We start from the raw sequence: 136,677 nt of genomic DNA, 5'->3' as shown, positions 1-136,677 counted from the left end.
TAAAAAGGTTTTGAGAGAGACTAATAATCAAAGACTACTATTTTCTAATAATAAATTAAAAACCGAAACGAACTATTACTAATTCCAGTAGTATACATATGACTTTTAAAATTACTGCTGTAAGAGTCATATTTCAATATATCTACGAAAATAATGTGATTAAATCAAATCTTTAGTTCAATATATTAAGGTTTATATAAAATATTCGTTCCAGTTATTTAATCCGACTCACAATTTGTAACGAAAATGGCAGACAATAGTTAAGAAAGGTCGACTGTTTGTATTTCTTTATATTTTCAGTTGTAAATCATTAGGTTATAAAGTAGACATGGCACACAATTACAACCATAATCAAATTCACAATTCAGGGCCTTCAAATCAAACTTTTTATTGCCAAACATTCGGGAAACAAGAGGGAAACCGGCCCGAGTTAGTTCACCAAGGGAGACAACCCTTCACTCGATCTCCAATAGTGCCCACCATGCCTAATAATAACTTTGGCTTTAATAACGTGTTCAGACACCCAGTTCCACATTCACAATCTGCAAGCAGTGAACACCAGCCATCTGTGGGTGACAAGAGACATCAATCTTTCAATACATGGAGCAACAAGCAAGATATTCAACCATCTACGCAGTCGCAATATTACCACCAACAACACCACATACCCCACCTGCCAGTTTCGGAGTGTCCTCCAGCTTCAATTTCAGGCAATGACCATTTTAATCATAGCCAATTGACAAAGCAACAATCGCAAACTCAAATGACAGGCCATCATTTTCAAAATCATCAATTAAATCAAATTCGAACTCCTGAACAGTATGAACATTCAGCAAATTATTCTAACTTTAGACCAAATTTTCCACCGCCAGCTATCCCACCTTCCTTCAATAATCAGTATTCAAATTCAGGAATTTCTCCACATGCAAATTTCCCTCCATCTACTCAGTCTTTTCATCCTCAACCTTGCATTAATGCCAGTCAAAATTCTATGACATTTCCACCGCCTATTATAAACAGACTGGTACATCCGCAATCCAGTTTTAACCCAAATCATGAAAGAGAAGTATTTGAAGTTAATCAAAGCCCTGTCAATAAAGATGGCAAACAACAACAGAGAATAACAGATGAAGCATGGCTTGTTGATTGGTTAAATAAGATTAAAAAACCAGATGTAAAACCCATTGCAAAATCCAATGACGAGGAAAAGACATGTTCTTTGAAGGTAACAGTAGTTTATGTTAGTTTGCACGATCGATTTGCATTTAGTAAAGCATGCTATATTATAAAATTCAATATGCAGATCATCAATTGGGCTGTATAAAATAGCTAGCACTTTTTCAGACAACCAAAAGTCTTCTTACAATATATTATTTGTTTATTTTATGTGCTTGTAGATGTAATCAGTATTTAAATAAAATAATATATCTCGATTTTATACTAGATAAAAATAATTTTCCTTTGTGTCTGTAATATTGTTTATTTTTTTCTTGAAGATAAATGAAGCTCAGAAACAAATGAGGTGCCTTCTTGTCACAATGGCAACATTAAAAAATCAATCTGCAGTCTTAGAAGATTGTGCTCTTAATGGCAATTGTGAAGACTGGCAGACAGAATTTGTGAAGACAGAAACTTTGAAGGTTTGTAAACTTATTTCTTCTACTATTAGAGTACCATTTAATAATGTAAATTTGAAACAAATAACCCCAAACCTTCTATATTAAGCTTGAAGGAGCTAAATCGCTAATATTTTGGACCTAGAAATTGACACAAATGGGTCGCAACGCATATAATAATGTAATATGAATGTACATAAACTGATTTAAATTCAATCGTTTCCGTTTTTACTCTAATTTCAAATCAGTTATGTTTGGCGAAATACGCCATAAGTCTCAATCGAATGGCAACCTCTAGCGTCTGGTTATTCCAGTCTACACCGATATTATTTATTGCACATGCTCTTTAGATAAGAATATGAGTGACGTCACTTTTTGACATGACTTGTGGAATATGTCTAGCCTTGTTCTTCGAGGCCCTTGTTAGAAATGGTACACGATCCGTGTACCAATGGTAAAATGTTTATTTTTTCTAAGCCTATCTTTTCCCATTAAGATAACAACATCATGGTTGATTTAAATTGACAAATAATTCGTGTTTTCAATTTTGACGTCTTTGGAAGATATTGACCTAGACACTTAGCCACTTTAATTTACATTTTTTATGTATTTTCTAGAAAACACTTATTGATATACAAACCACCTTCAGTTCCCCTCAGAACTTAAAAGATTTAAAAACAAGTATTGATAAAAGAAGAAAGAAAAGGGTGAGTTTTGAGAAAAATATTTATTTATTAGTAGTGATGGTGCGATAATCGGTTAAAAAATCGGTAATTGGCAATAAGTGGCCAGTCGGAAGAAATGGGTATCAACCAATACTGAGCCATTTTGCCGATACTGGAGTCGCGGATATCTGTTTAAAAGGACTCGGTAAATAACTCTAAAATGTCATTTGAGTTGTGAACAATTAAATCATTAATTTGCTTGACACTCGGTACAATTACGATTATTTTAATTGCTGTGCGCGTGACTGTTAAACATAATACAAGACTCACATGGAGGCTGTAAAAGGAAATAATAAACAGTGTAAAATCTTTACCAGACTACGTTATCACACAATCCTTCTTTAATTGCTGTGTGCGTGACTATTAAACATAATACAAGACCCCCATGGAGGCTGTAAAAGGAAATAATAAAGAGTGTAAAATCCTTACCAGTCTACGTTATTTTTTAATCCTTATTCACACATTGTATGAGAGTTTGGGTGTCTCGATGCGTGGTTTTTTTTTTAAGAATAATATTTCTGCACATGTGCAAACAGACATAAACATACAACAGTCTTCCGGATAAGACATGTGACTGGAATATGGAATAAGCCCATTTCATGATGATCAAAAAGGTAGAATTAGAGAACGCAACAGTGAGTCTGTTAAAAATTTATAAACTATGAAATAAACAATGATCCTCCTTTGATTACTGTGGCTGATGTGAAATAGTTCCAAATCTTACTACTTCGCAGCATTTTTTTTTTTTTCGTTTTATCTAACTTACTACAGTACAGGTATACGCATGATTGAGATGAAGGATGGAATGGGGGGAGAATATCACGTGATTTCTACTGTTGACAGACGGGAAACTATTGCTTTGATTACTGCATGAACCATTCTGACATAGATATAATACAGGTGCCATCCAAGTTTGTGGAATTATATCATACTCAACATTTAATAACTGACAATCTCAATTTTATTTATTATTCAAACCGCAAATAATTTTAGTTCACAAAAGATAGTGTGTATTTTTGACTTCGGAGGAGGTGTGACCCAATTATTTTTACCTTAAAAAAATACATCGCGTTCCTGTTTGATTCCCAAGGTAAAAAGTACCAGGCGTTTTCCAACTAACAATGGCATGTAACTACATTGATTATCATGACATTCAAGACATTTTAATGTGTAATAGTTTTATATCAAATCAACCACTATCTGTAATTGGATCTGTTTTGACCGATATATTTCGCTGTCAGTATCTGAAATCGGTTAAACCGATACTAGCCATATCGGACCATCACTATTTATTAGGTTAATCTGGTAACAAAAAGATGAAAGCCGTTTCCATGACTAGCAAGCTTATCTAAAATTTTATGTTTATAATGGAAGTTAAAAATTTAATTATAGTCCCATAGTGTCCAATTCAGAACCAGTAGTCACTACTACTTAATTATTACTACATGTGTATGAGTGCACATTCACAAAAGATGTCAACGACGAATGTATAATCTAGACAAATTTGTCATCCAGACAATCTTTTTATTTTAGATCTGTCATATATTGTAAGACAAGCTTACATCGTAGTTGAAAACTAATAGTTTGATTATATCTCCAATGTATGGTGCAAGAGGCATTATGTAAGAGCTTATTAACTTGCTTGTTGGGGAGTGTTTTTCTGGCTTCAAATGTTGTATAAATTTTTACTTAGATATTTATTCACATGACAAGTCCTGAATATGCTCTATAGACCATCTGATGTCATAGATATTGTATGGATTAGACAATGTGTAAATAATTTGACGGAAATTTTCAATATATATTCATTTTTCATATTATAGCTAGAACGGTCCATTCTATCTCTAAATCTTGCATAATGCCTCTTTAAATAAGTACAGCTTTGACTTGTCAAAGAAGTATAATTATCTTTTAGCTTAAATTTTATAAAGTTATTCCAACTAACACTTCACCAGATGTTTATTATTGATTATTCTTTGTTTTCAGTAAGAATCTTTGTTTGAAAGAAAAAAAATATCACATCTATTTGTGGATGTTAACTTCATATATCCTTATTCTACACAATTTCAAATGTATCCTTAATTAAATTATATTAAATTGTAATAAATAGTGGGGTTAAACATACATTATGCGAGAGCTAAATTTGCCAATTTCAGGTCTTTCTTTAGGCCTGAAATGTTATCCAAATTATTAATTAGACATTAATTAACTTATCCAGACCATGATCAACTCTCGATGGCATCGCTAGCCTGCGATATTTATTGGTTAGAACCCGGTCTGCTGCTTCTGATTAAATCAAAAAATGGATAATCGAGACTGTTTTTTATCGTACCAACTTTAGTAATGATGATCGAGGCTAGGCCCAAAATTCAATCACTAAATACTCGGTTCAGGGTGGACCAATTTGACTGAAATTTTCAGCAAATTCCCTTTACATTAACTAGTTTTTATAAACCCACATTTTAATGTGGACGTATATTGTCGTCGCCCCTGTCCGTCCATCCGTTTGTGGACACTCCACAGGTCACAATTTTTATCCGATTTTGACGAAACTTGAAATATAGGTCTATCTCCCAAAGATCTCGGTTTCTTTCGATATTGGCATGAATCGACCATAAATTCAAGGATTATAGCCCCTGATTGTACGAAAAATCACGCTTTTAGCTTGTGGTAACTGTAGAGGTCAAAAATTTTATCCGATTTAAAAAAAATACTTTTTAGTACATCACCGTTACACCCCAATGATGGTTGAGTTCAAATTTTCGTGAAAATCAGACCAAAACTGTCGGACAAAATGGCCGCCCCTTGTACGCAAATAGTGCAAACATCTGGTATATCAAGGTTGTGGACCTCCTAGAGGTCACAGTTTTGATCCGATTTTGATGAACCTTGAAATGCATGTTTATAACCCAAAGACCTTGGTTCCATTCCATATTCGCACATATCGAATCGTAACTTCCTGAATTATTGCTCTTAATTGTATGAAAAAAAATTTTTTTCAGATTTTAAAAACCGTTTAGATATATCACCATTCCACCATAATGAAGGTTGAATTTGAATTTCGGGAAAATCGAAATGAAACTGCCCGACAAAATGGACGCTCTTTGTACGCAAATTGTGTATAAGTATGTAATACAAAGGTTATGGAGTCCTCTAGACTTATAGGTCACAATTTTTATCCAATTTTAATGAAACTTAAAACATCTTTATATTCCAAAAATCTTAGTCCTTGTCGATATTTGGTCATATCAGACCATAACTTTCTGGATTATGGCACCTGATTGTACAAAAAATCGTTTTTGTTTTTAGCTTGTTGCTGTGTTAAATATTCGGGGGTTCTCCATCCCAATGTTATTTCTTCTTTGATAATATATCTAATTGTACTGTTTATGTTGTATTGTTCTGTTTGTATTTTGTTGTGCAGTTATCCTGATTTGTATATTCACAAAATTCTTTTTATTAATAAGTTATGGGGGAAGTTTGTTTTATGCATGATGTTGGGAATCTCCTGTAGCCCTTGTTCTTGCTTGTTGGCATATTTTGTGCTCGATTCCATACGAACCAGAGAGGCTTAGTATTCGATCTCAGTGTTGTCTAAGAAAGTACCTCAGGATTTTCCATCTTGGTTTCCCCTAATTAGTGGTGAAGGACAGATTGTCTGGAAAGGAAAAATATTAAGTTGTTAGGATGGGGAAAAAAAAGAGGTCCGATGTATATCATTGGTAGCTCAATAGGATTCCATGACATATTGAAATCCAAATAAAAGTAGGCTACAATACTCCTAATGTCATACTGTATGGTGTATACTCATCTTCATTAGCCCAGTTTGGTGCAGAAAAGTAAGACATTAAACCCAATTTCATTCAATTATTGCTGTATGATGCATACAAATATTTAAATTTAAACATACATTATGCAAAAGCTAAATCTGCCTATTGCAGGTCTTTCTTTAGGCCTGAAATGTTATCTAAATGTTAACTCTCGATGTCAATGCTAGCCTACCATATTTACTGGATTAGGATCCGATTTGCTGCTCATCTTTCACTCGTGATTAAATCATGAAATGGATAATCAAGACTATGTTTTTTATCGTACCGACTTTAGTAATGATGATCAAGGCTAGGCCAAAAATTCAATCGCTAAAATCTTGGTACAACTTTAGTAATGATGATCGAGTCTAGGTCAAAAATTCAATCGCTGAAATCTCTGTTCTAAACACATCTATAGGTACACTATAACAACCTGTAATATACCGGTACTGTAGTAAAACTCCTACATGTGTACATTGTTTTGAAATATTGATTTTCTTCTCACAAGTAATGATTTTTGGCTTTTAATGCTCGACATTCATGGTCGACTCAAATTTGAAGAATATTGTCAAACTAGAAGTAGAAGGAATAAAACCAAACACCAAAACCACTGTTTGTCATGTGACCCCAAATCTGCTGCCCCTCGAGGACAGATTTAAGTTTGGGGATGAGGAAGAAGTCACAGAGAGCTATATATAGATCTAGATAATAGGCTGGGTGAGGGGGGATCTGCATGCCACAGTCCTGTGCAGCACTCATTAACTGCTATTTGGGCGTGTGAACTGGAGCATAGTCATGGAGCAGCCAGACACCTCAGCAAATTTTATCTCAATGCTTTTCTTTGATTTGATCTTGCAACCTGCTTAATTCATGTGCATAATATGCAAAAAAAGAAGGCCATGATCTTGCCACTGGAAGATGTTCCTGCATACTTTGACTTTTTGTCTTTGAGTCAAAGAAATGAATCCAGGTATGATCCTGAGTAACAATATGACCCAAGAAAGCTTGTGGATCTCTCTGTATTCATCGAAAAGCTGTTGATTAACGATGACTCTGACAAATTTGTTCTTCAGTCAGCATTCTGGGCACACACGTTTTTATGTGCAAGGGGGGTGGATGGCCGAATTGTAAGTACATGCACGCTGTATCATAGATCTGTCATTGAGTCAACTGGCATGGTTTCGATTCCTCGGTTGTACGTGACAAAGAGTAGGGTCGCCTGTCCAACCTCATGGTTTTTCTACAGGTCCTCTGGTTTCCTCACACTGCTAAAGACCACTACGTGCAAGCGATTATTGAAATAAAATTGAACCATGTGTTAGTTTGTGTTAAGTGGGTTAAACCCGACCGTGGTTCGTCTTAGTGCTGACACTGCCCCTAGTAAATTCAGCATACTACTGTGTGACTGTACTATGCGAAGGAGCATTTGTCACCAAATGTTTGTGTCTTGTCATCATGAATTTGCTTTGTCGTAAACTTTTTCAAATAAAGATACTTACCAGGTAATCACTGCTCTTCTTTAGGTTTCTCCATTTTGAGAGTAAATGAGTGAGTGCTTATCAAGCACATGCTGAGATACTTTTCTAGCAACATGAGCAGATTAGTTGAGTTTGGGTGATTCATTCATCATGAGGTCGGAACTTTTGGGACATCCCTGGTATTGTACAATAGCGAACATTGACCTAAATATTGTGTTGAAAATGGTATAAAATGAACTGCCCTGAGATGAAATTTAGAATACCTCTACACAGTCAGTCTAATTTGTGTATTTTGTGAATTGAACTCTTGGACAAAATAATTAACAAACTTTCCACACATAAGTATATTTATCTATTTTAGGCAACAATACACTTTACATTCAATAAAAATTATTCTGTTTGATTTTACAGGACAGATTAAAAAAGAAAAAACAGGCAAAGTTTGAAGAGAAACAAGCAGAGTTAGCACAGAGAGAGATTTTAGACAATAAGATTGACAAATGGTGTGAATCGGTCACACAAAAGATGTTGGATGCCAAACAGGTAGAGTTAAAATTTTCAGAAGTTTTTTTTTTTTTCATAGAACATGAAGTAAAGAGTCCTATCTGAAGAATTAATTTAATATGGTGTTTCAAAGATAACAATTTCTTTTGTTGAAACCATAAAATAGAAACATGTAATGATCAAAAGAATTATTTAAATATTTTTCCGCCTTGGTTTTAATCTTACTGTGAACTTTTGTCATTCAATTTGTATTTAGTTGACTGGATAGTGAAACAACCTTCATCCATTTTGAATAGAGCAAATTGTTAAAAAAAAATTATTTGTTAAATAAGATTAACCAAGTAAAGGATGGTGACCACTTATGGGTGGTCACAGATAATCCATAAATCATTTCACAAATTAGATTTGATAATTTTGAGGAGTCAAAAATTAGAAAAACTACAAACGTGTTCCATTTCAGAAAGTTGAAATGAAAAAAATGGCTGATAAAACTCTCAGTGAAGTTCGAAGTAAAATAAGTGATACAACAAGGAAACTGGATTTATTAAAAGGTTTACAGAGACTTCGTAAAATAAGAATGGAAGCTGCAGTACAAATAGGTAACAAAATTTAAATAATTTCCTTATTCTAAAACTGTTATATATTTGCATGTAACCTGTTGGGGTTTTATTTTGCTTGTGTAATGTATCTACTGGTTGGAGGGAGTTTTAAAAAATTTGTTTTGGAAGCTTTCTAGGGTGGCTATAATACATGTATAGGCATTATTCAGGGGAGAATTACTGTTTTGCTGTGATAAAATGTAAAAATCACAATACAGTATATTGTAAAAAATCTATAAAGAAAAATCATTTAGCTTTTAAAAACTATGATACTTGACTCAAAATGCTAGTCAGAAATGTTTGGACGTGTTTATTGAGACAAGCCATCACCTCTCCAAATCTCTCAAAAGATTTAATTGGCTTGTCTCAATAAACACGTCCAAACATTTCTGACCTTCAAAGCAATAGAAATGAAGCCTGAAAGAAAACCCAACCAAGCAGACCATCAGATAAACATGCGAATGTTCCTAATGTTATGCAGGGACAATAATAGGAAAAGGTGTATGTGCCTTAATGTTACACTGCGTATGTTGGAGTATGCTTATAAAATATCTGTTATGTTATAAACCAAATAATGCAAGCTATTGTAAATTCTTTTACTTGATAAATTCATTCTCATGTATTTTTTTTTTTACAGGTCGATACACACCAAATGAAAGTGATTCTGTTTTTGAAACCAAAATATCCCAGCTGTATGACATTCTAACAGTCCAGAGACAGGTCTATGAGGGAGAAGAAAAAACATTGAAGGTAGAATTTTAAGCAGCAAAATCAAAATATCAACGGTAGATAATCCTCAGCTTGGATTCAAACAGATTTTAATAAAGCTCACCATTTTAACTAAGATTATAAGTGGCACTGTCTTGTTCTGACCATATTCCGTTTCCATCGTCAAATGTCGAAAAATTTTCAATTCATCATATCGTTGTATATAAAACCATTTTATGACTGATATTCCTTTTAGAGATTCAACTTTCATAATATTGTAGTTTGCAAGGGACTAAAAATACCTCAAATGACAAGAGGCTTTAAACCCTATTTTCATTTTATGACAAATAATCATAAGATGTAATCTACTACACAAATAAAATTAACTTAGAATATTTAAAGAAGGCTAGGCATGGATTGGAACATTAAAGTTCTAGATCATCATTTGGATTTTTGGGACAAGATCAAATTTTTCACTTATTTCTTGGCTTAGATTCAAACTATTGTGATTAGGCACATCAAAAGAGTTCACTAATAGGTTGAGGGTGCAGAATCCTGTACATTGGAAGTCTTGAGTGTCATTTTAGGGATTTTAAAACCCTTGCAAACTACAATACAGATGGAACTGTTTTAATCCGATTAAATCCAAGCCAAGAGTTTAGCTGTGAAAAAAGAGATACTGTTCCAAAAGTGCAACAGCTTTAAACATACATTATGCATCTGCTTATTGCAGGTCTTTCTTTAGGCTTAAAAAGTTATCTAAATTATTAATTAGACATTAATTAACTTATACAGACCATAATCAACTTTCTATGCCATCACTAGCCTGCAATATTTACTGGATTTGAATACATATTTTTGTGATGGATAATTCAATTGCTAATATCTCAGTTCAGAGGGAAACAGTTGAACTGAAATTTTCAGCATTATCTTTTTTTTAACTATTATAGCTAGAACCATCAACTCTTTATCTAATCTCCCATAATGCCCCTTTCAGTTTTGTGTTGGGGAAGATCTCAGTTATCTTATATCGATATCACTTACCTAATTTTAAATACCTCATTGGTACAGGTCATATTAGAAGCAGAACAAGAAGAAACTCAAGGCTTACAGAAAGAAAGAAAAAAACAAATAAAGGAACATAGAGAAAGGAAAGCAGAGAAAAGGAAGAATGAAATGTTATTTGGAAAACCTGGTATGTTATAAAAAAAAAAATTACATTACAGTGTATTGGGTCATTTTAGTTTGAACAGTTGTTAAGGGATACAGAGGCTTGTAAAGAAGATAATAACATACAGTAGACACATCAACTACATCAATGGCAACTTCAACATACTAGAAATGGAAGCCATAATTTTAACATTGAACTGTATTGGGGGTTGCATTGACTCTATCCACCAATCCGGTTTCCTCCCACTGCTAAAGACCCCTACGCGCAAGCGAATTATGTAAATAAAATTAAACCATATGCTAGTCCCGAAATGACCTAGTTTGTGTCGAGTGGACGTTAAACCCCATTTCTCTCTCTCTCTCTCTATCCACCAAAGCTGTAGTTTTGCTATATTTGAATTCGTAGGATTATAATAATAATATAATATTATGTGTATTTTCAGTAGAGATAGACGAAACTGATCCCTTATTTCCATTTTATGAGTTTTATAAAAAAGCTGAAGTTGATTTCAACTCTTTCTTAGAAATAAGGTATGTATATTTGTTTTCACACATAATTATATGTATTATTACAGTATTTTATGGTTACCATTATCATTGGTGGTCTTAATATGAAATGTTTTATTATTTTTCAGACATAGTTGGGATTTTTGGATGGTACCGGATAATGTTGTAAGTGGTAGTCGAATACCAGATGAATGGGTTTTACCATCTATACCATTTAATGATAGCTGGGCTAAATACCTTTCTGTGTAAAACTTTGGAATAAATATGTCTACTATGACAGGGATAACATTTTAATTCCTTCCATGAATTGCTTATTTGTGGTATAGCTCAAAGAGTCTCAGTTCTACAAAAACCTGCAAAAGAATCTTGCCGTAATAATGTGGATTATCAGATAAAGGAATATTTGCTTAGTTTTTGCTCCAAAATCAATGAAATTTAATGACCAATAATAACATTGTGTATATGTATTGTTAAATTTTAATTGAATTTGGACATTGAGTTACAACCGATTTTTAATATATAAATAAAATTATTACTATTTTCTTCATGTTTTAGTTCAGTATAATGAATGTTTGGAAATCCCCTGATGAAGTTAACATGACAAATTTTAGCAGTGGGATAACCTGGAAAAAACCCATGATGTTGGACAGGTGATGCTACTCCTTGTCACGTACAAGCTTGGGCTCAAAACCTTTTGCATTAAACCACTCTTTCAACCTTGAATGAAAGAGATTGTTATATAACTAGATACTTTTATCCACTGTCAAGAGTCTATGGATTAACATTGACTTTGCTGCGGAGGAGATTTCATATATGAATTACATGATTTCCGGAGGTGGCACACCATTTCTGAGAGCCCCTAGGAGTAATACATCCACCCTTCCCTTGCTTCGCTAGCCCTTTCATTGCTTCACTAGAATCTTCATTCATCTATATGTAAAAGTCAGAGAATAAAAAAAAGTCAAGACTCTTTTAAATTTATTTAGAGTAATATCTATCAATGCAAGCACTGGAAACATTTCACAAGAATTAATGTAAAATACTGTGTAATTGTAAAACATCCGTTTTTGTTCTCAACTGGTCAAGACACAATAAATTAGGTTTTGTTTTTGCCAATATGTGGATTTAAATTGCAGAGTGATTATTTTGCAACTTATCTTTGTTATATATCTGAGAGCTAATAACTGACCAGAGTCACAAAACATCAGATTCATCTACTTAGTGTCATAAAATTTAACTTGTTTTCACAATACTAAATTAGTGTGTTCATCTATGCATCATGTATAGAATATACAAAATACAAAGAACAACAAAGAGTATTGGCTATACTATATATAAATTTCTTATATAAACGAGAAATGTTAACAAATGTTCTAGAAATATATCATACCACAGGAAATAGGTGCAAGGGAAATAGGTGCAAGTCGGAGTGCTCAAATGAACTGTGTAGAAATACTAATTGAGCCCAACCAATGCTTGTAATAGTTTCCTGTAATCTCCACTACAATCATTTTCTAACCATTTCCATACTGTCTGGTCAGTTAATTTCAGGAAGCACTCTTTTATTTGCACCATGTCAATTTCTGATCTCGAGACAATAAGTCTTATTAAAGCACTGTCCTTTGTTCCTAGACCTTTCATCGCCTTCTGTAATCTCTCTGCAAAGTACATGGGCCTGCATCTAATGTTCATAACTAATGCTCTTAAACCAGCCTTGAAGTCACCAGATGTCTCCCTATCTACAGAATTCAAGATATCTCTCTGGGTAATCTTCACATACTCTTTCCATATTGCTCTCAGCGAATAGTAATCTCTAGTAGAGAAGATACGATTGAATGTCTCCTCATCTGTTCCCCATCGAGCTTCCCCAGCTTTGTAGAGTTGTTCAGCCTCCCTTTTAGCTCGATCCATGTCACACAAAGCTTCATAATTAACCTCGTACATACCAGTGCCTTCTCCATCCTCACGAATAATTTCTTGTACAGCCTCTTCGAGTTGGTCTTGAGATATTTCATTCCGGTTTCCAGTCGAAGCTGATATTAGCAGACGTTTGAAATCGCCACTGGTATCATCTTCTATGTCTTTTTCTATGAGTGATTCTGAAGTTTTTTTATGTGGACTTACAACATCACCATAAACTTCCCTCAATTCTGCTATCTGGGCATTGGTTCTAGTCATCAAGATTTCGATTAATGTCTCTTCATCTGTACCAGGACCATAGATAGCTTCTTTAATACACCAAGCATCGTATATAGCTGGTTTTACAAAACAGGCCATGATAGCTTCTTTAAAATCACCGCTTAATTCGCTCTTCAGTTCCTCAATTAAATCCTTTCCATACATGGTTTTAAAGTACTTTTTCAGTTCTTGTCTTTGTGAATTACATCTTGATGCTACAACTGTGATGATAGCATCTTCATTTGTTCCAGCACCCTTCATGGCTTCATTCAAGTATTCACAATCTGCATCTTTACTCCAAGGCTTATCAGTTAAATCTTCTCCACGCTCTGTGTTGTACCATTCAACAACTGGGTCTCCAGCTTCGTATTTTTCTAATGGTTTTACAGTACCTGAAGTCATTTCAAATGTTCCTGATACCCTCTCTCTTCTAACTAATTCTTTCACAAATGTCTCTTTCATCATAACTTTCATCTTTTCTTTCATGTCTTCTTCGGACATACCACCAGATGATTCTTCGGTTTGTTCGGCACCATCGCCATCATCCTGTACGCTCGTTTTCATCATCTGCATCTGCATCATCTGCATTTGCTGCATCATCATTTGTTGTTGTTGCATCTGATATTGATACAGATGAGAATCGTAGTTCTGTATATGACCCGTAGTAGGCATGGCCATGGGTGGTGGGCCGTGCTGTCCTTGGTTCATTTGGGAGTATTGCTGTACCGCTGGCACTGTAAAGCCCGGAACAGCTCCTTGTCCAGCCACATAGTTATGCCCCCCTCCGCCATATTGTGGTTGTTGCTGTTGATAACCATACTGATTGACATTATAAGCACTGTTATATTGTCCTCCCCCACCGTACCCGTAACCTCCATATTGTCCGGGAGGCGGTGGTGGACCAGAATTTGGATAATTGCTCTGATAATAAGCCATGTTCGTAGTAATTCAGCTCTCACCCGGTCAGTTTTCAGCACGACATTTAACACTCGCCCAGTCAGTTATGGTGGATTTATTAAGCGCATCATAACATTGTCTTGCAGCCATGGAGACGAACACGCTATCGCAATCAATAGCGGTAATAATAATAACACAAGTGAAATCGTCAATACGTCATTTCATTACATTTATTTATAGAATGGCCTTTTAATAATAGGGTCCTTTTGTATAGTGAACACAGTAACAGGTCGTCGGGTAAAATCATGCTTTACTGTTTTAATAGATTAGTTTGGTACGGGCAGTTGTCCCAACTAGCATGCATACCTTGTTACAAAACGGAATTTTATGAATTTTCATTAAGTACGAATTTGTTGGTAAAAATAATAGTCAGTATGCGGGGTGAGTAAAAGTATGTATTTAGACCTAAACCCCATTATAAATTGAAGGTAAATTTAGATACAATATGCGAGTGGACTATAAACTGACATAAATAGACGGATTAAAAAAATACCATAGAGATAACCCCACCCATCGTAACATAAACATTACAAGCGTCCTTGAACCTGATTAAGTTCACTTCTGACATGCTTCGGTTAACTTGCTGAAATTGCTGGTGTTCTGTTGTGGTCATTCACTGATAGCTGGGACGAAATTCTTTTTAATCTTTAAAATGGCGTTGATTATTGCAGAAACCGTAGTCGCTCAAGATTAACCGGGGGGCTCGGATTTATTCCATGTGTTGTCAAAGAAAATTTCCTCGATATTTTCCTTCCGGCGCGGATTTTCCTTGTGATTCCGATGTGACAAAAAAACGAGGTCCCGTGTAAACATAGACGTGCACATAAAAGAAATCATGACAGGTGTAATTCGAAAAAGAGTAGATCGTAGCTGCCCTGTCGGGGAAAAAAATTTCGTTCCTTGTTATAGCACACTGCGTGGCGTATGTCGGTCTTTATTAGCTCAGTCGGCGCAGAAAAGTAGAACGTTAAACCGCGTTTCATTTTTAAAAAATAGGACGTTAAACCGCATTTCATTTCTGTCTATTGCTGGGTGTCGCTACTTTAGATATTTGATAGACGGAGTTTTAATACTTGTCTATAAATGAAGTTTTATACGGTTATTTTCCATAGGTCGCGTTTGATCCGGGATTTGTTCAATAATAAACCTCCTCTTTGAATACAGAACAGAAATATATCAATGAGGAGTCCTCAAGAATCGCCCTTTCCAGCTTGATAAGCTAGAATGTTGACGGCAGTTAAACTGCAAGATCATAAATTATTCCAAACACAGAATTTGAATCGATATGGTCTTTATATACACAAATGAACAGCGTGCGCGCTCAAAAATATAAAGAAACATTTTAACAAAGTAGGAAACACAGTACAGCTTTATACAAATCACGTGCATAGACATAAATATAAAGTTAAAAACAATTTTAAAATTTAAAATGTCCATAATAAATAGTAATTGTATACTATTAATACCAGGGCCCTTATTCGCGAAAACATAAACTAAGATACAATCGAAATTTTAAGAAATACTGCAATTCGATTGGCTGACCAGTAAAACCAATTTGCATATATCCAATGAAGTTGCAGTATTTCTTAAAATTTAAGGGCCCCGATCTCTAAATTGTACATAGAATCTTTCCGAACTTTTCGAATTACGGTATATAGTATTTTGCTGTCCATCGTGTCATCCGTAAATATTTCTTTCCAGTATGATTTTATATTAAGTGTGTACATAATGAGTTAATTCATTCAATATTCATATTTGGTAAACATCCACTGTTGCGTTAATTTATCTGATTGACATGTCTTCATAATAGGTCCCCAATAATCTAAATCTAAACATAGCTTACTATTTACATGTTTTATCTGGCCTCTCTGTAAATATACAAAAATATTAGCTGATTAAACAATCGGTCGTTTTAATTTAATGTTTATTTTTGATTGGTGGTCTCGGGCTCGTTCCCAGTGTTTTCCAGAAAGTAGCTTACCTCGGAATTTTCCAACGTGGTTGGACTAGTGACGGAAAACCTAGCGTCACTGTAAGTTGCCTCATATTATGTCAGTCTTTGTTTAGGCCCTAAGCTAGCTGATCCCAATGGGCGCCGAATGCACCCTTTCCATTGGTCGCAAAAAGAAGCCAACGACCAACGCGCCAATCTCGTCGTGGGCGCCTCGCCAATCATGTCGTTATATATGAGGTGCCCCCCCCCCCCTCAAATGGCTTCATAATGTATCACACGATTAACGCAACAACTTGATGGACGTGTCGCCCACAACGGCGTGATCTGTGGAGTGCCTTAATATCGCAAATTCATCCTAAACCCTTCTCCAAAGGGAGGCGTGTCCACGGTGCCGTTCGCCCTGGACCGTCAAGTGTAGTTACATCGGCGCCCCCAGAAGCCCTCGCCCCCCCCCCCACACACACACACACACACACACTAAAAAGACATTTAGGATAGTTACGGACCTGTTCACTAACCCGCTTGTTGAAGAAAAGTAGAACGTTCATAACCCCATTTCATTTATCCCACTTTTTTCTGATGGGAAATATGACACGTGTATAATACACTAAGTTCTTCATTCTGATTCCAGCAGCGTATTGAAAGTACCGAATCTAGGTATTTCATCCGGTAGATTCCAACATAATAAATCACCGCCGATGAAATGTCTGCGACTGCAAGTCACAAGTGAAAAGTATAGTGTCTGCTAAGTCTTTTGCCGAATTCCCCCCGTCAGTGGTGCAGGACGGAGAATCTGATACGGTAGCTATCTAGTCGTTCGGATGGGAAAAAACGAAGCCCCGTGTACACATTGGCGAGCACGTAAAAGATCCCTTGGCAGTTTGAATGCGACGTAAGAGTAGGCCGTAGCACCACTGTCCGGGCAAATTTCCGTCATATAAGCACACTTCATCAGCCCAGTCGGAGCAGAACAGTAGGACGTTAAACCCCATTTCAATCCATTTTACCTTCACATGTGTCCATTTTTGTAATGACCCGTGCAGACATTTCTCTAAAACTGGTCTGGAACTCGAGGAGTATTCTGCCACATTAACACAATGTAAAGTAGTTATTAAAACACCATCTCTCGTCAAAGAAAAGCCCTGAAATACATTTAGGTATATGCCTTAAAGCCCCATTGCGCTAGAAGATCAATAGCCAGTTTCCTTATTTACATTTAACAAAAATAAAGACTGAAAAGTATTTTTTAAACTAATAATGCATATGTCTGTGATTAAAAAATAAGGGTTAGATAACATCTTGAACTCGATGTTCATCGACATAAATGAAATATAATTTGGGCGTTCTTTAAAGGTTATGAGGTGAAATCAATAGAACACAGTATTATTATTGTTTAGCGATGGCCTTTATGGTCTATTACGTGCATGACAACTGTACACGGAACCTTGGTTTATCGTCCCATCCTAAACGACTAAACGCTTTTCCTTGCCAGGCGGGCTATGGGCTTAAACAGAATTGTCATAGGCCATAGTAGTATAATAAATCAATATAACCACCTGTATTAAATATTTATAATGACAAATTTCTGCAAATAAATCTTGTGGTCCTTCATATAAATAGCCATGGTTATCGAGACAACGCCCTGTCAAAATATTCTGGACCTATTATAAAAAAAGTGAAAAAGGGAATGACTGCCACTTTTAATAAATTCTGAATAATCAATAATTCTAATACGCAGACTACAACCATTCATGAATTGAACGGCTTAAGCTATCTTATTATTTTCTAAAATACATTACCTTAGTTTAAACTAGAGTAAACTATAAACCTTAATTAAATTATTAAACCAAATGCCAGATTAATTTGATGAAAATGAAATTTGTATATGCTCGTATATCTTACCGACCCCCATGCAGCTACATCCTCATTATACACCAGTAAACCTGGCCATATATTACTTAAATACCGACGAAAGGGGTGGCAACTCATTCGGGATTTCTTCCAAATTTGTTTACTCAAATCGCCAGCATACAGATCCTGAAAGGAATTATAAAAGTTGTGACAGTTAATTATCTACTCTAGTAAGTGCAGGAGGAACGCACTACACGTAAAACACCGACCGTAGAGAACTGTATACTTACATTAGCAAAATTTTGTAAAGCCCCCCCCCCCCCTCCCCTTTATTCAGCTGTGCTGTGATGACGGTATCCTATAAGTACAAACCTGATTATAATAAATATTCATGCTTTAGTAGAATTTGAATTATTGAAACTGACTTACCGTCAGGTTGTTATAGAAATCATAAACAAACTGTTTTAAATTTGGTTCCATCCAAACTTCGATTGCTCTTTTATAATTATACAAGTCCAGAGTAGTATCCTCCTGGTTTGGAATATGTCCAATTTTAGAACAAGGAACGTGAACAAGGCGACCGCCACACAACCAAACCTTTAATAAAAAAAAGATACCAAGTCGCACAGGCATGTGAAGTCATAGTCCTAAATTTTATATCTTTACATATCGCACTATATACGGAAATAAAAAAGAAATAGCAAAGCGGTTGCCATACGCCCACACTTTGCGCAGGGGGTGGGGTGAATGGGTAACCTGTGCGCGTTTGATCATAAGGTCATAAGGTCTGTTATTGAGTCTAGTGGCGTGGTTTCGATTCCTCGCTTGTACGTCACAAGGAGAAGGGTCGTAGGTTTTCTCCGGGTCCTCCGGTTTCCTCCACTGCTAAAGACCCCTACGCGCTAGCGAATTATTGAAATAAAATTGAACCATGTTAGTCCCGAATTTTGTGTTGAGGCGACGACAATGTACGCGGGCCCGTAGCTAGCGGGGGGAGTGGGGCAAGGGCTTACGGGGGAGCCGATGTACCTACACTTCACGGTCCACGGCGATGGACGCGCCTCACTTCGGAGAAGGGTTTAGGGTGCTCTCCCCCCAGAAAATTTTGGAAATAGGGTTTGCGCCTGAGCAGAGGAAATATGAAAATGACGAAAAATTTCAATTTTGAGGCTAAATTTGCGATATTAAGGCACCCCACATATCATGCCGTTGTGGGCGCCCCATCAATCAAATTGTGGTAAATCGTGTGAATCATTATGGGACCTCTCACCATTTGGGGGGCGTCTCATATAAGGACATGATTGGCGAGGCGTTCCGCCAAGTGACATTGGTTGGGCGCCCACTACGAGATTGGCGGGGCGCCCAACCAATGTCACTCGGCTTTATGGAACGCGGAGAAGTGAGGCAGCCCCCCCCCCCCCGACCCCCACTTCCTCGCTACAGGCCTGAATGTGTGGGTGTATAAAAAAGTGATCGATTTTCACTGTTTCCGTTAAGTTTTACTGATGTCGTTCCATTTGCATGAGAAGATTTTTGCACCTATGAACACCAATCAATACCAAAATTATTACGATATAACATATTACCCTCCAGGACAGTTCTATATATTGACTTCCTCCCGATGAATGCATACCCACGTCAAACTCTCCAAGATGGTAGTAAAACTTCCTGTCCACAGCAAAACTGGTTCCTGTCATTATTATTCCTCTGTACAAAAGTTAAACCATTTTTAAAATGTGACAATGAATGCTCCCACCAGAAAAAAAGTTGTCCATGGAGTCCATGAACTAGCCCTAGACTAATATACCGGGTACATAATATTATGTTGATCAAGACCGGTTTAGGTATGGAAATTAAAGACCATATTGTTTACTTGCTATTCATAGACAAAATCATGCAAGTTTAAAATGTTTCTGTAACAACCCATATAAACCTTTCTATGTTAAATTTACAATTTCATATTTTCTAAGAAAGTCAAAACATAATTATTTATATGTCTTTTGCTCAATATATAGGTTGTCAACTCACTATTATACGATCATAGGTATCATTCTCACACTTAAAACTCGTTTACACCGGAAATAATAACACAATTACCTCCCAATTACCTCCCTTGTTTTCTATTCTCCACCATGGAGTAGCTATCTCAAACGTTTGAATTTGAAGATGAAAATGATATTTTTGCCAATTTCTCAACTGGCAATAGTGAATTATAGGATTAATAGGATTATTCTTTAACAAGGTAGGACTGTTTATAGATATCATCTATTTTAAGGCTTTATTTTAATAAATTTAAAAAATATAACTTAAAAAGGTGAAATTGCAACTTTAAGGAAAGACACCAGTCAAACTAAACATTGGTCTTCCTTATTTAACCAACACTCTAGATCTGTACCGTGAAACATTGAATATCGATATATCCGGCAAAATGAACATTTATTTGGGGGGGGGGGGTAACTGGGGGAGAAAAATGTATTTTCGGCGACAAAACAGTTTTTAGACGTCTCTTTCAGTTAATTTTAAATTTTAATTACATGTATAGAATGACCTTTTTGAAGTGATATAGTCTCTACTTACGGATATGGCTGGGTGATATCCTGCTCAGGTGTATCTTTCCTATATGGTATTATGAATGTAGATAGAGACCAATCAAAACCATATTGTTGCTGCGGGAAATCTTCTTGCCAACTGTATTCAAATGTAGTAGAATTTATGGTGTCTATTACACTCAAAGCCACAGTGTTTCGGTTCTGCTGTATTTCGTGTATAAGCGGTTCCAACCTAAATTTAAACAGGTATTATTACTTCCAACAACAAAATTAATCTACTTAATGTATATACGATCATGTTCCAACATCAATTATCGAAAAACCAAGTACTGGCCTTAGACAAGCATTTTGAAGACTTGGATGGAAACTTAAAACAAATTATGCATACAATTACAGTATAACCACATTCCTGTGTTCACAGATGAGTCTTTTTCAGAGCGAGCCAAGGTGCTTTAGTGAGTAAGGCGCGGGTTCGTTAACCTGGAGGTCCAGTGTTCGATACCGATGATGGCCGAGAAAGTTCCTCTTCATTTTCGGCATGGTTACCCTTTGCCAGTAGTGCAAGGCGGAGAATCTGGCAAGGAACGTCTAGTCCCTCGGGTGGGACGAAAACCTGAGGTCCAGTGTACCCCCTGCCGTGCACAAATAAGAACCCTTGACAGCTGGAATTAGAAAAGGCCGTACCACTGCTGCCCGAACAAAAGTTTCCTCATTAGACCGGATATGGGGCAGAAAAAAATAGGACGTTAAACCCCGTTTCATTTTCTTTGCAGGGGATCGAATTCAAAGAAAGGCCGATAAATACATACCGCATCTGCTTCGTAAAGTAGAACAAAAGGTGTTAGCAATGTGAACCTTATTGAAGCTAGGAAGTGATAAGAATATTATGCCTCGTTCACGACACCCATCTCGCCTAATAGTTAAATTGAACGGGAGCTTGGACTATCAGCGAAATTGTTCCTTCGGGAAAAAAAATATCTTGTTCATCTAATAATATCTAGACTTTCATAATAATATCAGTGTTCCCCCAAAACTGCATAACTTGTCAAATGGCACCTTACCATTGGTGGTTGACTTCTACACAACAATCTAAGAAGACTACGATGTCCGCTGTGGCATGCTGAAGACCAGTTTGTTTTGCTTGTAATATTCCCGCCCTGTCTTCTACTCTAATTAACTTGATTAATTCATTTGAAAACAGCTCCTCAATACATCTAGCTAAATCATACCTCATAAAATCTATATAGAATAGCAAATATTATAATAAAAGATGTTCAAACAGGTTGCGCGATTTGACATTCGTTAATATTTTTTTAAATTTAAAGCTAATTTGGGAGCAAGACATTCTTCTTTCCCGCCTATTGCCCCGTGTACCATCGTGTGATGACTGCTCCTAGTTTGACTCGGTGCAATTCGTCTTGTTACAAAATAAGTGGCCGCATTGTGGCAGCTTTATGTATTACTAGCAGGATACCCGGCTTCACTCGGGGGTCATAACTCCGAAACCGGAAGTGGTAGACTAACGCCACCTGGCCTATGTTACTCCCAGGTCCGAGCTACCCCAATACCCCAAATTTCAGACTCGGGGCAGGGCTAGTGTAGCCGCCAACCCCGAACAGACCGGCTTCGCTCGGGGATCATAACTCAGAAACCGGAAGGGGTAGACTAACGCCACCTGGCCTATGTTACTCCCCGGTCCGAGCTACCCCTATACCCTAAATTTCAGACTCGGGGCAGATGTAGCCGCCAAACCCGAACAGACAGACTTCGCTCGGGGGTCATAACTCCGAAACCGGAAGTGGTAGACTAACGCCACCTGGCCTATGTTTCTCCCCGGTCCGAGCTACCCCTATACCCCAAATTTCTAACTCGGGGCAGACCTAGTGTAGCCGCCAACCCCGAACAGACCGGCTTCGCTCGGGGGTCATAACTCCGAAACCGGAAGTGGTAGACTAATGCCACCTGGCCTATGTTACTCCCCGGTCCGAGCTACCCCTATACCCCAAATTTCAGACTCGGGGCAGACCTAGTGTAGCCGCCAACCCCGAACAGACAGACAGACAGACAGACAAACGACAGTCACAAATATATAGATAGATAGACTAGCAGGATATCCGGCTTCGCTCGGGGGTCATAACTCCGAAACCGGAAGTGGCCGGTCAGAGCTACCCCTATACCCCAAATTTCAGACTCGGGACAGACTTAGTGTAGCCGCCAACCCCGAACAGACAGACAGACAGACAGACAAACAGACAAACAGACAAACAGACAGACAAACGACAGTCACAAATATTAGTATATATAAGATAAGATATTGGCTATTTCTGGCAATGAATATAGTTGTTTGGTTATTCGAATGTTTTATGAAGTGACAATTATTAAATCAATGTAAGGATACTGTCCTTGGAAAGAAATGAAATGAAATGAAAATGGGGTTTAACGTCCTACTATTCTGCCCCGCCTGGGCTAATGAAGACGGGCATACCCCATACAGTGTGCTATGAGTGAAATTTTGCCCGGACAACGACGCTCCGACCTACTCTTATATCGAATTCCAACTGCCAAGAGATCTTTTACTTGCACGCCAATGTATACACGGGACCTCGGCTTTTCGTACCATCCGAACGACTAGACAACTGTCCTTGTCAGGCCCTCCGTTCTGCACCACTGACAAGAGGAAACCACGTCGGAAAATCCCGATGAACGTTCTCAGCCAATGCAGGGATCGAACACGCGACCCCCAGACAAGCGAGCCAACGTCTCCCCTGGCAAAGAAAGAACACACAAACTGTATGTAGACTTTATTTTAGAGCGTGGGGATTTTTTCAATATTTTTTTTTTTCTTTTAAGTGTTTTCAAAATTTTGTTTGAATTTACCTGAAGTACTGGCATCATCTATGATGATAATTTCTTTAATAAAATGAATCGTGGTCCTTGTAATAATACTATATATAGTACGGAGTAAAATTGATGGCCATTCATTATATACACCAATTATTATAGATACCGTTTCATTGCTCAAATCATAATCCTTTTCTTTACACCTGTAACAATAATGTAAATATTAAATCATCAAATTGTATTATGAAACAGATGTCCACCCCGATTTTATTGAAGCCAATCACGCCTTCGCACTGGGAGGGGGGGGGGGGGTAATTAACTGGTTAAAATGTCCACTCACGTCCGTCTTTAGGGGCTAGCACGGTATATATGTTTGTCAATAATTCTCTTGTACGTTGGGATCTTTGGAAGTTGAGGGTGAGGGGAGACCCACAATGTTAAGCATGTTACCTTGTCACGTACAACCCTTGGATCAAAAAAACTCAGACGGAAGATCATGACAGGCGCCGCTTTGGCCTATACGGTTTCGTTACATCAAACTAACTATCGATTAGCTCAAAACAGTGATGGGTTATAGTCATGGATGTCAAGGAGCCGAATATCATTGTCTTGTAAAAACCCTCGCTATTTACTCCACACCAGAAATGTTTTACACTGACAAAGGAAGATTAAAATTTATACAAAACCTTTCATGTCTGGAATCAGGAACATTTCTATTGACTGGGATAACATCACTTAATATTAAATCTTGTTCGACAAACCCACCAGTTGTCAACTCTGGCGTTTTTCCATTGCCATCAGTAATTTTAATGTTTTCTTTCCGATCAATTAAAAATGCCAAATCATTAATCCGGATTGGTTTAGAGCTGGAGAAGTAAGGGCATCTTATAATGGCCTGTTCCTTTTTTAAAAGGGTTACATAAAATATGAAAATCCCGAATACACTGGTCACTGCTATAGTCACATACCGTTCCCATAATTTCATTCTTGATATAAAAGTCCATATTCCATTCCAAATGCTAAAAACATGTAATGTGTACATATCCTGTTTGCATTGATATACAGTATATATATCATTCAAGTTACAATGCACAGAAACTGTTGCGAACAGACAAGACAGACAACGTTAATTCATGTTTAAAACTTGGAGTAAAGGAGAACGCTATAATAATGTTTTCGAGTTCTTGTGTACATGTGAAATCAAATTTGGATAAGGTTGGCTCTATGCGTTTAAGGGAGAAACTTTAAGCAAACATGAAAACTTCTTTGTTGAACACCTGACCCTCACGTGTGTTAGTCCGGCCACAAATATAGCTCAGTAAAATTTGTAGTATTTCGATAACATGTTTGCTTCCAAAGAGATAAACATTTCAAAATACCGAGCAACGTAAACCATTTTAACAGTTTCACGTATTCAGCTTCTAAAAAAGACAAAGTAAATCCCTAAACATCATTTAAATTATTATTATACGCCTACAATTTGTGAGGGTTGCGAGTATGTTGTCACCGGTTTGACTGCCAGTCTGTTAACAAAAGTACTCAGTACTATGAAATGAAATGAAATGAAATGGGGTTTAACGTCCTACTGTTTTGCTCCGAACTGGGCTAATGAAGACGGGCATACGCCATACAGTGTGCTATGAGGGAAATTTTGCCCGGACAGCGGCACTACGGCCTACTCTTATATCGAATTCCAACTGTCAAGGGATCTTTTACGTGCACGCCAATGTGTACACGGGACCTCGGTTTTTCGTCTCATCCGAATGACTAGACAGCTGTCCTTGTCAGGCCCTCCGTCCTGCATCACTGACAAGGGGAATACTCAGTACTAAGTACTCAGTACTATACGGATCGGATATTTTGATATTTTTAGAAATAAACCCCCAGGAATTGTTAAGCGGGTAGTTTAGAAAAATCTATCGAAATTCACAGTCTAGTGTTTGTTATTGCCTTATAAAACCTTATAGTTGTCTGATATAATCTTTGAATGGCATTTAGCGACTGAACATAATATAACACAACACAGTTCTATGGATAACAATCAGTATATTATATACACACGACGTTTCGACAAGAATTTTTCCTCATTTGTAATTTGTATGCTTCATAACGACCAGTGAATACTTGTCGAAACTTTGTGTGTATATAATATAGTGATTGTTATCCATAGAACTGTGTTGTGTTATAAACCTTATAGTTGTTAGATTCCGCGACTTTTCTTTCAGGAGTTATCCTATCCCCTTTGCCGAAAACGCTCTGAAGCATTTGGAAGAAGGGGACGAACCCAATCGATATTCTGCGAATTTCCGGTCCGGAGTTATCCCCCTTTGTCAAAAACCTTGTGAACGCGAAATAGGCTATACTCTTTAACGGATTTCTTTCGAATTTGATGGGAAGCATTGGGGTCATGAGAGAATTACCCTTATCGATATAAAGCGTTCTGCGGGGTTATCAAATTTGCTCAACATCCAAGTTCTCTTTCCGGATAATGCTAGGTTCCCACTATCATCATTTGTGCTACGACTGAAATCATGGTTTTAAACGCGGAGTAATCGTGGTGATCCTATCATATTGAGGTAAGTCGAAGGCATATTGTTGATCGTTGTCGAAACGTATCCGAACGTATCTGCACGTAGCAGATCGTGGACTGAATAGGGACAATCGCATCGTAACGCATCGCACGACAGTGGGAACCTAGCATGAGCTGCAGTCCACACATATTTCCACGCATTGCGAGGCTATCTTTTAACAACATATCGATTTATTCACATTATATTTACAATTTTTGCTGGCATTCTATTTTATTTGTTTATGACTGTTAATAAAATCCAATAAATACATTCAACAACATTAATTTGTATCCGTCGTGTATGCCCAAGCTCTGTACATCTGGCAAAATCGCCGAGGAATAATTCCAAGGACACATAAGCCGATCCCCGATAGATTTTAGCAAATGTTTTATTGACTTTAAAATCTAAAATAAACGTTTTTCATTTTGTTTTAAATTAAAAATGTAAAGAATTTAGTTTTAAGTTTTAATATCAAACTTTAAGATGAACAATTGGGTCCGCTCCAACCTTGAAAACATCTGCATATATAAGCGTCTGAAAACTCGTTTTTCTGCTGTTCTTCGTTTATTGAATTCATATTACGTCTACATTCGTCATCTGTCCCATTTTCCTTAAGGTTAAGTTGTGCTAACGCCTCGTAGTCCTTTCGGACACACCTTCCATTACTATTGCAGTTTTTCTGACTGCACTGTTCAAAAAACGTTTCGGTTGATTTTACGTATGGACCAAGTACGTCTTTAATATACTTCTGCATGTTTAGGCACTCATCGTGCAAATGGAACATAGCACTGCTTCCCCAAAACACGACCCCAGCCGCTCCCATATCAGCCGGTTCCCTAATAGCAAGATCAAGATCGCTCTGAAAATAAAAAAGAAAGGGGATTTCAAAATTAACTAATATACATATTACAGTCCTAACAGAAAAGGTTATTTTATTTAAAAAGCATACTGGTTCAAAGCAAGCTATAATCACTAAAACGTTACAATGGTTTCTATTGATTTCACACCGCCATCTTTATGTGTTTTCGACAAATAAATTAATAGCAATTCTACCTTTTTCTTTATAAACCAGTCCACGCATTTTTCATAAAAAATAATATTCGGGTGTGCTTAATAAGAGTCTTTACATTAAAACAGTACATCTTTTGGGATTTCATGTAACAATCTGGATTGCTGTGCCTTTAAATTAGAAAGTTTTAAAGAGATGGACATATCGCAACTGGGGACATTAACGCTATTGTTGCCTTTGTATAAACCAACACACCAAATACGGCTAACATTTAAACCACCAAAGAGTCTGTTTTCCGGCCGAACAGTATATTTCCTGACATTTTAAAGGGGCTAAACCAGTTTGACATAAGTCAAAATACAAGTAAAGAATTAGGTTGATCTGGTGTGTTATCTTGGAATTGTTTAGTCATGTCAAAAATCAAAGTCAAATCGATATGCGCAATTGTCCAAGGAACAAGCATGTCAAGCTTCTTGTCGATTTTACTTGAATTGGCGGAACCTTATGCGTTTGTCGAAGAGCGTCGCCACCAATAGCGACAACAACAAGATGAGTTTATAGCGCTTGAACTAGTCCCAGTAAAAAATATGTTACAATGTCTACCACTGTTTATTATTACAATAATGATAAGCTTCATGTCTGGTGCAGTCAACAGTCTGGGCCCTGTTTCTCGAAATCTTAACTAAAGATAAAATCCAAATTTTAGTAGATACTTCAATTTTGATTAGCTAGGCACTAAAATCAATCTAATATTATTCAATTAAATTACTAAAATTTGGATTTTTATCTTAGTTAAAATTTCGTGAAACAGGCGTCTGGCTGCGATTGATTCGTTCAGATTTCACGTAATATAGATAATATGAATACCTGATCAAAGAAATGATTTCCACTCTGGAATATGGCGTACGGTAGAATAGGTGTATTTAGTCCAGAAAATTTGGCCTGTACTCTTGCTGTTTCATTTAGGATTCGTCGTATGGCGTTATGTACGCTTGTATGATTAACCGCCGGGTTGAAGTATATCCTAGGATACAGACCACTACTGCCAGTAAATAACCATCCCAAACTAAAATTAATTTTTCATAAATTTATAAGTTGGAAATTCTACTCGTAAAACAAATAGTTATACTCATAAGACAAATATTTATGTTAAGCATCTCAAATCATGCGGTTTCATTTACCTCTCTCGATATATTACTGGACGGCACCAGACCTGTCCTAGTATGATATTATACTCTAAGAATCCAATGTACTGTTAATGTAGAAATATTGTCATTGCGACATTGTTTTCAAATTTATAGACAAGGAATAGAGAAACATGGTGGCATTATATTGTATTAATTAATGTCATTAGCAAGTTGTGGGATTCAAACATATGTACTTAAATCAAATTAGTGAATGAATGACAGATTGTTATATATAAAAAAGTTATAATTTGGTAAACATTAGCTGGTTCCGTGGGAATGAGAAGTAAATACATAACGTGAAGTGGAAGCAAAGACGACAAGTGAAAATACTAGACGATCACAAGGCTAAGATATGTAGTAAGAAAAGATGCATGGGTCATACGCCGAAGGTGGCGACCGGTTTTAGCATGTCCTCCGCTCTCCACGTCTGACAGAAGACCCATGGTGCTACATTAAGACATAGCTCTTACTCGTCATTAATTCGTGTAGTAACAGCAGCAGGACAGACTATTTCAGCAGCTGTAGGAACTCCCCAACAACGGGGATAACCATAATAACCAAAATATCCCGATGGACGTAGTTGTCTAACCTTATCTAAAGTACCCAGCATGAATTCCCTGAAAACAAAACAAGGTTAGAATCTGTTATGGTCCGTAGCTATATAAACAGTGCAAAAAAATTAAAGCAACTTGCCCTTCTCGTGGCCATTTATACAGTAAATATTTTGTTAATGATTTCATTGAGATACCTTCCAAATTGGATTTGAATTTTTAAGGGTTCGGTTGCGATCCCCGCGGCCCCTCTTCCTTACCTTGTTCCGCGCTTGCCTTTCCAGTGAGGCTTGATTTTCGATACCATTTTTATTTTTAAATTATATGTTAGTAAGCTTTATTTTAAGAACAAAATGAATATTTTTATAAATCAATGCCAATATTAAATTGTGTTTATTTTAAGAGAAGACATACTCACTTGGCCCCCGTTTCAAATTGTTTGATTGCTTCTGCAAAAATTTGAGTATTATTTGTCCATGTTGGATGTTGTTGTTTAACTAAGTTGATTGATTTGGCTTGATAAATTCTTAATCCGGAATAATCTGTTTCCCATTTCGGACGCCATGATTCGAAGTCAAGAACGCCAGCTCCAGTAAATCCTACGTCTGGTATTGAGCGTGCGGTGTCAGTTACAACTTTAGCTAAATGTGAAGCCAAATCTCCTTGCTTAAATGGAAGAAAGCAAATCATTCAGTCATGTTCTGGTAGATAATTAATTTTTTTTTTAGAAATTCAGTTACTTGAAATGTATTTTACATTGATATAAATAATATAGTGGTTTTGGTTTTGTCCGATGTCATTCTTGAGCTTTGACTTGGTACCAGGTTTCCCTTATTCGTGGGGGAATTACCAATTGCTACCGGTTTGTTCATTGCCTGTTCGTATGTTAATCCCCTCAAGAATGCGTAACAACTGTTATTATTCTTTTCAACCTTAAACTGATACTGCATCTGTTGTATGTGTATTTTTCTTTATTAGTTATTGTTATTGGGCATATTCGGAGTACAGAGTTACATAATATTACTTGTATCGATATCAAAAATAAAGGAGCTATGCCTCTGATTTAGGTCAAAAATAATTTGGCTTACTGTGGTGTGCCATTTAGATTAGTGATGGAGCAACCTTTACATCAGTGATTCTCAACCAGTGTGCCACGAGATTTCCTAAGAAAATGCGAAAAACCATGTGATCCCAATTGAGTATTCACTGGTGTCTACTCGCAAGTTCATAGCTGTGATTTTCTTTATTTAGTTTAAGTCATTCTATATGTCTATGACTAATCTGTGTCTAGAGTGTCTACAGTTGTCTATGACTTGCCATAAAATTCAAATATTTTTCATATATATTTAGCAAGGTGTGTCGCTATCTTTTCATGTGTTCCAAGGTGTGCCGTTGGCAAAAAAGGTTGAGAACCACTGCTTTATGATTAAATACTTGTTTGGAAAGATTAAGCAAAATTGGACTTGTTCACAAAATAAGGGACCTTAAAATGACTAGATCACTTTGATTCCGATCAAAAATAAAATCGTCCATTTCATTAGAATTTACATGTTTGTTTTGAGGGATGACAATCTGTCTTCGGTGAAAATTTACGTTATTTTTGATCGGAATCAAACTTATCTAGTCATTTTAAGGTGCAATATTTTGTAACTAAAAGGTATCGAGTCAGTTACAATCGGGGTGTTCCCACTTAGCCGGCAGGCTTTGATGTCAAATTTTGCCGCTACTCCAGAGTTAATCCTAGAACAATGGTGTTATAAACTATAGTCCATATCTTTTTTAAGACTAAAACTGTATTGATTTTAACAAATTTAACTTTTATTAAATAACCTTAAATAGCTTACACATATAAAAATATATTGATTTTAACAAATTTTTATTAAATAACATTAAATGATTTACACATATAAAAATGCATTACAATTTACACATTTAACTTTTATTAAATAGCATTATATAATTTATAAATAAATGCCTTACAACATAACAATCATTTTACAGCCCCACTAAATAGGAAATATTTTTTCCATACCGATTTACACTTAAAAATTAAAATTAAATGGTATTAAACGTCTTACTTAATTTTATTAAGAGGGATTAAGAGCTCATTAACGCTGAACACTAGTGAACAGTTCTTGAGTGACTACTTTTAAACAGACTATAGTTTTAAGATCAATCTGCCGGCTAAGTGGGAACACACCGTTACAATCAATCCTATTGGGTTTATTTGTTTGTAAATAATTAGTGGTTCTATTGTTTTTGATCAGAAATAAAAATTCAATCAGTTTGTATATAAATATATATCAGAGTCGGACGTAAAATATAGAATCTACTAAGGACCATTGTTTGCCGAACTTATACTTACTTGTGGAACACCACCATTTACCAAACTTCCATCTTTATTTATTCGAGGAAAAATTCCAATGTTATAAAATATAACATTTTCCTTTCCAAAAAACTGATCACCGGGATTCGCCGTTATTCCAAAATCTGAAAAATCAAAATGGATGCCCCGTTTATCACAACCAATCGAGGGCACGTTCCAGACAACAACGAACGGTTTTGTTGGAACAAGTCTTGGTCCAGTACACCCTTTTGGTTGACGCTTTGTTTGGTTTTCTTTTTTATTGAACTCTTCTTTCGTTTTCAAATGTAAATTCTGACGTTTCCTTTTCAAATTGATTCTAAAGTTTTCCCGTTCATTATTTTTTCTCAAAAGGCTGTTTCTCCGATCAAAATGATGCTTATGTTTTCTCCTGGCGAAAGAAGATAACCCAGTAATTCCAGTGTTTAAATCCGTTGACTCGTTGTCAGGATATACAAGATCTCTCCTCTGTCCGGCATGGTTCTGGATTTCAATATTAACAGCAGTCTCATATGTTTCAAGTTTTATGACATCGCGAGAAGATGGCTCCTTGTTTGTCTGAACGTGTATTAGTCCTATATAAAAACAAATCAAACAAAACTTTGCCTTAACCATACCGACGTCTATCAACAAATAAACAATATTTATGACTATATAAATCGGCTACCCCCTGGATGAATATATTCCTAAACCCTTAATCACATTTGTTTATATATGGTTCACCCATTACTTTATCTCAGCTTACGTTTGATATAATTTAATAAGATAGTTTATCTATAATGTAATGAAGATAACATTGATAATAGCGTGGTTAGCTGCTGCAATCTAGCCATATATTTCTCTTTACCTGTTTATAGAGCTTGCGTAAAGTAAAAAAATATAAATATATCACTTCGCATTTCTTTTTTAAAAAAATGAATGATAGACACTATTGACATTAATAGTAAGTCCAAGAGGACCGCACTGCACGTAAAACAAAAATCTACAAGATAAACCTGCGGACAAGACAGAAAATAGACATTGCACCAAATAAACAAATATCAAATCAATATATTAATGGAATGTTAAATTTAAACAAGTATTCGTCGATTATGTCAATGGTTTTAAAAACATATTTTTAGGACTGACAGACAAAATACCGAATTTTACGGGCGCTCGACCTAACAAAAATCTGCACGTATACAGACAAAAACAGCATACAAAACAGGTCTCATAAGTTTATGGAACTTGTAGCATTAATAATTGCAGGATTGCTAAGGCCAGTAATCTCGAGCTACGAGAACGTAGCTAAAATAACCTATACTGATCATGATGTGTTTGTTTTTAGATACGATTGGATGCCTTTAGTTTTACCTGGCAAACTTAACATCTTAAAAATAATTAATTTTATACTGGTAGGAATAATTAAACATTCCCAGTCCAATGTACTATATTAATGTAGTGAAACAACTTTCGTTATCTACAATTATTAGTAAACTTAATCAAGTGGTGTTTTAACAAAATTGATACGGCCATTCATAATTACAAGGTTCTCTACTTGCAATTTTAAATAGTCTAAGTAGCGTATTTAAAATGAAATTAAAATGAATGAAAATTTTCTATTAATTCATATTGCGTCACCTCAGAATTAAAGTGTTCTATCTCCACTTTTAGGAGAAATGGAGTTATTATAACCAGTAATTAAAATAACTTCAATATTTTACAGAAAACAAATTACCAGCACATATTTTAAAGAATTATAGGAGTAAATCACATAATTTTATTGTCCTATCTCATTAATGAAAGCAAAATTTAGAGTTATAATGTTCTATGTCCGATATCCAATGACACTGCCCAATAACAGTCACGTGATCATTTTCCAAAATGGTGTCTGCTAGGCTTAACCTGTCTAAGGTCATTTTAAAGGATGATGAAGGATGATGAAGAAGATGATGTTATGAACAAGAAAGAGTGAGTACATTTGAAAACTACAAACTATATCACTAAAATTGTAAAGGTAGAAACAATTAAAACATTAAAATATACCAAAAACACTCTGATTAGTGTAGCCTTGGAGATAGAACAATCTAAATCTAATTTCATCTTATTTTCAATTTGGCGCGTAGACATAGGCTTTTAATTCTTCTCTCATTTGTCATTCATTGTTGTATGTCAAATTTTATACTTTGTTTCATTTTAGGTCTGATATTGTTAGATTTATTCCTAGTGGAATTCAGCTTACACCCAATTAAGGGTATTGTCTGATAGTTCATCTGATACAAATTCGGACATTGATGATGAGGTAGCTGACCCAACCTTTGAAGTTAATGCTGTTGCAGAAACAGACCTGGAAACGTCTGTAAATGAAGACAAAATATGCCTTTCCTTCATTTTGTTATCTAAGTTCATATAGGCACGGATATATTTAGTTCCGAAACTAAAATCAATGTAAAAGAAATGAAATGAAATGGGAGTTTAAAGTCCTACTTTTCTGCACATGAATGGGTTAATATTACTGATAAATGTAACACTATCTTAGTATAACAGAGATCAGTTTCGTAAATATATGGTTTATTTACATAGGAACAGAATACAACATTAATACATCAATACTACAGAAACTAGACTATACTGGAACTAAACTACACCGTAGCACATATAACTATATTAAATCCACCATTCTGCCCCTCTGCCAAGGCAGCGGCTGAACGCGGGTGAGTCCATGCACTCGTCCAAGCCTCTCTTCTCCGCCCGTCTGTGGTCCTCTTTAGTTGACTGCCTAATTGTCAGTAAACTCCTCAATATATACCCTCGGACGATAGATAAGACACATGGTCAACCATACAATTGTCTCTTTTGTCTAGTCACGGCATGCTTACTGACCAGTGCACATTCCTTTGAAGTAAAGCGGAACGTGTGCACAGATCATATGTAGCTTGTAAAGGACATATTGAATTAATTACATGTTTAATTACAACACAGACAATCGTGACTTAAGAACATTGCATACAGAGTTAAAAGGTCAATGTTATATATACTCTTCAAGAAAGGTAGGGGATATTGGAATGCAAATACATATGCAGGTTGTGATATGATAAATAGTCATGGACATTTGACTGACATGCTTTAAGAGTATGTTCACAGATGAAGAACTTATCGCCCAAACAGAACCACTGAGTTGCATTGTCAAATGTGACACTTAAGGAAGGGTTGATGAAAACTGCCGCGTTCTGGTTTATCTATCCATGTTTGCTTTCCTATCGGTTCTTGCATAAGATTTACTGTTTAGCGTATCTTTGCTTTAGTGTGTTACGTTTAATTTGATCGGGAGACTTGTTCGTCGACATAAACGTCAACTGACAACACTGCAACATCCTTACAATGTTTTATATAAAACAAGTCACACGGAAAACTTTCTTGAAGTAAGAATAGTTGATCGTAGATCCGAGAGAAATATTAATCCAAATCTATTGAGCCCTTTGCCAAAAATCAAAAGTATTCCGATATCAAGTGGATCTTTACTTAATCAGGATAAAATTAAAAACCTCTCTGCAATGTAAAAATTTATGCCTGCTGTAGATCGACAGTATGTTAAGGCTATTTGTAGATTATAAATAAGTAGGGTCGCCTGTGCAACATCGTGGGGTTTCTCCGGGTCCTCCGGTTTCCATGTGTTAGTCCCGAAATGACCTAGTTTGTGTCGAGTGGACATTAAACCCCATTTCTCTCTCTCTAGATTATGAATATTTCGAGATGTAAATATGTTATCAATAATAAAGACTTTGTTGTTGGTGTTACTTCATCTTGTATAACCTGTTCATGGTATTTCAATATTATTATCACAAATTAACTTTATTATCTTGGAAACAAAAAGACAGGAGCGAGTTGTTTTGACAACTTTAGTAATAAAGGGTAATTAAGTGCTTGTATTTATATGACACAGATAGTCATTGACATCAGGGTTTTGACAAATTCCCTTTCAAAATTGAGGGGGTGTGGCGGTCGAGTGGTCTAACACATGTGCTTTACATCATAAGGTCTGGCATTGAGTCAAGTGACTCAAGCTTTTATGAGACAAGGAGTAGTGTCCCCTGCCCAACCTCTTGGGTTTTCTCCGGGTCATCATGTTCCGACACACTGATAAAGACCCTACGTGCAAGTGAATTATTAAAATAAAAGTGTATCATATGTTAGTCCCGAAATGGCATAGTTTGTTTTGTGTGGACGCTAAGTTCTCTCTCTATAACTTGAAAAGGTTAGAACTATAAGTTGTGCTTATTTTCATATTGTTTGGCCAAATCTGCCAATATGGGCATGTTACCATGCTCAGAAAGACTATCTTATAGGATAATATTTGTTTCAACATTGTCAGGTTCATGAATGTAGTTTAATTATACGGGTATGCGTTATGAAAGCACACACGATTCTATTCCAGTGTTAAATGTAAAATTCCCCTTGGACATAGAACAATTTTTCTCATCTGAACTAACTCTTTGTTAAAATTTCAAAATTTTTTTGTTCTATCTCCACTTTACCAAAAATTGAATGTGGCCCCTTTTTTTTAAAAAAAAGATGATGGATTCAAATTACATCATAACAATCGTTTTGTTAGTATTGTCTGTCATTAAGCAAAATTTGACATAAATACGCATTTAAATTTCTCGGCATTGAAACACAACATTTTCAATCGCATTTTTCTCAAAACTTGAAAAAATGGACATAGAACAATATAACTCTTGGGTGACGATTTGTTTCATATGGTACAAATTTATATCCATTAAGCTAGGGTTTAATCATGCTTGTTAATTCGTGGTTTCTCTTATTATTGTTGAATATAATAATGTACCTATGTATAACTCTTTCGCATTTTTCCCCCATTTTTAAATTTGTATGTTTGATAACGACCAGTGAAATCTTGTCTAACGTCTTAATAAAATAAATCGTCCTGCTTTCCTTAGTTATGGCTCTTCCTTAGAGCTCTTATCAAAGAAGGAAGAAATGTGGACAAGCAATAGCCCCTTTCTTCCAGACCAATTGCTAAAATCGACTCAATCAAGAATCCACACAAAGACTGGATATTGGAGTAGAAAATCATGGCTGACTTTGCCGATCTCGTCTTACAAGCCGTTAATAAAAACGGCAAAGTTGACACTTTAGAGCTTTCAGAACTGCAAGAAGTTGATCATCAGAAGTTTGTTGGCGCGGTGAAGAGTCTACAATCATTAGGAAATGTAAGTTGATCTAATTTACCATATTATTAAATTTAAACACGCCCGACATCTGGTAAAACAAAACCAACGTGTTACTAAATATTGATGGCGACTGCTACTTTCAATTTTCTGATGAAATTTTTACCATTGGATAGAAATTTTGTTTAACTGGTATATATTTAATGTAACTTTACTAAACAGTTTTGTTAATAACATTTCAATTTTTTTATGGTATCATCATTAAATACTAGGTCTAGAGTCTCTAGAGGTCTTGATCAAATGACTTTTTAATTTTTAATATGTGATGATAGTGATACTGTTTCAAATTCAGTCACTGTTTCAATAGTTTCATATTCATAAAGGCATACACATATATTCTAAAATGAATATACCTCTTTGTTTTAGATCAAAAATAAAATTGGGTATTTCTTTGGATTGTACGTGGTGATTTGTTTTGTGGGATGACAATCTTTCATTCATTTTGGTCTTTGGCATTTGGATAGCCAGTGTTATCCAAAAGTTTAACTAAAATTAGTAATCAACCCCACTTCTGCTTACCGGATAATCTTTAAAATCTTTCAAGCAAACTTTCTCCAATACTATACGAAGTAAAACATCAGATCAAACCCATTAAGTAATTTATTTTGTTGATTACAGAACCAGTGTTTACAACTATGACTTTTTAATAACATTTTGCTAATTTACTTCTGTATTTTTCAGATTATTAATGTTGAACAGAAACAATTAAAACGATTCAAGTTGACAGAAGAGGGTCATTCTGTTGCTGAAAATGGAAGCCATGAAGCTCGTGTTTATTCAAATGTTCCACCAGAAGGAATTACTCAAGCTGAAATTATGGTACAGAAATAAGATCTTTTATTCTCTATTTTTAATATCTTTTAGAAAGACTATATGGCTTATTTCTTCTCATAATGATATTGTTTTAATATGTAAGAAATAATTATTTATTGTATGTACATGTATCCTAATCTTTTTTGAAATTTCTTAAAATAATATTTTCCAGAAAATAGTTCCAAATGCCAAGGTTGGATTCAGTAAGGCAATGTCTGCTGGGTGGATAAAAGTAGACAAACAAGCCGACGGTGGACCTAAAGTTTTTAGAAAAGTATAAATTTATTATTTTAGCATTATGGGAAAAATCTAAAAATTATTTCGGTGATCTGCAGTATGTTAGTGAACATAGCAGAATATCGGATAATACAATAAAATGATACCTGAATTTTTCTATAGATTCAAATGTGGTTTAACATTATTATGTTTAAATTGTACTTAGATCTAAATATTTTAGCAGTTTTTCTGAATTTGTTCAGGAAGAAAGCAAGATGCATTAAGTAGAATATAATTGTAAACCAATAAACGATTTGAGGTCATATCATCTAACTGTGGTCGTTACATGTTATAACGATTCTCGTAGGTTGAAACAATAGAAGATAAGGTGGAGAAATGCATGCAGCAGATAAAGAAAATGAATTTAGAAAATATAGCTGACTCACAAATAGCTGAATTTAAGAAAAGAAAACTAGTCAGCGAAGAGTGAGTGAATTTTTTGATTAAGTACTAGTATTCATACAAATAAAGTAAGTCAGTAAATTTTATCAGATTATTTTATTAACCGGTAGAAATGGTGTGCTGTTTGATTTGCATGAGAGAGCCCTTTCAGCATTCTTCATTGTGATTTCCACTATTGTAGCGATATTGCTTTTTGTTTCACGTATATTTTGTATTTGATTACCTCAGTTAGTATTTAGTATGTGTGGTGTTTGTAAGTCTGAGGTTAATGTTCTGTTATCATAAGTATAAATGTAAACAAATATCTGAGACTACTTGATTAATTACAGAAAGGTTACCAGTTATATTGTTACAAAAGGAGAAGATTTTACACTAAATGTTTCGAAACCAGAAGTTGATCTGACAGCAGAAATGATTGCCAGGTTAGTAGTATGATGATATATATCGAGTATCTGTATACCCTAATTTGTCACATGCTACAGGAATCATCTGTTAGGATGTATTCTATGTGGTAGGTTCACATGCATAAAATTAACAATTTTGGATTCCCTTAGTTTAGCATATAGTGCCAATTCTCGAATGTTGTTAAAGACAAATCAAGTATAATTCCAGAGTAGTAAAGAACACGAAAATACAGACTAGCCCCAATAAACATTCGGGAATTTGGATTTTGTTTATTTACTTGACCAATGAATCATATAGAAACCTTTGAATATGAATGTTATCAAATTTTTCAGCGGTTCATGGAAGACAAAGAATTTCAAACCATATAACTTTGATGCTCTAGGCGTTCCACCACAGGGTGGTTATCTACATCCATTACTCAAGGTTCGAACTCAGTTCAGACAAATATTCTTAGAGATGGGGTAAGTTCACATACCATCTTCTTTACAATTACAGCATCACAGAATTTGATCTGTTTTCTGTGATTATGAATGACCTTAAATGTTTGATATCAAGGAAAGTGCTATGCTAAATAATATTAAAAAATTCATTCACATAACCAATATTTTTTAGTCTTTTCAATTGTAATTTCTAGGTTCTCTGAGATGCCCACCAATAGTTTTATAGAAAGCAGTTTCTGGAATTTTGATGCACTATTTCAACCACAGAAACATCCTGCAAGAGATGCACATGATACTTTCTTTGTCTCAGGTAACAGTTTTAATAAAACAAAATTAAATTAACAATTGTTGCAAATAAATTCTTTATTGATGAAGTTTCTTATGAATAATTAAACAGGCATTATGCAAGAGCTAAATCTGCTAATTGCAGGTCTTTCTGTAGGCCTTAAATGTCATATAAACTATTAATTATGCAATTATTAACATGACAAGACCATAATCAACTCTCGATGACTTCTGATGGGTCCGATTTTCAACAGAATCGAATTCAATCTGCGGTTCAATGGCAGTTGATTATTAATAGTAAAAATGGATAGTGTAGGCTTTGTTCATTATTGTAACAACGGCATATTCCCTTTACATTATCTATTTTTTTTAACTATTATAGTGAGAAGTGTCAGCTCTTTATCTAATCTTCCATAATGCCACTTTAACTTTTATTAAGAAATATCTTGTCTTGATTTATAGATCCCAAATCTGCCTCAGGTTTCCCCATGGAATATTTAGAAAAGGTTAAAAAAGTTCACTCAGAAGGAGGATATGGTTCTCAAGGGTGAGTAGATGATGGAGTTTGGGTTTGACAAAACTATGATATCACTGTTTACATTTTCAGTGCATGGATTTTTTTAGGAACATATGTAATGCAATGGCAAAGATAGGCTGCCAGGCAACGAAACTACACCCACAGTGGCTAAATCGTCCGAGCGGTCGACAAGGGTTGTCGCATATTTATTCCTTTGTAGGTAATTGGGGGCCTTTACAAGACAGTTCCATACAGATCAGATTATAATTTTTGCCGTTTGAAGGTTCACAAGGTTCTACAAATTGAAACAAGGGTCTCAACTCTGGAAGTAATGTACAGAAATTGTTGAAATTTGACAGGCTTTTTCGTTTCACAAATTTAAATGATGCATATAAATTTCATACATATCGGATGATAACTTTCATCAATCGAGCATTAACAAGGTTGAACAAAGTTAAACAAGGCCAATAACTCTAAAAGTAATAAACGGAAATTGCTGAAATTTAATAGGATTCTTCTCTTTACTAATTTAAAAGATAACTTTTGATGTTAGAGCATTCACAAAGTTCAATAAAGTGAAACAAGGGCCATAACTCTAGACGTAATAAACAGAAATTGCTGAAATTCAATAAGCTTCTTCGTTTCACTTATTTAAATAATGCATATAAATTTCAGAAAGGTCGGATGATAACTTTTGGTGTTAGAGCGTTCACAAGGTTCAATAAAGTGAAACAAGGGCCATAACTCTAGACGTAATACACAGAAATTGCTGAAATTCAATAGGCTTCTTCGTTTCACTAATTTAAATAATGCATATAAATTTCAGAAAGATAGGATGATAATTTTTGGGGTTAGAGCATTCACAAGGTTAAACAAAGTGCAACAAGGGCCATAACTCTAAAAGTAATAAACCGAAATTATTGAAATTAAATAGGCTTCTTCGTTTCACTAATTTAAATAATGCATATAAATTTCAGAAAGATAGGATGATAAATTTTGGGGTTAAGAGCGTTCACAAGGTTAAACAAAGTGAAACAAGGGCCATAACTCTAGAAGTAATGAACGGAAATTGCTGAAATTCAATAGGCTTCTTCGTTTCCCTAATTTAAATATTGCATATAAATTTCACAAAGATCGGATGTTAAGTTTTGGCATTAGAGCGTTCACAAGGTTCAACAAAGCGAAACAAGGGCCATAACTCTAGACGTTATAAACGGAAATTATTGAAATTAAATAGGCTTCTTCATCTCACTAATGTAAACAACATATATCAATTTTAAAACAATTTGGCGTTAGAGCGTTCACAAGAAATTGTGGACGACGGACGTACGGACGGGGGCGACGGCAATATACGTCCACATTTCTATGTGGGCTTATTAAAATGAAGAGCATTTTATCTCTAGAATAAGTTATTGTATTTTAATTTGATCTTTTAGATATCGATGTGAATGGGGTATAGAAGAAGCTGAGAAGAATATTTTAAGAACTCATCTAACAGCATGTAGTGCTAGAATGTTGTATAAATTAGCTCAACAAGTAAGTCACTTAAAACTACAAAGTAGTAATTCAGTAAATTTAAAGTATTATTTTCTTAGAGAGAAAAATGAAATAAAATATACGGAATTTGATTAATTTAATATTCAATTAAGACAACAAAATCCAAATATCAACAGTAAATAAGTTCCCAGCTTTAATTTAGTTAGATTTATAAGAGGTTTGTTAAAAGATTTTATCAAACATTATAGGTGGCGCTCTCTTTTATATCGTCTGATGATACCAAATTTCAAGTCATCATATCTTTGTAAATGCTGAATGGAATTTAACCATTTTAGCAGATTAAATATCTCTTCAATGACGATCATACTTTGAATTTAAACTCTTAATTTTTTGATTTCAGAAACCATTCAAACCAGCAAAATACTTTGCCATTGACAGAGTGTTCAGAAATGAAACATTAGATTCCACTCATTTAGCAGAATTTCATCAAATAGAAGGCCTCGTAGCTGATAGGAATTTAACCTTGGGTGATTTAATGGGAATAATCAATGAATTCTTCCAAAAATTAGGTTAGTATTTTAAAAATCTGTGCAATTTCACAATAAAATATTTTAGCTAATATTGCTATCCCTATACGACTTTAGGCAAAGAAAAGCGACAAAGTTTTATATCAAAGCAATTCGTAACAAGTGGTTGCCCATGCAAGATATGGACAGACAACTAGCTAAAATAAAGTGGTTTTACGTACAATCAGGGGCCTTAATCCAGGAAGTCATGATTCGATATGCATATTACGTGCCAGTATTGAAAGGAACCCAGTTTGGGCAGTTTCGGTCCAATTTTCACAAAATTCAAACTCATCCATCTCTAGAGTGTAGTAGTGATATTTTTATACGGTTTTTATACGCCCACATTTTCATGTGGACGTATTGTGCTGTCGCCCCTGTCCGTCTGTCCACAATTGTTTGTGGACTCTCTACAGGTCACAATTCTTATCCGATTTCGACGAAACTTGAAATATAGGTTTATCCCCAAAAGATCTCGGCTGCTTTCGATATTGGCATGTATCGGATCGAAACTTCAAGGATTATGGCCCCTGTTTGTACGAAAAATCACGTTGAAACTTGAAATGTAAGTTTATAACCCAAAGATCTCAGTTCCTTTCGATATTTGCGCATATCGGACAGTAACTTCCTGAATTATGGCCCCTGATTGTACGAAAAATCACGTTTTTAGCTTTTGGACCCTATAGAAGTCATAATTTTTATCCGATTTAAAAAAACGTTCTATTATATATCCGTTACACCCTAAGGATGACTGAGTTCAAATTTCGTGAAAATCGGCCCAAAATTGACAGACAAAATGGCGTAAGAATATGGTATATCAAGGTTGTGGACCCTATAGGGGTCACAATTTTTATCCGATATTGATGAAACTTGAAATGTAATTTTATAACCCAAAGATCTCGGTTCCTTTCGATATTCGTGCATATCGGACCGTAACTTCCTGAATTATGGCCCCTGATTGTACGAAAAATAACTTTTTTAGCTTGTGGACCCTATAGAAGTCATAATTTTTATCCAATTTAAAAAAACGTTCTATTATATCACCGTTACACCCTAAGGATGACTGAGTTCAAATTTCGTGAAAATCGGCCCATAATTGACAGACATAATGGCCGCCATTCGTTCCCAAATAGCGTAAGAATATTGAAATGGCCTGGGCCATTCTTGTTGTTTATGTTTCACTCGTTCGCTTGTTGACGTTCGTGAGCCTTTATTCTAATTATAGTAACATAGGGATGTCTTTCGTTTCTTTATGATAACGTATGTTGTCGGTGATTATTTACAGTGATTGTAATGATAAATTTTATAGAAACTATGATTAGCATAAGTAATATTAATTGTTGAGTGATGTAAGCTATTAATCGTGTTTAATGCCATCATGTGTTGTCTAAATTTATAGTTAGTTTATACCTATAACGAGTGAAGATGGTCCTAGTATTTGGGTCCGCTGAACGACACGTCGTTTACTACATGGATTTTGATGCGTATCGTCGTTTCAATAACATTAAATGTGTCAATTAAATCTCAGTAATCTACCTTACCTTCATATTATGTTCACTATTATATCCATGAACTGCTATAATCCTGATTCATAGAGTAAATCCTTTTAACTTCCTCTCGATTTCTACGAGGGTCTGGGAAGCCGCCATTTTCGAAAACGGTTGTTAGAGCGAGGTCGATGACGGGGACACAAATACTTCTTATTTCTAGTTATTACCAATAATAAATAAATGTCTAAGAGATGATCGCTAATAAAGTGATACTTATAAAGGGTTGTTAGATTATCGTATCTAGGTTCAATTAAGTCTATTGTGCTTAGATTAAACATTATGCTCGGTTCAAGCAAGGCCTTGCTTGACTTGTTTGTGTAGAACTAGGAAATTCATACGCCGTGATCAACTTGGCAACAGGGATTGTGCTAATATTTTCGGGGCTAATCATATAATTATCCGTTAATTTACCTTTTCATCTTCATCGAAATTGGATGGAGTATGTTATTCCTCGCATAATTTGTAACGGTTGTATATAGCGATATTGAGTTCTACCTTGTTAAAATTAGTCTTTTGTATTTGAGGCGTAATGTTCGGTCATGGTAACGTCGTGGGACGTAATCGAGACGTAATCAAGGACCCATTGTTATTACATTAATTTTATTATTATTCTGTACATCAATTAGTATTCTAAGAGTTGTTTATTAGTCAGATTAGCTATATATTTGTATTGCCAACTTATTGCCTCCTCAAAGAATAGTTGTTTATTGATAATAATTACATTTCAGGTACCAGTATTGTAAAGTAGATCCTTCCTAGGCAAAATACGTCCCCTTTTTACGTGATTTGATTGGTCGAGACAGTCACGTGACACCTAAAGCGAAGGTATATAAGGCCCGCAGGCTTTCCATTGTCACTCACTCATTGGCGCTTGCCTGGTAAGAGTCAATAGCACTAACTCCTCCCTCCCCAATTCTTAGAACCTCGTCTTAAAGGGCACATTCCATGAATATTTTTCAAGTAAAGTAAATTTTCCCAAGTTACATGTAAAGTAAATCACAAATATATTTTCATAAATTACATAATTTCCCCGATTAAATAGCCATCATTTTTGTATACTATTCTGATCGCTAGTCCTAAATTCAAAGCCACCGGAAGGAAAGCCCAAGAAGGATCTACTAAGTTATATTTCTAAGTGTATGTTCGATAATTGATGACCAAGTGAGCCTGGAATAAAGTTTCATATTGTTTTGTTACCGAAAGTCGCATTTTCCTTCTTTAGGGGCGAGACCACTCTTGCCGGGGCTGCTACAATATGGTATATCAAGGTTGTGGACCCTATAGGGGTCACAATTTTTATCCGATTTTGTTGAAACTTGAAATGTAAGTTTATAACCCAAATATCTCAGTTCCTTTCGATATATGCGCATATCTAATTGTAATCATGTTTTTAGCTTGTGGACCCATTAGAGGTCATAATTTAAAAAAACGTATTATTATATTACCATTACCGTTCCACCCTAAGGACAGTTGAGTTTGAATTTTGTGAAAATCGCCCCAAAATTGACAGACAAAATGGCCGCCGTTCGTTCTCAAATAGCGTAAAAATATGGTATATCAAGGTTGTGGACCCTATAGAGGTCACAATTTTTATCCGATTTTGTTGAAACTTGAAATGAAAGTTTATAACTCAAAGATCTCAGTTCCTTTCGATATTCGCGCACATCGAATTGTAATTTCCTGAATTATGGCCCTTGATTGTAGGAAAAATCACTTTCTTGTTAGCTTGTTCTCTATCCATCTCTCGAAAATGTGGGCGTATCCTGCCTGGCAGCCGCTGGTTGAAACAATCAGGGGCCATAATCCAGTAAGTTACTTTCCGATATGCGCAAATATCAAACTTTCATCAAAATCGGATAAAAAATGTCCTCTAGCTATTAAAAAATGATTAATCGTACATTCAGGGGCTGTGATCCATGAATTTACTGTCCGATACATGCCAATATCGAAAGGAACCAAGATCTTCGGGACATTCATGTATATTTCAAGTTCCGTCAAAATCGGATAAAAATTGCTACCTGTAGAGTGTCTGCAAACAAATTGTGGAAGTATGGACATCTGGAAGGACTGGGGCAACGACATTATATGTCCACATGAAAGTGTGGCATATAAAAAAAGGATTTGAGGAACTTCAGGATATTTTCCCCTTCTCCCCCTATTTTTGTATATCCTGTTTCTCAACGACTGAAAAGAACAAATATTTAATTGTTTACAATTTTAGAGTTCAAATTTATGACAGAAAAGAATGTTAATGTCTCAGTCCTCTGGTCATATTATCTCCCACATTGAACAAATACATTTGTAGTAGAGTATTAAGGATAAGTTTTCCTCAACATATATCATGCATAAAATAATTGTCATATTTTCTAACAAATGTTGATGTTTTATCTTAAAGGTATAACCAAGTTAAGGTTCAAGCCTGCCTTCAACCCCTACACAGAACCTAGTATGGAAATATTCTCTTATCATGAAGGTAAATATATTGTTAGTCATAACATTATGCCATTACATTTGATATTAATAGAGAGAGAGAGAGAAATGTGGTTTAACGTCCACTCGACACAAACTAGGTCATTTCGGAACTAACATGGTTCAACTTTATTTCAACAATTAGCTTGCACGTAGGGGTCTTTAGCAGTGGTAGGACACGGAAAAAACCCACGCGGTTGGACAGGCGACCCAAATCCTTGTCACGTACAACCGGGGAATCAAAACCACTCCAGTTGACTCAATGATATTAATAGACAATGCCATCTAGCTTCCAGTCAAACCACAAACATGACACAGACCAAATGAAAGGTCTAACAACAATTTGGACAATAATACAAACTAATTCTGCAGAAACAATATTGCATTGCTCTGTAATAGAATTTGGAGTACAGTTCAACACATTGTCAGGGTTCTGATCTGACACAGAAGGTGGGTCATGTAGAAATTAATTGTATTGTAGATATATTGTGATAAATAAATTTCACCTTAAAAAGTGTCAGAATTTCAATCTTGAGCAAGCTTGTACACCACTATGATTTCCTGCCACTGCTAAAGATCCCACCGATGAAGTAATTTATTGAACTAAATATATACAATTTTAGTCTTGCAATGACTTAGTTTAAAATGAACATTAATCCTTAGATGGTCAGTATCCCACTAGTTTCAAGCAATCCCTAGAAAAGTAAATATAAACAACATTTGTCATTTCACAGAACTATCCCACCCGTGTAGAGTATTTTATGGTCTGCCTTAGAGAGGGTCCCTTGAACACAACAATTATGAAATCCTACAGTTTAATGGGGGAATAACCCTACCAGCTTCCGTCTTCATTAGCCCAGTTCGGAGCAGAACAGTAGGACGTTAAGCCCCATTTCATTTCATTTCCCTACCAAGTTTCTGGATTAAGATTAACCCTTCCGTTAGCATTATGTCCAAGTATAACTTCAAATACCCTGGAAGTTGTCAGAATTTTGTTAAAAATATGTATTAAATTTTTATTACAGGTTTACAGAAATGGGTAGAAATTGGAAATTCTGGTGTTTTCCGCCCTGAGATGTTATTACCAATGGGATTACCAGAAGATGTTTCTGTAATTGCCTGGGGTTTATCTACGGAAAGGTGAATAATTTTACAATCTGGTTCAAATTTATATTTGATGTTATGCTATATTGAAATTTTTCTGTACATTAAACTTATTGCTTAATCTAGCAAGGATATTTTGGGGTATTTTATTATGACATTATTATAGTGTGTATATGATATTTGCAATAATTAACTTCAGATATTCAGAAAATAAATTCTGTTTTTAGGCATATTATGCATCCAGGTATAAAAATAACAAGCCAACCCTGATAAGTTTAGTTCAGAAGAAGATAAAGAAACAAATACTTTTCATGGATCACAATTGCTCAGCACAAAATCTTGTCTTTGAAGCAACATATGTGATCCGTGCTGGCTAAATGAGTCGGAATGCGTAAAATCTAATAATGATCTTCAGACAAAACAAGTGAAAATATTGATTTTTGTCGAAATTGTGATTTTCACAAAATAATTCTAATAATTATCTGTCAACCTTAAAGATCAAAATAGGAATAAAACATTTTGAAACACCTTTGTTTAGACATTTTGTGAGAGTACCATATTCATAAATCTTTCCTTTTTTTTTTAAATTCTCAGTGAATTATTTATTTTTATTCGCTTGTTGTGGGACGATCAGATAATCTCCTTGCGTAATATTTGATATCATTGTGAAGCGTTACATCTCTGGTTTATAAATATGACTGCATTATTACCGATGATATCATTTTCATTGTGTACAAACGAGTTTCAAAACATAAACAACCTTAGCCTGTTTAAAGTCAGCGCAGCGTAACTTGTTTGCTGATTGGCCCAGATATCCCATGTGGCATATCATAAATTAATCAACTAGGTTAAACCCGAAACTTGTCATTGAAAAATACTAATCAATTGTCACGGATTAATGAGTCGTTGATTGACAATTGTCAATGTTATATATGAAAACCTTTCTCAAGTCATTATTTACCCTGAATAATTAATTCAAGCAGTTATTATTTGACATTTCGTTTCATCTTAAAAAAAAAAATATTCATAAATTTATATTGATAGTTGAATTTCATTTCATTTACTGTTGCTTCATACGGCATATAAAATGTACAAGCATGCCTAATTGGATATTGTTGTCTCAAATTTTATTATGTCAGCGAGCACGGGTCACATATTTGAATTATTTTTAATGTATAATTAATTTTTATAATTTTTTTTTTATTTTCAGACCAACAATGATAAAGTACAAAGTAAACAACATTCGAGATTTAGTTGGACCAAAAGTCGACCTGCAAATGGTTTATGATAATCCTATATGTCGTCTAGATAAACATTAAATAGAACCTATTAAATAATTTATTGTAATAAACCATTTTTATATACATATGATTCTGATTTTCTACTTTTTGGAGGGGTTAAATTATTCAATATTGCCAAACCTAATGTGTTAAGCCCTTAATATAACTGGTCACACTGAAAATTGCTATATGATGTCAAGTTAAAACTGGTCACACTTATTATACCTTGGCTTAAATGTTGACATGTGACCACTTAGCAAAGTGCATAGACTAATAGATAAGGAAATTATATTGACCTAAAAAATTTATATTTTCTAGAAATCTGAAAATGCACCAGACAATATTCAAAAATTGAAAATTGAATTTTATCAATTGACTCTATCAATATTAAAATAGTAAATGCCATTGAAACAATTTAGTAAAACTGGCATTCAGTGTGACCACTAATTGCTTGTCAAAACAATGTCTCAGCTTTGAAAATTTATCACAGACTTCATACTACTGTCTTGGACTAAAATAGACAGGTCTAAGAGACATTCATGCAAATTTAGTGAAATATATCTGTGATTGTCTTATTCAAACTGTTCAAACTTTCATCAAAAGCAAAAATATAGCAAGGCCTTCTCATCCTCATGGATGGCGTATATGGGTTATCTACCCATTTATTTTAAGAGGTATACACTAGAGAGAATTGTGAAGTAGTGAAGATCAATCAATATTAAAAACAGAATGAAGTAGAGATCAATGTGTATTCTCTGTCAAACTGTTCACAAAACCCCTCTTCCTGACCCAAGTAAGGCTGCATTAGGATCACTTTTAGTTTCATATATATTCAGCTTCTTAAATAGAAAACACCATTTTATATTTCAAGCTGATTTTATTTTACCCTTCAGTAACTTCAAAGTTGGTGCAATTTAAAAAAACGAAAGTTATTTTATTGACTTTAGTTTATACATTAGAAAAAAATCGGTTACCAAACTTTTTCTAACATTATACCATTGGCTAGCTACCTGATGTGAGTGAAGGGGCGGGGGTCTTGAGTTCTTGATCCTGATGTTGGCCAAGGGAGTTCCTCTTGTCAGTGTTGCTGGATGGAGTCGTCATTGAGGGCTTAACAAGAAAAAGCACCTATCTATGCCCGTGTTTATTAGTCCGGTTGGTGTAGAAAAAAAGCATAAAACCTGTCCCATTTCAGCATCTGGTTTAAGTTTAGAAGGTTCCCCTCCAAAGATTAACGAATTTCTAAACTATTTCAACAATGTCTATTTAATTTATTAAAGAAAAAATTAAGCGTTCAAAAAATTGGCAATATATTTGTTAATTTTTATTTAAGTAAGAAAACAATTCTTTTGTTGTTTTTTTTTAAATACATAATATAAATCTATTAATATTATTTCGAAACCATGGGACATGAATACTTTTTTCTTAATAGTATACAGTCTGAGACAGAATAATCACGAATCAGCCGATTCCAATACCCTACTACAGCTCGATCATAGAACTAAATACTAGTTATATTGCTAGATGTAGAGTAACGGAATCTGCCGATGTTTGCCGAGTGTTGAGGTGTGTCACGAATCATCCAATCACAAATGAACTTTTTACAGATAAACCCGACGTGACATTTAAAGCTATCGTTCTGCGTTGTCGGAATAGAGTTGTTTTAATAAATTTCAAAGATTTTCCCACTGATAGCATTATGTTTGAGACAAACTGCTTTAGCAGAAAGACAGATTATATTTTAAAATTAGAAAACGCACGTCCTGCTCACTGCCGATCGTGTATAATAATAATACCATAGAAATAATACTATCTCACGTGGTCGAACAAGGTCAAGGTTGGATAAACATCAACATGGCTGGGTTACACACTATTTCTCTGAATCGAAGTGTTTTGACAATGAACAAATCGTCAATTGTCAGGTTATTGTCTTCAAAATTTAACTTAGAAAGCAGTCGTCCAAGTTCTTCTATGGCACAAACAAAACAAATTCTTGCAAACGAATTACAAGGTATACGTGATGCGGGAACATGGAAAGGAGAACGTGTTATCACTTCTCGGCAAGGAGCTGCAATCCGTGTAGCCGGGCAAAATAAAAACATTATCAATTTTTGTGCTAATAATTACCTTGGGTTGTCAAGTCATCCAGAAGTCGTTGAAGCAAGCAAACAGACTTTAGATTCTCATGGCGCTGGTTTGAGTTCAGTTCGCTTTATTTGTGGAACTCAAGATATTCACAAGGAACTGGAGAATAAAATTGCCCTATTTCACCATAAAGAAGATGCCATTCTATATGCTAGCTGTTTTGATGCAAATGCTGGATTGTTTGAGGTATTGCTGAGCCCAGAAGATGCTGTGATATCGGATGAATTAAACCATGCTTCAATCATTGATGGTATACGTCTCTGTAAAGCAGAAAGGTTTCGATACAAACATCGAGATATGAAGGATTTGGAATCAATTTTACAGAAGTCAGAGCGTGCTCGACAACGACTGATTGTCACTGATGGTGTGTTCAGTATGGATGGAAATGTAGCGCCATTGAAAGAAATCTGTGACCTTGCAGATAAATACAATGCATTAGTGTTTATAGATGAATGTCATGCTACAGGATTCTTTGGTTCCACGGGAAGAGGAACAGAGGAATACCTTGGTGTAAATGGGAGGGTTGATGTTGTCAACTCGACACTTGGTAAAGCTTTGGGTGGTGCAGCTGGAGGCTACACAGCCGGTCCAAAAGAATTAATTGATCTTCTTAGACAATGATCACGTCCGTATCTTTTCTCAAACACTCTCCCCCCACCAGTTGTGGCTTCAGCTAGCAAAGCTTTTGATCTAGTGATGAATAATGTGGATCTTCCACAAAAAGTTCTCTCCAACACCATCCATTTCCGTGAACGGATGACAGAAGCTGGTTTCCAAGTGGCTGGGGATCCAGAGCATCCCATCTGTCCAGTAATGTTAGGAGATGCTAGACTAGCTTCTATGTTCTCAGATAAAATGCTTGAGAAAGGAATCTATGTAATTGGTTTCAGTTTCCCAGTTGTTCCTAAAGGAAAGGCAAGAATTCGGGTTCAGATATCTGCCTCCCACAGTTCAGAGGACATAGACCAGGCTGTTGATGCATTTATTGATATAGGCAGAGACCTTAATGTTATCAGTTGAAAACAAAATTGGTCTTCACAAAGTTCACTTGCACAAAAATAATACTTTTTGTTAGAGAACTCTATACAAATATACAAAACTAACTCTACAGATTCTTGTTTGTGATATTTTGAATTTATTGTTAAAGACAAAAAGGTACTCAAATCTTGCTTTTGAATATTTCTACTTTTACTTTACTGATGGGATCTGATATGAATTTCACCATCATAAATGTTTTACACAATTTCGGAATCTCATCGAGCTAAATCGCTAACATTTGGGACCTAGAATTGACAAAAGTGGGTCGCAACGCATATAATACTGTAATATGAATGTATATAAACTGATTTACATTCAATCATTTCCGTTTTTACTCCAATTTCAAATCAGTTATGTTCGGCGAAATAAGCCAGCAGTCTCAAGCGAGCGCAAATTTCTAGTGTCTGGTTATTCCAGTCTACATACGCCGTTTGATTTGGTGCAATGTGTCTAGCCTCGTCCCTCGAGTCTCTTGATGCAACTGGGGCTGAAGCGCATTATGGTACATGATTCGTGTACCAATGGTAAAATGTTTATTTTGTCTTAAATATTGGATATCAAAAGCCCATCTTTTCCCGGTAAGATCACAACATGAATGTTGATTTAATTTGACAAATAAATCGTGTTTTCAATGTTGAAGATTTTGGATGATATTGAGTTAGAGACTTAGCAACTTTAAAAATGAATCTCAATTATATTTATTATTTTTGTTTTACAAATACATTTAACCTGTCATTTTGTGCCATAATACTTTAATATATAATTGTTATTATTTATTCATTGGCTTAGAAATTTGTGAGAATTTCATTCTGTGACGGTTTTTTTCAGATCTAGACATTAACTGTTAATAAACAAAAATCTCAATAACATTTGATGTATTTTTTATACAAATTTAACTAGGACATTTCGTACCTTCATCATGTACATTTATGTAATACAAATTATTTGTTTGTTATTATTGTGGTAATTTAATGTTATGAAAGGGAACAAAATAGAATATTGTTATTTGTATTGTTAAAACTTATTTTTATACATTTATAATCCTTAATGCATTATGTAAGAACTATATCTGCCTCTTTTGGCTTCAAATGCTATTATTGTTGACATTTTTTTAAACATGACAAGCCTATAATCAGCTCTGTAAAACATCAGATGGTTCTGATTTAATGGATTTAAACATCCGCAAGATTTCAAAATTTAACGATAAAATGGACAATCGAGACCAAGTCTTAGTTGTCCAGTACTGGTACTGTTGCTACGATAATGAACAATCTAAGCTATATCTTCAAACAGTTATAACGTCGCTCAGAATAAAGTAATTTGAATATTTTCAATATATAATATGTTCATTTTACATTATCTATTTTTGAACTATTATAGTAAGAACATTAAGCTCTTTATCTAAATCTTACATAATGCATATTTAAATTTGCAGATAATGAAATATATTATATAATTATTGTGGTAAATTATTGTGAAAGATAATGGAATATTAATATCTATTTGTACTGTTAAAACTTGATGAAGAAGATCTGTTTTCTTTATTAGAAAAAGGAAATAATGAGATTTATTTTTATAATTTTTTAGTTTTCCGACAGTGAACTGTTTTGTAGTGTCATGTGTCAGTAAACATGCATCAGCAGTATTTATTTTAAAACTTTTTTCATAAGTACATAAAGTACAAGAATTCAATGTACACAAACAAGCCAAGAAGGATTAATCAGTTTCACGAATAAATTGATTTTAAATATTAACCTTTTATTATTAATGTCTGCACTATAGTATAGATTGCATAATAGCAAGAAGCCGGGTGGGCACCCCTGTGTAGACTCAAATCTGTCCTTTTCCCTTAACTTTGAAGAAAGGTATCTAAGAATGAAAAAGCAATGTTACTGTTATCTAATTTGAATAATATCATATTTAAATTAACAACCTATTTGCTGAAAATCCAAGCACTGGCCTACCTACTTAGAGTAAGGTACTTTTTCACTAGTATTTGTAAAAGGCCTTGAAAATAGATATATATTTTTTTTTTAAACAATATTTTTTATTCAGAACTGTATCTGAATAAGGATTGTGAAACAGGCATAGCCTATATTAAACCCTTCTCCCAGAAAGTTAAAGTTGTCTTAAATCTGGCATATAATCCAATTTAAACTGTGTAATCAAGTTATGTCAAAGTTAACAATATTTTTTACCAACTGGCTAAGACCAATAGACTGTTCATGCTACTTTAATTAGAAGCTATGAAAACACAGAATATCCACAGCTGAATCACCATCCTTTCAAGCACATTAAACTCCTGAATTATAGCACTGAATTTATTTCTGGTTTATACAATAAATACATATTTATATAATACTGGATATCACAACATACTTTAATCAACTTTTTAGGCAGGACTGACAGGATAACCATTACAAAAATGTATCTGTAAGACAATTGTGGCGAACTCTGGCGTAATGAGATGCATGTCTTATGCCTCATGGCACAAAACCGTGCAAAAAATACTTCTTGTTTAGCGATTGGGTCTTTATTTACTTTATTTCTCAAAGCCCCATCCTTACCAAGAAGTCACAAAATTCCTGATTTTGGTTGCTATGGAGTAGTACCAGTAACACACTTAGAAGGTGGCAATTCAAAATAAGACCTGAGTTTCTTATAAATATATTCTGATTCCAATCAATATTGGCTCTAGCTGTTGTTAACAATAATTTTGCATAATTCATTCTATGTCACTGGACGCAACATGTGATGATTTCTTGTACTTAAAAAGTACAAACTGTTGGTTGCAAAAACTGTTGACTGTTATTTATTTACACATCTGCATTAATATTTATTGCACTCTCTTATTATTCCAAAATTTTGGTTTCTTTTTAAAACCTCCTGTTATTTCTGTTGCTGATCGGCCTAATTCCTTTCTTTCATCCATATGATTCTTTTGAGCTTTCTCTTGCCATTGTTGCTTTTCATTCTACAAAGAAAAATATTAGAAAATCAATAGGATGGCAGATATATTCTCTTGATTTATCCCCATAGCTTCTTAAGAGACATGCAAAATTTAGGGAAAGAGCTGGCCGTGCTTCCTATAATAGTTCAATAATTCATAACACAAATGAATATATTGAAAATATCTGTCAAATTATTTTATTCTGCGCAAAGTTCGTAATGCCTCCAAGTTCAACTGTCATCCCAAAACATAATTTCAATACTATTTAAGGCAAATAAATATATATCAGAGCCATCAATATAAATACCCCGAAAATGAAGTACAGTGTAAAGGGAATTTATTTGGGAAGATATGACGCTAACATAATGCTTTGTTGACCAAAGTTTGGTTATTTTATGTGTTGCACAAATAAAATTTATTACGGTCATGCGTTGGAGCCAGCATTTAACCAACAAGAGATTCATGGAACCTTATAGTTGTGTACAATCCAAGCAACTGAACAAACTCTGTCCCATCAGATGTATTGTTTATCCTGACAAATGGAGTTTAGACTAGTAGAAAGTATGGGTTGTTACTGATATATAAGAAATGTAACTGTATTAACTAAATGTGTTATTTCTGTAATTTTTCATACCTTTTTCAGTTTAAATGTCATTTCCATGTTACCTAAAGATCTACTACCACTGGCTTCTTCCATATTGTTTTGTGATTCTAATCTGTCTGCTAAACTTTTCCTGAAATAATGATTTTAATAATATTACATTATTTTTTTATATGACAGCACCAAAAGTACAAGAAACTTCATCTTTTTTCCCTACAAAAACCATAGGAGAATTAAATCTTATTGATAAAATGCATACTTCATTTCCTTTTTCTTTTGTTTTTCTTCTTTTGAAAGTTGAACTTTATAACCACGGGATTCATCTTTAATTTCATAAAACTTGGGTCTAGATACAGCTTCTTCAAGTTCTTCAACTTTCTTTTCCCTCCTCTCTTGTGTTTTCATTTGTCTGTATTGTTTTTTCATCTCACGATGTGCCACTCTTTCATCTTCAGAACTGCTACTACTTTCATCTTCACTTGGTCTACCCTCTCGTTCCTCCTGTTAAATTGGAAAATATTTCATATAATAAATTTGAAATATTTTGATAGGTAATAAAACTGTTTATTTCACTAAAATACATTACTATCTCACTATATATTACTTTTCTCTTTAAACTCCAATATTTTACAAACCAATATGGGAAGGCACTAATCTAAACAGCACTAATCTATTCTATTTTCAATTACATTTCTAACAATTCCATAAAAGAATTTCCACAAAGTAATTGAAACAAATATCATTTCAAGATCAAAAAAAGGATCTGAAAATACCTTGTAAAAGTAACAAAACGTTCAAAGTTGAATCAAAGCTTTAAATCTCTTTATTTCTACCTTCTATTTCTAGTACTAAGTAATTAACTAAAGTTTTGATAAACTTATAAAAAAGCCTAATTGTAGTGTTTCTTTCATAATGTTTCTACTTACCTCAACTTCATCAAACTGATCAGCAATTCGTTTCTGTTCAGCTTGTTTTTTCTGTCTAGATTTGTCTAATTTAGTAATTAATGGATTCACTAAGCGATATTCCTGTGCACTTTTATCAATTTGATAGTCCGGATCAATAAACATAGCTGAAAATCTTTCATCCTTCATTATATTGGGCACAGTCTAAAAATATAAATTTGGAAATCTGAATGACTTTCGTAGACAGAATGAAATTATAATGTAAATACATAGGTATAAAATATTTTCTAACTTATTGGACAGAAAAGTATTTATGTATATTCATCGCTCATATACTAATGAGGTGTGAGGCCCACAAAATCTTAAAGATAGGTTGCCAGACAACGAAACATACGACCACAGCGGCTAAATCATCCGAGCGGTCGACAAGGGTTGTCGCATATTTATTCCTTTGTAGGTAATCGGGGGCCTTTACAAGACAGTTCCATACAGATCAGATTATAATTTTTGCCGTTTGAGGGTTCACAAGGTTCTACAAATTGAAACAAGGGTCTCAACTCTGGAAGTAATCTACAGAAATTGTTAAAATTTGACAGGCTTTTACGTTTCACTAATTTAAATAATGCATATAAATTTCAGAAAGATAGAATTATAACTTTTGGGGTTAGAGCGTTCACAAGGTTAAACAAAGTGAAACAACGGCCATAACTCTAAAAGTAATAAACGGAAATTGCTGAAATTCAATAGGATTCTTCATTTTGCTAATTTAAATATTGCATATAAATTTCACAAAGATCGGATGTTAACTTTCGGCATTAGAGCGTTCACAAGGTTCAATAAAGTGAAACAAGGGCCATAACTCTAGACTAATACACAGAAATTGCTGAAATTCAATAGGCTTCTTCGTTTCACTAATTTAAATAATGCATATAAATTTCAGAAAGATAGGATAACTTTTGGGGTTAGAGCTTTCACAAGGTTAAAGAAGGGCCATAACTCTAGAAGTAATAAACAGAAATTCTATAGACTGCTTTGTTTCCCTAATTTAAATATTGCATATAAATTTCACAAAGATCGGATGTTAACTTTTGACATTAGAGCGTTCACAAGGTTCAACAAAGTGAAACAAGGGCCATAACTCTAAGAGTAATAAACGGAAATTGCTGAAATTCAATAGGCTTCTTCGTTCGCTAATTTAAATATTGCATATAAATTTCACAAAGATCGGATGTTAACTTTTGGCATTAGAGCGTTTACAAGGTTCAACTCTAGACGTTATAAACGAAAATTTATATATCAATTTTAAAACAATTGGATGATAACTTTTGGCGTTAGAGCGTTCACAAGAAATTGTGGACGATGGACGGACGGACGGGGGCGACGGCAATATACGACCACATTTCCATGTGTGCGTAGGGTCTCGCATCTTGATCTTGGTCAAAAAATAAATTTGTTGTTTTCAATCAATTTTAAGTGTATATTTGATTTGTAGGATGACAATCGGTTATTGATAGTTTTTTTTACATTATTAGATAAAGCCAATTGTGTGTTTCTGTAATGACACAGTAAGGATACCATATGTAACATAATCTAAACATACCTTTCCCTTTTTATCTTTAATTTGTTTTTCGCCTTCTGTCATAAATTTTTCTGCTAGTTCCCGATTCACCTGAGGTAATTTCTATATAACAAACATAAAAAACTTATTTTACAAAATATACAAATTAAAGACGTTGCAGTAACTGAAAGTAAAATGAAAGTTAATTTAGCAACAGAAACCACAACTGGTTGTTTTGTGTAAAGTAGTGAAGAACCTAGTAGGAAGATAGATTAAACTGACTGTTTCACCTAGTTTCACGGTTCCATATACTTCAGTGAAATGATGTAAATATAGTCATCATGGTTAAGTTAATTTCTTAGTTACATCACAGTTTCATGCAAGGTTAATGTTATTTAAACGCATTAAACTTCAAATATCAATAGAACAGGATAGGAATGCAGTTTGCCTCATCAACATGATAGTTCTTTCATTTTGAGACTAACATACAGTGTAAATAGTTAGGAGGAGAATTTCCCCGAATATTGGCGTTTCGACCTACTCTTCACTGTATTCAAACTGTTAAGGGTTCCTGTATGTGCACATCAGTGTGTATAAAGGCAGGTTGACCTCGATTTTACGTGTCATCCAAACAACTAGTCATCACTTGCCAAGTCAGCCGTGCAGCCGGTATCTTAAAAACTCTAGAACTAGACTTGTAAAATCTCAAGGTGCTTCTCAGCCCACGTGATTCAAACCTGGACATTCTAGATTCTAGTCAAGAGTTCAGTGAGCTTGCCGCCCGACTTATTCAACCTACCTTTATTTGAACTCTGTTCTTTCTCTCACTGTCTATCTTTTCCTTTATTTTAGTTTTCTTATAATCATCATAGGCAAATGGTTGACTTAGTGTTTTAGCCTACAATAAAATAAATTAAATAATTTTGTTTATTAAACAACTGGAAGTAGTCTTCATTGCAAAAGCTGCCAAGCAGTCTCACAAGCATGTATGAATGTGGACCCATGTTTTAATATGAATGACCAGAGTAGGTCCTATACTTAAGTCTTGGGAGCATACTATCAAGGAGTTGGCCCTGGGCATTCCCAAACCTCTGCACTCCACAGTCCCACTTCATTATTAACAAAGAGAAATGGCTTAGAAACATTTCACAAGACAAACTTACTTTCTGATAGAATCTAAGATCCATAAAGAAACCATGCATATAAGCTTTAACTAGATTCGATCCAATAAGATGTGTTAATCCCATGTCATCCAATTCTTGACGCGAAACAAACTTATAATCATCGTAAACTGCAAATAAATTAAGGCAAATAATATTTTTCTTGAGTTTTTCAGTTTTAAGGACAATAAATTGGTTCCATAATTCCAAAATTAATGATATTAACAACTAGTATATCCATAAGCACATATCTGATATCAAAATAACTTTATAAAGGTTGTGCTCATCAATATAGGAGAGTAAGCACATATCTGAGATCAAAATAACTTTATAAAGGTTGTGCCCATCAATATAGGCCTGTATAATATATAGGAGAGTAAATAGAATGTTATTTGTCATATAATTACCAACTAAACTTTCACTTTCTTCTAATTCTTCTGTTAAATTATCTAGAAAAGAACACCATCTTGGAGCTGGGCCTAAAGACTAAAGTAAAAAACAATATACATGTATATTTAGTTTTACATAGACGTTAAAGAATGATGATATCATTAAGTTTTCAATTGTTTTGCAAGATTTCTATGTCCAGATATAAACTATAGTTTAGGTTAAAACTTTAAATACATTAGTCAACAAAATAATTTCTTTCTGACTACTCTGAAGAAAAGAAAATTTTATATAGTAGACCTTGCTACATTACAAATCAAAATAACACATCCAATCAACCCAATTTGACATTTCCTAAAGTATAATGTTTTTTACTTACTGGTATAAAATATGTGTGTATTTTGGGAGCTTCATTGGCTATAAACATTAGACCTGAATCAGGATAGAGACTTAGATCATTTAATCCAACACCTGGTTCTATAGCTGTATATGGTTTACCCTAAAATATAACATATTTTATTTTATGATCAGTAGTGGAATACCGCGTTTTATCAGTGAAATAAAAGTGTTATTCCACTGGCTAAAGTAGTCCATGTTGTTTTTACCTAAAATGATTGTAAAATCATAAAATAAATAGAACATTTGTTGTTTTGTCGCGAATAACATATTTTATTTCATCTCTAAGCAAGAAAACGTTTATATTTTCACGAATGCGCTTCTCGATGAAATAAAATATGTTATTCACTCTAAAACGACAAATATCCTCTATATATACAAAATATCAAACACATCAAATTTTAAATATGTTTTTAAATATGTTCTATATGACAAAAAACTGATCAACCTCCACAATTGTTTTCATTTTATACACTAGCCTATACTTACTGTGTCTCTGTGCCATAATTTTAATATTTTAGTATCCATAGACAGAACAAGATCAAGCTGATTATGAAACTCTATGTTTTTGATGGGTAGCTCATACTGGTGATCTTTTATAAGTAGAGGTTTATTAGAACGCATATCATACAGTAACACCTGAAAATATATGTCACTTTCTAAATATATCAAATTAATATCTACAATAAAGCATGTTTTCAACAAAAACAAGGAAATAGTAAAAAAATTAATTAGCAAAATAAATGAAATGAACTGGGGTTTAACGACTACGCAAAATAACTACAAGATACTAATAGATTTTTCGACGCAAATTTATATAGGATAGATCCTGGTTTTCATGATGTTTAAAGTTGATGAGGTCTTTAAATATTTCTGTAAAAAATAGACATTTTAAGCCTTGATATACTTACATGACCAGTTTGTGTACCAACACCCATAGTTAATGCATCTCTGAATTTTAATGCTGTTACTTCAGGGGATTCTGTAAACCTGTAAAATAAAAGGTCCATTATCTGTTTGCACTTTGATTGTGAAATAAATCATATCAACAAACTTGGGTTATTATACAGATTATATAGGGAGCTCAGCGAATTTAAAATGTATATAATTGAGAAGCCTAACTTACTCTGAACTGTGACTTCCTTTATAAATATCTAAGATACCAGCTCTTGTTCTTGATCTTGGATCCCAACATTCTACTGTACCCTATAAAACAACACGTTCAATATCACTACCACATTTAATTCATTATCCTGGAGTTAAGGTAAATAGTTCTACATTTCATTTCGAGATGTGTGGTCTATTGAACCAAGACACTGAGAGTTATGACACACTCCATGACACCATCTACCAAATAACCTTGTTAGTGTGTTTCAAATCAATGCATTTAATACATTATTGAAAGAAATAATTAATAGTATCTTTAACTAAATCTAATAGTTTCAATTCATGATGATTACATCACAAATTCTCAAAATGTAGCACAGAAAATTCTGGCCGGTTTGATCTGAGTTCTAATTGCTCAGAAGTACAGAGTAGTATTGTAGCACAGTCAGGTATTAATAGTACCCTGTCACTGGAGAATGTACTCTACTGTACCCTATAATATAACACATATTCTACTATACCCTATTACAGTCAATATCAATTACAACATTGTTTGATTAGTATAATTTTAAAATTGTGGAATGATTGACCTAGAATAAGAAAGACCTACCTGTTTTGTTCCACATGCAAATAAATAATGTGAAGGATTAAACTGACAACATGACAACTCCCTAAAATAAAAATGAAAAAGGACAAATAATGTAACAAATCAAGCCTCATAACTTCTGAGAAAAAGACGCTGTCCTGTGGCAGGTTCACATAGCTGATTGTTTTGTTTACATCTTGACATTGGGGTTAATTTTGGTGTATAATATTTTTCCATTATGTAAATAATCTGTTAGTAGCACTTAGTAACTAACTAGGGTAATAAAAATAATACATACTTATATGTTCTAGTTTATAACTTTATATTGTGAATTGCACTGTCTAATAAAATTGAATCTCACAGGAAAACTCCCAAATCATATTACCTTAAATAATCTAATCAATGTATAAAGCATAGTTTTATCTGTAACTTACGTAGCATTAGTTTTTAAAGGTGCAAGAAATCTGCCTTGTTCAAGATTTAGGCGATAAATTTCATCACTGTAAAAAAGGAAACATTCTTTATATAACATATTTATTACATGCCCTGGGTCTTTAACAGTTAGAGTAAACTAGATGATCCGGAAAAAACCAACAAGGTTAAGCTGGTGATCATACTCCTTGTGATCAAAACCATAATGTTTGAGTCAATGACAGACCCTATTATCAAAGCACATCTGTATGACCACTCGACAACCCAATTACTCACAAAATACATAAAATGTGTGCCAGCTTTTAATTTCATGCTATCAGTTAAATCTAATATCTGTGTCTTCTATCATCACAGATCTATTTCAATAACACTGCTTCTGTATTCACCAAACTTACAGGTGTCACCTTTTGAAACACCTGATACCACTGTCATGGATACAATAATAATTTGAGGGTATCATAGTTATTATTACCAACCTGACTCCAACAACATACAGGTCACATGTTGGATAATGAAAGTCGAGATCTCGACCAAATTTAGGTATTCTTGTTCTGTAATACCTTCCACCTTGAGCATGTATTTCTAAATATCTGTCATCATGTAGAAACACCATCTAGAATAGAAGAATATATACCAATAAATAAATATTATATTATAATGATACCCTTATCAAATTAACAAAAAAATAAGATGGGATTTGCCAGGCTATAACCATTATAATGCCCACTATTATAACAGTCACCAGTTCCACCCATAAAGGATATAGTTAAATTTTGATTTTCTTACAAGTACAGTAAAAATTTTCCCATGGAAAACAAATGAATATTCTGTTGTAATCGAAACCTAGGATAGTAGGATCTCTTATATATAAGCACAAAAACATTACACAATTAATAATATTGTTAAAGCACTTGAAAGCAGACATTTGAATTAAAAAAAAAAACCAACAATACCTTAGAATAATCATCTGACAAAATGATGAATTGAGTGACATTTGCATCTAAACCTCTTTCAAACTTCAGTGATAATTGATGAACTTCATAACACTTTACTCTTGGCTTATAAGTACCTTTAAAATAAAATACCATTTGTAATTTTTCATTTTGGTACTTCAATATGAAGATTCTTGCTGCTCCATGTCTCCCAAACTAACATAATTATCATTTCTAGTATTGGTTTTTTTGGATGTCATAATGTATGGAAGATATAATTTTAGACAAAAAAAGATAGTCACTGCACTTTAAATATATCCAGCACAATATTCGGTGTTGGGGCTAATTAAAATGATGAATTGAATATGAACTTGTATCAATGTAGAACCGTTACCATTCTACCTTGCTAACAATGTGCCTTTTACCAATAAGCTAGAGAAAGTGAGCAATGAATTCTAATTGTTGTATACAAAACACCTTACCTATAAATACTTTTGATGATTTATTTATATAGAAAATCTCTGAAAACCGGTCAAATAAGTATTATTCATTGTCTTTCATTAATATGTGTTTGTATTCTTACCTACAGCACAGATATACTGTCCATCTTTAGATACTTTAACACGATGACAAACTGTTGGCATATCAAAATCCTGAATTAACTCTATTTTACGTTGAAACTCTGAAAACATTATAATTATTACAGTGGGTCATCTGTTATGACTTCTATCTTTGCGTTATATATTTATTCATCTTCAGAAAATTTATTGTACTATACATTTCTGTAAAATCAAATGATACTTCTGATTACTCTAATACCTTGCATGCATTACGAAACATTATTGTATTATGGAAAGTATATGAATGAAGTTTGTTAATGTCAAACGAAGCTCACAAATCATAACACGGTGTTATTATTAACACCCATTTAAAATATTTGCATCTGGGCAATCAAAGTTATTTTTTAATTTTCTCTGTCTATTAAATATTCGAGAAAAAAAGTTTCACATCATCTATCATAATACCTTGATACAGATGTAACAAGTTTTAATTACTAGAGCTTATGTGGAATGATTCCTCTGGTCAATAAAAATATGTTTAAAAAACTTTTTGTATCTAATTATTACTAAGAGCCAACTTGCCAAGGTTAAGTAACATCTGTAATAGTATTACAACCATAACTCAAACTGGTATCAAAAGTTAAAGAGTGTATACATTGTAACCTACTTTATACTAATACTACATAACTTTGGAAATTCTTAAACTTATTAAATAATAATGGTCTTTAAATCATGTTTCAAACTGTTCTTTTTACCAATATTATCCTTTTTTAACTTCCTCATTTTCCTTTCCGACAGCCACTGAAAAAAACAACATATGAGAACAGAGTATTATTTTTGTCCATTCGCAGACTCGGTCTGACTAGAATGTCATGCTTTATCTTGTGTAAGCTGAAAATAAAGAACCTTTCGGATTAGTTCCATGCCTGGTTCCCTTTTGTCAAGTGTCCACGAAGCCATCAAAGAAAGTCGCTCAATCATAACTTGTAATACATCACAAGTGACAGTATTAATCATTGACAGTGCACAAAAAAAGACTATCTCATCTGTGCTCAACAGTTGGAACTTCCAAGCATAGGGGAAGTATTGTAGAATGTTATAACACCACATTCCTTATTCATTCTATTGAAGCCCAATTGATTATAAGTAAAAAAAAAGTCTGTGAGGGAGTGCCAGTGTTTAATAGCCTATTAAATTATTACACCTAGTAGCTGTAAGCTATAATACCATAAGTAGCCGGGTACCCTTCTGTATACAGAGAGTACCTGACCAGCTGACAAACTCTGTAACGGTACCTAACAATAGTAACATCCCATATAATAACTTAGACCTACAGTTACAGTACCCAAATGTTGACTGTAGCCTGATAAGCATCATCATGTGTTAATCAAGGTCAGTGAATTCAACAGTTGATTATTTAATGTTTAATTACTCCTAATAGTATACAATTATTTTATTTTAAAGACGTTATATGCATCAATGAAGAAAAACAATTTGCTAGGTCAAATCGTAGCTAAAAACAAACAAACAAACACACAATCACATCGTCATCAGTTTAGTGATATCTCTCTGAAGAACAGACTGAGCGTTTTAAAGGGGCTATTAAACCTTATTAATCTGTTACAGTTTTGTACAAAAGGTACATAAATGTATATCCTTACTTCTGGTAATGATTTTCCAGCACTCAGATTATAAATCTTAACATCATTAGGGTTAGAAACCTGCATTTTATGGCTATTCTTTTCTGTAAACAAATACACGTGCTACCATTTTCTTTCACCGGAAGTTTACATCTGCTATTCAAAGGGAGGTAAAACTACAAAGAGTTACTCCCCTTATACCAATATAATTTAGTAAGTGCAGGAGAACCGCACTACACACAAATAATTACACGGGGGAGAGAATTGGGGTTTAACGTCCACTCGACACAAACTAATTCATTTCGGGACTAACACATGGTTCAATTTTATTTTAATAATTTGCTAATGCGTAGGGATCTTTAGCTGTGGGAGGAAACTGGATGACCCGGAGAAAACCCATGAGGTTGGACAGGCGACCCTACTCCTTGTCACATACAACCGGGGAATCGAAACCATGCCAGCGCACACAAATTACTCAAGAAATATCCCACAGACAAGATTCACAATAAAAAAGATTTTACCACTATCTTCTAAAGGTTGAGATAAGCCTATTACAAAGTAGACGCCAACAGGGAAGAGCATCTAAAAGAAATACATAACTTTTATGCATGTGTTATCAATATCAAGAGAGGGGTTCACTAGTCCACGGGTGCACTAGTGGCTGATTGGTATCATGTTGTGATGTCGTGGTGTCGCCCTTCATAAGGCGGCAACCCAACATCACAACATTTTAACCCGACACCACGACACAGAAAGCTATGACAGAAATTTTCTATGTACAATGGCATTTGTTCATCGAATTCCAAATGCGAAGTGTTCTTTTATGTGCATGCCAATGTGTACACCCGGGCTTGTGTTTTTGTCCCATCTACACAACTTGACACTATCCTTTGCCAGAACGTTCGTCCTGCACTACCGACAGGGAGAAACCATGCTGCGAATTCCTGGTGAAATTTCTTGATCAGCACCAGGATCATTGTAAATAATCATACTATATATTGAGAGGAAGATGCCGAAATCACAACATTTTAACCTGACATTACAACATTTTAAATGTTGTGGTGTCGGGTGAAATGTTGTATTGTCGAGTTAAAATGTCGTGATGTCAGGTTGTTGGGTTGTCGCCTTATGAAGGGTGACATAACAACATGATACCAATCAGCCACCATACCTACTGGGTTTTTTTGATACCCATATTTATAGTATTTTTTATAGCGGCGGACTAGTGCACCCCTACCTGCCTATCCCATACTAAACTTAAGCTAGTTGACCGTAAATTAATGATTTTAGTTGAAACCATTATATAAGCATATTTCGAGAAGTTATTCTGCTTCCATTTCATAAAATTGAAAAAATTTATTTAGTCTTTGTGTGTATGACAGATGTGAAACAGAGTAGAGCTGCATTACAAAACAGTATAGGCTAGTAATTTTTGGATATGGCAGCCATTTAGGGCAGAGATTTATTCACAAAGTATGAAGTAGAGGGATCTCTGTGTGCAGAATGGGGCCTATCCAACATTCTGAAGACTTAAACTAAAATATGAGCCCTAAAGCCATGATTATAAATAAAAGAGTTTATTTGGCTTCTTTGCTATGCCACCATTGATTTCATGTTCCAGGGTCCATACTCAGAAATAATTGCAGGTGACCAGACCATGGAAAATTTTGAAAGAATTAAAAAAATGTATATATAAATCTGAAAACTAGGCTTATAGACATTGGCCTACAGTCACCTACTTAAAATATATCCTACAGCATATTGGTTACATATTCCAGGATCATGAAATAATTGAGGGGGACTAACTCATGGCAAATTATGAGAGGAATTAAAACTCATTTTGTTGCTGAGCAGACATTTATAAGAGTTTCTACAATCCATAAACTAAGCTATTTAGATTACTGGTACTAATTTGTTACGCCACTAGACAATACTCTGCAGCAATGGTTACATATTTCAAGGGACTTTCCTGTAATAATTTATGAAACCATACAAACTCACCTAAACAGTTGTTATTCAAGATAGTATTGTGCATTTAACAAAACCTATCATTTGAGAAAGTGTACCGGAGTCTGACCCTCCACTACAGGCAAAACAAAATAACCTTTCTGTCAGCATGTCATAAAGGATGCATGTCCGAGGTTTCTAGGAAAAATGACAAAGTTTGGTACAGTTTGCTTTGTCTACTGTTCATCACAGGTAAAATCTTATTAACCTATCAGGGCAGTATCTGCATGGTCTAATGGAATCCAAATTCTTCTTTTCTTAAATACCAGCATATTTATTTGATTTAAAGCACAATAATACTCAATTTTTATTGTTATTAAAACACGCAGGAGATTACGAATTATATACAAGTATAGAGGCCTGGGGTAAGGAGCAGTTAGATGAACACACATGCTTTAAATCATTTTGATTCCACCTTTGCATTTGCTAAGGAGGAGGGATGTCCACCTGACCTTGTGGGGTTTTTTCTGGGTTTTTCATGTTTTCCTACTTGCTTATATCCCATACGTGCAAACAAAGCATTAAAATACCAATATACCATATGTTAATCCTAAAATGACCCCTCACCCTTCTGATCACCGTGAAGTTAAAACAAATAAAGCCACATTAGTTTTTACTGGATTTTTTTATTCATAGAAATAATGCAACAAATTGCTAATTAAGCTCAAAAAGCAATAATTGTTTTTCTTACCAATGAAATAAATACAATGTATAATGAAATGAAAAACACAACACAGTTTATATGGAAATACAATCACTGGTTTATAAGTATAGCACGACGTTTCGACAAGTATTCTCTTATCGTTATCATTTGTGCTTGATAACGATAAGAGAATACTTGTCGAAACGTCGTGCTATACTTATAAACCAGTGATTGTATTTCCATATAAACTGTGTTGTGTTTTTAATGTGTTCAATCGCTAAATGCCACTCAAGGATTTTATAATGAAATGCATCAACAGAAATGTTTAATGTAAAGCAATTTCAAAATGACACAAATAAATGGCAAGGAACCAACTCACAACCTGCTAATATACATAGGTTCACAACCATTTGATAATATACAAATAATGCAATGTTTAGCAGATGTCGGCTATATATATACAGACAAAATTCAATTATATACAAATTACAACCCATAATTTACATAACATACTTAGCAACAAATCATTTTACACATTTAATTATGTTTGAAAAAATGATCTATAAATAATTAATATATCATCTTAAAACCTAAAAATAATCTACATATTATTTAAATTCTGATGTTTGATTCTAATCAAAAAATTTTGAAAAAAAATAACTAATGGTAATAAATAAATATTAAAATAAACGTGAATAACATTCTTTAATATATTAAATAATTAAATTATTGAAAATTGTAACAAAATATGTTTTGGGTCTATCTGTATTTCATATCAAATGTGAAATGGAATGCTTAAACAATATATTAACAAACATTAAAAATAAATAAATCCAGCTTCTTGGAACATAATCATTTCATTATCGCAGTAAATTGAAAAACCCTTCTTCATAGAAGAATATTATAATTATAGCACTTTATAATTTGCAGACAAATCAGCTGCTACATGTATGTTCGTAGATGTATAAGAGTAAAGCTATTTTCATATCTCACTAATTCATTTTATTTGAACATTTCTTCTAAATAAAGTCAAATGGAAAACAGAATGTATACTAGAATTATGATTCTAAAAACTGATATACTCTCTCTTCAAGAGAAATGTGAAATTTGATGCATATACCAGTTTTGATATAAATGGCCGATTTTTAACACTGGACAATTGTTGTTTGAATGCACTCCATTTAATGAATTTCATGGCTTGTAATGAAATTGTTCTTGATATTTCACATACCGTTAATTGAGCAAAGATCTTGAATAATTATCCATCTGCATGTGATGAGGAGTTAAGGGACTGTTACATCTTTGTCAATGAACTTATAGTCTCCCTGATCAATTGGAATATCATTGCACAAGACAGAAGAAAATAATTGACTTTATCAGACCTAATTCATACACATCACATTGTCTTTCGGCATATCACAATAAAGTCAGCATGTAGTTCCTCTATAATTCCGTTGTGGGTCCGGGTTCGTCTTTATTTGGCTCAACAAAATATTGTTTTGGCAAATTATGCATGTAGTCACTAAGAGGTCTCATTGGATCTCTTCTGCGTATTAATAGTGTTTGTGTATTGTGTATATCACCAGACGGTGAAACCAATTCACACACCACAGGTTGATTTGCCCTGGTGGGACTATTTTGTAAATCACTTAGAGGGACATAATCACTACTCTCTTCACTAGAGTCACTGTTTTGAGTGGGAGGTATTATTTGAGGAGTCACAGTTATTTCAGGATTAGTCATTAAGTTTGACTCAGTTTTCGGTCCGTGCAATTTATATTTAGAAAATTCTGATATATCTAGTGGCAGACAATTCGGCACATTTCGACCCACAAAGCCCACTACATGATAAGTTTGTGGATTAATATTATTTACACTGATATTCTGAGGATGAATTACTCCGCTGTTTTCTTCGCTATCCATATCAAATTTGGTATAACTGTCTATACACGGCTCAGAATTATCCACATTTGATTGATTTAAATTGTCCCCACATATATTTAATGAATGTGGACTACACATCACATCAGTAACAGCGTAAGGTGAAGTTTCAGTGGGGGAAAGTTGATTCAGATTGTCAGATTCATCTTGATATTCCATATGGTTGATAAGTATAGTTTTCGATGTAATACTCTTACGAGAGTTTTGTGGTGATCCCACAGGTTCGTATTGCTGAAAAACAGAAATGGATATGCATTTAAGATAAAATTTATATGATTAATAGATTTGACGAGTGATGATTTCACTAGTGGAAATGTGTATAACAAAAAGTTAAATGATACCAGGGGTGACATATGTAATACTGATAACAGAGTAGAATGGTCACATGATAAAACAGAGGGTAGTTGTTACAGTTGTGAAATTTGGTTGGAACATTACTGCATAATTATAATGGACGGACACCTTGTCTCCTGTAATTTTTTTGTTTACTCAATATCACCTTTCATGGGATAAACTAATATCCTCTTACTTAGTGACTTTGAATTTGATTGCCCTTTAGAATGAATTGTACAACAGTTTATTTCCCATCAGTTACACAATAGCTGAAATATTGTGAAAATACATTCTATTTACCCCATCTTCTCCTTCGTAACCGGAATCTGTTCTACCTTGAGAGGAACTTAATGGCGGAGCAGGTAATGGTCGACTTTGAACATGGCTCGTACAATTCTGTAAAACAAACAAGTGAATTTTCTATATTTACAATCCTCTTTGCCAATCTATATTTAGGACTGAATTTTTCCACATCATATGAATGAATAGACACACTTTTCTGGATTGTACAATCATCTTCTATATACATGGTTAATTTGAATTCCTTCAATTGAACCCTTCCTTTCATGAGCTAGTAATTTTGTTTTAAATACTGACTGGCTGGTTATCCTGTTTGCTGACCAATAAAAGTCTTCAATACAATAACCGCAGTGTATTTAAATCAAACTACATCTAAATAAAAAGATTAACCTTGTCACATTAACTGGAGTAAAGATGGGTTGCCAGGTAATGAAACATACGCCCACTGCAGCTAAGTCATCTGAGCCGTCTACAAGGGTTGTTGCATATTTATTGTTTAGTAAGTAATGGAAGCATTTAAGACACTAAAAACTAGTCAAGAGTAACAACCCATTAGGTAATTATCAGAAATAATTTAAATTTGATTGGCTTCTAGTTCTTTAAGATGCTAAGATTTATTATACAAAAAATGTACAGGTAATGATGATAAAATTAGCAGTTCCAGTTATCGGAAATTGTTGAAAATCTCACATAAACATGGTGCATTAAATTGTAATCAATGGTAAACTAACTTCAACTGCCAGAGAAAAGACAATATTTAAAATAAAATGATCAAGGGTAATAACCACTGATGTTAATTCTAGACTTCTTCATTTCTTCATGGTGTGTAAAGATAAAGGCATGATAAATAAATTATAATCTTTTTGCTATACACTCCCCCCCCCCCCCACCTGCCCAAACAAAATCGATATGTATGCCCTTGAAGTGACGACAAAGTTTTGTATGGTAACTTTAACCACAGTCATATGAAGATGCATTCCAAAAGACTATCAGGGACCTGAAAATATTAAATGTTCTTTTTGGCATGTCACAATTCGAAACAGTCAGGTTTTTAGTCCACAATGCTCGAACCTAACAATTACAATTATTTAAAATTTTTACGACTTGATTACCATGATATCATTTTTTTTAGTGTACATACCTGTTTTATTGGAATGTCTGCTGTAGTTAATTCTGGAATAGCTATTTTTGTCAATTTATTACAATTTCTTTTTTCCTTCTTTGCACATCTGAAAGATATAAATCATTTTGATATAGATGAGCACTACAGTTTGAAAAGATTATTTTTTAAAAGACCTGAAATGCAAATAAATGGTAAGTCAATATCTTACAAATCATTTAAATGCTGTTATCTAAGAAGACAATATGTTTTTGGACTTTTATTTGCCTAAATTTAATTCATATATGATGAAAATTATTACTGTCAACATACCTAATACATCTGAGGACTGCAAATATAATTAGAGCTATTACAAACAATGATCCAATGGCAATACCCGCTATTTCACCATTATTTAACCCTAAAGAGAAAAATTTCAATATATTAGTATTCATTTTTAACCCAAAGTCCTCATACTCTGTACATGATTTGCTGACCATCATCACATCATGGTATGTAATTCAAATCGGTCTTTGGTCTTTCAATATTATACACTGATGTTTAGCTGAGCGCAACACATAGTCTTGGAGATAGTCAGGCTATCAATATTGAAGTCATGACCATTAAGTTCAATGGGCAATTATTTGTAAACTTTTGGCATGTTATAAACTATAACACATACTTATGGAAAAACAGCTACTTATTTATTTGCTTGATAACATTGAGAGAATACTCTTCGAAATATCGCCCAAATAAATAAGTAGCTGTTTTTCCATAAGTATGTGTTATAATTCATTGCTCTATCCAGTTACTAAATGCCTCTCAAAGATTACTTTGGCATGTTGTCAAGTCTCAACACAATCATACAGTAAAAAGATAATTATAACCTAACTAAGGGTAGCAGACCGAGAAGAATTCCAAGAGGACGGATGTTTTATATCTATATTAAATTGTTTTTTAATTCTATAAACAAATTATCAAAATATGAATACTTACTGTTGTCTGATACATGAATACTGATTGAAGGGCTCTTTGGACCCAGACCAGCACTTGATACAGCCTGCATGGTAACTTCATATAAAGCATATGGAATTAAATCTTCAATCTGATACTTTGCTAATTTATTTGATATGGTCAGATTGCGTTCATCACCTGAAAGCAGATTTTAATATTTTGCAAAATTACCAAAGCCAATGATCGCCAATCGAAGAGTTTAAAATCCCTTGAAAACTACAATATAGCTTAAGCTGAATCTAGCGTGGGTAAAATCTATTGATGGCCTTCATTTTGTACAGGTGTGTATTATGACTAAATCCACAGATGAGTAGGCCTATTATGTAGGCTACAGGATACTCACTTTAATGCCATTGCAACCACTGCCTTATATGAAAACCTCTTTATTGTGAATTATATATATAGTGAGGTCTAGACACAAGTCAAATTTATTATGCAATGAATCAAGTGAAAAATACAGAAAATAATATCCTACCAGTACATCCTCCATTTCTATTTGCAACTTGACAAATATGAATAAGATAACCTGTGATGTAGGCTGCATTATCCAGACAACCCAGTTTATCCCATTCCACTAATAGGGCTCTATCTGGTTGTAGGTCTGTAAATCTCACATTTTTAGGTGCTGATACAGGTTCTAAAATAAAGTATAATTGTAAGATAAACATTTTTATTCCTTCCCCCATTTAAGAACAAAAAATATTTTAACTTTACTATTTCGGTAAATAACTGGAAATGACTGGTGCCAAGGAAATGGAATACTTACTTGTATCCTTCATGTAAACACATTTATTCCATTGAATGCCACTACTTCTGCGTATATCATCTTTCTTAGTTTCCTTAGAGATGCCAATTTGATGCCAGGTATGAGCTGAATCATCAAATTTTAATTCCAATATATGTTCCATTTTATTAGCGTCCAATCGTTGCCATGATATGCTCTCCTGCAATGATCAATTTGAAATACATTATTGTAAAAATCTTCTATCAGCATTTGGTGGTATTATTTGTTAGATTTGGCAAGAGAAACATAATTTAGTACATTATGTCAGTCATCATAGGCTAACATATCAGTGCAGACTAACATATCATCAGTGTCTATATGGAAATACTACTTATATCATGATACTGAACAAATTTGATTGGTTTGTCTTTTTTATAGGAATGGCTTCTAAGCATGCGCAGTGGGTGAAAAAAGAAAAAAAGAAACCTATTTCTGACAGACTTAATACTCCACTGGCAACATCTTCGGAAACCTAGATTTCGGACTGAAGTTGGACTTTTCTTTTAGGCAGAGTTCTTGCTTTATTATTTTGCTAGCCATTGATTGTTTTCTTTGATTTTGTTTTACCAAACAATATGATAATATGATTTACCTACAAAGGTAAAAAAAAAAAAAAAAAGCTGCTCTTCTATTCTGACATTCGGTTCTGAAATCGGTTCATTTCATTTTTATGTACTTACCCTACAATCCAAAGTTATATCTGATTTTTTACAGTAGTATAAAGTATAATGAAGAACATGCATATTAACCTCATCAGACCAGCGAATCTGATATTGGTTAATATTGGTTGTATTTACAACTTCCACCACCAGATCTTCAATTTTACTAGGTGCTAAAACAAATCAAAACAATATTCTATCAAAAAACTGTACAGTAACTGTAATGTTTGAAGTGGTTAATATTGTTCTTTTACACAAGGTGAATTGCGTACAATGCTCTAAAAGTTTGAAATTTGGTGATTTTGATGCAGTTCCTAGCTAAAAGTCCTTTCTTGATGTTATGTAATAATGCATTATTGGAGAACTTAATCCAAACAATGTGCTGTTATAAATTCCTTAATTACTTTACCTCAGAATCTCTTTTTAAGTTTAACTGTTATTTTAAGAGAGAAAGAGAGAGAATGGAGTTTAACCTCCACTCAACACAAACTGGGTCATTTTGGGACTAATATGTGGTTAAATTTTTTTTTCAATAATTCACTTGCACGTAGGGGTCTTTAGCAGTGGGAGGAAACCGGAGAAGCCAGAGAAAAGCCACAAGGTTGAACAGCTAACGCTACTCCTTGTCATGTAACTATTTTTTTAAGAATTTAATTTAAACGAAAATGAATCATTATTCACACCATGTAAGTGAAATACTAAAATACCTTTTACTTCTGATGGAATAATAATAGACGAAGCATCTCTGGAGAATCCCCTATTGGTTTTGGCGGTTATGGTAAAAAGATATTCCACTGTTTTACCATGTGGTAGTTGCAAATGATATGAAGTTAAACTGCCAGGTACAAGAGAGGTGCTGGTAATGCCAGTTTCTTGATTTAATACTTCTATTTTATAACCAGTTATTATTCCATTCTGAAGTTTCTTTTCAACAGGCTGAAAAATTAAAGAGAGACTTATTACAAGAATCCCAGGTATATTATAATTAGCATTTGTTACGTATAGTTCAATACTAACATGCATGCTGAAAATGTTTCATAATCTAGGTGAACAGGATAGGCAAAATTTCTATTTTAATTTTAAATTTTCTAAACTGTTATGGAATATTGATTAAAAACTAAAAGTTTGTTTATTTCTGTAAAAGCATTTGTTAAGATATAAATGAGATTGTTTTAAAAAATGCAATAGGCAAGCTATACAACCAAATACAGCACTTTTTGTTTAGTCATTTGCTCCTCAACTCTAGAATAACACATTTTGAAATAATTTTTGTTTTTAAACTTTTGCGATAAAATTCATAAATGATGCATGCCTTAACAAATCCTATATCAGCCATAGAATTATCATTGACTATCCTAAGAACATTGCTGATTTGTCTTCTGCCAGTTTGGAGATGACAACTCATAAAGTACCCAAAATGAAATTTACCCGAAGGAACTCTGGTTATGGTGGTATGGCAGGTGTTGTTAGCAACTTGGTTCAAACAGTTAAAATATCATTATTCGAAGAGTTGAAAACACATTTTGAGATGTCAAAATAGGGAATTTAGGTGAAATGAGAGCTCAACTATTTCATCCTAATAGCATTTAAGGACAATGTCGTACCAAATATATTTACCTTCCAATAAACTTGAACACCACAATTTATATCTTCACAGGACTTTTCGGTAAAACATCCCGGACAAAGAATTGGTGCTCCCCAGGGTACTGTAAAATTAACATCAGAATTAAATACTCGTAATAAAAATATCCATATTTTTATCCATGTACATGAGCCATGTATCCTAGCTGTAAACTAAGAAATTAACTGGATGCAACCAACAAATCATTTCAATATCCATCTGTGAAGTAATCGTACATATAAACTCAACAAATCAGTCATATTGTTAAAGATGTCTGTTTCAAAGTAATAAAATTACCAGTCCTTGCATTGCAGTATTACGTTTGCAGCAGCGATACAAATACAAACATATTGAAATCTTTTATTATGAACAAACATGTACCAGTTAAAAACTTGAAAAATAAACTTACTGTCTTCTGCCGTTTTCACTGCCATTTCTACATTGTCACTCCAAAAGCCTCTAACTGTTGGTTTATTAGCAACTGATATTTTATATAATGTATGAGGTAGAAGACCACAAATAGTGTAGTTGTCTTTAAAATCATCAAAGAGAATCATCTTAAAAAAATTAACAAAGCAGAATCCTCATAAATAAAACAATCAAATGTTCCAGTTTTAATGATCCCACCCTCTGACCCCAAGAAATTCATGGATCAAAATTATGCCAACTGGACATTTTTACTATGATTTAAAGAGCAAGTAGATTTTTTTTAGTCAGACATTTTTTAATGTTGATGCTCACAGTCTGGTAAAATTGGCTTAAATGGGAGCTCTGATGTTTTGAAACAATCAAAGCTATGTTTGTTTAAACTTATATCTTATCTGTTTATATAAAAGCTTTCCAATACAAAGGTTGGCCTAAAATTGCACCTTATGTAAGATTTAGATAAAGAGCTGTCCATTCTTGCTATAATAGTTCAAAAATAGATAATGCAATATGAATATACTGAAAATTTCATTCAAATTACTTTATTCTGACCCAAGTTATCACTGTTTGTAGTTTTGACTATAGACGTGTGCATTGATTGTTTATTATCATAACCACGGTACTGGTATATTCAAGATTTAGCCTAAAGAAAGACCTGCAATAGGCAAATTTAGCTCTTGAATAATGTATATTTATTTTTGCTAGAAACAGACACAATACCTTTTGTTCTTCTTCAATTAATTCTGACTGTATTTCTATTTCTACTTTGTATTCACGTTTTCTATGTTTTAATCGATGTGTCCAACTAGCTGTAAGGCATGTACTGTTTGTTCCATTTCTACTAACAATCAAATTTTCTACTGGTGCTGGTTGAACTGAAAGATAAACATACAATAAAATATTATTAATCTAAAATGGTGTAATTTTGATTTAAATAAATGAATGGCTTCTTAAGGTTTCTGCAACAAATGTACAGAGTATTTGCAACTGGGAAGAAATTTGTGAAAGCACAAAAGTTAAAGGAGCTGAACTACTTTGATTTAGATTAAAAGGACTGAATTGGGTTGACCTTAAATTTATTTAGTTTTACTATTCAATGTCTGTTTCAAAAGATTAAGAAGATTTGGGCTTTGTTACTAATTTTAATTTTAGTTTACTGTGTGGACAGTAGAACACCAAATTGGTTTTATCTCAATACCGGCTTTATATATTCTACGGACATAAAATTTTCAAAAAAGACAGACTGTTATCTGATGATCACATAAAATCAAATGAAATTAACAAGTTAAAGATATATATCTCAAATGCACAGACAGTTCATATATTAGATTTTTAAGTTCTATCTCAGCTGTAAGATAAAGATTGTGCATTCGATGCACAAAAACTTTAAACAAAGTGTTAAATTGGCTTAATAAACACAAATTCTCAGGTTCACTAGAGGATTTAACTTAGAACTTTCTGCATGATCACACCCAATGATACGGCCAGTCATGTTATCTAATATACAGATCTGCAATACTGTCAATAAAACACAAAACAGCATAATCTGTGAAGTCAAATGGTTCAGGAATTAGCACAATCAATACATCGCTGCCAACGGATATCTCTCTCACAGCTACATTCTGTGGCAAGTGGCATCAGGTGTTCAAGGAATTATACCCTGTCTCATACATGACACATATATAACAAGTTATGGATAGTGAAATGGTAAAGATGTAATTAGAAACAAATATCTACAAATAAAATAAGTTTTCATCATAACTTACCAATTTTGCTTGAATCAATTTTGAAAATATCTGACTTGACCTTCTTATTAGCTTTTATATTTGTGACAACCACCATCATATAATACATCATATCTGGATGTAACATATCTGTAGATGGTTTCCAGGAACAAGAAGTTCTTGTTAAATGTAGACAATCATTTTGTGCACCCCTGAAATATCAGGAAATTTTAGATTGATTATCAATAATTCAGCACAGCTGCCAGAACATAATTAATACTGGGAGGCCGTCAGAGGTAGCTAGCCAATTAACCCATTTTTGCAAATTTTTTGCAGAAATTGGGGGCTATTTAAAAAGCACTATCTGAAATGATCAAGAGTAACAACCCACAAAATCTGAATGGCTTCTATTTCTTATCATACAAAACCTGAAACTATAACCAGATGATAACTTTACCAGTTCAACAAGTTATCAGAAATCAATCAGCTTCTTCATCTCATGAACATAAAAACTGTGCATACATTTCAAACCAAAATAATTATAGCTTTGGTCACTAGGGGCAATAAGATTTTAAATAATGATGAAGTAGAATAACTCTAAATGGAATTATCAGCTACTTCATCTCATTAACATAATAAATTAGATGATAACTTTAGAGTATAGATCAAATACTGGCTTGTCGAGTATTTACAGGAAATTATGGATGGACCAAACATGTCCAAATTCATAGTGGGCATATAAAAAAAAAAGAAAAAATCATCTGATTAGATAAGCAATTCTACAGTAAGAGGTTAATGAATGCACTCAAAATTCTATATGAATGCACAGCCACTAGAGTATGCTGATGTGTGCACAAAGTTTCCTAAATATGTTAACCAAAATAAAAAATGATCATCTACAAACAACTAAGTCAAAATTTGTTTATTCAATTAAGCGTGGTATATTAGTTCAAAAGCATACAATTGTATCTATCATAATTTATTAACGTGTGTATACAATTTTGTAAAGAGTTATTTAAAGGTTTATGACAATTTTCGTGAGATTTTTTTTTTAATATCTAAAATTCACCATTGAATAATATATTAGTGTGTGTCCAAAATTTCATAAAGATATTGTGGGCAGTTCTTCCTTGTGCTCTGGAATAATAGTTGCAAACTAAAAACTAGGTCAAAGTCGTTAAAAATAGACTTATATATACAAATTCTTATTAAGATATCTTGATTGGTTACGCTCAATCAGTGGGTTGCGCTTTGTCATTAGTGTCATTGATTGAAATGAACAAAGCAATTAAATGTTCAGTTGTACTCACGTGATTTTAATAAAACGTCTGAAAGAATTTAAAAATTACCCCAATTTATATCTGAATAAAGAGTAAAACACTCCAAAGAATGTCAGAATAGAACACAACCATGGAAACACTATTATGACTTCAAACACCATAATGAAATGAAATGAAATGGGGTTTAACTTCTACTCTTCTGCTCCGACTGGGTTAATGAAGAAGGACCCCATAATGATGATAATAATTCCAGCATTCACCTAGCACAACATTTCAAACTAAAGTCTGTTCAGTGCATGTGTGAGAACTGTGAGACTTTAGCTGATGTACCATAATAATACCAGTAGGTAGTTCCACAACGCAGCTGAATTATATGATATGTTTATATAGTACGTGTATATAGTTTTGAGTCATTAAAGTTCTGAATGTTGTAGAAACATTTGTAACTGTACTGAAGAGTTTGGGAGTTTTGTACTCAGTTCTTAATTTTATAGGAATCCAATTTGCAAATCCTGAAGATAATGCGGCAAGCTGAGTTTTGGATGGATTTTACAAGCTTTGCTGCTGCTGATATGTTAAGATAAGGAAGGGGATGCAGCAGGAGATGATTTTATTGTAGATTCTCCAATGTTAAAGGACTGTTCTGTCTGGAGCTGTTTACTCTTGCATGTGGACAGATGAAATCAACTCTGTCTTGCCATCATTCAAGAGTAAGTTGGTAGCCATTCACTAAGCCTCTAAAGGTAGTTGACAGAGTAAGCAGTGTAGTGTTGATTATCATTGACATATTGGTGTTGGTGGTATCCTGGATAGGTTGAATAAAATTGGGCCAAGTACTTATCTCTGTGGAAATCCTCTTTTGAAAACTTTGACTGTAGACAAGTTACAGATTGTTATGTTCTTTCAAATATTTTTCCAATATAAATTGTATATTATTTTAAAATTCTAACAATCACTGGGAATACATCTGTACTTCAAAAATTAAAAGATATTGAGTTTTCCCATTTCACTAAAATAATGATACCCAATCTAACCCTCTAGAGCATCCTCAAGCCTTGATCATGACAATAGGTGATCAGATTTCAATGGCTAAAACTGACTAATGTATTACTTACTCTACAGACCAGACTAAAGATACATCAATATCATCATAGTTACAGTAGGGTGTTGATAAATTCCATGTGCATGTCATATTCTCCCAGTCATATACACGGCAAGTAAAATCAGTAACAGGTTTAGGTTCATCTGAAATCAAATGAAACATATTTACACAATTAAAAACCTTGAGTTAAAGATTAACCTTTTATAAGAATATGATAAGGCATATATACCTTTTAATAACCAAACATACACACTGGAGAATCCTAGTCAAAAAGTTGAATAGTAATAAACAGTAATTATATTCCACAGAACTGTGTCCTGTATAAAATCGTTTAGGATAACAAAGGGCAATAACTCTGGAATTAAATCAACAAGCTTCTGTTTAAATTCCGAGTCAATCAGATAGTAACTTTCATATAATATGATTAATACGTTGATCCCTTAAGTACTTAATCAATCCTCCCTTTTATCAATGATAGTAGTTGTACACCCAGTACAGTCAATTAATTTTGGAATTTTGAATATTATTCACCATATGTTGATGTCCGATTGGAAATATTCGGAATATACATGTCCGGAATATACGGGCAAAATAGCATCAGTGGCCTCTAGGGTGTCCACACCAGAAACTGTGGATGTTGGATGAAAGTTTAAATGTCGGCATATAAAAAAGAATGGCATTTAATCAATAGAGCTATGTCATTTTATGAGTAAACCTACACAAATAAGCTGGGAAACCTAGCCTTTTTTCAGACAGGGGTAATAGATTTTTATCATAAACTTTTATAGAGAGAGAGAGAGAGAGAAAGAGAGAGAGAGGGGGGGGGGTAATGTCCACTCGACACAAACTAGGTCATTTCGGGACTAACATATGGTTCAATTTTATTTCAATAATTCGCTTGCGCGTAGGGGTCTTTAGCAGTGGGAGGAAACCAGAAAACTTTTAGAAATATCAACCACCAAATTCCTATAATTATTTGAGCTGTTGACATGATCTATACATTTTCCAACTGGTTAATCTTAACATTTGTTTTAATTATTGTTTCTGGAATATTTGATTCTGGTTTGTAAAAAAGACAAGACTTACAATTGACTTGAACTAATTGATGATCTAAAACTTCTTGGCTGTGACTCTTATTTAACAAACACACAAAATTAAAGCGTTTCAGATCTTGTGAACAGCCAAACTTATCAACAGTTATAGGGTATACCAGTTTGATAGATTTTGTGTTGATTATTCTGATGTACCGTTGTGGAATAGTTACATCATTTAACTTGAAGTACATTGATGAAGAATTTTCTCGTAGACGTGGATTGGTCAAATTACACCACAGCATCAGGTCATGTCCAAAAAACACATATGGATCATCTGGTTTAACCACTGAAATAAAAGAAAACACACATTCAATGACGCTTAGCTTTTTATTGAGAACATGTTGGGAATTACAATGTCAAACAGATGTAATTCTGATAGTAACAGGAACAGAGCTTGTAACATTTTGTCAAACGTTTCCTAGTTCTGAATTCTCAAGAGATTAAACAATCAATGTGTTCTAATTAAAGCAAGATTCTTTAGTTGATGTGTGTGTAAGCTTATGAGATAGGGGGAAATGATAAAAAAAAAGTGCTGTGTATACTGTTTTATTCCATTCAGACATTTTCTATTTGAAAGGCTTAATTCTTTATTTTTTTTTTATTTATTTATTTATTTTTTTTGGGGGGGGGGGGGGAGGACAATCCATATAAATTGTCATTAAGGTTATGTTTTCCTATTGTCCACAAGTACAATAAATTCAATATGTATTTACCTCCATTTCCATCTAACAACATTCCATGGGTCTGTGAGACGACCATTAAGAAAAGAAAAATAAATACTGATGTTGTTAAATAATGTCTGTTCTCCATGTTTCGTTATCTTCATATTACTCTGATTACTGTCATTATCGTCCTATAATAACAATTAAAATACATAACAATGATTATTACAGGTTTCAACCAAATACAATCCATTCTTATAAATCAATAAAACTTCAATATGTCATGTTCAGCTCTCAGAAGAATTGTGTTAAACATATGAAACAACTCATCAAATAATAATGATCTAATGATTCATTGTTTGGTGCAATGTTGAAGGATTCTTTTACATATTTCTTTTTTATTAAAGAAATAAAATTGATTTTTAACAAAAAAAAGTAATTGTTTTCAATTATTTTTTTAATAACTAACACTGATATCACAGATGATCGGTATATATTTTGGTGTTGATATATTTATATATTTTAATGCTCTTTGTTATCTCTATTTATTATGTAAATGTAATATCGTCTTATGTGGCAGTTGTATTTTATAGAAACGTTTATTGATAATAATAATCTTTCTAACAATGCTAATTTTATAACAGTAAACATTTTCTTGAATTGGTAAGAGAAGGTCTTCTATGGAGAACAGGACATTCAAATTCTAATCATAACTTCTACTCTCTTTATTTATATTCCAAGTTTAATGGTCAAATCTTTTAATTTTTCCAGACACTGAATAATAATAGACATACTCTGACCACTAAATGATAAATATACTCGAGTTAAGAGCCCTTTAATCACAAGACATCCAACATTTTCTCCACAATGCAACAGTTTTATTTATTAAATACATGATCCATCTATTTTACACCCAAGAAAGTTTATCCTTGAGTTGGCACGAACTTCATTCTGGTTGTGTGAAAGTTGTCATAAAATCTATTTACATAGAGCAAGGATTTGACAGAAAATGTATCTTGTTAAAGCAATTTGATATGTGTTTTTATTTACTGAGTCCACATCAACGAATTCTACAAAAATACCCATGGGATATTACACTGAAGGAAAAAAAGTATCAAAAACAGAAAGGATGAAAACCAATTTGCTGGATAGAGCATTGGTTATAGGCAGTACAGACTACTATTACATTAAAGCAGTACATTTAATTCTAATGCCTTTCATGTGCAGATGTTAAGCCGGTTTAAAACAGATAGACGAGCCAGCTTCACTTTGTTGTCTGAACACAAAGGTGGGCCCAAACATACTGATTTAAAATTTCCAGACAGCTATCTGTCTTTGAGAAGGTTTTTTTTCTAAGCGGGCTTATCTCCGCATCTGTTTAAGATCGTCAACTTCACTTTAGGCATGTACATTTCAATACTTCTATCATTGTGAGATCAAAATTATAAATTTTCTCAATTTACCTTTTTCATTAAATAAAAGGATCTAGCTCAAATCACACTATCAATGCTTTATATCATTATTTCCACTGTAAATTACATCCATTTTAAGAAGTTAACTACAACAATTAACTGGCAAAAACAAAAAACCAAGTGTTGTTCCATCTCATTATAAAGCTTATGTTCATTCTAGAAACTTTACATTAAACCCTACCTAAACAGTCTATCTTAACAAAACCAAGCATTGTTCCTTTTTATTATAGTACACTTGTGTTCATCTTGTAAGTTTAAATTAAACCCTACCTAAACAGTCTATCTTAATAAAATGTTTATTTGTAAACATTTTCTTTCCACTAGATACCTCACAAATAAGAATCTCCTGGCAGAAAAATGATCATATATCCAAGAAACACTTTCAATTTCATAATATCTGAAACTAAAACTAGGAATTTCGGATATTATAAAATAGGGTAAATATATACAATTACATGTCATATGACAGTATGAATATGTCACTGTCATATTCAGACGTCATTATAATGCCTCAAGACTAAAATAGTTAAAAGAAAGTCGCAATAGAACAGAGTAAACTCAAGCCTTTAATAGTAACCTAATTTCACAGAGTGCACACAGAAAGGCCTGACAAAATCTTATAAATAATCAATTTCTAATGATAATAACAAGCTATTCGATATCAAACTGTTAATTTTTTTAAAAAATAAAGAGAAAGCAGATGTTTACTAAAGATTGTTAAAACTTTTCAACTGTTATGACAAATAAAGGATATTATCTTTATGTGTCAATCACCCACATAATTTATTACAATGGTTTAATAATGACATAAGATAACGATAAAGTTCATAAAGTAAATTTGATAAATGGTCATAATATAACATGCAATGGCTTTCTAATCTAGCTGCTACACATCTAGGTATTGTAGTAACCAAAATATAAGGTAGCTGTAACACATCAATATACCTACATGTACTTAGTAACCATATCATGACAAGCTTGTGTTTATTTTGACACTGTTGCATGGGTATTTGTCACTTGAAATTTAGAATCTAAAACACAATGATGTTGCACATTTAAATCAGAACTGAAATAAATCAAATCCTTCAGGATTTCAATGTTCGCCCACTTTCATATCATAAAATGGCACACCGTTATTTATGGACAAATAACAAGAAAGGGTGCACCTACTATTCTTATTCAGTTTAATATTATTCTAACATGTTAAATAAATAGGTTCTGTGACATGTCTTCTCCAAAAATGGTCAAATCTCCACAGAACAAAATAATCGTGAGTTTATTTTTAAGTTTTGCGTCACACATTTTATATTTAAATCAGTTCTTTCTTCAAAACATAACAGCCTTTGCATATTTTACCCATTCATGCCATTCGAAGAATAATATACATTAACCCCACCCATTTGTGCTTAAACTTCCCCAATGGCAAATGAAAGGTTTAAATAACACAAAAGTAACCAATAGAGAAAGAAAACATAAAACTTTTTTATGTAGCTCCTGACAAGAACTGGTTAACCCTGTAAGCAATATTAAACTTGACTTTATGTTTGAATACTTATGACACTGTGCACAAGACAAATACCATAACTTATGATCAAAGATAATTAAAATTATGTGGACCTCCATGTATAGAGTTTTATGTCCAATAATGTCTCTTAATTTAACAAACACACTTCATCAAACCAACTTTGATATAAATACTATCCATTGGACTCTTCGCCAAAATAATATGACTGGCAAATATCACTCTCATCAAAAAAGACAATGTTAACAAAAACATTTCCTAACCTCATTGTTTTTGCTCCAGGTAGGTTCGTCCCCCCCCCCCCTACAATTATAAACTAAAATCCCTACACCTATACAATGCACAGACACAGTGTTATGATCTTGTAATTGAGAATATCGTTCAAGAGATTGAAACATTTTGCCATTAAATTATGATTCAAGAGTTTGAGACACTTTGTTATCATGATAATGACTCGCGCAAAGAAACAGTTTTCATAACATCTCTCATGATCATGATCCAAGAATTGAAGCACTCTCACAATATGTTACGAGATATAGACTTGTCATCGCATTAAGTTCCAAGATATAGACTTGTCATGAGTATTATTCACAATAATAGAAGCTTTTAAATCTTAATCATTATTTCTGATAATTATTTTATGGATTGTTACCCTTGATTAGATGTTAGGTGTAGGATAAAGCACGAGACTGAGGTTATGCTGGGGAAAGAAAGACTTTCTTCCCCAGCATAACCGAAGTCGAGGACTTTATCTTGCTTAAAAACCGTCTGTTTACATGTACGCAAGATGAGAATATCCCAGAATTCCCGTAAGAAAACCGTATATCAGGTTTTTCTTATGGGGAAAAAAAACTACCCTGGAAGAATAACCCATTACAGGTTTAAAGAAAAACTTTCAGAAGAATAACCCCAAATTTCCCTGTATATATCCAAAGCCGCCTCCTACTTTCAGACCGCAAGTTATTCTGGGCATACCTCAAAGATCAAAGAGATTTACCGTTACAGGTTTATAAAGTCTTTTAATGCTCCCATTACCTACAATTTAAAAGAGTGAAAATGAGAAAACCTTTGTGGACTGCTCAGATGACAAAGCTGCTGGGTATGTTTTGTTGCCTGGTAACCTATCTTTATATAGTTTGTTACTAACAAAGCATATAACTTAAATTCATAACTTAAGCTTCATTTCAAAATGTACATTACTGTTGATTGTGATATCATAATCTCTATAAACTGGTTGAAATTTCCATTTGTGTGTGGTGTGTGGGTGGTGTAAAATATTTCTGTAGCTAACTTCATATATGACAAATACCACAATGTTATATAAGTACCATATCTATGACGTAGATAAATAACCATTATTACCAGTATGTATATTCCTATAGTAGATAATAAAGTTAATACTAATCTTTACAATACATGCTCTAACTGATAAAAGATTGTTGATTTTCATAGAATTGTAATTGACAATTCTAAGAAAGAAGTTTTAAATGTGAAAATGACCTAAATATTACTCTATTCATAAACTTGAATATAAAATGGATTAATCCCATTTAATCAAAGTTATATATACTTTTCTGGACAATTACATGTATCAAAATATTCACCTGAATGGATTGGTTGTGAGATCTATTAATAAGACATATCTACAGTACATTGATTCATTTATATATAAATGTACAGTTTCACTGAATAAAACGTGTATATTACTGTATATATATTGACCTGACCTGGGAGTAAGCCTATATTTATCATCGGCACTTTATCACCGTATTGACAAATATATGCATCAGAACTACGACATACATCAATAAAATTTATCAGTCATAATAACTTCTTTTTTTTTTTACTTAAAATGTCACCATTTGAACGTCAAATTTTGTTGTTCTTACTAAAGTAACTAAATATAAAGGAGCTAAAATCTCTCTAATTTTGGTCAAACTATGAACCCCTTTCATGGTCAAACCAAACTACTTGATTTTTATTTTGATTAGTGACAGGGAAAAGCTCTATACAATTAAATTTTTGTTTCAAATCGGCTTGTTTACTAATTTTACTTTCCTTTTTGATTTAATGTGCTGAAAACTTTTAACACTTGGAAATATGTTTTTAATTCTGTTTTTGTTCTGTGCATGATCTGGCGATCACATGTGGAACATCAGAAGAAGATAGAATTCAAAGAAAGTTTTCTTTGTACACCTCGAGCAACTAAAAAGATATTTTGATACATTTTGCAAATACAGTTGTATATTCTTTTCAGATATTAAGTCAAGTTTGCTTATATAATTACCGTTATTCTCAACAGAAGAATGTCCTCTCATCAGACGACCACAGAGGCACTGCCAATCGTGCACAGAACATGGGGCTTGTAGAATGTGGTTGTACTGTGATATTATATGGTTTTGCAAAGTATCTTATTTCGACTTCTTCAAGAAAACCAATACAACAATAACTATTAGGATACATCTTGTGCAAATTTGTATTTGGCTTTGTATATTTAATAAGGAACAAACATTAGCCCATTTTTTATATTGAATTCATGTTACAAAACCAAAAACACATTAAATGTTAAAGGTGCCTGGATGTTTAGTTCCACAAGTTAAAGGTGACGTCATGTTATAACAGTAAAAAGATGACATTATTAATACCATTAGCTCTATCCCTCTTTATCCCATCCTGACATTTAAGTATGTTAATATGTGACATATGGTGACACCATGGCATTAGTGGTGTATCTATTATGTTACTGATTTCATATCATCAACAGATTACGTCATAAAATAGAGGTATGGTGGGGGTATCAATGATAGTGTGAAATAGAGTTTAACATCCACTCGAATCCTACCACTAGTTATGTACAAGTCTGGAATCAAAGTTATGATTTCTGATTCACAAATAATTCACACATATAACATACATGTACTCTCCCAATCCACCCCTCAAGTATATGACTTCCTGGGAAAGTTAGTAATTATACTCCAAGTTTGTGTATAAACCATCCAAAGAAAAAGATGTGACAAGCAATGTTTTGCATGTACAATGATGGACATAAAAACATAATAAATGCACTCACATAAACTACGAAAGTGATGTAATTGTGGCATACATACATGTATTTCCGCAACAGTATAAAAAGAAGTGGGTTACTTAATACAAGACACCCTGCAGGCTTTATTTCATTGTTTTATATGATATTATACAAATAAAAAAAACCATATAGCCTTCTATTATCGCTGTCATGTACCTTTTTTTTAAAAGATAAATATAAATAATTAGTATTATCATCACATGCATGTGTGCCGAGCAAATTCAAACAACACTATTTTATTTTTAATCTCTAACAGAACCTACAGATCCCCCCACCCCTAAAAAAAAATGTATTGAATAATATTTTATTTTAATAGTTTTAACAAAATTGACACGCTGCATCCAAAATATTTATATTCTCTATAAGATATATGTATTAATATCAGTAAATTTATTACATTATAGCTGCTGCACGTCAAATTTTTCACTGTTTAATCCGCATTAAATGGAATCAAAGTGATTATTCCTCATTTAATTAAGGAAACAAAGTGAAAATATGAACAGTAGATAATCTTCCAGTTTGGTGTCAATTTGATTAAAAATCGGCCAATTGCAGAGAATGTCGATTTAAAACATCTATGTAAATACTGAACAGAATGGAACAAATTTTTAGACGGTTTATTTTTGCACTTTTTAACAGAATATTAATATTAGTCAAGTATCGCGAAACATAATTATAGTCATGACACGCTATTATTTTTAAAAGAATTATATCAAAAATTTTCCAGTTTGCATATTTATGGTACTAAAATTACTACCGTATTATAATAATTGCAGCTAATCTAAATTAGTCTTCCTGGATAATATTACAAATAATAAAACATTATCTTAAAAATATTAATGCATTTGTTCAGATTAGTTTCCATGACTATATCGGAAAACAATAAAACTGTTATCACTGTGTAATTATAACCATACTGTACAAACTTAAAATTTTCATCATTTATGAAATAAATCATTTGGTATGACAGACTCTCAAAAACAAACTAATTTCTTATTCATGCAATTCAAAATCAGTCTTCATCTTGTCAGTAGTCTGACAAAGTAGTCTTTGAACAATGTGAGGAATTGTCCGGGCAGTCAACAAGAGTTGTCCCATATTTGTACTTTTATCAGTAATGAAACATTTATAATACACTAAAATCTGATTAAGAGTAACAACTCATACTCATTAAGTAATTATCAGAAAATCATAAGAATTTGTTTGGCACATGCTAACATTTAGTATACAGAACATTTAATATCATGGATTTAGCTGTTCAATTTATCAAAAATCATTGAAAATCAATATACTTGTTTGTCTCAAAACCTCAAACTCTGTGTGTCAATCTGAAGTCAATCGAAACAATTATATACATGTATAGACGTAAACACGGCGTATAAATATAAAATCAACCAGATGATAACTATGGTCTCTAAAGCAACAACAAGATTTTTCAAAGTGATCAAAGCCTATAACTCTGGCAGTAACTATCGGAAATCTTTGAAAATCACTAGGATTCTTCGTCTGCTGACCTTAAACTCTGTGTATAAATTTAAAGTCAATCGGATATTAACTTTAGCCTCTAAAGGGTCCACAAGATTTTTCAAAGTGGTCAAGGGCCATAAGTCTGGCAGTAATTACTAGAAATTGGTGAAAATCAATAGTCTTCTTCGTCTCATGACCTTAAACATTGTGTATAAATTTAAAGTCAATCGGAGATTAACTTTAGCCTCTAGAGCGTCCACAAGCAATTGTGGACACAGGACCGACAGAAGGACGACGAACCGACAGACGGGGCGGGGGCGACGACAATATACAACCACATTTCAAGATGGGCGTATAAAAAAGATTACGGAATTGTTAAGGTCACACTATATATGGCTCTGTGATGTGATCACTGTGGAAGGACAATAATTTGCAAATAATTATGTGTTCCTTAGTTTAATCATTTTCACAGTTATCGGAAATCATTGAAAATGAATAGACTTCTTCTTATAATGACCATAAATACTGTGCATTAATCAGATATTAACCTTTAGCCTCTGACCTGTCCACAAACAATAATTGTGTACTACCTACCAACGGACCGACAGACCGACAAATGGACAGACTGGGATGACTACCATATGCAATCACATTTCAATGTGGGCCTGTAAAAAATGTTGATGTTTTTTTTGCAAACCAGTCAAATTTGTTTATGCTTCAAAATCTGTCTGTCAGTAATGTTGTGTTTGTTCCAGACTCTTAAAACCCCTATGGATTTGTCTATATTTATTTGTAATGTGATGTATAATGTATACTGTCTGTTTTATAAATAATATACACCACTTATATGACATAATATAATAGTCATAACTACTGTTAGTATTATAAAATCTACATTAATATTATAGTTAATTTATATAATACATTATGTTAATACCATAAATATATTACATAATATCATATATAACACGTCCCATCTCATATATCATTGAAATCATCAACTACAGTAAATCATCCTTGAGAGATATTTAGCAACTGATTCAAATTATAATACTATACACATGGTATGGATATAAACACTATGTTTATTACCGGTATGTTAACAAGATTTCACAAGTTCTTTTCAAGCTAGACACTATACCAACGAAATTAGATTTTATCTTGAAAATGACTTGTGAAACTTTTTTAAAATTAGTTTTAGCTTGACATGTTGCAGTATAATATCAATATCAAGATACCTGTACGATAGTACTATATGGACCAGAAACTGAGAATGGCATGATCTCGGTTGTGATGTCATATCAAAAATCAAAGTCTGTCAATTGATGTGCAATTGTCCAAGGAACAAGCATGCCAAGTTTCATGTCGATCATACTTCCGTGGGCAGAGCCTTAGGTTTGTATCAAAGAGCGCTGCCCCCAAGAACAAGAAGATCAGTACCGGTAGAGCTTGGGGCCCAGTTCCTGCTTTTTTGGCCTGTTGTAAAAAAATATTGTGTGAAGATGAAAAGAATATAAATATATTAATCAAAATGCACAATAACGGTTTAAAGAATTACATGTATCTAAATCCAAATGTTCGACTGAGCTCATAATAAAGGATTATTTTTCTGTTTTATAAGGTTTAACATTTCTATCTTCTTTGACATGCATTTTCCATCTTTGTGGTCTTCTGCATTTGCAACATTCAATTTAATCCATATTAACATCTGTATCTGTCATTCGCAGACTATGCCCTTTGGAAATCAATGAGAATAAAATTGTTAAACAAAAAGTTTAAATCCTCAGAAAGCAATAGAATGCATAAATTGAAGATAATTTCGCAAATTTATGAGGGTCCCAAAACTTTAGGTATCTCCAGCTCTGGCTGATCATATTATCAACCATACATACCCTGTTAAATCAGGGACAGTTCCTTGTTTACTTAAATGTTATGACTCAAGACAAATATAATGTATATTTACTTTACAGTGTTTGATAACAGAGTTTGTCGGTAAATTTAGACTTGAAATTTGGGGTTATTTTGCACATATTTAAGAGTAGATGTTTTTAAAATGGTCTCTTTATATATACACTGTTCTATGTTTAACACATGTAATACCAACTGGTACAATGACAGTCATGTTACTTGTATTTGCATCGAGTCCATACAATTATATTCTCACTCAAGCCTAGAAAATGTGCAAACTTTCTTAACAATAGCTGCCCTTGAACAGTATTTAGATTTATATGTCTTCGTGACAAATAGCATGATCTAAATATTCTGCCATTTTTCAACAGTGATTAATGATAATCAAATACCTTTTTAGATCAACATGACCTGATCATCAAAGCAAACCAAAGTGAAAGAGACATTATTATTCATCTCCATTAGCCCCAAATTTACATTATGAACAGACCTCCATAGGGGTGGATTCAGAAGGGGGGTGTTTGGGGGGGATCCAAACCCCCACACAATGTGATATCACAATTAATGCTTTGCATTAATCAAATTGAATCACAATGTGATCCTATTAATTCATAATAAAAATTGACGTCAAACAAGATGTTCGATTTCTCTCTTTAAAAAGCTCAGTGTGTATGTATGCCTACTTAATTTGGAGACGATGATGGCATCATGCATTATCACCTGTCAAATTTCCCTAACAGGAACCTGGCAAACCCCATCCTGCACAAAAATTTCTGGATCCGCCCCTAACCCACCACAAGTTTCATGGTCAAAGTTGTAATAATATACCTCTTAATTTCATAATTTTTTTCCCTGTTTATTTTTCTGTTCAGTATACACAAGATCTTGGGATAACAGGTCTGTACTGTACTGTAAATAATGATCATGATTCAACTTTTGTCAAAATACGTCAAGATGGACTCAATTGAGTCAGTACAAAGTAATATTTATAACTTTGGTTGTACTTTTGCAAAAACAAAAATGAAAAATGGATATGGATCATCTATATTTCAATACTTATGTTCCTGAAATTGGATTTAAATTGCTTAAAAACAACTCTGTGGAGTGAGTACTGATACATGCAAGTGATGACAGACAGATGGGTGGGTCTAGTGTACAAGGGCGATGACAACATAGACCAAATTAAATGTGTACAAGGGCAATGACATTAAATGAGTATAAGGGTGATGACATATCTGGTAACATCATAGACCACATTAAATGTGCACAAGGGCGATGACAACATAGAACACATTAAATGCTAGGCTATAAAAATTAATTGATCATCAAAACCTGACAATTAAAACTACAAGTTTGATTACTGTATCCTATTTTTAACAGTTCTGAGGGTACAATAAGCAAAATCATTCACAAATATTTCAAAGTCAAAAATCTGTACTGGAACTTTTGGTACATGTATTTAGCAATTTTAAAAGTAGGCCCTACATATAACAAAACCATTCAGCAAACCTTGGCAGACTCCGGTACCCTACATCTAGCCTCGGCTGAATGACGGTATGTGATATGTAGCTATACCCGTACAATTATGATGCGGCTGCCGGTTTACTATTAGGAAAACTTGCCGCTGTTAGAAAGAAGTTCTCAAGTGTGTCGTTCGAAGACATTAGGCAAAAATTGGCAGACTCCTGTTCCCTTTCTAGCTTTTAATTTAGTCAAGCAATGTAAGCATTTACAAACAACATGCAGTTTCTTGAGATAAAACACACTTCACAGACACCGCCAATGTTAATCCAATGGGCACTGCCATTTTTAATCCAGGAACTTGAAAGTAGTTCCAATATGACGGAATTCGTCATACAGCTAAGGCTAGATGTAGGGTACTGGAGTCTGCTGAGGTGTGACGAATGATAACAAACCAAGTATAACTACCATCTTAAAGAATGGGATTAGGTTAGCTTGTAAGAAAAGGGTAGCTGAATTTCTATTACATTATTTGTCTTCGACACATAAGATAGTCATGTGAAATTAATATTAAACAATGTAAACTTGAAATGACTGTAACTTTTTGAACCAAAACAATTTTAAACCGAAGTAGGATCTACTTGTGAGTGTGTTTATGGTCTAAATTTTTATTCTGGCATGTTGGGGCTTTAAATTAAGCCTTCAGTACAAAACAGGATACTTCATTCAACAAACTTGTTAAAGCCAATACTTTTGATGTGATTTTTTAATGCACACAATGAGCTATTTTATGCAGAGTAATAATAATAATGTGTCATTTGGAAGTATAAATCTACAATAAACACCCTTTAAACATCTTTACTGAAAGGTCGTGCATTTGTACAATGCCTGTTTGTTTTCAAAGGCCTATATTCTTTTAAAGAAACAATAATTGACAGGAAAAGTCACTGTGGATTTTAGAATAATGACATTATGGTAATATTTTGAATCAGTTTAAATCTTCTTTCCGACAAAAAAAATGGCTATCTTTTAAACAAAACTGATAAACAAGGAAATGATTCTAAAACTGTCGACAATGTGTCTCTTTTGATCAGCTTTAAAGGGCTTCTAAATCACAACAATATTTATTTTAGCCCATGAAGAGTACACAATCTAGAAATAAGTTGGTCCAGACAGTGTTTTACAGAGCAAAGATCTTCATTTGTTTCACCTGATACAGCATGAAATATTTACAAGACAAATGATGTTCAGATGTTAGAAGTTCAGCCATTTGGAAGTTGGTGACCTTAGTTTGGCCTTGGTTGCATGTTTTCATTAAAAACCATATGTCATCTATCAATGATGGTGTAGTACATTAATGTCCATCTGACAACCACAGATTCACATTTCTTCCATCAGTATCAATCAAAATTCAAAAGATGAGAGATGTAACCAACGAAAAAATGTTTATAAATACTTCTTACGATTATTTCAGAAATACAGGAATATGACTTATCGCACAATCATGTTTGCATAATCAAACATAAGAGGAGCAGTTTTTGAAAGAAGGGTGGGATGCAATGGAAAGTTTTGACGACTGTAACAAGTAAAACTTATTTTGGACATTTTCTAGTGATTTTTCAGAGAAAACCCCAGCAAAGTTGACTAAAAATGCAATTTGTTGCATGTCACATTAAAACAGTTCCTAACATTCTTTTTTTTATATGATATATAGAATAGAATAGAGTAAAATTTTATTGCATCGAAACGTCCTTTGAGAAAAAAATAAAATATACAAAATATAATATTATAGATACAAAAATTATGGACGGGCACAAATTCAGGAGCACTCACATAACCAGATGGAGTAGAACCCACATACACGGTACATGTTATTTGAAAATACAAAACATAAACAAAATCATGCAAATTAGGTGTCTCTCCGCAAAAAAATATCATGCAAATTACATATCAGGTGTCTCTCTGCAAAAAAGAGTAGTAAACAAAGGCTGCGACACTTGTGGTTATAATACTCGGTTGGTTGAAGAGATTTTCAAAAATAATAGGTTATACCAGTAAAGTCAAGGATTAGATATAAATAATGTCTTCTTAAATCTTAATATTTTTGGCATTCCATAAGAAAATATGTTTGTTTTATATTGTCGTGTTGGTGTCCCGTCCGTGGCATAGCTATGATTTCTCACTTAATATTTCCGACAATGAGATTTAAGAAAAGAAAGACAGATTAACAGACAGAACCAGGCCAAATAAACTTATTTTAGCTCTTTTCATGAAATATGGTAATAAAAAAATACTCTGATTGTACCGTCTGAGGTTTTATGACACTTTACATAATAAACTTGCAACTTATGGCAGGACGAATAATTGCATATTCCTTGTGTCCTATCAGGTGAGCAAGGCTTGTATATAAAAGAAATGACATGAAACAGGGTTTTATATTCTATTGTTCTGCTCTGACGGAGTGCTATGAGGGAAATTTTGCCCGGATAGCGGCAATGTGCACAAGTTTCCATCCCATCCGAATGACTATATGTTGTCTCTTGCCTGGTCCTCTGTCCTGCACCACTGACAAGGGGAAACTACACCAGAAAATCCCAATGAACTTTCTCGGCCAACACCTGGATCGAAAACGGGACCTACAGGCATCTTACTAAGTGAGCCACCATGGCTCTGAACTATGTGTATGGGAAAAAAACTAAATACAATAGTTAAGCTTTAAATATGTAACATAAGGGTTTATTATTTCAAGCCTATGATTTTATGGCTGATCGGGCATACGATCCATCAGAAAAATAACCTTGAGTTTAATAAAACATTTGATTTTATTTTCAGGCATGGTACATCATGTATAAATAATCATTTTGTCCTCTGGCTAAATACACATTGAAGGATTACTTCGATAAAGTTCTATGGACTGGGGCATGTCATTAGATTTAACAGCTTAACTGCTTCCAGCCTTCATAGCCTCACAAAGCGCAGCAATAGAATTTTCACTAAAATTCTAACGATATACAGCAATTTTCCACATATGATGGAAAGAAAGCTATAATCTTCAGACATCTCTGAAGTTTAAGTTGCGATTATCAACAGGATACAGATATTTTGTAAAAGATTAGCTAATCACTACTAATATATAGTTAGTTATCCAGGTCAGGGACGAAAAATAAAGTGTTTGTGCAATATACAGATTACACAAATAGAAAATGTTCCGAAATATTTCATTTATTTCCTGAAAACAGAAATAAAAACTTGTTGTCTAATAAATCTAACGTCTATAGAATCACATGGACTTTTAACCTACATGTACAATACTTTCAATTCAATTTATAAATATAAAAAAAGATTCATGTATCATTATTCAAACCATGTCTAATTTTATACATAAATCAACCAAATATCTTGACAACGTTTTAGGTGTCTGCTCTACAAGTTGATCTAACATAATACAGATCCATAATTTAAGACCTCAAGATGGGATATATCGAGTAACCTGATAAATCTAAATACATATAATTTAATACTATCGTCTTTAAAATGGCTTAAAATAAAAGCTCATTTGTGTTTGGAAATATAATTGACTAATATTGTCATTAATTTCATTTGGATAGCAAAATTTGATCAACTGCTTAATTCATTATCCGTCAGCAGATGTTCTTACAATTATGTGTTTAAAGCTACCGCTTGACGGCAGGTAGATATCACCAGGGACGCATATGACAGGTGTGTCAGATAGTGTTCATATAGTTGATGTAAATTAACGACAACCTGATACTTTACACCTGAGATACGAATAACAAACATCTGATAGTGTACATGTAGCTATTATATTTACCACAAATATACCAAGAAAATCACAATCTTGTACTTGCATAGTCTTGTGGGAATTTTCCAAAAGAAAATGATAAATAAAATTGATTTCATAATATTTAGGCACAGTTTGCAAGAATCTATACTGGTTATTAATTATTTGAATTATCTGCTATTTTGACAAAAATAAAAACAGGTCAAAAATAAAGTTTAAAATTATGTGAATAAAATAAGTGTGCAAGAGGAATAGTTAACTTGTATTTTGAATTGGGTTGCCTAAAAACGAAGCTCATGCTTTCAATATTATTTTCATATACTATGTCGATTATTTATGAAAACTGGAATATCACAACCACTTTTATCTGAATTTGTCAAACGATCGCCCAAAATTTGAGATTTCTTCTTTTGCCTCCTCACTCTCTACATGAAAAATATAACAATCTTTTGATAGAAATATTTACCTTTCCTAGTTAGATTTGTAAAATAACTTTTCTCTAATAATAAACTTTAATCCAGTGTTTCACAGTATAGAATATCCATATCAGACTGGTTTAAAATAAATCCTTTATACAGAGAATGTCACACCCTATAGCACACAACAACAAACTCAGTTCAGTGATAGTATTTTAACACACATGAACTGTCCAATAAAAGTTGTACACATTCCTCTGTTCAACTTTGCATAAAGCAGAAAATATAGATGACAGGTAGATATCCTTCCAATGATGTACTTAGTGAAAGTTCAAACAACTGATCAAGATAAGTAATATTATACCTAGCTTTTGACAAGATAACTTCAAGTTAAGGACAGGCCTCACCACAGAAATACAAATACACTTGAGAAACTACCTAGCTTGAGCAAAGGCCAAGAGACAACTGACTATTACCAGTACAGTCACAGCTCAGTAGTCCTCAATACCAGTACACTTTTACAACAATACACCCAACTGGTTTGTATCCAAGGCCAATACCTGATAACCATCTGATTCACAGCTCTGGCAGTCAAGTGAGAGGCAGGGAATTTAATTGGATCAAATATTTGATTAACACAAGCACACAATTCCCCCAACATTCAGTCCACCAGCCAGAATTTAAAAGTGGAAGTTGTCAACAAAGTCAACATAGACTATGAAGGGCAAAGTTTACTCAATGCTCCTATCTCATAGGGACAATGTTTATTAATCATTTAGTTTGGTTCATAATATAAGAAATGTTTGTTTTATTTATGAGTGTGATCTGGTCTATGATTAGTACCATACAATCAATTGATTGGATAATATATTACCAGGGGTTTAAACGTGGGGGAAGGGGGGGGGGTCTTTTCTAAAAAAAAAAATAGGTGGTCGGTCTGAAAATTATGCATCAGCGACTAAATGAAGTAATGAAGTAAACAAACAATGCTAAAATAGAAGGGAATAATCCCAAATGATCAAGTTAACAAACAAGCTAGTGCAAAGTTATTTATCTTTATATATCACAGTTTGTCTTCAGTATATTCAACAGTAAACATATTCCATGTGGAATGACAACCCTTGCTAATAAAATATATTTATTCTATCTTGACAAATTTTGCAGCATATCAAAAACCCATAACAGTCCTACAAATTTTATGAGATTTTAGTTTTAGATTTCACACATTTTGCACAACTGGCTATTTCTTGTTATTAGTATTATTCAAGTGTACTGGCACAGCCATGTCATTGTCTGTTTTGGGCATGACAGATATGTAAATCTACTTTGTTCCAACTAAACTAACATAGGAATTCCAGAAAGACATTTTATGGATGTTAACGCCGAATCGATGCAAAATGCCAACAAAGTCCCCAAAGGCAATAATTATCACAGATAAATGTAACCTTTCTAAAAGACACAACAGAAGATTAAAACAGGCTAAAATGGCGCCAATTGTGAGCTCAGTTATAGAAATTGCCATAAAATAAATGATAATGGATATTTTTTTTTCTTATATAATGAGTTTCGCATTCATAGTCTTCTGTAATTGTGCAAAATAAAATGAATCGAAAAGAAAGAAATGTCTCATATATGCAAATTTGAAACATGGGACATCAATTGCATGCAGCTTTGGGAACAGAGAAAAAAGTTATCATACGAATAGGACTACCTAATATTATAAATCTATTTTGGCAACTTAAGAGGCACCCAAATAATCTGCAATAAACACTGTATTTACTGTTGTTAAAGGAAAACTTTAATGAAAATGATCTCTCAAAGTGTATGAATAAGCTTTATTTAATGTCCGCTTCGACCAAAGAGATCCTTGCATACTAGATATAGGATTTTTAAGTAACAGAAGTCATTGCCATTACCAAACAGACAAAATCTCAACACCATCTCTGTAATGAAATCTAATTAACACCTACTTGCTAATTAGTTTAATGACAAGTATTCAGTTAATTAGTTGAGTAATGTGTATTCAAAATGTATATCACTCTTAATTGGCTATGCTTTTAATTATTACAGATACTGGATCATTTTATACAAACTCTCAGATGCTTACTCTTTTTCTAACCTCTGATACCACTTGCCATTTAAAAAGTTTACATAGTTAAGAAAATTTTTACATGTTTTGCAAGTAGGATGCAAAAAAAATTCTCACGTCATTCCAGCAAGATTTTGATTTTATCACTGAAATTGTTGATACTTTTCCACACCTTGCTCTCCTCTCCCAAAAGAGAGAGAGAGAAATGGGGTTTAACGTCCACTCGACACAAACTAGGTCATTTCGGGACTAACATATGGTTAATTTTATTTCATTAATTTGCTTGCGCGTAGGGGTCTTTAGCAGTGGGAGGAAACCGGAGGACCCGGAAAAAACCCACGAGGATGGACAGGCGACCCTACTCCTTGCCACGTACAACCGGGGATTCGAAACCACGCCAGTTGACTCAATGACAGGCCGTATGATACAACATATAATGATTTAGGTTAATGTGATATCAACAGCAACTTTTTGATTTAAATAAACGTTTCCTTGTTGCCATCATAAAAACAAAATGAGGCAGATTTCCACATTGCATAACAAAAGACTATTATAAATATGTACTATCCCATGCAAATAACATCATTTGACATCTAATTAATTATGCGCATGTCAATCATTTCTCTAACATGTCTCATCTATTATTCATAAAGAATGAAATAATCTGACACAGGATACACAGCTTTACAATGGGCACAACATTTGGGGAGCAATTAAGTAAATTTGGAAACACACAGAGGTAAACACGTTTGAAGTGAAAACTAATTCAATTTCAGTTTGATCAATATCTGATATTCAGGCTTTGACACACTGAAATGGTGTTAACAGAAAAGTTTAGTGTCATGTGTTAATTTTAAAATCCTGTAAATTTTATACTACTGAATATTTGGAATTAAGTTTTTATTCTGTGTACATTGTAACCACATGAAAGCTTCAAATTTGACAACAATTAAAATCCTACAACACCCCCACAAATCATTATCAACAAAACCTACAGAGCAAGTTTTTAAAATAATCTGCTGAACTCAATTGCAAGCTTTAAATGTTAAGATGTCAATTTATCATTGACAAAATATTTTATAAACCTATGAACATTATATTCAAATTATTATCAAAGTTTATAGCATATTGTTGTCTGCTTATACATTTACTGTGACTCACTTCCTACTCTGCCTCCCTCCATGCTTTTTCCACCTATTTCAATAAATAATTTAAAGTTTTAAAAGAATATTTGGGTCAGATCTATTTACCAAGGCCACCTGTAGATTTCCTCAAGGTCATGAGATGTAAACAGGGTTAGGGAATGTGATTGTTGCCGAGGGTTGTGAGTTAGGGTAAGGCCTAACCCTGTTTGCATTTCGTGACCTTGAGGAAATCTGCAGATGCCTGCCTTGGTAAACTGATCTATTTGGACTCCTGTTTTTGCACCAACCTTTTGGAGTGTGTGACAACTGATATTGTAATTTTTTGTTTGGGGGATTATCCATGATTCTTTAAAATTATGGTTAATGTAGGAGATAAACACTTTCTGTTTCAAATTTTGAGGGGGTTTATTGTCCATTTAACCATGCTTGAATAATAAGAACACAATACCGGTACGCAATACGATATTGTAACTGAAATATTTAGGGATTTTCTAACTTACATCATTTATTACTAAAGTATTAATAATAATAAGTTTTAAATTTTTTACACACATATTAGTCAGACTGAGGGCACATTCAGTTATAATTTGTGTGATCTTATCAAAATGAAATACTATTTCAATTTAGCTCTTAAAATAACATATTTCATCCACTAAAATAAAAGATGATGTTGTGTCATGGATGGACACAAGTCAAAAATAACAAATAAATGTATCAATTTGATCAACCTGTCAAAACATGTCATTTAATTTTTAATGGGCTAGGTTTTTGTTTTCTTTAATTTAATGGTCCAGTTGGTAAAAAGTAAATATCTGTCATTGAGTAAACTTTTATTTTAGTTCTGACACTAATGCATGTAAACAATTAATCCACTGTGAATGTTAACAATGATAAACATTTAAATGATCAGACTATGTTTTCTTGGCCAGTTGGACTGCATTGTCTATTAAACTTATTTTCTGATTGACACTTGTTAAAAACAAAAGCTACTAATTAGCAAACAATGCAATGTTTAAAACTTTCAGGTAATCAAATTATTATTTTTAATATAAAATTCATCAGTTGTTATAGGCCTGATTGTTTGATCCGGGATAAACAGAACCACAGCAGGAATAAACACAGCAAATGTATAGCTTTAAGTTATTAAAATATTCCACTCGGTAGGTTAAATGCCACTTTTCACTTAAGAACTATTATATTTGTCTTTGATAAATGGTATATTATATTAATTGTAAAGTGCCATATATTGTAATAATGAGCACCATATGAAATGTTATAAAATTAAACATAAAATTAACCAGATATGGAAATAGTATAAACTGTAATTTTACAGAAAGAAATGACCTCATTAATCACTGAGTTTGGTCTTTAATCATAAAATTCATCAAATGAAAGAATGATCCTCTATGTGCTGATCCTTTGATTTTACAAATGAAGATGTCCAAGACAATTGGTGCAGGTCTGTATCAAGAGATTTAACGTCTTCTCCCAAATTTATTTTAATAGCGATTGATATCAGACAATATCCTTCTATCCTCCTTTTATTCTCAATATTAGCTATTAACTAGGTCGTCTTGGGGATAGCATTAAAACCAAATCCATAACAATAGAATTTGATGTCCTTCATGAATCATGGCAGTAAAGTCATCAACTGCCATCTTGAAAGAGGGTAATTTCCTCACAAGACCAATAAACTGAAGCTCTCCTTAAAGTTCCTGATTGTAAATGCAATTGATGGGGAAATACAAAGTTTTCTTTCCTCATGGATGGCTAAATGGTTAGACTAAAACAGGAAGTATGAATTGTTCTGTGAGAGGAAGAAGGTGTAAATGTTGATTAGAGTCAACAATAAAAGGTTTCATTAAACAAACCTTATGTTCAATGGGCAACTGTCAGGTCATAGAGAATGTAGCACAATTACACTATTCTAATATTACAGAGAGAATCTTTATTCTGTTGTTTTCTTACATAACATTGGTTGATTAAAGGGTGGTCAATTATATCTCTTGGATAATCTAGATTCACAAAATCACATAGGAAGATAATTTCACTGCGTAACCATATGCAAGTGCATCAAATAATGGTTCAATAATTTACATTAAAAAATAAGCACTCACCAATTAAAAAATTGAGATGGGCAGATACAAACATTTTTACCACCCACAAAAATGTGTCCACTATACAATGTCCCAAGCTGATGACAAATACCACTTTTTAATTTCTTGTTCAAAATATTACTCTCTCGGAGAAATAATAATTATCCTGTCATTTTAAAATACAACATGGTATTAACTCTGCCCTTATCTATATCCCCGATATTCTGTCGGAGCCATTTAAAAATATAGTATATTGTCTCTCTGTATTTTGTGTTGTATGCAGGCCTGGACATAACTTTCAAATGTGTGTCTGACACCATGTCAGGCAGGATGAACATTCTGCCTGACATTTCAAATTTTCGGTCATATATAATATTCTGACATTTGGCACAAAGTATATCAAGATCTATTCTGTTGACTAATGGGTGGGTGGGTGTTGTGACATCTTTATCAACCAGGGTAGTTTTGCTTAGTTTTCTTTTGTTCTATGAAGTTGGTATTGATTTGCATGGATATAAAAATATTACATATTAAAATGCCTCAATTGTCATGATATTTTGACCTTGTAAATCTTAAAATATAAATTACTATGCCGTAAATACTAGGGTTTTTTCGGTTATGACCTTGTATCCGTTGGGTTTTCGATTTCAAATTATAGAGCTTCTCTCACAGTAATAAAAAGTAATACTATGGATTAAAAGACTTTTATGTGGATTTTAGAACTTCATGAAAAGAAGTTTACCATACTTTCATTTTCCGAAAATGGCAAAAAATCTGCTGATAAGTTTTTCCTCTGACAAAATGACAGACTATTAGGAAGTTTCACCTAACAAGATGTGCAAATTCAAACGAACTTTCTGTGTGTCCAACTAGTTATTTCCAGCCATGGCAGTATGGTATGGGGCGCCGTTTGTAAAATAATTATTTAATTTTTTTTATAGCAAAAAACATTAGATTTAACTCCGAATATATATATTTAGATAAATATTAGAAAAAAAATGGCCTATATGTGTAAATATCAAAAAATATTGTAGCTAAAAGTCGAGTTTTTGGTCTATGAAAAACTTTAAATGTTATATCTTGATTTCACATCGCTTAGTTAAATATATAGCTAAATGTGCTGTTTTTCGTAGGTATAAATGCTAAATACTAAATCACTGAAATATATAAGTTAAATATATAAACAGTTAACTAAATATATAAATATCAGACTAAATATATATGTTTAGCTAAATGTATAAATATTTAACTTAATATATATTTGTGGTCCCGCCAATATTTCTATTATCGTAAGCGACACAAAAAACTGCGCATAAAATGATGACGTGTACCCGACACGTGAGCCTTGGCACAATAGGCCTACTAGCAATTAGAAATGGAAGCTGACCACAAACTTGTTACCCGAATCACGGCCGCGGTACTTCGTGCCGTTCGCACAGATCAAGGCAACGTGCAGTCAATGGAAAATTGTACACTACGTCATCGTTTAGTGAGAAGTCGCTTACAACAATAATTATTTTACAAACGGCGTGGTACGGTTGCGCTTTGTAAATTTAACTATATGTTTAGCTAAATATATAATTATTTAGCTAAATATATAATTATTTAGCTAAATATATAATTATTTAGCTAAATATATAATTATTTAGCTAAATATATAATTATTTAGCTAAATATATAATTATTTAGCTAAATATATAATTATTTAGCTAAATATATAATTATTTAGCCAAATATATAATTATTTAGCCAAATATATAAATATTTAGCCAAATATATAAATATTTAGCCAAATATATAAATATTTAGCCAAATATTTAGCTAAATATATAAATATTTAGCTAAATATATAAATATTTAGCTAAATATATAAATATTTGGCTAAATATATAAATATTTAGCTAAATATATAAATATTTAGCTAAATATATAAATATTTAGCTAAATATATAACTAAATAACTAAATATATAAATGTTTAACTAAATACGTGTACCCGACACGTGAGCCTTGGCACAATAGGCCTACTAGCAATTAGAAATGGAAGCTGACCACAAACTTGTTACCCGAATCACGGCCGCGGTACTTCGTGCCGTTCGCACAGATCAAGGCAACGTGCAGTCAATGGAAAATTGTACACTACGTCATCGTTTAGTGAGAAGTCGCTTACAACAATAATTATTTTACAAACGGCGTGGTACGGTTGCGCTTTGTAAATTTAACTATATGTTTAGCTAAATATATAATTATTTAGCTAAATATATAATTATTTAGCTAAATATATAATTATTTAGCTAAATATATAATTATTTAGCTAAATATATAATTATTTAGCTAAATATATAATTATTTAGCTAAATATATAATTATTTAGCCAAATATATAATTATTTAGCCAAATATATAAATATTTAGCCAAATATATAAATATTTAGCCAAATATATAAATATTTAGCCAAATATTTAGCTAAATATATAAATATTTAGCTAAATATATAAATATTTAGCTAAATATATAAATATTTGGCTAAATATATAAATATTTAGCTAAATATATAAATATTTAGCTAAATATATAAATATTTAGCTAAATATATAACTAAATAACTAAATATATAAATGTTTAACTAAATACGTGTACCCGACACGTGAGCCTTGGCACAATAGGCCTACTAGCAATTAGAAATGGAAGCTGACCACAAACTTGTTACCCGAATCACGGCCGCGGTACTTCGTGCCGTTCGCACAGATCAAGGCAACGTGCAGTCAATGGAAAATTGTACACTACGTCATCGTTTAGTGAGAAGTCGCTTACAACAATAATTATTTTACAAACGGCGTGGTACGGTTGCGCTTTGTAAATTTAACTATATGTTTAGCTAAATATATAATTATTTAGCTAAATATATAATTATTTAGCTAAATATATAATTATTTAGCTAAATATATAATTATTTAGCTAAATATATAATTATTTAGCTAAATATATAATTATTTAGCTAAATATATAATTATTTAGCTAAATATATAATTATTTAGCTAAATATATAATTATTTAGCTAAATATATAATTATTTAGCTAAATATATAATTATTTATATAATTATTTAGCTAAATATATAATTTAGCTAAATATATAATTTAGCTAAATAATTATATATTTAGCTAAATAATTATATATTTAGCTAAATAATTATATATTTAGCTAAATAATTATATATTTAGCTAAATATATAATTATTTATTATTTAGCTAAATAATTATATATTTAGCTAAATATATAATTATTTAGCCAAATATATAATTATTTAGCCAAATATATAATTATTTAGCCAAATATATAATTATTTAGCCAAATATATAATTATTTAGCCAAATATATAAATATTCAATGCTAAATGTTAAATATGAAAATAGAGACAAATCAAGAAATATTTATATATATTATGTTAAATATTGAGTTTTTGTTGTATTTTTAGTTTAAATATTAACAGTGAAAAGTTTGGACAAAAGTCGAGATTTAACTATATATATAAATTTAAATTAAATCTAGTGTTTTTTGCTATATAAAAAGCTAAATAATTAATTTACAAACGGCGCCCCATAGTATGGATGGTCATTTCACATTCTGAACATTTTATTACATGATTTATGTACGGTTAATAATATTTGAGGATGTTGGCCTTTTAAAAAAAGTTATTCATGAACCAAATTTTAAAATATCATTATTTCTCTTCCTGACAATTTGTGATGTTATCATATCCTTAAAGGTAATGTTCATGGTTTATTTAAAACCTTTTGCAGTCATATTATAGTTGAATTGTATATTATATTAAATATAACCAATAAAAATTTTCTGTAATTCAAATATCATATTAAGACAATTAGAATATTTTGTGCTTTTCTGTTACTCTGGAATTTGTTTACAGACCATTGACCCACACCTATTGAGTAATTATCAACACCTTGATAGACCTGTTATAAAAAAAAACTTTCTATTGTCCATTAGTCTTTGATCCTTGCTATTGTTTGTCTAGACCTCAAATCACTTGTGATAATAGGCTCCAGGTTTGGTAATTAATCTGTAAATTACAATGACTCATATTGTTTCGTAACAATAGACTTTACTCTTATTGAAAGGATTAACACCCCATGTTAAGTAGTTAAGGAAATCAGCTCCCAATCCCAAAACTGGTCTTCTGTATAAGCATTATTGTGTTTCTATGACTGTGGGATTAGTCATCTTACTGCCTAATGGTAAATAATAGCCACAGGGCTACTGTCTTGATTAAGTATTGTTCCAAGTAATTAATCACCTCTTTTGAATAATCATAATGGCTTCAGGTCAGATAAGAAAATAGTTTTATTTAATCAGGATTACTTCAGACTAAGTTCAGAATCAGCTGCTCTGAAGTTGAGAAAACAAACAATCTTACCAATTTTTAATAATTTAAATACAACTTAAATACATGGATGAATATTAAAATTTAAATGAACTTGTATCCAATTTTCTATACAGATGATTAAATTTCAAATTTTATTGTGTCTGATATAGGGCATTCTCAACAACACTGGGCATAATATCCTGTAAGGCAGTTGGTCCTCCATGGTGTGCACAATTATGGACAACCCAAATCATTAAATTAACAATTTAACATATCTGACTATAATCCATATAAATGCAATTTGAATATAAATACTCCATTCAGAGAAAGACTTATAACATTCAGAGGGGCAATATTTCTTAGTGTTAAATTGTTCATCAAATATGAGCTAATGATTTGATATGATTTTGGCACATTTTATTATAAAGAAACAGATGAGATTCAGTTTATGCATATTTGGAAAATATCTTGATATCTTTATTAACTTGATTTAGACCACACCAATTTGATTTTTCTTTTCTTTCGCAACACCTATTAATAATTCCCTCCAAGTACTTCTAGAGGACAAGTAATTTAAAATCTAAAAGTACTTATATTTGCTCTGCTCAAAAGCTTTTAGTTCCAAAAATCAAAGTTTTGAAATTTTAACAAAACATTGTACGTATGAATTGAGTAGGTTATTTTATTAATTGATCAAGATCCTGAAGAGCTAAAAATCAAATTGCCTTGGCTTAAAATACAACAATTAATCATCATCCAGTGGAACAGTCAAATATTTAAATTTGTTAAAAATTAGCTTACAGACATAAAAAATAAATTGTAGTTTTTGCTTCAAGGCGTGGAGCATGGTTCAAATTTCCCATTAATTACGTCTAATATATGTTTTTGAGGGAAACAGTAAATGACATATCTAGGTTTGACTATCAACAACACATCACTAAAAACTCACCTTACAATAAAATATACTATAATAATGTTTTGTTAAAACAACATCAACCAATGTCAGATCAGATGGTGGGCGAAAAGAAACCATCAAAACAATGAATATGTATATACAATCGTTTTGAAGGACTGTCAAAACACCTGTTTTTATGACACTTCATGACTCAAACCACAAATATCATATTCGGTCACCTTTTTTCAATTTTAGTCATAAATGATAATGGTGTTCTAAAATCTGCTCACTTTCAAATAGCATCGTTTGCCTAGACATTATTTCATTTTTATGGAACTAATTTCATTATCTGCAACTTATGCATTAAAATTTAATAGTATGCTGTCTTACCAGGGGCAAATTCTAAATGGACACTTTCACATAATATGCAAGATTTTTTTGTTGAGTAAATGATGTTCTGTCATTGTGCAATTTGTAAGTTTTACTCTCACAAGGTGTTATTTGTAAATAATGCTCTCCCATTTGGTAATGTGTAAATGATACTCTCCCAATGTGTAATGTGTAAATCACGATCCCCCAATGTGTAATGTGTAAATCACACTATCCCCCTGCATATTTGGTAATTCAAGTTCTTCCGGTGTATAATATGTAAATCTTAAGATTCCAATGAATAATTCTCTCCCGATGTTCAAGGTCCCCTGATCTATTTAATTCAAATCATGGTCTATCCCAGTGTTTATCTCTCTCTCTCTCTCTCTCTCTCTCTCTCTGGACAACATCTAAATGGCGATTTCCAAGAACTTTCTCAATAATACCAGAGGGTTTAGCATTTTTCTACATATTACTAGTTCTACCATTTCAGACATATAAACTATTTTGATTTATCTTAAAAAAAACCCCAAAAGGTAGCTTCTTCAGTACAAGACTCTTAATCCTAATACCTCAAAATAAAGAGAACAAATATACTAATCGAAAATATTCAAACTTGATAAGACACAATCAGACTGTCAATTAATTATAGAATATCCAACCATAATTCCCTGCCTAGAGTTTTCAGGAAATTTTGCTCATTTAACAAAATCCAATATTCTAAAACATGTTTTGGATATGTTCTGTCGAGATTCCATTTCTTTTATCTTCTCTAACACTAAAATCTCCTCAGCACTAATTAACACCATCGTTTCTAGAAACAGCTCCACTGAGTGTTGCTGATAACCAAAATATCCTTTCATCAACTAAAGCAAACTCAGCCAAACTCAAATCTCCTTGGCTGTAACAATCCATCGTTTAGCAGCTATGGTTTAATTAATCAATTTGCAAACCTGAACCAAAGACTTGCCGGATCTCAACTCCATTGATCTGAGAAACAAACTCAATAACTCTTCACAAAGATTCTCAAGTTGAAAGCCGCTGGTGAGACTCATGTCTGATTGCTGTGCATAACTCTAATTCTCTTTTACGAACTTCAACATTTGTCGGGCGTGACTTGGACGAGAAAAGCCTCGACCCTTTTCAGACATCTTGGTGCCAAATTTCATACCACTTATGGGGAAAATGGAGTAGGTTTATCAAAATCTGGGAAGTCGTTAGCAAAATGGAATCCCAGTGCTACAAATAGTATTGCTCGCTGGTTTTACAGATTTATTGGTTATCAATATTCTGTGAACAGTCTTGATAAAAGTTCAATAGAAATGTCATAAAACGCCTTCAGGTCACTCACTGAAAAAACATTGAAAATATAAATAGTTTGCTTCTTTTAGTAAATCATGAGTCATTCCCTTATTGGATTTACACTTCGAACATTGAAGCCAGAACCAAATGTCTTTTTTTTTATTAAAGAAAGAAGCCCAAGATGAAGTTATGTTTCAGCATGGTTTGAAATATAGATTTTACATTACACTTTTATTAGGTTCTTATAAGATTATGAATGCGAACAAAATTCTTTTTTATTTTCGTAATCATGCAGGAGATAGCATAGGCCATCATTCTGATCAGCTTAACAGTTACAATTTATATCAAAGCTGATTTACAAACATAGCAATTCAACTTTTCACCTCCTATGTTCTGGCACTAATCAGGTTCTTTAGCATCTGTATTTTCAGGCAGCAGTATGATTTTCTGTGTGTAAATACTCTCTAATCAGAATCTCTTATAAAAGAGATATTTTATTGTCCAAGATAACAACCTAAAACTGTTTGGCATACAAAACAGAAACAACAATTTAGCTGAATACAGTTATCTAACCAAAACAGACATTTTGTAATTTGTTTTTTTAACGACTGTGGAAGAAAATATGGATGAATTAGGCTAGCGGATTAATGCTTCACAATTCGATCATTAAAATAACAATACTCTTCCGTGATTGGTCTACATAAACCGACAGATCTATCTTCAGATTGGTGTAAAATAAATAAAGATGGATGCCTCATCTGGAGTCTGCCTCCGCCAATCTGACAATTACCATATTGAATGTCACGGAATTGGAACCTCACTTTCAGTAATTAGCAGAGTAATCTGATTGACGCTTGGACTTTATCGAAGCAGAACTAATAATTTGAGATACTGTTTGCGAGACACATTCTATAGCCATGTTGACTCACGAACTCATCAAATGCTAAATATTGTCGGAATCATCATCAGAGATCACAATCCAAAACAATTTACTAGAAAATTGGTTTATAAATATAGACCAATCCAAGAATCTGTGATAATATTACTAATATTGATACAACCAATCACTTTATGACTGGCATCTCTCACAAGAAAAATGGCATAATGGACCTGGAATAATTCACTTCAAAAAGAAAATTCTTGAATCAGAAATGATCTCACCGGGGAAACAACTGTATTTATACAGTGTATTCAATGTTTCTTTCTAGTTTTTCCATTGTGCAAAAAATATCTATCGAATACATGTAAATACATTCAATGAATGAATATACAGCAATACTTCCCCATAAACAATAGAATTAAATGCAATATTTGCATATAAATAGGCCATAGAACACATAAATAGCAAATAATGCACACTATCTACATATCAAATCCAATTTCATCTTTAACAGTTAAAATAGAAGAATGCAACAATGCTTTTATTTTTATTTTTTTTTAGCTTACTATGGAATTATGATTCTGAGTCAAAGCCAAAGCACAACCAATTGAAATTAAGAGTAGAATAATTGGTGAAACACTTTGCAGGGTGGGCAAGGAGAGAGCGAGAGAAATACGGGTTTAACCTCCACTCGACACAAACTAGGTCTTTCGGGGCTAACATATGGTTTAATTTTATTTCAATAATTCGCTTGCACGTAGGGGTCTTTAGCAGTGGAAGGAAACCGGAGGACCCGGACAAAACCCACGAGGTTGGACAGGCGACCCTACTCCTTGTCATGTACAACTGGGGATTCAAAACCACGCCAGTTGATTTACTGACAGGCCTTATGATACATCACGCACATGCTAACCATTCGGCCATCCAACCCCCCAGGGTGGGCAAGGCAATCATACCTTAATAGTAAGTGTAGGAGGACCGCACAACACGCAAAACAAAAATCTACAAGATAGACCTGCGGACAAGACAGAAAATAGACAATGCACCAAAATAAGTTTTTGACATTTGATGGGATGTTTCGGCTATTCATAAGGATTAAATAGTGCATCTTTTATTGACAAGACTGAGTTATTGTCTCTGTCACAAGTCTGTGTAAAAGATCTACAAATTAATTTAATGGCTCTGAAATTTGTTTGTTAAAAACTTGCTGAGATTGATCAACGGCCTATTATCAGCATAAGGGTTGGCCTACGGTAGTCCCATGTGTTCACCATTTCTTTAGCAATTTTCGCTGGCTATTGTAACAATTGATGGCAAGGGAAGAGTCAGAACATATAAGACCATGTTTTTGTCATATCATATTTTCTGCAATGTTTTGGGGTTTCTTTTTCAAATTTTAGCACAGATTATGTTCTTTGAGATTAATCTTTCTAAAATTGATGGCTAGAAACCCTACCAAAATTCCTAGCTGAGCATCAACTTTGCCTCTGTTAATTACTCCTCTCAGCACAAAGTCTTGTTGACTGGGCCAGAGTTTTTGAAATGCCTTGAATGTTTCTTGGTTAATTAGTTTTTGGCAATTACTGTTTTGGCCATTAGCGCCAATAAAAATGTTATTTTGCTAGATAAGATAGTATACTCATTTAAAATCAATATAGTTTGTTTTATGAAGGATAGTTCTTGTCCTCATTTAACTTCATATAAAAAGAAACAAAAATGACATATTCTATGATTATCATGTGAACTTCTTTATGGCTCATTTATCCAATCTTAGTCATGTCTATCACATCTTTCTGGATGGTCGTATGAGATTTCTCAAATGTGGATTTCCTGATTTAATTCACTCACTTTTTTTTATCATGAAGCTACTTGCATCTATATTTTGTCTGAAGCATGGTTTATAACATAATGTTGACAAGCAACGAAATATATGCCCATTAGCAGCTATGGTGTCCAAACCAGGAGTCGCACAAAATTTCATGTCGTCTTTTTGCTTTCAAAATTTTATGTACCTTTCTATGTGTACTGTAATTTTTAAAATGGTTTGTGCTATGAAAGAGTTAAAAAGCCCCTGGTCAACAATCAGTGAAAATCACTCCCAAAATTTTTTTTTTTTTCATCATTTGGTCACTGCCTGAATTATTTTTGCCCCCACCCCCAGATCGTACACCTATGATGATATCTATACTCTATAGGGCATTACAAAGTCTGAATTTGATATTGTCCGTACATGAGAACGGCACAACTTTCTTTTAATGACCGCAACATAAATGACACTCATCTTCTTATATAAAATAATATAATTATTGCCATCAATTTCCATCAACTTGCAGTAATATTAGATGTTTCATAACTTCCATGAGAAACATTTCTTATTTACAACCAAATAAACTCCCTATGGAATTTAATCATAACATTTTATTATGACGAAAATTATAATATTGGAACACAGGCATATTATCATCTTGAGATGATCTTTTTTAATGTGAAAATTACACATTGTGACTCACAGCTGTAATGGGGATTATATTTCTATAAAAGATAGGTTGATTGTCTATAAACTGGTAATCATCGCCAATATACCCAATATACTCTTACAGCCAGCACATTAAATAACATATATTTGTCATAATAATATATCAATATATAGCCTCTGGATGAGAGATTTTTTACAGTCTGAACTGGCTTGGGGTACTATTAGCTTGTTTATATAAATACACCCTAAATCTGTCATTTTCACAACTAGCTTTTTTTTTCGGATAATAACAAAATTTATTCATAAAATATATTAATAATCCTTCCTGTTATTTATTAGCACTTGTCAAAAGAAATATTTTACAGTCTTCATTTATTTCATAATTACTTGCCAAAAATTTATATCCATTTGACATTACAACATTTTTTCCCATTTCAGTGACAAGATGAAGTATGTACCTCTCATCTTATACAAACTACTGATAAACATGATAAGTTTTTTACTGACAACATTTTAAAGTGGGTTAAATTTCTTTCTAAAATGTAAAAGACTCCAATAATACAAAAAAGTAAAATACTCTAATGATACAAACAAGAAAGAGACTTTAATTGATACAAACTAAGCAACAAGCAACAGACTGTAACTGATACAAACTAGCAACAAGCCGAAGACTTTAATTGATACAAAATCTTCTCTCATCCGAGTGCCCGAAGGGCGCGATGGATGAGAAGGATTATATGAATATATATAGCCCGAGGGCTCGAGGATTTATATTGCATATTTCTCATTGATCTAAATAAATATGTATACTAACTCAACATTCAAAGTCTAAAAATAGCACAATTGCACGTGCAGCACTGTGTCAACATACGCCTGACTATAAATAAGAGGTAAGGCTCGGCTCTAGATGTCTCTTTAAAGTTTTGTTGGCAACCATATATATATAGCACTGGGAGGGCTAAAGGGAGGGTATATAAATCCTCGAGCCCTCGGGCTATATATATTCATATAATCCTTCTCATCCATCGCGCCCTTCGGGCGCTCGGATGAGAGGAGATTATATTCCATTATATGCCCTTCGGGCATCTCCGATTTATATTGCATCATTGAAAGGGTTGTCAACAAAAGAGAAAACAAATAGTAGGCTGTTAAAATTTATCCATATAATAAAAAAATGTATTATTTCCTGTAGAACAAAAAAAAACTTATCATTGTTCCATGATACTGTTTTAAGATTGTCTGAAATAGAGTATCCAGAATTAAACGATGCAGATGAGGAAGTTGAACCAATTCAATGAGGCTTATATTCAGAAGCATCAATTCCTGCCAGTACAATGGTTTCTTAAGCCAATGGCCAATGGTAGATGGCGTTACTGCTCTGAGTGTAATACATGTATGAGATACAATAAGTTCTGAAGTTAATTCAAGATAATACTGGAGAGTATATCAGTAAACTAATCCAATTTGACCTGGTATAGAGGAGAAGATTGACAAGAAATTTTCCAAATTTTCACTTCCTCACCTTATAGCATTGCCATAATCTAGAAAGCGATTAATACTAAAAGCTCTTAATGTGGCACCTTTGGGCTGTAGCTAGAGCCAATAAGTTCACTGTTATATAAGTGAGAAGCTTCAAAGATATACCTAAGGCAAAAAAACAATTTAATAGAATAGAAACACTCCAGGTTGCTACAAAACAAGATTTTGGAGGATCAAGATTAAAAATACCTTCCAAAAAACAATAAATAATGGCATGGTTTCTGAACTTCCTGCTGCCTGAAACATTCAGAGTCTGAACAATTGCTGATCTGTAGGTGTTAGCAACACTATAGGAATACTAGACAACAAATCACTCAAATAATTTGCAATATTTTCTACAGTGGGATCCAAAGGATCAATTTGTTTCCGATCTGCCTAAAAATTCTATCGTCTCAAGGCCAGATTATACTGTTTGTTAATTCCTGGTCTCCAGGACCTGAGAATAGTGTCAATAGCATGTTGTGATAGTCCTCTATTAGTGAGGGTTTGCTTGAGACGAGCATTCATGTATAAAATTTTGCCTCCCATGGGGTAGCACATCCCATGGTGAACTAAACGCAAGAGGTCTTTCCGTAGGAGCAAATGAATGGGGTTAGAAATTAGCATTGCTAAGAGTCTAGAATATCATACCGGTATTGGCCATCCTGGCACTATAATTATAGCATGGTCTCTGATTATTTTGTTGAGATACCGGTACTTGGCAACTACACTGAAACTTTCAGTGAGAAGAGGAAGATGTATTGGTGAAAATTAAATCAACTCATCTTAAATACATCATATTCAAGAGCCAACCAAAATGGATGAGACTGTCAAGATACATACTTTACAACTTGGTAAATAAGCTGTGGTGTAAATAGATCTATGTCCGGTACAGATAAAAGATTACATACCCTCTGAAAAATGTTCTTAATCAACTTCAATTCTGTGAAGTCAGAAAAATGTCTAGATAATGCATCTGTTATGCTATGAGACATAATTGATCTATATTTAGCAGATAAATATTTCTAGAAGCACACCGGTACCAAATTTGTTTGCTTATTTTAAAACAATTTATCTATAGTTCCCCAATATTATAAATATATGATAATTATAGGATATAGTGTTATCACATGGAACAAGTATATGCGTATTAGATAAATTGCTGCACAATGATGTCCATCCATAGAAAACTGCCAGCAGTTCAAGATAATTTATTGATATTCTGAACTATTCCAAAGCAGATAGATGTGAATATCATAAGGAGTGAGCACCCCATACATAAAGAGAAGCATCCAAAGTAAAGACACAAGAGTGGTCTAATATGGTTACCATTTTAAATGCTAATGTTATATGTAACCACCAGTTTAACTCAAACGTCATTGAGGGAAATACCCATATGAATAATTACATTCTGTTTTAACTTAAAGCTCTAGATTACTCTTTTATATAGGCAAAGGTACTAAAAGTATTGCTGTTCGTAGAAAAGGAACACAGTCCAATAAAATACTCTTTGTCTGATAGTGAGCTTGTTTGATGTTAATAAAGCTCTGGCCTTGGTTTTGACTTTATCCTTCGTTGAGTAAGAGATCAGTAAATAAATGACAATTAATAGTAAATTCTAAAAAATAATTTCTTTAGAAGGAAATCCTAGCTCTCGAAAATATCTTACAGCTTTCTGTGTGTAAAACCACATTCTTTTGCAGTGTTGATAGTGGAAAAGAAAAAATAGAATTGTCTGTAAAATATGAACAATGTATACACTGCTTGCGAAGGATTGCAAAATTTGATTTGAAAAACATTAGAAAGAACTCTTGGAGCTGAGGAAACTCTGAAACGGAGACATGTAATCTCAACCGTTTGATCTCAAAAAAATGTAAATATTATTTATGATGATCTGGACGAATATGAATAAAAAAAAGGCATCTTTTAGATCCATTAATGATAGAAAATCTTCTCTATGTATTATACTGATAGAAGCAAAGAATAAAGTTTCTTGTGTAAAATGTTTTCAGGTTTATAACAGGACGATAATCGTCAGTCTTTTTCTGTAACTAAAAAAAAATATTAGAAATAAACTGATTGGTATGAAAACCAGGGAATACCTGGACATAAAGCCTTCTTACTTAACATTAAATTAATCAACAAACTCCATCTGCTCTGAATTATACAGAGGTGGTTAGGCAAGCAAAGTTGAAAGGGTGGTTGAAGAAAACTCAAACCTGTACCCGCTAACTGTATTAAGAATCAAGTTAACTGATGTCATGATAGACCAACTGCCTAAAAAGTATTCGAAATCTGGCTGGCTACAAAAGTATCACCTACAGGTGTTACTGTAGCTGGGTTGATGCTGCCCTGAAAACGGAGGCCTGTAAAAGGATTGCTGCTTAGTACTCGACTCAACATGATTACTAAATAATACATATAATGTATAATTGATTGACTGATCTATATAAAGTCGTATCGACTGGCCGATTGGAAGAACAGAGTGGGTGATATCAACGACTTAAATAGCGTTTAAGGGAATTCCTAAGTTTTAAAAGACAATTCCAAATGGGTATTACCCTGGATCACTTACTGAATCAGCAATAGAATTTTCGTATCTTAATTTTTTGACAGCAATGACAATAAGGGTGAAACACCAAGGCCCATTATCTTCTGTATATCCTGAATAGCCGCATCTTGTGACTGTGCTTGATGGAGTAAAAACTGACCAGATGTCAGTGTCCACCTGAGGTGCAACATACGGCCACATGCATTTGTAATTTTTCTTTTAAATAGGGTCTTTAACAACCAGTTAATCTATCTCAACATCCTTCATGGTAACCATATTAACTAGTTTATAGATTAACGATCGAATCATTTACTGCATTGTCACCCTGAAAAATGGGGGAAAAAACAAAATCACTGAACCCCTGGTCAGGACTGAAATCATTATACTGTTGATTCAGGGTCAAAAATTATGAACCATTAGGTTCCATAGATTGGTCTGAACAAAATGATGCATGCATGACGAATTTGCCTGACAAGTCTTGTGCTCGTCAATGACCCCGTCTTTAAATAAGCCCAGTCGGAAAAGAACAGTAGAAGTTAAACCTCATTTCATTTCATTTCTCATCAATGACATTATTATTAACATTGTTGTCTGTAAACAAAATTGTTAAAAATATAATATTTAATTGATTTTAAAATCATCTTTTCTTACATAAGTGTTATAAATTGGTAGGCTACTGTGTCATTTATTTCATTTTCATTTGACTATATAGTCATATATAAAGACTATTATTACTAAAACTACCGGTATAGGACTTAGATACATAACAAGCCTATATATCCATTTGTTGGCGGTAGAAGTAAAAGCATAATTATTTCCATTTATTCATTTATTTCATTTTCATTTGAACTATATATAGTCATATATAAAGACTATTATTACTAAAACTACCGGTATAAGGACTTAGATGTATAACAGGCCTATATATCCATTTGTCTTCGGTAGAAGTAAAAACATAATTATTTCCATTAAAATATACACTCCGAACAGAGGACACGTGGTCACGTAGATAGAAAAAAAATGATTATCAACACCAAGCGACACGATTATTACCGACATGAAAAATGTCAAAATGACTGCAATCAACAGACAGATTGATGTAGAGTGAAATTAATGGTGAAACAAAAGAATCCACAGTATCCGTAATGGCAATACCACTCGGCCTGAATTTATCTACCTGATCGGGACATTACGAATCTTGTTTTAGTCACCTTTCTTTTTAAAAAGGGGATCACGTGGCTAAGTGGGTAAGACGCTAGCTCGCTAGCCTGGAGGTCGGGTGTTCGATCCCTGCATTGGCCGAGAAAGTTCATCCAGATTTTCCGGCGTGGTTCTCCCTTGTCAGTGATGCAGGACGGAGGGGCTGACAAGGAAAGCTGTCTAGTCGTTCGGATGGGACGAAAAACCGAGGTCCCGTGTACACATTGGCGTGCACGTAAAAGATCCCTTGGCAGTTGGAATTCGATATAAGAGTAGGCCGTAGTGCCTCTGCCCGGGCAAAATTTCCCTCATAGCACACTGTATGGCGTATGCCCGTCTTCATTAGCCCAGGTTAGGAGCAGAACAGTAGGACGTTAAACCCCATTTTATTTCATTTCATTTCTTTTTAAAAATACGATTTATTACTTGTCCCTTTAGCTGCCTCGTTACCGGTTTAAACATCCGGTTGAGATATTTATAATATAATGGCGGCTTTTCTTTTACCGATCATATCTACATCAACCAAGAGGTCTAACCTTCATCAAGGATGAGAATGTCCGGGTCTAAGTTTATAGAAACAGACTCTCCGGACAAAACCTCTCAAAATCATCGCTTGGAGATTTACTAAATTCAACATGGAATAAAGCAATAAATGGGCGTGAAACAACGCCATAAAAAATATATGGACCGGCACAGCGTACCGGTCGCGATCACGTAAAAAAGGAATTGAATCTACGATCCAACAAAATCGCAAAGTAATAGTATACGATATAATATGACTATGTAGTGCACCACTACTAGTCATGGTCTAGATCAAAAAAGAAAAAGACAACTAGAGCCGAGCCTTACCTCTTATTTATAGTCAGGCGTATGTTGACACAGTGCTGCACGTGCAATTGTGCTATTTTTAGACTTTGAATGTTGAGTTAGTATACATATTTATTTAGATCAATGAGAAATATGCAATATAAATCGGAGATGCCCGAAGGGCATATAATGGAATATAATAGCAATAGACATTAATGATACAAATGGGTTGAGAATGGCAAGAGATGTAGTTATGAAAATCTTATCACTTCATTTGGCTAGAAAAAGTTACATGTGCTGTGCAGAAATCATGACATGATTATTCAGAATCCCTTTATTAATATGTCTTATGGTAAATCTTATCTCAGACAAATGAGATGACATTACTTTCCTAAATAAAAAAGAGTCTGTATGCTCATATTATGTTTTACCAGGTATTCTAACTAAATTGAAAACGTAAAGAGAAAAATATTTTTTTAAAGGAAGATCTAGCACAAATGTCGTCCCTAATTGAGAAGGCCTACTCTCTACATTGATTCAATATTCATTTACGCAACGCTCTTTTTTATCCATCATCTAAATAGCAATTTGAGAGACATTAACCAAAATTGAAGCCTTCATTATCTATAAATTGGACGATAATATATTTTTGATTTACTCTGGTATTAAGAAGCAGGAATTTTGTTACCATCTGCATGCAACAACGAACACAGCAAACCATTGTGGCGCTAACATCTATCAGATGATCATGCAATCCACTCATTTATATTTTCATGATGACTAATGCAACTGTTATCTTTATGATGATTTAGATTTTGATAGTCTTTGATCAAATAGTGCTACACATAACAACAGTTCATCTAAATGTTGCTGCAAATTACTGAGCAGCACATTGCGAGGGGATGTACTGATCTGTATTAACAATGTCAGCACATGTGTTGTTGGCACATAGATGTTGTATGACTTACTAAGCACAGACTGATCAAATATTGAATGATCGAGACAGACAACAAAAGCAAGAATGGAATGCTCATGTGAGCCTCCATGCATCTTGTAGCCATGTACAAATTCTAATTTTGTTAAATTTCCAAAATTCATTAACCTCTATTATTACTATTATATTATTATCATGTTATATGTATGTATTTTTTTTTTTTATTGTGGTTACACTGGTTCAGCTGCATCATGCAGTTCTGCATCATATGGTCCTGGTAAATCCAGAAATGGAAGGTTTCTGTGGTACCCATCTTCCCTTGATGCCCTAAGCATGTGATTAATCCAGCTCTGTCTAAATCGGAGATCCCTGGCCTTAAAATAAAATGGTTCTGTCCTTCATATCTTAAAACTACTTTACAGCAGATTATGTTCATAAATGATGCCAACATTTTTATTTGAAACACAAAGCTGTACATCATGCACCAATTTTGGTTCATTTTGTGCGACACATTAAACATAGATAGTTCACTGAGAAATTAAATATGTAACTTAAATGATGTTCCTTCTGAAATAATATATGTCTCCAAGTGCTCAAAGACTTTAATATTTTATAAATTAACACTAAGAATGGTTTACAGTCTTTCCATTTTCAAGAACCTTTATCCTTTACAGATCTTGAGACCTCTTAAAAACATAGGCATCAATGTCCTAGACAATAGCCCTAATAGGGTTTTCCACCACAGTTGGCTCTTTGCTTAAAGGGCTAATCCCGATATTTTTTGGAGAATAAAACTGCTTAATTTTGTGTTAAAATCCCTTAAAATTCTCTAGCTGAGGGCCGAGCAACTAACTCAATATTTGTGATAAGTTTTCAAACCACTTAAACCTGTCAGTCTTTGTCTGGAAATGGAGACCGGTGTCCCAAGCTGTATTATGCGGTGTCTGGATAAAACCAGACTTTTATTTTATAAAATTAACGTGTAGTTGAAATTTACCTTTCGTTATCAAGTACAGCACATGGGTCATTCACTACATAGACCTCTCAATGAACGGGAATCGATTATCAGGTCACCCAAGGAAAAAACTGACCCGAAATCATAAAAGGGTTACGTGTCCGGATAAGCAATTTTGACATTCTATATTTTGGCGCTTAAATTTCATACGTACTCCGACTTTTATTTTTGAGACTCTCTTGATATCGGGATAGTCCTTTTAAATTCACATAATACTGTTATTCAAGATTTGATAGTTTTGATAGATTGACATTTTCACAAGACAAACAATAATAACAATATAAGTCATCTATATGTTGTCTACTTTATTCATTTCTAGACAAATCAAATATATATGGTTATTAAATATCAAATATTTCAATAATATCTATCAAAATACAAACTCAGAGAGTTGACTGAACGACCATTTTTCACACAAACGAGACAGAATCCTACCAAAAGTCAACCAATTACATCTCAATCCAGAACATCATGAATGATTACTGCAAATCAATTTCCCCAAATTTTTGATGAAATGGCAGAGAAATTGATATCTTTTTTGCCGTACAAATGACCGAAAGATCACACCATAGCCATAAATCACATGGGTAATAACCAAAATAATAGAAACGGCTGAGTTCCAACTTTCTAAACATCATTAAATTATGATAGAATAATTCATCAACATGGCTACAAAGTACAAAATCAACTAATATAAGATGTGACTTTGATCGTTTGTGAAATCACTCCATTATGTAAGGGGAGCCATGGTAGCTTAGTAAGATGCTGGTTCACTAACCAGGAATTGTCCGAGATTTTTCAACGTGGTTTCCTCTTGTTAGTGGAACAGGACGGTAATGAAGCATCATCTAGTCGTTCAGTGAGACAATAAAAAACCCAGCTCCCATATACGCATTACCTCCCTGATTTTACTGTTTGTATTCTTTTCTATATTTATTTTCAAAACTAAATCTACACTAAATTAAGTACAGAAACTGAAAATGATATAAAATTCTTTCAAGCATCCATACAATATCAATTAAGAACATTTCTAGCTTCAAATTTTTAAAACTCTTCATAATGATGATCCTGCAATGCAATAAAATAAAGTATAATCTAAAACTAACAGTATTTACCATACATATACTGCAGTGTTATTTTACAGCTTTTAAACAATGATCAAATATACAACACCAGTCAAACCCAAATTAGTTGTTTGATCTTTAACTTCCTGTCGGCGTTTAACATCATCACCATTTATATAACCCAGTACTACAATTGAAACAAAAATATAACAATTGAAACAATTATATAAATGAAATAAAATGAAATAGAGTTTAACGTCCAACTGTTCTGCTCTGACTGGGCTAATGATGACGGACATATGCCATACAGTGTGCTATTAAAGGGAAATTTTGCCCAGACAGCAGCACTACGGCCTACTTTTATATTGAATTTCAACTGTCAAGGGATCTTTTACGTGCATGCCAATGTGTACACGGGACTTTGTTTTGGTTTTTTTCCAATAGGTTTCCCTTGGCAGGCCTTCTGTCCTACACCACTGACAAGGTAGAACTTTCTCGGCCATCGCAAGCGAGCCAACATCTTACTCACTGAGCCACTGTGGCTCCCTAACAATTATATAGGACTGTACATATATACCTAAGGGTATTTGTGTGTATATAAAAAAATAACTGAAAAAATATGTTAACTATAATGTCTAATGTCTCCTTGGAATTCTAATGTCTTATATTTTGCACCCAAAAAAACTATGACTTATGGCTCTGACAACCAGAAAACACTTTTACGAATGTGTCAATAGAAAAACCATTTGTAAATTGTATTATAACATATTGTGCTGAAGGATAGTTTGTTTCATGTAAGGTCATTGGTATGTTTATTTCATGTTCACCACTAGAGAGCAGGTTTCTCTTTCTCTCAAAGGAACCTAAACTAATGGTTTGTCAATACCAGTAATGGAGAACTGGTGATCTAAGGTCAATTACCAAATGATGGTTCTAGCAATGGGATTCGCTTCTTATAACAAACGTCAGCAAATAAACAGTTATAACACTGGAATCGGTATAAAATATGAATACTACATAATCCAATTTGTATGAACATGACAGTTTGACCTGTGAGGTCGTTGTAATAGAGAAACATAAACATATAACTATTATAGTGGATCAAAGAGTATTAACAGAAGCTTTCTGGATATCAAAGCTAAACGGACCAGCAAAGGGACCAGCAAAGGCACGCAGACAAATAAATTTCAGGCTATTACAAGATCTGAAGTACATTCCCAATCAATCAGTAATATTTATTTATTGTGTTGGCACTAATTCTAATTCTTCTGGAGAAAATCCAAGTTCGAATTCAATGTTTAGCTTAGAGAGAGGGAGAGAGAAATGGGGTTTAATGTCTACTCGACACAAACTAGGTCATTTCGGGACTAACATATGGGTTCATTTTATTTCAATAATTTGCTTGCACGTAGGGGTCTTTAGCAGTGGGAGGAAATCGGAAGACCCGGAGAAAACCCCACGAGGTTGGACAGACGACCCTACTTGTTGTCACATACAACCGGGGATTCGAAACCAAGCCAGCTGACTCAATGACAGGCCTCATGATACAGCGCCCACGTGCTAACCATTTGGCCATCCAACCCCCTATGTTTAGCTTAGAAAGTGTGTTTAAATATTTATGTGAAAGCTTATTTTTTTTATGAAAATAATCTCAAAATCACTGTTCTGCATCATGGAATATATGTACATATATAGACCTATATCTATGTACCGGATCTGTCATTAATTTTAGAATTTTTTTAATTTCAAATGTATCTTTGAGGTACCTGAAACATGTAACATAACTAAAATGAAATGGGGTTTAACGTCCTACTTTTATGCTCCATCCCGACTAACGAAGACGGGCAGACACCATGGTGTATAAAATGAATGAAATGAAATATCCTGCTGTTCTGCTCCTGGGCTAATGAAGACAGGCATATGCCATGCAGTGTGCTATGGGGGAAATTTTGCCCAGACAGCGGCGCTATGGCCTTCTCTTTTTTCAAATTCCAACTGTCAAAGGTTCATTTACATGCATGCCTATGTGTACACGGCACCTCGGTTTTCCATCCCATCCAAACAAGTATACGTTGTGCCTTGCCAGGCCCTCCATCCTACACCACTGACAAGAGGGAACCACACCGGAAAATCCTGATGAACTTTCTCGGCCAATGCAGGGATGGAACACAGGACCTCCAGGTTAGCGAGCCAACAATGGAAATTTTGAATAGACAGTGGCACTTTGTCCTACTTTTATTTCAAATTCCAACTGACATCTGCATAAATGATTTTACACTCTAGTTGGGATTTTCTGAGAACCTCAAATATAACATAGGACTTTGAGATTAATATTGGGGTTATTGTTTTCAGGAACCAAGAGTTTATAAGGTTAATACCAGATTATTGACAAATGCATGTGCAGCAAGACTATCCCCTCTAATGATGTTTGGTTACTGCTTTAACAATTTCATAAACAAAATTTACTGACATTTGAAACATAATATTTTTGATTTTACTAGGTAGTGAACAGCTAAGTGTCAAAATGTATCACATTTAATGTCCATTATACCAAAAAACAATACTCTTCGTTTCATAGTATTTTCTACAAATTTGTTTAGATGAAAGTGATCTGAATCCATAGAGGATTGGCTTATTATTTAAATTACATCCAGTAAGAACAGGAGTGACAAAAGCTTTTAACGATTCCATTCTTTGAAAACAAATTATCCCTCTGAAACCCACACACAGAAATTATACAGTTTCAAATGGTTTTTCTATCAATATTTTCTTGTGAAATGGTGTATTTGATGTCTTGACATTGTGTAAAATCGGCTTTAATAAACAAAATACTGGTAAAATCCATTATTTACGGCTACTCCAAACCTACATTTGGGAGAGTATTTATTTATTTATGGCCATTTGATGCAGACACAGAGGAAATAGATTTATCTAAGAAAATGGATCAGTAGACTTTTTTCGTTTACACTGCATATTTATCAATCATTTAACTGTTCCTGGGAGACACAACTCTACATTTTTAGCATGACTCGAGAAGTGTTTTACACACATAAACCATTAGCCAATAAATTGATCCATTTCTAAAATTGATAACAGTTTACGGAATAATCTTGGTATCTGCCAAATTCTCAATACTTCATTGTCATGCTGTACATTCCAGTAATGATGATTTATCAGTGCAAAAAAAAAAGAAAATTCTCTCGAGTTTTCTGCAGATATTTTATAAGAATATTCATATCAGGCAGTGTGCTTTTTTTCTCACTTAGAATTAACCATAATTGGAAAAAGCAGATTTATTTTTCAAATGTGTGATATGAATTCTCTGGAGGTTTCTTGAAGACAAAATGTCCAAATGATAATGATCAATCATTGTTTGTAATTGGTCTTAAAAAAAATGCACTCATAAAAGCAATCCATGCTGTACATGAATAGCTATTTTAAAGAAGCATTAGCACTTTGTCCATCCTCGCTGACTAGTCCTGTAGATAGATAATTTTCAGTTTAAAGCGAGAATTTTAAATTTTCTAAGAAAGTCAAAAGATAATTATTTCTATGTCTTTTGCTCAATAGGTTATTAAATCACTATTATACGATCTTGGGCATTATTTCCCACCCTTAAAAATCTATGACACAGGAAATAACAACACAATTACCTTTTTCCAACATTGGAATTTGAAGTTAAAAATGATATTTTTGCCAATTTCTCAGCTGGCAATAGCAAATTATAGGATTAATAGGATTATTCTTTAACAAGGTAGGACTGTTTATGGATACCATCTATTTTAAGGCTTTATTTTAATACATTTTAAAAATATAACTTGAAAATTTGCAATTTCAACTTTAAAGTATTATGACTATACAGTGAATTAGAATGCATTTAAAATTTTGGACAGGTACAGATTTTTTAAATCAAGATTTTAGGTGTTTACAAGGAGTTCAACAATAACTCCTGCAAAATATGTTACTCTAAGAAGGTCAGTTCAAGATTGCCTATATTAATTTCTCCCTGAAGATGGTATTGCCTCTTTAAGAGTCTGTAAACATAGTATTGCCAGGCAACAAATATACAGACAGCTTTGTGAAATAAGGCAAAAAGTCTAGTATATGGTGATTTAAAAAAAGACTCAAAAGTTCAAATCCTTTACAAGGTTTCAGTGTCATGGGCAATAACCAGTCTGAATTTCAAAAGAAAATCTCAAGAACTCTGACAAAAAATCAACCATTCTCAATGGTAACCTATTTAGTGGTCAAAATACAAAGGTCAGTGGAGGAAATGGGCAAAACTTAGCAACCTCATTAAATAGATTTGCCAAAATCCCATAATGGAATACATTTGCGTAAAAAAAAAAAATACTGTTGAATTTATATGTTGGTTTGTTTTGTGGAATGGTAATCTGTCTTCGTTGAAAAAGTTTGGTCCATAGATAAGTCCAGTATTGAGATATATGAGCATTTCTGTATTCCACTGGTGGATCAATAATGGAGCTAAAATAAGTAAACAGACAGACTTTCTTTAAAAACAAAAATTAAATCCTATGCAATCACTAATGGTATTCTGATCTAGATCAAAGCGATTTAACACCTCTACAATCTCATTAAAACTCCAGGGGGAGTGTGGGGGGGGGGGGGGTCAGGGTAAGTATGTTTTGCAAAATATACTATGACAATAATGTCTCCATCTATATGGCCACATCCCTATGATGTAATTTCTATATTATTGTATCTATAAATAAAATAGAATACTATAACCATTACCCCCCACCCCACCCCGGATTAGGCTTGAATGGGCTCTAAAATGCCACTTGAACCCTTGCACCGACATTGAAAAGGGGGAAGCCTTTCCGTAGCTGCAAAAATTCTATGTGCCCTCCCTCCTCATTAAACTCTACCCTAACATATGACATATTTATTTACGATAAAAAATATTTTTAGAATTTTGGAACCCCTTTTATCAGGCCCAACCAACATCTTGATTACTATTTAGCTTAAAATAATATTTGTATCTAATTCTAAAAATATAATACTAATATCCATTCCTTTATTTTTAAAATCAACAACTAGATAAATATAAAGCTTAAAATAATATCTGTATCTAAAAATAGAATACTAATAACGATTCCTGTAAATCCAACAAAGATAAGATCTATAACAATAATAAATTGTACAAACAATCGCGTGGTGCGACAAGGGAAAAATCGACTTGATTCCAAAGTCGACATGTTGTATTACACTGCGACGACACGTAATTAAAATAACAGTGACAATGAAATGTGATATACCCCAGCTTGACAGATACTGGATCTTTTAATGGCATTCGGGATTCCAGTTCTGTGATATTATCAGAGCAATATGTGGAGTATTGTGGAGCAATATGGAACAATTTCCCAGAAACATCAATTGAATTTAGAGAACTAGCCTACCAGAACATGCAGATATCTTCAGCCAGAGCCCCAGCCAGGTTACAGCACATGGACGCAAGATATCCGTTAATCAGTAGTTAATTCCTGGCTGTAAGAATCTGTTAGCCAAACTCTTCACAGTGCGACCTTCGTACTCGCTTGTCACGAGACAATAACTTTCCGCTGGTGCCAGTGGCGGGAAACTCATATAACGATGTATCTCCTGTATTCTTAAAAATCGATGGCTTACAGCTGAGTACGTTAAACAGCGGGAACTAACCCCAATCAGGCCTTGATGGAAAGTGAATTGAGTTATATAACAGTCGTACAATGGAAAAGAGATATCGGCCAATATTCTATAGTCGCTGAGGGATGAATGAGATGGCCATTGTTTAATTTTCATGCACGTGGCTGCCATTAAACGTACGCGGATAAAAAAATTCTAGTTGAGATATTAATTCCCTAGTTTAACAGAGAAAGTAATTTGGCCAGCTATTATTCAAAATACCGATGCACGGAAATCAACCAAAAAATCAATCACATTGGGTTTAATTGGTATGATTTATTTTTAGGTTCATGAATATGATTTCCCGTTGTTAGTCCCCGAGGAGTTCTCTCTTAGTTAAAATGGATAAAATTGTTAGGAACCTATCCAGGCTATTTATTGGTCTTGCGCAACTTATATATAGTAACATGGACCTTATAATGTATTATAAGGTCCATGATAGTAATAAATGCCGCCCAAAACGTAAATATTCACAGTTACGGAGGTACCAAATGAATACTAAATTTAAACTGAATTCATACACTGTAACTGGTACTGCCCCAAACCCGATCCCCGTGTCAGCTCTCACCAATCGTTTTAGTATAATTTGTTTCAGTATGATGTGCACATTTTCGCAGTTGTGCTTTGTTGGCCCAGAAATATGCCCCCCCCCCCCTCACACACACATCCCAAACAACAGTATACACAAAATTAACTTGAGCTCTCTGTTGGTTGGCGTGATGGGAGAGAGAGAGAGAAAAAAAATGGGGTTTAACGTCCACTCGACACAAACTAGGTCATTTCGGGACTAACATATGGTTTAATTTTATTTCAATAATTCGCTTGCTGCGCATAGGGGTCTTTATCAGTGGGAGGAAACCGGAGGACCCGGAGAAAACCGACGAGGTTGGACAAGCGACCCTACTCCTTGTCACGTACAACCGGGGATTCGAAACCACGCCAGTTGACTCAATGACAGGCCTTATGATACAGCGCACGTGCTAACCATTCGGCCATCCAACCCCCCTTGGGGTGATGGGCATACCGTATATGGGTCCAGATATGCAATACGCCATAAATCCCCATAACACCCCCATATTAGAAATATGATGGGGTCCTCCCCCCCCCCCCCCAACCCCGTACCAAATATGCCGCCTCTGACACAGGTATTGTGATTATTTACAATGACCACTTAATCAAAATTAATAAAGCTTTACAATAATGTATTGTTCAAACACGACTTAGTTCTATAGTTATTGATAGAAATATAAGTGTCGTGAATTTTTTACAAAATAAACGATTAAAATCATCCAATGATAATTGTAACCTCCAGAATGTTAATAACAATTGTGAACAGACGATATAGGAACAATCATATTAAAATTTGGGCGCATAGAAATGGATTATCACAAAAATACAACCGACAATTAATTGGCTTTTCAACTGAACTTTTACTAATGGGGGTCTTTAGGAAAACACAAAGGTCACAGACATCTAAACCTTTCGAATAAATGTAATTCCGAACATTTCAGGATCTATAAAACTGGGCACCTCTTAATGCACATTATTTCGATTATGTCGTTTTTCAATTCAAATTCAAATTGAAAACTGGGTAATTCAATTTTCCAAATACAAAAGCAAATGGGAAGAAATAGAAACCAATTATATTACGCCCTTGGTGGTATTCCGTTTGGACGTCAATTATGCAAACCACCGCGGTAGTTAAATGAAATAAAACAATAATGATATTTACAAACTAAGAGCAGGGCCGGATTAATACTAATAGAAGACCTAAGCACTTAAAAGATTTTGGTACCCCCATATAGATGTAATAAACCGTAACCAAACCGTCAAGCACGTGGCTTTTCTGCAGTTTTATATACGTCATTATTGTATTTAGATAAAGACCTGACAGTTCTCGCTATAATAGTTAAAATCTAGATAATGAAAAGGGAATATCTTGAAGCTTTCAGTCTCGATTGTCATTGCTTCTGTTTTAAACAAAAACTCGATTATATAATTTTTAATTAAATTATCAACCGCCAAATCCGTTGAAAATCATAGAGGGTTTATTATTGTCTTGGCAAGTTAACAAATTTCTAATTAATAATTTATATAACATTTAAGAATCAAAGAAAGACATGCAATAGGAAGATCTGTCTCTTGAATAATGCATATTTAATTGAGACAAAGCAGGTAACAGTAAGAAAAGACAAACTAAAAGTAAAAGGCCATAATCAATTTTATTATTAAATATTTTTAATGTGTAACGAACAAAGCAGAAATTCAGTTTTGCTCCCTTCCTAAGATGCCCTAAGCACGTGTTTATTTTGCTGAATGGTTAGTCCATCCCTGACTACATGTTCATCATGATTCGGACAATAAATTGAAAGGGTGACTGTCGTAGTTTGATGGAACGAAAATCAGAAAAGGGAGACATTTGTAGAGGCTTCCGACAGCAACAGAATCTGGAAATGACCGCTCAAGCTGTATTTAGGAATGTATTCCGTCTGAATTTTTTAATTACAGAAAGTCTATTTAGTTTTTTTAGGCGTCTAAACGAGCTGATTCTGAGGTGTCCTTAATTCAGTTTTAAACCGAGATCTCTTTCCAGCTTCTTAGCCTACCCACTAAAGCTACCCCGAACTGTATACTGTAAGCATTTGGGTCAATCACTGCATCTTTATTAAAATGAACACCATCTTGAAGAATGCTATAGATTATTATATAGAACAAGGAATAAACAAACCAGTCACGATATATTGACTTTGAAGATGACAGGTCAGCCGACAAGAATGTTGACAATAAAGTAAAAACATGATATTAACCATAAAAAAAATCTATAAGGTTAGTAATAAAATCACAAGTGATTGTGTCAACAATAAATTTGTTCTTGTCTCTTGTATAAATAATTTGTCTCTGTAATATTGCCCTCCCTATCAACTGATTATTGGTAACCAGGAGACGATCTGTATGGTTATGTCTTTCTCTGTATATAGTCATCTCATCTGTCCAACAGAAAAACAAAAACGAATATTTGAACAGTATTGCTAGATCGGAGAAGTTCGTCTGATCCAATTAATAAAGTTCACCTGCGGTTTACTCTGCAATGGAAACCCAGTGAAGTAATACAATTTGCAAAAAAGAAATGAAATTGGGTTTAACGCCCTACTGTTCTGCTCCGGCTGGGATAATGAAGGCGGGCATACGCCATACAGTGTGCTGTGAGGGAAGTTTTGTCCGGATAGCGGCGCTACGGCCTACTCTTATATCGAATTCCAACTGCCAAGGGATCTTTTATGCGCACTCCAATGTGTACACGGGAGCTCGGTTTTTTGTCCCATTCGAACGACTAGACAGCTGTCGTTGCCAGGCTCTCCTTCCTGCGCCACGGACAAGGAGAAACCACACCGTAAAACCTCCATGAACATTCTCGGCTAACACCAGAGTGAACCCGCGACCTCCAGACTAGCGAGCCAGCTTCTTACCCACTTAGTCACCGTGGCTACAGTTTGCAAAAACGAACACCATTATTTTCTTTCTTTCATAGTTTCTATTCCATTGAGTCTGTTATTGAGTTCAGTGTCGAATTATTAAATAAAATCGTACCATGTATTAGTCCCGAAATGACCCAGTGGACGTTAAACATCATTTCTCTTACACTTTCCCACTCACACTTGGTATTTTCATGATCATTTTGCGAATATTCTTGTTTAGTGTTAAAACTCCAGAGAAACGTGTGTTAAACAATCTTTCTCGACAATCTTTCCATTACCGGCGACAGAAAAAGTCAGAAAACCAGTTTTAGAGTCTATTATTATCTGACGACCAGGATTTAAAGATGTCGTGAGCCAAGAATTCGTTAATGCTGGTCTGAGAACCCGTCTGATTTTTTTAACGGGTCAGTTGTGTATTGATTTTGTTCTATTATAAACGATAGGAAAATAAATGGCTGGTATCTCAAAAATATTGCTTTGGCCACTTTAAAAACGGTCCAAAATTCAGTCGTACTGGCTACGGAATTATGTTGTCGACCCTTCTTAGATATCAGAACATCTACTGGACATCTGGGTGATTCGTGTGGACTAAAGTGATTTCGTGATTAAATATTTGTAGCGTTGACATAATTTCGTTCTCACTTTAATAACTATGAAATCTGATACATTTTAGTTTGTTTATAAGCAGCAGCAGCATTCCCTTCAGGATTGTTGCTCACTCCCAAGGCCAGACTTCATCATTATTTATGTAGAGAAATTCATTTAGAACAATTTTATTAACAGTGCCAGACCTACATAGACACACAATGTCCTTGGAATCTGTATTTAAGTGAATCGTTAATTAAATAGTATTGATGTTTTGTTATAAGTCAATCCGTACATTTGTTTAAAGAATACTACAGCAACGTGTCATAAATGATTGATTTAATTATATATTTTCATATCAAATTAATTCGGCAAGTGCAGTCTAGTGACAAGCTGAAAAGAAATAATATTTTGCGTTTTTCTTTTGATATTTTTAATTTGTTGTGTCTTTGTTTTCCTGTGAGGCTTTGCTTTGACTGCTATCTAATTGTATCGGTTTATAACAAAGATAAATATTGAACATGGAATGAACTTGTCGACTGCAGCAGTAGAATTAGATCTAATCAATGAGGCTTGATTATACACATGGGTTGACTGATGGTCGGCAGAATTTAAACAATGAACGTTGATTTTAATCAATTTCCTACTAATTGGAGCTTGTCAGTCAACCCTAATCGTACGAGATTTAAAGGCGAAATAAAATCAGTGATGCACAAGTAGGGGATGTCGGCCATCTCACACCAAATCCAAATTGCTGTGTGGTTATTAAAATGAACAAAACGCTGCTCTTTACAAAGGGTTTGTTTGGGGGGAAAACCCATATTTACAATAATTGTTTTTATATTCTAGTGGCGAGATATCATTATATAATTAAGTATATATTTAAAGAGGCATTACCATTTCACCATTATATCAAATATGATTACTTTTATATAACACTGAATTCAAAATAACCATAGAATCGTCGTGTTATAGAAAATCCAATCATTGACCTACTTAGACTAAGGTATTTTTCATCAAGCGTTCTTTGAACCATCACAAAATCTGCATGATTCGTAAACTGAAAGATGAAACTTTATATATCATAGTTTTTAATTTGAGCGTGCACAATGTAACTATACAGTCGGGGCATAATTTTACCAATACGAACAAGAACACCTAAGTACCAATTTAAACCGCTGATGGAATAGTCAAATTGAATCAAATCAAGCCGAAAATTTGTCCCCACCAACCGAATAAGACCACCGATTGCCTGTTAAAGACAAATGGCTGTAGGCCATATCAGTTAAGGGTGAATATGTCGTACTTACACACACTTGACAATGTCAAGATGATGTGATCAAACCGTACACAGATATTTATCAAAAATTTATATTTTCATGAAAGCTTTTAGTGTATTTTTATAATTTTTATGATATTCTTAATACTCATAATGTTTTTAGCACGTTTCATGACTTCTGTTTTTATGATTATCAAATATCATGATTTTTTTTTATATAACTGCATTGACAGTAAATAACTTATCCCCGGTCCTTGAAGCAGTGTACCGCCAGTGTTCTGTGGATAAGAACGTCCCACCAATAGCACTAGTGGTAGCCTATTAATGGTCTCAGTCATCTTCTCCTATGTTCATACAGGGCCCTCACAAGCCTACATGTATGTGGCGCCCCAGGGCAAACGTTTCAGTGACGCCCCAACCCCCATTGCATACTGTAACTGCCTTGTTCAGTGCCTGCGCTCAGTTCATGTTTTATGATTAAAGAAATTTTAAAATACAATTTTTATACGCCCACATTGAAATGTTGTTGTATATTGTCGTCGGTCCGCCCGTCGTTCACAATTGCTTGTGAACATTCTAGAAGCTAAAGTTAATATCCACTTGGCTTTAAATATATACACAGTGTTTAAGGTCATGAGACGACGAAGCCTATGTCTATTGATTTTCAACGATTTCCGATAATTACTGCCAGAGTTATGGCCCTTGATCAATCTAACAAAATATTGTGAACGTTATGCAGGCTAAAGTTAATATCCGATTGACTTTAAACTTATACACAGTGTTTAAGGTAATGATACGAAGGAGCCTATTGGTTTTCAAAGATTTTCGATAATTACTGCTAAAGTCTTGTGGACGAACTAGAGGCTAAGAAGTCTATCGATTTTCAACGATTTTGATGCTTATGGCTATTGGTTTTAAATATTTTGTATGCTAAATGTTAGAATAGGGCAGAACTAGAAGCCAAATGGGTTGTTACTCGTAATCAGATTTTAAGTGTGTTGTAAATGTTTTCCTTTCTGACAAAAGAAATATGTGGTAACCCTTGTTGACTCCACGGACGACTAAACTGCTGTGGTCGTATGTTTCATTGCCCGGCAACCTATCTGTTAGACCTTTAACACTTTATCTACATAACTATTTATTAAATTAACTTACATGTATATGTAAAAGTTTTGGTCAAAAAAACATATATCTTGGAAAAATAATAATTCTACCCTCTCTATTTGCTAAAATATGAACTGGTTTACACAGGTTTAGGGGAAGCGAAGTTCCCCCTCCCTTATGTAAGGACCCTGTGTTCATATACCGACATAACATTGACTAAACACTGTCAAATAGAAAATGAAAGATAGCAGCAAGGTGCGGGGTCATAAAATGCCTGGATGATTTTCTTAATCACATCCGGATTTATTAGTATAGAAATTTATTATTGGGAGTAGCGATTTATGGATAATTTTATATTTTGAAAATGTTTTTAGTCTCATTTGATGAGAAATAGTGAAATTTTATAGTGTAGATCGAAATTTGCCCGGAAAGAAATACATATTTGACAAAGACTGTCTGAACACATTTTACTTAAGATCTAATTTTACTTATATTTTACATCTTCGTTAATTTCGCACGTTTTATGTTATTGTAACAGGGTCATATTTTGGGACTCTGTCAATTAATGTTGGTGAAGAATGTCCTGATCAGTGTCTTGATTGTTGGAAGTTTTTAATAAGTGAGTTTATAGTTTTGGTTGTGAGATAATGTAAATTCATTAAAATGTTTTGGGGGATGGATTTTCAGTTGTATGGGTCTGGAATTGTATTGTCCGGATTATGGTGTTTTATTTTAGTGGTTGAAATGTCTTAGTTCTTATATGGGTTTACTTTTAATATTTTTTGGTATAGTTGAAAGGATAACTCGTTGGACTCTTTATAGTTCTGAAGGTGGTCTCTTTCTGAAATATTGTTTATCAGGTGATTAGTAATTCTTTGTCCTGGTTGGTTATTCAGAAGTTTAGCTGGGATAAAACTAAATTACACGCATGCATCAGTACCACATGTTACAGATTTAGTGAAGGTCAATACCGGCTCTTTTCCACAAATGGGTAAGCTATTTAATTTAACTTTCTTGTAATAGATGACTGCAAGTGGACTGTGAGTTTCATGAGTGTTTGATATATAATTATATATGTAATTCAAATACTGTAAGGTAAAAATTGTAGGATGTGTAGCCAATAGAACTGTTGGTTACGAATATATGGATAATGGCAACTATTGTATTTTCAGGGCCAACTTGTCGAGCATAAATGTATTTTGTGTTATAGTTATGTGTAGTACCAACAGAAATGGTGTTTAATGGTTATGGTGAATTGAAATACATCTAGATCGACCAACATCGACTACGCGCTTACGCGTTTCATTTAATTGTTTTTAAACTGTATCATGTGTCATTTGTGGATTATATAAACTTATTTAAACCTTATCGTGTTGTCAATCAAGAAATCTATTTTCCCGAACTAAGCAGGTTCAATCTATCAACTTTACCACACCATTGCAGGTGATGGAAAGGGTAGGTCTGCAATAATGGAGCCCCCAGGGAGGAGTAGATTTTCTTGGTTGTACCAGTAACAAGTTGAACTGTTTAGTTTTCAATTAACTTATCGTTAGACTTTAAAGTGAATCCGATGGCGTTTAATTACTGACATTCAAATTTATGTGCACATTATCATCAAGCTTGAATTCTCGTGACTTTGTGACAGTGTTTAACCACTGGAACTGAAATTATAACAGATTCTGGATGAAGATTGGAACTGTGTAACAGTGAATATTGAACATTAATATTATGAACTATTGATTAATTTAGTGTTAATTTGATTAATTTAGTGTTAATTTGTTTGTTTTCATTTATTTTTAGTGTCGGTAAACCTGGTATGTATGGTTGTAAGTATGGATGTTGACAGCACTAATAAATAAATAGGTCAAGTTTAAATAAGTTAGGGCATAAAATTCCGTAACTATTGATAATCTTAGAACATCATTCAATACACATTGCATTATACTAAAATATATAACAGTTATCCCAGTAACACTATAACTTGTATTGTCTTTATTTTATCAACAGTGGAGTTTTTTTTATGTAGAGTTTAGAGTAGTTTGGTCAGTTGATTGGTTTGAATATGTCGGAGGAAGAAGTTGTGGTCTTGGGTAACACACAAGGAAATGATTCAAGAGGTGAGATGTCAAATAATTTTAGTAGTAATAACCGGGATAATCGGCGTAGTAGTCAAGGACCGGGACCCAAGTGTTGGGCTTGTGGTCAGTACGGTCATATTAGGTTGGGTTGCAGAGCAGCATTTAACCAGAATCGTTCTTTAAACGTTCACAACCTCAGGCCAAGGGAAGCGCCCTGGGGTACTCCACGCAGAGACTTCCCAGAGCGACGTTGAAATCGAATTTTGTAGTTGGTGAACCTAATGAAGCCAATGTTAAAGTTGAGGGAAATTGTTGTACTGCACTTTTAGATACTGGATCAACTGTGTCTACTGTAAGTGAAGAGTTATATAATTCTAAATTAAAACATTTACCTTTACAACCGCTTAAAACTATGTTGGATATAGAATGTGCTGATGGTAAACCATTGCCGTATAAAGGATATATTGAAGCAGATTTACAGTTTTCAGAATTGACAGATGAAACAATAACTTGTATTTTATTAGTAGTTCCGGTGAGTAGATATAATTCATTGGTTCCGGTTTTACTTGGAACAAATGTATTGACTCTTCTGATGAAACAATGTAAAGATGAACATGGGAAATCTTTTCTCCAAAAAGCGAAATTAACCACTTCTTGGTATTTATCTTTTCGTAGTATGGATTTATCAGAAAAAGAATTAGTCAAACGAGATTTCAGTTTAGGAATAGTGAAAAGTGCCTCAGTCAATAGGATACTAGTTCGTCCAAATTCTCGTATAACGTTACCATGTTATGTTGATAAAAAGTTACGATACCCGAAGGTGTCGGTGATGGTACACCCATGTCAACGTTCCAGTATTTCATCTGATTTAGATGTTTCTCCATCCATAATGATGTATGATTACAATAATACAGATTATATTTCAGTTAACGTTTCAAATGTGTCTACAAATACTATTGTTATTTCACCCAAAGCTGTTGTGTGTGAACTACAGCCGGTAAATATTGAAGATAACGAAGTTACTTCAGATGGATCCAATGCCTCGGTCTTAAATAAAGTAGAAATTGACGAAAGCGATTTATCAGAGGAAGAGATAATTCAAGGTAAGAACCTGTTGTTAAGTTTTGACGATATTTTCGCACATAATGATCTGGACTTGGGACATACATCCAGAGTACAACACAGAATTGAACTTATAGATGAACAACCGTTTAAGCAACGGCACCGCCGTATACCTCCATCGATGTTTACTGAAGTAAAAGATCATTTAAAGCAGTTGTTAGCATGTGGTGTTATAAGAAATTCACATAGTCCATGGGCATCAAACGTGGTACTTTGTCGTAGAAAGAACGGTAAATTACGCATGTGCACTGATTTCAGACAATTGAATAATAGAACGATCAAGGATTCGTACGCTCTTCCCAGAATTGATGAGTTATTGGATCATTTAGCAGGTAACAAATTTTATTCAAAGTTAGATATGAAGTCCGGATATTACCAGGTCGAAGTTGCCGAAGAACATAAGGAGCGTACCGCTTTCACAATTGGTCCGCTTGGTTTTTATGAG

At 33.6% G+C, this 136,677-nt stretch overlaps 8 protein-coding genes across 16 annotated transcripts; 3 read left to right on the top strand and 5 right to left on the bottom strand.

The window, feature by feature from the left end:
* Positions 1-238: 238 nt before the first annotated feature.
* On the top strand, positions 239-11,658 carry LOC126817548 (programmed cell death protein 7). 4 transcript variants are annotated; one of them, XM_056100465.1, is made up of 9 exons: positions 239-1,225; positions 1,497-1,640; positions 2,234-2,323; positions 8,040-8,171; positions 8,593-8,731; positions 9,369-9,481; positions 10,511-10,634; positions 11,056-11,140; positions 11,245-11,658. In XM_056100465.1, exons 1-9 carry the CDS (start codon positions 329-331, stop codon positions 11,363-11,365), a joined length of 1,845 nt encoding a protein of 614 aa, XP_055956440.1. In that variant the 5' UTR covers positions 239-328; the 3' UTR covers positions 11,366-11,658. The 4 variants fall into 4 exon arrangements, with proteins under 4 accessions (XP_055956440.1, XP_055956439.1, XP_055956441.1 ...); XM_056100464.1 differs by having other exon boundaries at positions 11,053-11,140; XM_050544611.2 differs by lacking the exons at positions 239-1,225; positions 1,497-1,640 and having other exon boundaries at positions 2,235-2,323; positions 8,041-8,171; positions 11,053-11,140.
* A 423-nt stretch (positions 11,659-12,081) lies between these two features.
* LOC126817547 (annexin A7) lies at positions 12,082-14,340 on the bottom strand. Its single transcript, XM_050544610.2, has one exon. It carries the CDS (start codon positions 14,228-14,230, stop codon positions 12,572-12,574), a length of 1,659 nt encoding a protein of 552 aa, XP_050400567.1. The 5' UTR covers positions 14,231-14,340; the 3' UTR covers positions 12,082-12,571.
* A 1,185-nt stretch (positions 14,341-15,525) lies between these two features.
* On the bottom strand, positions 15,526-24,611 carry LOC126818433 (inactive polypeptide N-acetylgalactosaminyltransferase-like protein 5). Of its 2 annotated transcripts, XM_050545844.2 has the most exons (10): positions 24,133-24,611; positions 23,483-23,649; positions 21,667-21,844; positions 20,634-20,837; positions 19,643-19,763; positions 18,486-18,653; positions 18,108-18,242; positions 17,762-17,866; positions 17,213-17,347; positions 15,526-16,119 (listed from the first exon to the last, which is right to left on the bottom strand). In XM_050545844.2, the coding sequence occupies exons 1-10, from the start codon at positions 24,486-24,488 to the stop codon at positions 15,994-15,996; spliced, it is 1,695 nt and encodes a 564-aa protein (XP_050401801.2). In that variant the 5' UTR covers positions 24,489-24,611; the 3' UTR covers positions 15,526-15,993. The 2 variants fall into 2 exon arrangements, with proteins under 2 accessions (XP_050401801.2, XP_050401803.1); XM_050545846.2 differs by lacking the exon at positions 17,762-17,866.
* Positions 24,612-26,241: 1,630 nt separating this feature from the next.
* Positions 26,242-31,729, bottom strand: LOC126818142 (hyaluronidase conohyal-P1). Its single transcript, XM_050545360.2, has 5 exons — positions 31,129-31,729; positions 29,182-29,429; positions 28,683-28,829; positions 27,893-28,091; positions 26,242-26,875 (listed from the first exon to the last, which is right to left on the bottom strand). Exons 3-5 carry the CDS (start codon positions 28,820-28,822, stop codon positions 26,495-26,497), a joined length of 720 nt encoding a protein of 239 aa, XP_050401317.2. The 5' UTR covers positions 28,823-28,829; positions 29,182-29,429; positions 31,129-31,729; the 3' UTR covers positions 26,242-26,494.
* A 4,328-nt stretch (positions 31,730-36,057) lies between these two features.
* On the top strand, positions 36,058-48,051 carry LOC126818141 (phenylalanine--tRNA ligase alpha subunit B). The gene is made up of 13 exons (XM_050545359.2): positions 36,058-36,338; positions 37,038-37,175; positions 37,342-37,443; positions 37,753-37,871; positions 38,177-38,269; positions 38,585-38,713; positions 38,887-39,002; positions 39,440-39,524; positions 40,931-41,030; positions 41,392-41,560; positions 45,503-45,580; positions 46,602-46,716; positions 47,891-48,051. Exons 1-13 carry the CDS (start codon positions 36,201-36,203, stop codon positions 47,997-47,999), a joined length of 1,491 nt encoding a protein of 496 aa, XP_050401316.1. The 5' UTR covers positions 36,058-36,200; the 3' UTR covers positions 48,000-48,051.
* Positions 48,052-49,767: 1,716 nt separating this feature from the next.
* Positions 49,768-52,897, top strand: LOC126817490 (2-amino-3-ketobutyrate coenzyme A ligase, mitochondrial). Its single transcript, XM_050544504.2, has one exon. The coding sequence runs from the start codon at positions 49,815-49,817 to the stop codon at positions 50,724-50,726; it is 912 nt and encodes a 303-aa protein (XP_050400461.2). The 5' UTR covers positions 49,768-49,814; the 3' UTR covers positions 50,727-52,897.
* Positions 52,898-53,446: 549 nt separating this feature from the next.
* LOC126817489 (nucleolar protein 10) lies at positions 53,447-64,527 on the bottom strand. Its single transcript, XM_050544503.2, has 19 exons — positions 64,379-64,527; positions 63,473-63,518; positions 62,741-62,839; positions 62,179-62,294; positions 61,702-61,838; positions 61,228-61,293; positions 60,818-60,878; positions 60,227-60,306; positions 60,012-60,090; positions 59,590-59,739; positions 59,084-59,203; positions 58,725-58,803; positions 58,321-58,448; positions 57,957-58,055; positions 57,200-57,280; positions 55,621-55,803; positions 54,954-55,195; positions 54,728-54,827; positions 53,447-54,117 (listed from the first exon to the last, which is right to left on the bottom strand). The coding sequence occupies exons 1-19, from the start codon at positions 64,442-64,444 to the stop codon at positions 53,980-53,982; spliced, it is 2,070 nt and encodes a 689-aa protein (XP_050400460.2). The 5' UTR covers positions 64,445-64,527; the 3' UTR covers positions 53,447-53,979.
* Positions 64,528-66,970: 2,443 nt separating this feature from the next.
* On the bottom strand, positions 66,971-126,451 carry LOC126817542 (oncostatin-M-specific receptor subunit beta). 5 transcript variants are annotated; one of them, XM_050544599.2, is made up of 19 exons: positions 126,324-126,451; positions 120,955-121,090; positions 81,098-81,237; positions 80,377-80,670; positions 79,304-79,433; positions 78,219-78,236; positions 76,951-77,120; positions 75,905-76,059; positions 75,168-75,315; positions 74,755-74,843; positions 73,845-74,073; positions 73,159-73,310; positions 72,461-72,638; positions 72,170-72,331; positions 71,677-71,832; positions 71,014-71,101; positions 70,723-70,810; positions 69,582-69,677; positions 66,971-69,179 (listed from the first exon to the last, which is right to left on the bottom strand). In XM_050544599.2, exons 3-19 carry the CDS (start codon positions 81,192-81,194, stop codon positions 68,451-68,453), a joined length of 2,979 nt encoding a protein of 992 aa, XP_050400556.2. In that variant the 5' UTR covers positions 81,195-81,237; positions 120,955-121,090; positions 126,324-126,451; the 3' UTR covers positions 66,971-68,450. The 5 variants fall into 5 exon arrangements, with proteins under 5 accessions (XP_050400556.2, XP_050400557.2, XP_050400554.2 ...); XM_050544600.2 differs by lacking the exon at positions 120,955-121,090 and having other exon boundaries at positions 126,324-126,342; XM_050544597.2 differs by lacking the exons at positions 120,955-121,090; positions 126,324-126,451 and adding an exon at positions 96,230-96,836.
* Between the last annotated feature and the right edge of the window lie 10,226 nt (positions 126,452-136,677).

The sequence above is a fragment of the Patella vulgata genome, chromosome 4, assembly GCF_932274485.2.
Source record: "Patella vulgata chromosome 4, xgPatVulg1.2, whole genome shotgun sequence".
Taxonomy (NCBI): domain Eukaryota; kingdom Metazoa; phylum Mollusca; class Gastropoda; family Patellidae; genus Patella; species Patella vulgata.
Note: the sequence above shows the minus strand (reverse complement) of the source record. Positions and strands in the feature narration are given on the sequence as shown.

Coding starts and splice junctions, on each gene's coding strand:
- LOC126817548 (XM_056100464.1), top strand. CDS start 329: ATGGCACACAATTACAACCATAATCAAATTCACAATTCAGGGCCTTCA. Junction 2,324..8,039: donor ATAAAAGAAGAAAGAAAAGG/GTGAGTTTTGAG, acceptor TTGATTTTACAG/GACAGATTAAAAAAGAAAAA. Junction 8,732..9,368: donor GGAAGCTGCAGTACAAATAG/GTAACAAAATTT, acceptor TTTTTTTTACAG/GTCGATACACACCAAATGAA.
- LOC126817547 (XM_050544610.2), bottom strand. CDS start 14,230: ATGGCTTATTATCAGAGCAATTATCCAAATTCTGGTCCACCACCGCCT.
- LOC126818433 (XM_050545844.2), bottom strand. CDS start 24,488: ATGTACACATTACATGTTTTTAGCATTTGGAATGGAATATGGACTTTT. Junction 23,650..24,132: donor CCTGATTCCAGACATGAAAG/GTTTTGTATAAA, acceptor TTATTGTTACAG/GTGTAAAGAAAAGGATTATG. Junction 17,348..17,761: donor ATTATAAATATTTAATACAG/GTGGTTATATTG, acceptor AATGTATTTCAG/GGCTTTTCTTTGACGAGAGA.
- LOC126818142 (XM_050545360.2), bottom strand. CDS start 28,822: ATGCTGGGTACTTTAGATAAGGTTAGACAACTACGTCCATCGGGATAT. Junction 28,092..28,682: donor ACTACACGAATTAATGACGA/GTAAGAGCTATG, acceptor AATTAATTTTAG/TTTGGGATGGTTATTTACTG. Junction 26,876..27,892: donor GAAATCATTTCTTTGATCAG/GTATTCATATTA, acceptor TTTTATTTTCAG/AGCGATCTTGATCTTGCTAT.
- LOC126818141 (XM_050545359.2), top strand. CDS start 36,201: ATGGCTGACTTTGCCGATCTCGTCTTACAAGCCGTTAATAAAAACGGC. Junction 39,525..40,930: donor GGAGGATATGGTTCTCAAGG/GTGAGTAGATGA, acceptor TTGATCTTTTAG/ATATCGATGTGAATGGGGTA. Junction 45,581..46,601: donor AATATTCTCTTATCATGAAG/GTAAATATATTG, acceptor TTTTTATTACAG/GTTTACAGAAATGGGTAGAA.
- LOC126817490 (XM_050544504.2), top strand. CDS start 49,815: ATGGCTGGGTTACACACTATTTCTCTGAATCGAAGTGTTTTGACAATG.
- LOC126817489 (XM_050544503.2), bottom strand. CDS start 64,444: ATGCAGGTTTCTAACCCTAATGATGTTAAGATTTATAATCTGAGTGCT. Junction 60,307..60,817: donor TTGCATGTGGAACAAAACAG/GTAGGTCTTTCT, acceptor GTTGTTTTATAG/GGTACAGTAGAATGTTGGGA. Junction 54,828..54,953: donor CAAAAGAAAAAGGAAATGAA/GTATGCATTTTA, acceptor TCATTATTTCAG/GAAAAGTTTAGCAGACAGAT.
- LOC126817542 (XM_050544599.2), bottom strand. CDS start 81,194: ATGGAGAACAGACATTATTTAACAACATCAGTATTTATTTTTCTTTTC. Junction 72,332..72,460: donor TGTTTACATGAAGGATACAA/GTAAGTATTCCA, acceptor ACTTTATTTTAG/AACCTGTATCAGCACCTAAA. Junction 71,833..72,169: donor TAGAAATGGAGGATGTACTG/GTAGGATATTAT, acceptor ATCTGCTTTCAG/GTGATGAACGCAATCTGACC.